General features: G+C 46.7%; 1 long non-coding RNA gene and 1 pseudogene across 1 annotated transcript; one reads left to right on the top strand and one right to left on the bottom strand.

The window, feature by feature from the left end:
• Positions 1 to 44,328: 44,328 nt before the first annotated feature.
• Positions 44,329 to 60,215, bottom strand: LOC123936448. Its single transcript, XR_006817304.1, has 3 exons — positions 60,084 to 60,215; positions 59,112 to 59,114; positions 44,329 to 44,340 (listed from the first exon to the last, which is right to left on the bottom strand). It is a non-coding gene; the product is annotated as an uncharacterized LOC123936448 (long non-coding RNA).
• Positions 60,216 to 73,523: 13,308 nt separating this feature from the next.
• Positions 73,524 to 133,175, top strand: LOC123936444 (annotated as a pseudogene).
• The last annotated feature ends 11,004 nt before the right edge of the window (positions 133,176 to 144,179 follow it).

Genomic DNA, 144,179 nt, shown 5'->3' with positions numbered 1-144,179 from the left:
ACTGTCCCAATGGTCCGCAGATTGGGCCTGCCATCATCTCGCCCAGAACCCTATCCTGAGTTTTTGTTTGCAGACTTTTGTCCCCAAAGCCCTGACCAAAAGGCCCTCCAGGATGGGGCCTCTGGAGTCCGAGCGCTGGACTCTGCCTGTCCACCCAAAGGAAGCTCTGCCTGTCACATTTGCACAAACCCACAAGATTGGGAGACACCTGCAATGCCCCTGAACCAACCCCAAATTCGTTGACCGCCTTGGAAAAAGGCACTTCCAACAAATGCCATACACCTACCCCAGGCAGACACCCAAGTCAATGGCCCTGAGTCAGAAGTGGAAACTGACTGACCCCTAGGACTACAAAGGAAACTTAACTGAGCTTTGCAGGCATCTGCCTCCAGTGTCAAACTCGGCAATACATACATATGGTCCAACACTTGATCCCTGAGCCAAAAAACAGAACACCTCCTGACCCAAGAAGGCAACCTCACTCTTGGGAGCTGCGTCCAACCCTCAGGGGAGGAGAATCCTGCTAGGCGCCTGTGACCCCACCACAATCTAAGGTCTCCCTGGACACAAGTCAGCATTGTGACCAATCAGTATGGGGCTCCCTGTCACCTCAGCCCCCGGGGAACTTTGCCCCAGAGCCACCAGATCATAATGGCCTTGTTCTTGGGCAGGTAGTGTAAGCGGAGCTGCTCTTCTCAGGCATCCATGGGTGACATCTGCTACAATATCATTCCATTTAGGGTCACTGGTGCCATCAAAACGGACGCCACCTTTCACACAGAGGGAAATCTTGCTGTTCGGAGCTGCTCACAAGCCCCAGCCTGGGAAGACCTCCATGGTCTCCTTGGGCCACCCCTCCACTCATTGGCTATCATGGACACAACTCTAGTGTGAGCCCTATTCTGACACGTGCCCTGAATCCGGTGCTGGAGAACCAATTCAGATGCTTCACATTGGAATGCCATGTGCTCGGCACTGAAAGGAACCGGCACTTGTGCGTTCAGAATTTTGTTCTCACGATCCTGGCCCACCAGCTCTCCAGATTGTTCATTTGGGAGCCACAACACAGTCTTCTGCCGGCCCTTCAGAAAGAGGAAGTTCCCTAGGGGCCTGCCCAGAATCCCCACGTGAGGATCAACCTGCTTAGACCACTACAGCATACCAATATCCTAGTCTGCCCTGTGCACTAATGCTCTGTCTGACACAGCCTGAGCCCCAACCTCCCATCAGCCCTCCAGGTAGCGCTCCCCATATTCTGCAGGTGGGACCTGCCATAGCCAGATACTGTCATTCCTACCCAACCTGGGTACTCAGGCGTCAGTGCCCAGACCAGCGCTCAAATCAGGCCTATGAGGGAACCTCAAGCATAAAAGAGCACTCCACATTCCTCACAAGATGAAAAGCTTGCGGTGGGGATGGGGGTCTAACTCTCAGAGTGGGAGACAGCTGCATGTCCCATGAGACCACGCCCACCAAGTAGGACTGCCCTGGCCACAAACAGGCATTGTGACGCTCAGCCTGAGCCCAGTTACAAGATATCTGCACCCGGTGGTCAAACCTCCCAGAGATCTCATGATACCCAAGAGGCCTCCCTGTTGATTGAGATCTCTAAACGTTGCAGTGGAAATATGAACACCTGGTGAGTCGTTGTCACCTTCTCCATGGCCGAATTTATAGTTTTTTGCCGGGACTCTCACCACCAGCCCTCTGCACTCCTGAGACGGGCAAGGATCCACAATCCCAAATTACCCCCGAAAGGTCAAGAAATGCTCAATACTACAACCAAGCCTCAGACCAGGAACTCCACACTACACACATGTGTATGGTCCTCTGACCCATTCAGGACCCTTGTGACCAGGACAAGGGCCACCCGAGGAAAATTCCCAGTGAACACCAGCAACCATGCCAAAGACATGCCTGTAGTCTTCAACAGTGAGGACACGAGCTCCTCTGAGCATCGCCAATAACCATACCAAGAAGGCCTCCCTATCATCCAAGCTGACCAAACACCAAAGGCAGACCCCGCACCCTAGAACCTTAGGCCCAGGAGGGACTCATTGGTATGGAGCAACAGGAGCAAGCACGGAGCCTGGTGGAGCAGGCCCATTGCCCATGTGAAGCGACTGGAAAGGATTCCATGCCAGTTTCAGGAAGACAACATGTATTTACAAAAGGACACCTTGAAGAGGATTCAATGGCCTAAGATCCCTGAGCATTCCCACAGGGTGTTGCAGCTTCCTTCTGTGGAACTAAATAGAGATCTTATAGCACAAGGCTGCCTTAAGACTCCCATTTTCATTCCACAATGGGTTTCATGGGATAAACACACAGGGCATGTTGCGGATGATGGGCATGTTCTAAAGGAGCCAGGTGAGGAGGAACAATGGGAGAACAAGGGGCCATAGCAGCGGGACAGAGAGCAGATGCTCCATGTTGGTGGGGAGATGCAAGACGACGAAGAAGAGGAGAACAAACAAGGGAGCTCAGAGCCAAGGTCTGGCATTTTAAGATGGTGGGATGTGCTCTGGGCCTGGCTGTGTTCCATAGGGGCAAAGGTCCAGATTGAATAAAGCATCCTCTGGCCCCAGTCAGTCCTTATCTACTGTTTCTTGTTGTTGCTGTTGTTGTTTTTCAACGATGTGATTGCATGTATGGGACAGAGATAGACAGCGAGAACTCAATCAGTGAGGGAGCTGTGGAGGGAGAAGCAGACTTGCATCTGAGTTGGGAACCTGAGGTCGGAGCCATTCCAGTGAGCCTGGGATAAGGAGCAGAGCTGAAGCCCGCTTCTGAACTGATGGAGCCTGTGCCTGGACACAATCTTTGTCTGCTTAACACCTCATTGTACTAGACAAGAACTCCTGCTCTGTCATTCTTTAGAAATGCAGGGCGGGGGGCGCCTGAGTGGCTCAGTAGACTAGGCCTCTGCCTTAGGCTCAGGTCATGATCTCAGGGTCCAGGGATCGAGCCCCACATTGGGCTCTCTGCTCGGCGGGGAGCCTGCTTCCCCCTTTCTCTCTGCCTGCTTCTGCCTGCCTACTTGTGATCTCTGTCAAATAAATAAAATAAAATCTTAAAAAAAAAAGAAATGCAGGGGGTAGGGTTTTGGCATGGGCTGGTGTGGCTTTCTGTATACAACATGCTGATAGAGCTGGCATAGCTGGTCGCCTCAAAGTAACGCACTTGGCTTTAGAAATACTCTTCTCCCAAGCATATTTGGGCGAAGAGAATTCCTCCATTGCTAGCTTTGGAAGGGTGAACGACACTATGTCTTGTGTTGTTCTGCTTCTGTGGATGGTGCTGGGAGTCCTCTGTGCTTCGGAATCTGGATCTCTGTTTCTTCCCCCAGATGAGGGATGTTTGCAGTTCTGATTTCTCAAAGAAATGTTGGGCCCACTATTTTCTCTCTCTTCTAGGTCTCCTACAATAAGCACCGATAGACAGGAGTTAAGATGGCGGAGAAGTAGCAGCCTGAGAATACATCAGGTAACAGGAGATCAGCTCGATAGCTTATCTAAACATTGCAAACACCTACAAATCCAACGGGAGAGCGAAGAGAAGAAGAACAGCAACTCTAGAAACAGAAAATCAACCACTTTCTGAAAGGTAGGACTGGCGGAGAAGTGAATCTAAAACGACGGGAAGATAGACCGTGGGGGGAGGGGCCGGCTCCCGGCAAGTAGCGGAGGAACGGAGCACAAAATCAGGACTTTTAAAAGTCTGTTCCACTGAGGGACATTGCTCCAGAGGATAAACCAGGGTGAAGCCCACGCGGGGCCAGCGTGGCCCCAGGCCCCGCAGGGTCACAGAAGGATCGGGGGTGTCGGAGTGTCGGAGAGCTCGCAGGTATTAGAACGGAGAAGCTGGCTGCAGAGACAGAGCCAAGGACTGAACTCTCAGCTCGGGGTTACCTTGAACTGGTCGTGGGCTGGGTGAGCTCGGAGCGTGGCTAGAGGCTGGGGATACGGGAGTGATTGGGTGCTGTCCTCTGGGGGCGCACTGAGGAGTGGGGCCCCAGGCTCTCGGCTCCTCCGGGCCGGAGACTGGGAGGCCGCCATTTTCAATCCCGTCCTCCGGAACTCTACGGAAAGCGTTCAGGGAACAGTAGCTCCCAAAAGCGAACCCGAGCTGATTACTTAGTCCGGCCGCCGGTAAGGGCGGTGCAATCCCGCCTTGGGCAAAGACACTTGAGAGTCACTACAACAGGCCCCTCCCCCAGAAGATCAACAAAATATCCAGCCAGGACGAAGTTCATCTATCAAGGAGAAAGCAGATTCAATTCCTAAGACAGCAGAGCAATTCCAGAGGAGGAGAAAGCAAAGCACGGAACTCATGGCTTTCTCCCCATGATTCTTTAGTCTTGCGGCTACTTCAATTTTTTTTTCTTTTTTCAATTTTTTTTTCTTTTTTCAATTTTTTTTCTTTTTTCTTTTTTCTTCTTCTGCTAAATATTTTAAAACTTTTACCCTTTTCTTTTTTAACGTTTTTTGACTAGTTCATCTAAATATATATATTTTTTCTTTCTTTTTTATATTTTTTTATTTGTTTTATTTTTTAAATTTTTTTTTTCCAGAACCTGTTTTTATCCCCTTCCTCCCCCCCACAATTTGGGGTCTCTTCTGATTTGGTTACAGCACATTTTTCCGGGGTCTTTGCCACCCTTTTAGTAGTTTATTTGCTCCTTCATACCCTCTTATCTGGACAAAATGACAAGGCGGAAAAAATCACCACAAACAAAAGAACAAGAGACAGTACCGAAGGCTAGGGACCTAATCAACACAGACATTGGTAATATGTCAGATCAAGAGTTCAGAATGACGATTCTGAACATTCTAGCCGGGCTCGAAAAAGGCATGGAAGATATGAAAGAAACCCTCTCTGGAGATATTAAAGCCCTTTCTGGAGAAATTAAAGAACTAAAATCTAACCAAGTTGAAATCAAAAAAGCTATTAATGAGGTGCAATAAAAAATGGAGGCTCTCACTGCTAGGATCAATGAGGCAGAAGAAAGAATTAGTGATATAGAAGACCAAATGACAGAGAATAAGGAAGCCGAGCAAAAGAGGGACAAACAGCTACTGGCCCATGAGGGGAGAATTCGAGAGATAAGTGACACCATAAGATGAAACAACATTAGAATAATTGGGATTCCAGAAGAAGAAGAAACAGAGAGGGGAGCAGAAGGTCTATTGGAGAGAATCATTGGAGAGAGTTTCCCTAATATGGCAAAGGGAACACGCATCAAAATCCAGGAGATGCAGAGAACCCCCCTCAAAGTCAACAAGAATAGGTCCACACCCCGTCACCTAATAGTAAAATTGACAAGTCTTAGTGACAAAGAGAAAATCCTGAAAGCAGCACGAGAAAAGAAGTCTGTAACATACAATGGTAAAAATATTAGATTGGCAGCAGGCTTATCCACAGAGACCTGGCAGGCCAGAAAGAGCTGGCATGATATATTCAGAGCACTCAACGAGAAAAACATGCAGCCAAGAATACTCTATCCAGCTAGGCTATCATTGAAAATAGATGGAGAGATCAAAAGCTTCCAGGACAAACAAAAACTGAAAGAATTTGCAAACACCAAACCAGCTCTCCAGGAAATATTGAAAGGGGTCCTCTAAGCGAAGAGAGAGCCTAAAAGTAGTAGATCAGAAAGGTACAGAGACAATATACAGTAACAGTCACCTTACAGGCTAATAATGGCACTAAATTCATATCTCTCAATAGTTACCCTGAATGTTAATGGGCTAAATGCCCCAATCAAAAGACACAGGGTATCAGAATGGAGAAAAAAACAAGACCCATCAGTATGTTGCCTACAAGAAACTCATTCTAGACGCGAAGACACCTCCAGATTTAAAGTGAGGGGGTAGAAAACAATTTACCATGCTAATGGGCATCAGAAGAAAGCTGGGGTGGCAATATTTCTATCAGATCAATTAGATTTTAAGCCAAAGACTATAATAAGAGAGGAGGAAGGACACTATATCCTACTCAAAGGGTCTGTCCAACAAGAAGATCTAACAATTTTAAATATCTATGCCCCTAACGTGGGAGCAGCCAACTATATCAACCAATTAATAACAAAATCAAAGAAACACATCAATAATAATACAATAATAGTAGGGGACTTGAACACTCCCCTCACTGAAATGGACAGATCATCCAAGCAAAAGATCAACAAGGAAATAAAGGCCTTAAATAACACACTGGACCAGATGGACATCACAGATCTATTCAGAACATTTCATCCCAAAGCAACAGAATACACATTCTTCTCTAGTGCACATGGAACCTTCTCCAGAATAGATCACATCCTGGGTCACAAATCAGGTCTCAAACGGTGTCAAAAGATTAGGATTATTCCCTGCATATTTTCAGACCACAATGCTCTGAAGCTAGAACTCAATCACAAGAGGAAAGCTGGAAAGAACCCAAACACATGGAGACTAAACAGCATCCTTCTAACGAATGAATGGGTCAACCAGGAAATTAAAGAAGAATTGAAAAATTCATGGAAACAAATGATAATGAAAACACAATAGTTCAACATCTGTGGGACACAGCAAAGGCAGTCCTGAGAGGAAAATATATAGCGGTACAAGCCTTTCTCAAGAAACAAGAAAGGTCCCAAGTACACAACCTAAGCCTACGCGTAAAGGAGCTGGAGAAAGAACAAGGAAGAAATCCTAAACCCAGCAGGAGAAGAGAAATCATAAAGATCAGAGCAGAAATCAATGAAATAGAAACCAAAAAAACAATAGAAAAAATCAATGAAACTAGGAGCTGGTTCTTTGAAAGAATCAATAAGATTGATAAACCCCTGGCCAGACTCATCCAAAAGAAAAGAGAAAGGACCCAAATCAATAAAATCATGAATGAAAGAGGAGAGATCACAACTAACACCAAAGAAATACAGACAATTATAAGAACATACTATGAGCAACTCTACGCCAACAAATTGGACAATCTGGAAGAAATGGATGCATTCCTAGAGACATATAAACTACCACAACTGAACCAGGAAGAAATAGAAAACCTGAACAGGCCCATAACCAGTAAGGAGATTGAAACAGTCATCAAAAATCTCCAAACAAACAAAAGCCCAGGGCCAGACGGCTTCCCAGGGGAATTCTACCAATCATTTAAAGAAGAACGAATTCCTATTCTCCTGAAACTGTTCCAAAAAATAGAAATGGAAGGAAAACTTCCAAACTCATTTTATGAGGCCAGCATCACCTTGATCCCAAAACCAGACAAGGATCCCACCAAAAAAGAGAACTACAGACCAATATCCTTGATGAACACAGACGCAAAAATTCTCGCCAAAATACTAGCCAATAGGATTCAACAGTACATTAAAAGGATTATTCACCACGATCAAGTGGGATTTATTCCAGGGCTGCAGGGTTGGTTCAACATCCACAAATCAATCAATGTGATACAACACATTAATAAATGAAAGAACAAGAACCATATGATACTCTCCATAGATGCTGAAAAAGCATTTGACAAAGTACAGCATCCCTTCCTGATCAAAACTCTTCAAAGTGTAGGGATAGAGGGCACATACCTCAATATTAACAAAGCCATCTATGAAAAAACCCACCGCAAATATCATTCTCAATGGAGAAAAACTGAAAGCTTTTCCGCTAAGGTCAGGATCACGGCAGGGATGTCCATTATCACCACTGCTATTCAACATAGTACTAGATGTCCTAGCCTCAGCAATCAGACAACAAAAAGAAATTAAAGGCATCCAAATTGGTAAAGAAGAAGTCAAACTATCACTCTTCGCAGATGATATGATACTATATGTGGAAAACCCAAAAGACTCCACTCCAAAACTGCTAGAACTTGTACAGGAATTCAGTAAAGTGTCAGGATATAAAATCAATGCACAGAAATCAGTTGCATTTCTGTACACCAACTACAAGACTGAAGAAAGTGAAATTAAGGAGTCAATCCCATTTACAATTGTAAACAAAACTATAAGATACCTAGGAATAAACCTAACCAAAGAGACTAAGAATCTATACACAGAAAATTATAAAGTACTCATGAAAGAAATTGAGGAAGACACAAAGAAATGGAAAAATGTTCCATGCTCCTGGATTGGAAGAATAAATATTGTGAAAATGTCTATGCTACCTAAAGCAATCTACACATTTAATGCAATTCCTATCAAAATACCATCCATTTTTTTCAAAGAAATGGAACCAATAATCCTCAAATTTATATGGAACCAGAAAAGACCTCGAATAGCCAAAGGAATATTGAAGAACAAAGCCAAAGTTGGTGGCATCACAATTCCAGACTTCAAGCTCTATTACAAAGCTGTCATCATCAAGACAGCATGGTACTGGCACAAAAACAGACACATAGATCAGTGGAACAGAATAGAAAGCCCAGAAATCGACCCTCAACTCTATGGTCAACTAATCTTCGACAATGCAGGAAAGAATGTCCAATGGAAAAAAGACAGCCTCTTCCATAAATGGTGCTGGGAAAATTGGACAGCCACATGCAGAAAAATGAGATTGGACCACTTCCTTACACCACACACGAAAATAGATTCCAAATGGATGAAGGACCTCAATGTGAGAAAGGAATCCATCCAAATCCTTGAGGAGAATGCAGGCAGCAACCTCTTCGACCTCAGCTGTAGCAACATCTTCCTAGGAACAACGGCAAAGGCAAGGGAAGCAAGGGCAAAAATGAACTATTGGGATTTCATCAAGATCAAAAGCTTTTGCACAGCAAAGGAAACAGTTAACAAAACCAAAAGACAGCTGACAGAATGGGAGAAGATATTTGCAAACGACATATCAGATAAAGGGCTAGTATCCAAAATCTATAAGGAACTTAGCAAACTCAACACCCAAAGAACAAACAATCCAATCAAGAAATGGGCAGAGGACATGAACAGACATTTCTGCAAAGATGACATCCAGATGGCCAACAGACACATGAAAAAGTGCTCCACGTCACTCGGCATCAGGGAAATACAAATCAAAACCACAATGAGATATCACCTCACACCAGTCAGAATGGCTAAAATTAACAAGTCTGGAAATGACAGATGCTGGCGAGGATGCGGAGAAAGGGGAACCCTCCTCCACTGTTGGTGGGAATGCAAGCTGGTGCAACCACTCTGGAAAACAGCATGGAGGTTCCTCAAAATGTTGAAAATAGAACTACCCTATGACCCAGCAATTGCACTACTGGGTATTTACCCTAAAGATACAAACATAGTGATCCGAAGGGGCACGTGTACCCGAATGTTTATAACAGCAATGTGTACAATAGCCAGACTATGGAAAGAACCTAGATGTCCATCAACAGATGAATGGATCAAGAAGATGTGGTATATATACACAATGGAATACTATGCAGCCATCAAAAGAAATGAAATCTTGCCATTTGCGATGACGTGGATGGAGCTAGAGCGTATCATGCTTAGTGAAATAAGTCAATCGGAGAAAGACAACTATCATATGATTTCCCTGATATGAGGACATGGAGAAGCAACATGGGGGGGTAGGGGGATAGGAGAAGAATAAATGAAACAAGATGGGATTGGGAGGGAGACAAACCATAAATGACTCTTAATCTCACAAAACAAACTGGGGGTTCCTGGGGGGAAGTGGGATTGGGAGAGGGGGAGTGGGCTATGGACATTGGGGAGGGGAGGCGAACCATAAGAGACTATGGACTCTGAAAAACAACCTGAGGGTTTTGAAGGTTCAGGGGTGGGAGGTTGGGGCAACCTGAAGGTTTTGAAGGGTCAAGGGTGGGAGGTTGGGGGAACAGGTGGTGGGTAATGGGGAGGGCACGTTTTGCATGGAGCACTGGGTGTTGTGCAAAAAGAATGAATACTGTTACGCTGAAAAAATAAATAAAATGGAAAAAAAATAAGCACTGATAGACAATCATTGCAGTCACAGATTTCCCTAAGTCCATTGTCATGTTCCATCCTTCTTCCTTCTCTCCTTTGCTTCACTTCTTTTTTCCCAGTACTTGTATTCCAGGTACCTCATTGGATCCTCTGGTTCTGCAAACTTCCTGAACCTGCATCCCGCCTGCTAAGAAATCTTTTCAGAAGGGCCTCTTCATTTTATTTAATTTTTTTTTATCACCTTTATCTCTATGGTCCGAGACTCCCTGATTCCTTTTAGGTTTTTCTGATCCAGAGTGAATAACCTGGCTGCTGCTTAAATCCTCCACTGGCATGTGACATGTATAGGTTTCACTTCGATTTCTTGGCCATGACCAGTTCCTGTTCTTTTGCCGCAGCATCAATTGATTCTTCTATCATTGCCTTAGTTCAGGTCTCTGTATTCTTCTCTGTATTTGAAAAGTGCCTTCAGTTTTCTATCCTGAGAGGAATTTCTTTAGGATGAAGGTGTCAGCGAGTGCCACTGGCTGACCCTTGATGGAGTCTCCGGTATATGTGTCATGTCCACTGGGTTGGGTTGTGTCTGTCCACTCTCTTTTGGACCAGTGCTCTGCAGAGGCCCTCGTTGCCTGCCGTTCAGCGGGTTTGGTGTCTGGACCACATATGGTGAGGTTTAGCTTGGTCAGCTCTGGTGTGCCTGTGAACGGAGACTTCCAACCCACTCAAACTTTAAGGACTGCTGAATGCTGTGGTCAAGAGAGAGGGTGTGGGCAGGACTTTCTTCTAGTCCCCAATGGAGGGTCTGTTCTCCTGGCACTAAGCAACATGGCCTGAGGAAGTTAGTCCCAGCAGGTGTGAGTATCCTGGCTGCTGCTTAAATCCTCCACCTGGCACGTGACATATACAGGTTTCACTTTGGTTTCTTGGCCATGACCAGTTCCTGTTCTTTTGCTTGTGGGGTGACAATGCTGGCTTGTGTCCAGGGAGACCTTAGAATGTGGCGGGAGCTCAGGCGCCATGCAGGATTCTCTGCCCCTGATTGTTGGCCACAGCACCAAAGATCCAGGTTGCTTTCTGGGGACAGGAGGTTTTCTGATTTGTGGCTAAGCGATCAAGTGTTGGACCATATGTAGGTATTCCAGAGTTTGCCTCTGGAGTCGGATGCCTGCAAGGCTAAGCTAGGGTTCCATTGAGGTCCTAGGGGTATGTCAGGTTCCATCTTCTGACTCAAGTCCATGGACCTGGGTGTCTGCCAGGAGGAAGGTGTCTGGCTTGTGTCTGAATACTCCTTTTTTCCAAGACAGCCAACGAATTTGGGGTGGGCTCAGGGTCATTGTATGTGTCTCCCAATCTGGAGGGTTTGTGCAAATGTGATGGGCAGAGTTTCCTTTGGTGGGCATTCAGAGTCCTGTGCTATGCCTCCAGAGGCCCCATCCTGGAGGGCCTTTCGGCCAGGGCATCGTGGACCAAAGTCTGCAAACACAAACTTGGGATAGGGTTTTGGGTGAGGTGATGGCAGGCCCAAACTAGGGACAGTGAGGGCATTGTCGTGGGATCTGAAATGAGGGCAATGCGGAGGCAAGAGTGCTGGCTTTTTGTCTGGGTTGTGTGTCTCAGTTGGCCACGGAATGAAACAGTAGCCTCATGGGGCCATGGGAGATTCTGCCTCTGTGAGGATTCTGCCCGGCTTCCAAGGGTTTGGTGTCTTTTGGGGGGAAAGGAAGAGTTCTGTTTTCCATCTCATGGGTACCACCATAGAAGAGATTCCAGAGTCAGGTTCCGGGTGCCTGTGCCTCGAGAGCCTGACCAAGAGTGAGGATTTGGGTCTAGGGGCATGTCAGACAAGATATTCGGGCTCCTGGTCCAGCTAGCGAGGGTGCTGTTTTGAAAGCAGACTCAGCCTGATGGTCACAATGCCTTTTTGTGGCCAGGGCAGCCCTCTGGGTTGGCGTAGTGTCATAGGCCATGCAGCTGGCTCCCACTCTGAGGGTTAGAGCCCCATCCCCACAGCAAGCTTTACTGTCATGGAGAAGGAGGAGTGCTATTTGATGCATGAGGTTCCCCATAGGCTGGGATTTGAGCTATGGTCTGGGAACAGATGCCTGAATAACCAGGTTGGGTAGAGATGACAGTCTCTGGCCTTGGCACATCCCACTTGCAGTATATGGTGCCCGATAACTGGGGGGCTATGGAGGTCAGGGCTCAGGCTGTGTCAGACAGAACATTATTGCACAGGGCAGCCAAGGACATTGGGGTGCCGTCGAGGTTCTTGCAGGTTGATCCTCACGTGGGGATTCTGGGCAGACCACTAGGGCCCTTTTTTTTTTTTTTTTCCTGGAGGGCCAGCAGAAGATGGCGTTGTGGCTCCAGAATGAATAATCTGGAGGGTTGGCTGGCCAAGAGAGTGAGGACGGAATTCTGAACGCACAAGTGCCTGTTCAGTTCAGTGCCGAGCACATGGCATTAAAAATATGTACCGTCTCACTGGAGATCTCATCACCTGAATCAGGGCACGTGTCAGATGATCTCTCATGCTGGAGTTTGTGTCGATGGTGGCCGAGGAAGGGAGAGTTGCCCTCATGTGGCCATGTAGGTCTTCCCAGGCTGGGGCTTGTGAGCTGCTCCGAACAGCAAGCTTTCCTTCTGCGGGACAGGGGGAGTCCATATTGGTGGCACCAGGGTCTCCCGTATGTAAAGACATCATAGCCGAAGTCACCACATGGATGCCTGGAATGCCCAGCTCCGCTTAGCCTTCCAACCCAGAAACAAGACCATTTCGATGTGGTGGAAGTGCGGCAAAGTGCTCAGGGGGCTGTGGTGAATGGGAGCCTCATTCTGATGGGTCACAATGCTGGCTGGTGTCCAGGGAGACCTTAGAATGTGGCGGGGGCTCAGGCGCCATGCAGGATTCTCCTCCCCTGAAGGTTGGTCGCAGCGCCCAAGAGCCAGGTAGCCTTCTGGGGACAGGAGGTATTCTGTTTTGTGCTCAGGGATCAAGTTTTGTACCATATGTAGGTAATCCATAAACTTACTCTGGAACAGATGCCTGCAAACCTCAGCTAGGGTTCCATTGAGGTCCTAGGGACATGTCAGATTCCATCTTCTGACTCAGGGCCATTGACTTGTGTGTCTGCCTGGAGGTACGTGTCAGGCATGTGTCAAACTGCAGTCTATGTCCAGAGCGGCCATAGAAATTGGGTGGGCTCATTGCCTTGGGATCTGAAATTAGGACGATGGGGAGCGAGAATGCAGGGTTTTCATCTGGGTTTTGTGTCTCGGTTTGCATGGCATGATGGGTGGCCTCATTGGTGCATGGGAGACTCTGCATAAGTGGGGATTTTGCATGGCTCCCAAGGTTTTGGTGTCCTTCTGAATGAAGGGAAGAGAACTGTTTACCTTCTCAGGGGTCCCATCATAGCATGGATTCCAGAGTTGGGTTCTGGGTATGGGTGCCTGAAGACCCTGACCAAGGGTGAAGATTTGAGCCCAGAGGCATGGCAGAATCGATGTGGGCTCCTGGTCCAGCTCTTGAGGGGGGATTCAGTGAAAAGCACCTCAGACTTATGGTCACAATGCCTGTATTCTTGCCCACGGTGGACCTCCTGAGTGGCCGTGGTCTCAAGGGCCATGCAGCAGATTGCCACTCGTAGGGTTTGACCCCCATCTCCACAGCAAACATTTCTGGCCATGGGAAAGGAGGAGTGCTCTTTTGTGTTGAGGTTCCCCAATAGGCCACAATTTGAGCTATGGTTGGGGCGCAGATGCCTGAACACCCAGGTTGGGTATAGATAAAAGCCTGGGGCCAAGGCCGGTCCCACCTGCAGGTGATGGCCCCCGCTACTTGGGGGGCTGACATCAGGTCGGGGCTCTGGCTGTGTCACACAGAGCATTAGTGCACAGTGTGTCCTGGATATTGTGGTTCCGACTAGGACCATGCTGTTGATCCTCACATGGGGATTCTCGGCAGCTCATGGGGCCCTTCTTCTTTCTGGAGGGCAGGAAGAAGGCTGTGTTGTGGCTCCAGAATTCCCAATCTGGTGGGCTTTTGGGCTAGATGGGTGAGGATGAAAGTCTGAACGCAGAAGCGCCGGTTCATTTCAGTGCCGAGCACATGGCAGTTCCAATGTACAGCGTGTGACTCGAGATCTCCAGCACCTGAGTCAGGGAGAGTGTCAGATCGTCGCTCACTCTGGAGTTTGTGGCCATGATGGCAGATGAATGGAGAGGTGGCCTCATGAAGCTATGGAAATTTTCCCAGACTGGGTCTTTTGAGCTGTTCCGAACAGCAAGCTTTCCTTCTGTGGGACAGGGGGAGTCCGTTTTAATGGCTCCAGAGTCCCCCATATGGAAAGACATGGTAGCAGAGCTCACCCCATAGATGTTTGGAAAGCCCAGCTCAACTTATTCTTTCATCCCAGGAACAAGGCAGTTTCGATCTGCTGGCTCTAGCGCAAGTGCCCAGTAGGTTGAGCTAACAGGGCCTCATTCTGATGGGACATAATGCTGCTTGTATCCAGGGAGACCTTAGAAGGTGGTGAGGGCTCAGGCGCCTTGCAGGATTCACCTCCTGTGAGGGTGGGACACAGCTCCCAGGAGCCAGGTGGCCTTCTGGGGACAGGACGTGTTCTGTTCTGTTGCTCAGGGACCAAGCATTGTCCCATATGTTAGTATTCCAGAACCAGCCTCTGGGGACAGATGCCTGCAAATCTCAGTTAGGGTTCCGTTGAGGTCAGAGTGGCATGTCAGTTTAAATCTTCTGACTCAGGGCCATTGTGCTGGGTGTCTTCCTGGAGGTAGGTGTCTGGCATGTGTCAGACTGTGCATTTCTGTCAAGAGCAGCCAAGGAAATTGGGTGGGATCAGGGGCCTTGCAGGTGTCTCCCAATCTGGAGGGTTTCTCCAATATGACAGGCAGAATTTCCTTCGGGGGGGCCGGTAGAGTCCTCTGTCGTGGCTCCCGAAGCTCTATCGGAGGCCTGTTACAGGTGACTCCCCATCGTGGAGGGCCTGTCGGCCAGGGCTTTGGGGACAAAAATCTGCAAACACAAATTGGGGTTAGTGTTAGGGCAAGGTGATGGCAGGTCCGATCTGCAGACCATAAGGGCAGTGCCTCAGGATCGGAAATTAGGGTGATGGGAAGGCAGGAGGGGAGGCTTTTCTGTCTGGGTTGTGTGTCTGGGTTTGGCACGGAATGGAGGGTTGACCTCATGAGTCCATGGGAGGTTCTCCCTTTGCAGATTTTGCATGACTCCCAAGGTTTTGGAGTCTTTCTGGATGAAAGGAAGAGTTCTGTTTTCCATCTCAGGGGTCCCGCCATAGCAGGGATTCCAGAGTGGGCTTCTGGTCTGGGTGCCTGAAGAACCCAACCGAGCATGAGGATTTGGGCCTAGGGGCATGGAGGCCTGATATGCGGGCACCTGGTCTAGCTAGCGAGGGGGCTGGTTTGAAAGCGGGCGCAGGCTGAGAGTCAAAATATCTGTTTGTTGCCAGGGCAGCCCTCCTGTGTAGGTGTGGTCTCATGGGCCATGCAGCTGGCTCCCACTCTGAGTATTAAACCCCCATCCCCACAGCAAGCTTTTCCAGCCATGGGGAAGGAGCAGTGCTCTTTTGAGCTTGAGGTTGTCGTCTGGGTCCAGATGCCTGAATACCCAGGTTGGGTAGAGATGACTGCCTGGGGCCATAGCCCACCCCACTTGCAGGAGATGGCGCCTGCAACCTGGGGGGATGACTGGGGTCGGGGCTCAGGCTGTGTCAAACAGTGCATTAGTGCACAGTGTGGCCGGGATATTGGGGTTCCTTCTAGGGCCGTGCGGGTTGATCCTCACCTGGGGATTCTGGGTAGAACCATAGGACCATTCATCTTTCCAGAGGTCAGTCAGAAGACTGTGTTTTGTGGCTCCAGAATTCCCAAACTGGAGGGCTAGTGGGCAAGACGGGTGAGAACGTAAGTCTGAATGCAGAAGCGTCTGTTCAGTTCATCACCGAGCACATAGCAGTTACAATGTGCAGCGTCTGATTGGAGTTTCTCAGCACCTGAGTCAGGGAGAGTGTTGAATGTTCGCTCATGCTGGAGTTTTGTCCATGATGCCCAATGAATGGAGACCATGAGGCCACGGCGGTTTTCCCAGGCTGGGGCTTATGAGCTGCTCCAAACAGCACGGGGAGATCATATTGATGGATCCATGGTCCCACATATGGAAAGACATGGTAGCAGAGCTCACTGCACAGATGTCTGGAAAGCCCAGCTCAACTTATACTTTCAGTCCGGGAACATGATGTTTTGATGTGGTGGCCCTGGGGCAAGTGCCCAGGGTGCTTAGATCACAGGGAACCTCGTGCTGATTGGTCACCATGATGGCTTGTTTCCAGGGAGACCTTAGAATGTGGTGGGGGCTCAGGCACCATGCAGGATTCAACTACCATGAGGACTGGACGCAGCTCCCAAGAGCCAGGTTGCCTTCTGGGGACAGGAGGTGTTCTGTTTTATTGTTCAGTGACCAAGCATTGGACCATATGAGGTATTCCAGAACCTACCTCTGGTGACAGATGGCTGCAAACCTTAGCTAGGGTTCCATTGAGGTCCTAGGGGCATGTCAGTTTCCATCTTCTGATTCAGGGCCATTGACCTGGGTATCTGCCTTGAGGTAGGTGTCTGCATGTGTCAGACTGTGTATTTCTGTCTAGAGGGGCCATCGAAATTGGGTGGGCTCAGGGGCCTTGCAGGTGTCTCCCAATCTGGAGGGTTTGTGCAACTGTGACGGGCAGAGCTTCCTACGGGAGGGCAAGCAGAGTCCTGCGCAGAGGTTCCAGACACCCCATCCTGGAGGGCCTGTCGACCAGGTATTTGGGGACAAAAGTCTGCAAATACAAACTCAGGTTAGAGTGAGGGGTGAGGTGATGGGAGGCCCGATCTTCAGATCTTGAGGGCAGTGACTCGGGATCTGAAATTAGGGCATTGGGTAGTCGGGGCCGCAGGCTGTTCTGTCTGGGTTGTGTGTCTCGACTGGCCACGTAACAGAGTAGTGGCCTCATGGGGCCATGAGAGATTCTGCCTCTGTGAGGATTCTGCCCAGCTCCCAAGGGATTGGTGTCTTTCAGGGGGAAGGGAAGAATGCAGATTTCTGTCTCAGGGGTCCCACCATAGCAGGGATTCCAGAGTCAGCTTCTAGATCCTGTCACCCGGAGAACCCAACCGAGGGTGAGGATTTGGGCCTAGCGACATGTCACGCCCGATATGCAGACTCCTGGTCCAGCTAGTGAGGTGGCTGGTTTGAAAGCGGGCTCAGGCTGAGAGTCACAATGAGAGTTTTTGGCCAGGGCAGCCCTCCTGTGTGGGCGTGGTTTCATGGGCCACGCAGCTGGCTCCCACTCTGAGACTTAAGCCCCTATCCCCACAGCAAGGTTTTCCCATTGTGGGGAAGGAGGAGTGCTCTTTATTGCTTGAGGTTCCCCCATAGGTCGGGATTTGAACTCTGGTCTGGGCACAGATGACTGACAACACAAGTTGGGTAGAGATGACAGTCCCTGGCCATGGCAGGTCCCCCCTGCAGGATGTAGGGGCTGCAGCCTGGGCGGCTGATGGGAGGTCAGGGTTCAGGCTGTGTCAGACAGAGCATTAGTGCAGAGGGCGGCTGAGGATATTGGGGTTCCTTCGAGGTCCGTGCAGGTTGATCCTCACTTGGGGATTGTGATCCGACCCCTAGGGAACTTCTGATTTCTGGAGGGCAGGCAGAAGACTGCATTGGAGCTCCCGAATGAACAAACTGGAGGGCTGGAGGGCCACGAATTGAGGACGAAATTCTGTACGCAAAAGCGCCAGTTCCATTCAGTGCCGAGCACCTTGTATTTGCAATGTGCAGAGTCTGACTCGAGATCTTTTGTACCTGTGTTAGGGCAAGTGTCAGATGGTTACCAACCCTGGAGTTTGTGTATATGCTGGCTGACGAGTGGAGGGGTGGCCTCATGAGGCCATTTAGGTCTTCCCAGGCTAGAGCTTTTGTTCTGCTCCGAACAGCAACCTTTCCTCCTGTGGGACAGGGGGAGTCCGTTTTGATGGCAGCTGAGTACCCCATTGGGAAAGACGTCGTAGCAGAAGTCCCCGCATGGATACCTGGAAAGTTCAGCTCCGCTTACCCTTCCAGACCAGGAACAAGGCCGTTTGGATCTGGTGGCTCTGGAGCAAAGTGCTCAGGGGGCTGAGGTGACAGGGAGTCTCATTCTGATGGGTCACAAGGCTTGCTTTTGTCCAGGGAGACCTTAGAATGTGGCAGGAGCTTAGGCGCCATTCAGGATTCTCTTCCCCTGAAGGTTGGACGCAGTTTCCAAGAGCCAGGATGCCTTCTGGGGACAGGAGGTGTTTTGTGTTGTGGCTCAGGGGTCAAGTGTTGGACCATATGTAGGTATTCCAGAGTTTGCCTCTGGAGGCAGATGCCTGCAACCTAGCTAGGGTTCCATTGAGGTCCTAGGGGTATGTCAGATTGCATCTTTTGACTCAGGGACATTGACCTGGGTGTCTGCCTGGAGGTAGGTGTCTGGCATATGTCCTAATACACTTTTTTCAAAGGCATCCAACGAATTTGTGGTGGGCTCAGGAGAATTGCAGGTGACTCCCCATCTGGACGACGTTTCCAAATGTGATGGGCAGAGTTTCCATCAGATGGGCATTCAGAGTCCTGTGCTGTGCCTCCTGATGCCCCATCCTGGAGGGCCTGTCTGCCATGGCTTCGGGTATTAAAGTCCACAAACACAAACTTGCGATAACGTTTTGGGTGAGGTGATGGCAGGCCCAATATAGGGACCGTGAGGGCAGTGCTTCGGGATCTGAAATGAGGGCGACACGGAGGCAGGAGTGCAGGATTTCTGTCTGGGTTATTGTCTTGGTTGGCCTCAAATTGTAACAGTAGCCTCATGGGGCCATGGGAGATTTTGTTTCTGTGAGGATTCTGCCTGGCTCCCAAGGGTTTGGTGTCTTTCGGGGGGAAGGGAATCATGCTGTTTTCTGTCTCAGCAGTCCTGGTTCAGCTAGCAAGGGGGCTGGTTTGGAAGTGGGTTCAGCCTGAGGGTCACAATGCCTGTTTGGGTCCAGGGCAGCCCTCCTGGGTGGGCGTGGTCTCATGGACCATGCTGCTGGCTCCCACTCTGATGGTTTGACCCCCATCCCCACAGCAAGCTATTCCCTCCGTGGCAAAGGAGGAGTGGTCTTTTATGCTTGAGGTTCCCCCATGATTGGGGATTTGAGCTATGGTCTGGGTTGGGTAGAAATGACAGACTCTGGCCTTGGCACATCCCACCGGAATGTAATGGGGCCCGTTACCTGGGGGGCTGATGGGAGGCCGAGACTCAGGCTCTATCAGACAGAGCATTAATGCACAGAGCGGCCACAGATATTGGGATGCCGTCGAGGTCCCTTCAGGTTGATCCTCACGTGAGGATTCTGGGCAGACACCTTGGGCCCTACTTCTTTCTGTAGGGCAGGCAGAAGACTTTGTTGTTGCTCCCGAATGAACAATCTGGAGGACTGGTGGGCCAGGTGGGTGAGGACAGAATTCTGAACACAGAAGCACCGGTTCTGTTCAGTGCTGAGCACATGGCATTTCCAGTGTGCAGCTTCTGAGTCCAGGTATCCAGCACCTGAGTCAGGGAACATGTCTGATTGTCGCTCACACTGGAGTTTGTGTCCATCTATACGGACAGCAGGTACACCTTTGCTACTCTCCATATACCTGGGGCTATTTATAAAGAAAGGGTCCATTTAACAGCAGAAGGAAAAGGAATTAAAAACAGAGGAGAAATATTGGCTCTCTTCCAGGCTATCTACGACCCAAAAGTGGTGGCCGTTATGCATTGCCTGGGACACCAAAAGGGGAGTGATATGATCTCAAAAGGAAACCAATTAGCTGTTCAAGCTGCAAAGAAATCAGCTCAAGAAACAGTACAAGAACTAGTTACACTCCTGGCTCCAGCCATACCAGAAACACCAAAGTTTTCAGAAGATGATTTAAAGTATTTACAGAAATGGGTTAAATTGATCTATGAAGGGGACTGGGCTAAGACTGAAGTGGGATAAATAATTCTTCCCCGAAGACTAGGCAAAAAGTTAGTAGACCAGATACATCAGGGTACTCATTTGGGGACATGCAAACTCAAGGAGCTTATAGGCAAGCAGTTCCAGGTTTCTAAATTAGGGCATATGGTACAGGATGTAGTTGACAGATATGCTCAATGCCAGGCAGTTAATGTGGGAAGAACTAAAATGGGAAGAGGGAAAAGAGAAAGAGCTTAGGAACCAGGAATTTATTGGGAAATAGATTTTACAGAAATGAAACCTGGAAAATATGGGCACAAGTACATGTTAGTTTTTGTAGATACCTTTTCAGGCTGGGTAGAGGCTTTTCCCGCCAAATATGAGACGGCAGGAGTGGTAGCCAAAAAGCTACTAGAAGAAATAATTCCTAGGTTTATGTTGCCTCACGCAATCAGGTCATAAAATGACCCTGCATTTGTGAGTTCAGTCTCACAGGCCTTGGCCAAGGCCATGGGCACTAATTGGAAACTACATTGTGCCTACCGGCCCCAGAGTTCTGGGCAAGTAGAGAGAATGAACTGGACTCTTGAAGAGACCTTGATAAAACTAATTCTGGAGACTGGCGGTGAATGGGTGGATCTCCTCCCTTTTGCCCTCCTCAGGGCATGATGTACACCATATTTAAGCACGCTGACCACATTTGAAATAATGTTTGGGAGACACCTCCCCCCGTCCTCGAATACAAGATGTTGCCCTAGCAGAAATGACTGATAAATCTGTACTCCAGTCACTGCAGGCATTACAATATGTCAAATAAAATCCCACTCAGGGATGTGGACTGCCCACACTGGAACAGAGACAGAGGTGGTACCACATCCTTAACAACCCGGGGATTTGGTTTGGATACGTCACTATCCAGTAGGAAACTTGGAGCCTCGCTGGAAGGACCATTTACTGTTATCTTGAACACCCCCACAGCAATAAAAGTAGAAGGCATTAGGGCCTGGATTCATGCGGGTCATGTCAAATGAGCCAAGGACAAGGACACACCCCAGAGATGGAAGGTGCAGTCCACAGACCCCGCTGACCATGGACTAAAGCTAAGACTAAAAGAACTGTGAGTTTATTGTTTCTCCTATTGTTACCTGTTTATGTAAAGTATAGGTAGGAAATTAGATGAACAAAATTATGAAAAATGGAAAATGTTATACAAAGTGGTAAATGGCTAACTCATCAGCCAACTGTGCATGAGTGTCATTTGTACAAAAGAAAACTAAAGGGATAAAAATGTTAGACTTACATGCTCAGTATAACCCCTTACAACCAGAGAACATAGAACTGGCTGAAAAGTCAAGGATTTGCCTAATCTCCAAAGAAAAGGGGGGAATGTAAGGGCCTGGTTGGCCATAGGGAGTCATTTTGTGTTTATGTAGTGAACTTAGATTGACCCCAACCCTCCCAGAGGAACTTACTTGCAAAGCCTAGATACAAGGGTGGGTCAGGCCAGGTGAAGACATCCAATCAGTGGGGAGCACATATATCTACTAGGGCAAATTGAAATTCAATTGGCCACCTCTGTGTTACCTAGCAGTTTGTGTGTGTGTGTGTGTGTGTGTGTGTGTGTGTGTGTGTGTGTGTGGCACACCTAGCATGCCTGTGCAGTTTTCTCTGTGTATTGCAATCCCATTAGCCACCTGTGTGTGGGCCGGGCTCAACCACCTCTGTAAAAGCTGGTCTGTGAGGTTGCAGAGGGGAGCAGGAGGAGTCAGAGTAGCCGGTAGGGGAGTCATTGGGAGCAGCCTTGTCGCCCTAAGCAGTAGCACAAGCAGCAGCAGCACCGCTGTGAGGGGCCTTGCCGCCTCAAGCAGCAGCACCAGCAGCAGCAGCGCCGCCGCAATTGGCCTCACTGCCCCGAGCAGTAGCACCAGCAGCAGCAGCGGCAGCACCACCGTGAGTGGCCTTGCCGCCTTGAAGAGTAGCACCATCAGCGGTAGCACCACCGCGAGTGACCTCGTGCCTCGGGCAGTAGCACCAGCAGTGGCCTCGCTGCCCTGAGCAGGAGCATCAGCAGCAGCAACAGCAGCAGCGCCATCGCAAGCAGCCTCGCCGCCTCAGGCAGTGCCACCACCAGGCGCAGCCTCTCAGGAGCCGACGGTGCAGTCTCATCAGGAGCAACATTGCTGGGAGCCTCGTTGGCTGTGGCCTCATCTGGGGAGCAGCTTCACTGGGAGCGGCCTGTGGTATAGTGAGGGTGGGGCAGGGAGCCTCCAGGAGGGACCCCATTGTCTGAGAGGCGGTGGCCCCCAGCATGGCTCAGGCACCTACTGGTCAGTTTCGTTTCTAATGCATAAGGCTCAGGCACCTACTGGTCATTTTGTTTTTAATGGATGGGGCTCGGGCACCTACTGGTCAGTTTGGTTTCTAATGCAGGGGCTCGGGCACCTACCAGTCACTTTGGTTTCTAATGCATGGGGCTCAGGCACCTACTCGTCACTTTGGTTTCTGATGCATGGAGTGAAATAAAGCTTTGCTTGGTTTTCGCTTTGTGTCAGTCTCGTTCCTTTGATTATGGACCCTAACAATGGCATTTCCAATGTGCATCATCTGAATCGACATCTCCAGCCCCTGAGTCAGGGCAAATGTCAGATGGTCACTCATGTTGGTTTTGTGTCCATGATGGCTGATGAATAGAGGGGTGATCTCATGAGGACATGGAGGTCATCTCAGGCGGGGGCTTGTGAGCTCTCCGAACAGCAAGCTTCCCTTCTGCGGGACAGAGGGGCCCTTTTTGATGGCACCAGCATACCCCGTATGGAAAGACATCATAGCAGAAGTCACCACATGGATGCCTGGAAAGCCCAGCTCCACTTACACTTCCAGTCCAGTAACAAGGCAGTTTTGATCTGTTGGCTGTGGGGCAAAGTGACCAGGGAGCTGAGGTCACTGGGAGTCTCCTGCTGATGGGTCACAATGCTGACTTGAGCCCATGGAGACCTTAGGATGTGGCACAGGTTCAGGCGCCATGCAGGTTTCTCCTCCCCCGAGGGTTAGACGCAGCACCCAAGAGCCAGGTTGCCTTCTGGGGACAGGAGATGTGCTGTTTTTTGCATAAGGGACCTAGCGTTGGAACATAGGTATGTACTACAAATATTCCTCTGGGGACAGATGCCTGCAAACCTAAGCTAGGATTCCATTGAGATCCTAAGGGTATGTCAGTTTCCTCTTCTGACTTAGGGCCACTGACCTGGGTGTCTTCCTGGAATTGGGTGTCTGTCATGTGTCAGAATGTGCATTTCTGACTAGAGTGGCCAACGAAATTGGGTGGGCTTAGGGTCCTTGAAGGTCTCTCCCAATCTGGAGGGTTTGTGCAACTGTGATGAGCAGAATATCCTTTGGAAGGGCAGGAGAGTCCTGAACTGTGGCTGAAGAGACCCCATCCTGGAGGGCCTGTGGGCCAGGGTTTGGGGACAAAATTCTGCAAAAGCACAAACTCGGTTTAGGATGAGGGGTGAGGTGATGACAGGCCCGATCTGCAGACTGTGAGGGCAGTGCCTCGAGATCTGAAATTATTTCGATGGTGAGGCGAGAGCGCATGCTCTTCTGTCTGGGTTGTGTGTCTCAGTTGGCCAAGGAACAGAGTGATGGCCTCATGGTCCATGGAAGGTTCTGACTCTGTGGGGATTTTGCATGGCTCCCAAGGTTTTGGTGTGTATCCGGATGAAGGGAAGAGAGCTGTTTTCCGTCTCAGGGGTCCCGCCATAGCAGGGATTCCAGATTTGGCTTCTGTGTCCGGGCGCCAGAAGAACCCGACCGAGGGTGAGGATTTGGGCCTAGAGGCATACCAGGCCTGAAATGCGGGCTCCTGGTCCAGCTAGTGAGGGGGCTTGTTTGAAAGCATTCTCAGGCTGATGGTTACAATGCCTGTTTTGGCCCAGGGCAGACCTCCTGGGTGGGCGTGTTCTCATGGGCTATGCAGCTGGCTCCCACTCTGAGGGTGTGACCCCCATCTCCTCAGCAAGCTTTTCCAGCCATGGGGAAGGAGCAGTCCTCATTTGTCTTGAGGTTCCCCCATAGGCCGGGATTTGAGATATGGTCTGCATACAAATGCCTGAACTCCCAAGTTTGGTAGACATGACAGCCTAGGGTCATGGCCGGTCCCACCTGCAGGAGATGGCACCCGCTACCTTGGGGGCTGACTGGAGGTAATGGCTCAGTCTGTGTCACACAGAGCATTAATGTACAGTTGGCCTGGATATTGGTGTTCCATCTAGGGCCATGCAGGTTGATCCTCACATGGCGATTCTGGGCAGACCCATAGGACCCTTCTTCTTTTTAGAGGGTAGGCAGAAGACTGCGTTGTGTCTCTAGAATTCCCAATCTGGACGGCTTGTTGGCCAGGAGGGTGAGAACGGAAGTCTGCACGCAGAAGCGTTATTTCTGTTCAGTGCCGAGCACATGGTAGTTCCAATGTCCATCGTCTGACACTAGATCTCCAGCACCTGTTTCAGGGCGAGTATCGGATGGTCGCTTATGCTGGAGTTTGTGTGCATGATGCTAGATGAATGGAAGGGTGGCCTCATGAGGCCATGGTAGTTTTCCCAGGCTGGAGCTTGTGAGATGCTCTGAACAGCAAGCTTTTCTTCTGTGGGACTGGGGGAGTCTGTTTTGATGGCTCCATGGTCCCCCAAATGGAAAGACATGGTAGTAGAGCTGACCGCATAGATGTTTGGAAAGCCCAGCTCAGCTTATCCTCTCAGTCCAGGGACAGGGCAGTTTCGATCTGATGGCTCTTAGACAAGTGCCCAGGGGGCTGAGTTGATGGGGAGCCTCATGCTGATGGGTCAGCATGCTGGCTTGTGTCCAGGGAGACCTTAGAATGTGGCAAGAGCTCAGGCACCATGCAGGATTCCCCTCCCCTGAGGGTTAGATGCAGCTCCCAAGATCCAGGTTGCCTTCTGGGGACAGGAGGTGTTCTGTTTTCTGGATCAGGGACCTAGCGTTGGAACATATGTAGGTACTAATGTAGGGACCTGCTTAGCCAGAGGAACTTACTTGTAAACCCCGGATATTGGGGCGGGACTGGCCAGATTGCCTTATCCAATCAGTGGGGTGTGCATATAGTAAATGTGGTGACTTGAAATCTCTTTGGCCACCTGTGTGTGGGCCAGGTTCAACCCCCTCTGTAAAGGTTATTCTATATGGCTGGTGGGGGTGGGAGTTAAGTAGGAGGTGTTAGAATAGCCCTTAGAGAATAGGAGGAGTTAGAATAGCCATTAGAGAATTAGGAGGAGTTAGAATAGCTTTTAGAGAAGTAGGAGGAGTTAGAATAGCTGTTAGAGGAGTAGAAGGAGATAGAGTAGCTGTTAGAGTAGCAATTGGGAGCTGTTAGGGTAGTCGTAGGAATGATAGCGTCGGGGTGGTCGGGAGCGTCGGAGCTTCAGGATCATTGGGAGCATTGGGAGCGGCATTGCTGGGAGTGGCACTGCCAGGGGTGGCCTCGCCTCCCCGAGCAGCAGAGCCACCCACGCCCTGCCTCATCGCAAACTGCCTCGCTTCCCAGAGCTGTGGCCTCTCCAGAGCGGCGTCATTCTGGGGAGCAGCATCGTCAGCGTGTGGCCTCATCGGAGAGTGGCCTGGTCCAGGTTGGCCTCTTCATCATTGGTTGCAGCCTTCGTCCAGCATGTGGCCTCGTCCAGAGCGGCCTCGTCTGGGGAGCGGCCTTTTCAGAGTGGCTTCTTTGGGAGCAGAGTCTGTGTCATCAGGGTTGTCGTCCTCGTCATCCTTACCTCTTTGTCATCAGGAGCGGCGAACTCATCATCATCGCCTCTACGTAAGAAATGGCCCCCACTGGTCAGTTTCATTTTCGATGCTTGGTGTGAAATAAAGCTTTCCTTGATTTTCACTTTGTGTTAGTCTGGTTCCTTTGATCACAGACCCTAATACTGGGGCTCGCCCAGGACCAAACAATGAGAACTGAGATACCATCAGAATTTATGGGAAAAGCCCCCGGAGGTTTTGGGATCTTGTTCATCTGTCGGTTGGAGCTCCAGTGTATGACCCACCGGGTAGAAGCTGGATGCAGCCATGCTCCTTAGTGCTGGAGTGGATGCGGTGATGCCCCATTCCTCTGTTGGTAGATTGACATGGGGTTCAAGTGCCCCTTGGTGGTCGGGAGATTTCAAGTCCCCTTAGATAGACAGTGGGTTCGAGTCCCCCTAGACGGTCACTAGGGGATTCGAGTCCCCCTTGGTGGTCACAAAGTGGTTTGATCCCCCTAGGCAGTCAGGAGGTTTGCATCCCCCTAAGCAATCTTTGGGGGTTCACATTTCCGGAGGTGGTCATCGGGGGTTCGAATCCCCCTAGGTGGTCGGGGGTCTGAGTCCCCCTAGAAATTCCCCACCAGTGGCAGGACCACTGGGCCTGCAGTTGTCTTTGTCTTGTCTTTTTGTTGTCAGCTGTGTTGTTTGTTGTGTTTGGGTGAATGGGACAGGCAGAGAGTAAGGGAACTCTCATCTCTCTGTTCTTCATAATAGATGTGGGGCTCCGTCCTCACTCATTTCGTGGGTTACGGGCTATAACTGGAGCCAACTGGGGTTATTCTAACTTGGAGAGAGGCTTTAAGGAATATTCCCAAGCAGCTCCCAAAACTACCTTTGTTTTGGGGGAATTCTTTGCCTTCTCTGGCCCGAGGTGGACTGCCTAGCACCTCCCCTTGCTGATAAGGGTCATAATATGATTTTTAACCATATCTATTCTGAGTTTTTTGTCATTTGTAATTGATTTAATTCTCTTGTAAGATGAAGTCCACCTTAAAGGAAATTCATATATGAGACTTTCCGATCAAATATGGTTCTTTGATAGGTTGAAATCCTGGAACTGAATTTCAAGAAGTAAAAGTTTCAGTCGCACTAAACCAGAATTAATACGGTGACTCAAGGTAAGAATGAGTCTCCAGGAGCTTTTCTAGAAAGGCTCATTGAAGCCTAAAAATGTATAGCCTGATTAACCCTGAGCCACCCGAAAATCAGGGGGCAATGAATCTTGCTTTTGCCAGTCAGTCAGACCCGGATTAAGGAGGAAACTTCAGGAAATTGAAGGATTTCAAGGGAAGAATCTGATTGAGCTATTGGGAATAACAGAAAAGGTGTTTAAGAACAGGGATGCACAGGAGGATGAAAAACAGACAAAAAGCTGGTTAAGGTTTTGGCATTACATGAGATACGTAGAGGATAGTAAATGGAAGGAAGAGCCTAAGCACAGAGAAGGCAGCTGGGAAGTCTTAGATTCAGATAAGTGTGTTTACTGTAAGTAAAAAGGACACTGGGCCAGGGAGTGCCCCAAAAGGAAAATGACAATGCTGGCCAGCAGAGTAAAAAATGAAGTGGAAGGGAAATCAGTTGATTTTTTTTTTGGTGGACACAGGAGCAAATTTTCATCATTACTTAAACCTATGGGAAAACTCTCTGGAGAGGAAGTTTGAGTACAAGGAGCAAATGGCTCAGCGAGACATAAATGGACAACAGAAAGGACTTTAAATCTGGCCTCAAGAGTAGTAAAACATCGGTTTTTGGCCCACCCTTATGCCCCATATAACTTGATGGGAAGAGACCTCCTCCACAAGTTAGGAGCTGGCATTCAGTTCTCGGAAGTAGACATGACTGTAACCTTGAAACAACACCCTGTACAGATGCTTATGGCAGCAGTAGATGAATACCTCCTTTACGAGCCAGTCTCAAAACCAGAGCAGACAAAGGCGGGGAGCCTTCTCCAAATCCTACAGGTCAAGTTTACCAAGGTTTTAGCAGAAGGGAAGCCCCATGGCTTGGCCAGGGGACAACCTCCAGTGGTGGTACAATTAAAGGTGATGGCTATGGCTGTTCATTTTCGGCAGCACCCCCTTCACCGGGAAGCAATGGAAGGGATCAAAAAGCACATTAACCACCTCCGAGGAGAAGCAATCCTAGTTCCTTGCAAATCTCCATGGAACAGACCTTTGACACCCATCAAAAAGGCTGAGACTGTGGAGTACTGACACATTCAGGAATTGTGGGAAGTTAATAAATGGGTTGAAGATATACACCCGAAGGTAACTAACCCATATACTCTATTCTCCCTCCTGGGCCCCAAAAGAACTGTGTATACCATCTCAGATCTCTAGGATGCATTTTTTCTGCATATCTTTAGCATGGGAATCTCAACCACTTTTTGTTTTTGAGTGGTCCAACCCTCAGTCAGGATTCCATAATTTTTAACAGGGCACTACATGAGGATTTGCATGAGTACAGAACCTCCAACCCAGTAGTCACTCTGCTACAGTATGTTGATGATTTGCTAGTATCTGCTGAGGATGATGAGTCATGTTTGAGGGGGAAAAGAGCTCTCTTACAGACTCTGCAAGAAAAAGGGTATCGGGTGTCAGCAAAGAAAGCACAGCACTGTCAGAGCCATGCCACATATGTAAGCTTTTTTTTTTAAAGGTTTTTTAAATTTATTTGACAGAGAGAGATATCACAAGTAGGCAGAGAGCCAGGCAGAGACAGAGGGGGAAGCAGGCTCCCCGCTGAGCAGAGAGCCCGATGCGGGGCTCGATCCCAGGACCCTGGGATCATGACCTGAACTGAGGGCAGCGGCTTAATCCACTGAGCCACCCAGGCGCCCCACCACATATCTAAGCTAAGCTTTGATCTCCACAAGGAAGTGCGTTCACTGAGTCCAGGAAACAGGTGATCACCTGATACCCCCACCCAACCAAGTCGTGACAAGTCAGGGAGTTTCTTAGACGGTGGGCTTCTCTGTGCTGTGGATACCGCCGTTTGCGGAGATTGCCCAACCTCCCTTCGAAATGGCAAAAGGGGGGCGCTCACTATGATAGAGTGGACAGCTGAGGCAGAAGGAGCATTTCAGGAATTACAAACAGCTGTACTGAGTGCATTGGCCATCCCAGATGTTACCAAGCCCTTTCACTTGAATGTGGATGAAAATGCAGGCATGGCCAAAGGAGTTTTCACTCAGAATCTGGGGCCTTGGCAGAGGCCAGTAGCCTATCTTAGGAAGAAACTAGATCCAGTAGTGGCGGGGTTCCCCTCTTGCCTCTGCATAATTGCTGTCACGGCCCTCTTGGTCAAGGATGCAAGTAAATTGAATTTGGGTCAAAATCTCATCTTGACCACCACCCACACTATTGAGGGCCTTCTCCGGACTAGACCAGACCGTTGGATGACAAACACCTGAGAGACGGGGTATCAGGCCCTCCTCCTCAATGTACCAAGAGTGACCTTAGGACCCCTGGAAGTGCTAAATCCAGCCGCGCTGCTGCCAGAGGAGCTGGATGACCATCCACACAACTGCGGGGATGTCCTAACCCAAGTTGCAGGAATAATATCGGATCTCAGAGACATTCCCCTCTTGGATGCCGAGATGATTCTGTTCACAGATGGGAATAGCTACGTGGTCAATGGAAAGAGGTATGCGGAGGTTGTGGTGGTTTATCCTGAGCCTCTTTACAGCAGCCCTGCCACATGGAACTTTGGCACAAAATGTGGAACTGATTGCAGGCACTAAGGCACTGCAGATGGCCAAAGGTAAAATGGCCAACATCTATAGGGACAGCAGGTATGCCTTTGTTACTCTCCATATACATGGGGCTATTTATAAAGAAAGGGGCCTATTAATAGCAGAAGGAAAAGGAATTAAAAACAGAGGAGAAATATTGGCTCTCCTCCAGGCTATTTGTGACCCAAAAGTTGTGGCTGTTATGCATTTCCCAGGACAAGAAAAGGGACTGATCTGATTTCAAAAGGAAAGCAATTAGCAAATCAAGTCGCAAAGCAAGCAGCACGAGAAACAGTACAAGAAATAGTTACACTCCCGACTCCAGGTCTACCAGAAAAACTGAATTATTCAGAAGATTTAAAGTATTTACAGAAATAGGTTAAATTGGGTTATGAAGGGGACGGGCTAAGACTAAAGCAGGAAAAATAATTCTTCCTTGAAGACTAGGCAAAAAGTTAGTAGACCAGATACATCAGGGTACTCATTTGGGGACATGCAAACTCAAGGAGCTTATAGGCGAGCAGTTCCAGGTCTCTAACTTAGGGCTTATGGTTCAGGATGTGGTTGATAGATGTGCTCAATGCCAGGTAGTTAATGTGGGAATACTTAAATGGGTAAGGTTCCTTACCTGTTCAGGAATTTATTGGGAAATAGATTTTACAGAAATGAAACCTGGAAAATATGGGCACAAGTACATGTTAGTTTTTGTAGATACCTTTTCAGGCTGGGTAGAGGCTTTTCCCACCAAATATGAGATGGCAGGAGTGGTAGCCAAAAAGCTACTAGAAGAAATAATTCCTAGGTTTGGGCTGCCTCTTGCAATCGGGTCAGACAATGGCCCTGCATTTGTGAGTTCAGTCTCACAGGCATTGGCCAAGACTGTGGGCACTTATTGGAAACTACATTGTGCCTACCGGCCCCAGAGTTCTGGGCAAGTAGAGAGAATGAACTGGACTCTTGAAGAGAGCAAGTAGAGAGAATGAACTGGACTCTTGAAGAGACCTTGACGAAACTAATCCTGGAGGCTGGCGGTGGATGGGTGGATCTCCTTCCTTTTGCCCTCCTCAGGGCATGGTGTACACCCTATTTAAGCAAGGTGACCCCATTTGAAATAATGTTTGGGTGACTCCTCTCTCTGTCCTCGACTACCAGAGGTTGCCCTAGCAGAAATGACTGATAAATCTGTACTCCAGTCACTGCAGGCATTACAGTCTGTCTTAAAAAAAGCCCGCTCAGGGATCTGGACGGCCCACACTGGGACAGAGACGGAGGTGGAACCACATCCTTACCAACCTGGGGACTTGGTTTGCATATGTCTCTATCAAGGGGGAAACTTGGAGCCTTGCTGGAAGGGACAATTTACTGTTATCCTGACCACCCCATGGCAGTTAAATTAGAAATCATCAGGGCCTGGATTCACATGGGTCATGTCAAATGAGCCAAGGATGAGGATCACCCCCAGAGATGGAAGCTGCAGCCAATGGTCCCTGGTGACCATGGACTAAAGCTAAGACTAAAAAGCTTTGAGTTTATTTTTGCTCCTATTGTTACCTGTTTATATAAAGTATAGGTGGGAAATTAGATGAACGGAATTAGGAAAAAAATGGAAATGGTTATATAAAGCATTGAATGGCTAACTCATCAGCCGACTGTGCATTACGGTTAAGTTTTGGCCCCTGTGTTATAAATGCCCTAATGTCATTTGTACCAAAGAAAATTGGAGCGATAAAAATGTTAGTCTTACATGTTAATAAACCCCCTTACAACAGGAGAACATAGAACTGGCTGAAAAGTCAAGGATTTGACTAATTTCCAAAGAGAAGGGGGGAATGTAGGGGCCTGGCTAGCCAAAGAAACTGTCAACCCCGGACATAGGGGCAGGCCAGGCCAGATAGCCATATCCAATCATTGGGGTGCACATATATTAACTGTGATGAGTTGAAATCTAATTGGCCACCTGTGTGTGAGCCCAACTCAACCACCTCTCTAAATTTTAGTCTGTGAGGCTGGGAGGGGGGAGAACTAGAAGGATTTAGAATAGCCATTTGAGAAGTAGGAGGAGTTAGAATAGCCATTAGAGAAATAGGAGGAGTTAGAATAGTCATTAGAGAAGTAGGAGGAGTTAGAATAGCCATTAGAATAGCACAATAGCAGGGCGCCTGGGTGGCTCAGTGGTTTAAGCTGCTGCCTTCAGCTCAGGTCATGATCTCAGTGTCCTGGGATCGAGTCCCGCATCGGGCTCTCTGCTTGGCAGGGAGCCTGCTTCCTCCTCTCTCTCTCTCTCTCTGCCTGCCTCTCTCCCTACTTGTGATCTCTATCTGTCAAATAAATAAATAAAATCTTTAAAAAAAAAAAAAGAATAGCACAATAGCTGTTAGAGTGGCCATTGGGAGCCATTAGGGTAGTCATAGGAGTCATAGCGTTGGGCTCGTCAGGAACAGCACCGTCCCGAGCCAAGGCCCTTCCAGCAGCAGCCTCGCCACCGCGGGCTGCAGCCTCGCTGGAGTGGCCTCGCCAGAGTGGGGTCATTCCGGGGAGCGGCCTCATTGGCATGTGGGCTCGTCGTCAAGCGGCCTCCTCCAGAGCAGCCTCTTCATCGTCAGGAGCAGCCTTTTCCGGAGCGGCCTCTTCATTTTTGGGAGTGGCCTTGTCTGGCATATGGCCTCATCTGGGGAGCGGCCTCCTCCGGGGAGTTGCCTTGTCGGAGTGGCCTCATGGGGAGCAGAGACTGTGTCATCAGGATATTCGTACTCATCATCCTCACCTCTTTGTCATCGGGAGCGTCATCCTCGTCATCATCTCCTCTACGTAGAGATGGCCCCGACGGGTCTGTTTTGTTTCTGATGTTTGGTGTGAAATAAAGCTTTTCTTGATTTTCACTTTGTGTCAGTCTCGTTCCTTGGATCATGGACCCTAAAGCTGTTTTCCGTCTCGGTGGTACCGCCATAGCAGGGGTTCCAGATTTGGCGTCTTTGACGTGTGCTTGGAGAACCCGCCCAAGGTGAGGATTTGGGCCTAGGGGCACGTTATGCCTTTTATGCGGGCCCCTGGTCCAGCTAGCAAGGGGGCTGGTTTGAAAGCAGGCTCAGGCTGAGGATCACAATGATTATTTGTGGCCAGGGAAGACCTCCTGGGTGGGCATGGTCTCATGGACCATGCAGCTGGCTCCAACTCTGATGATTAGACCCCCATCCGCACAGCAAACTTTTCCCATCATAGGGAAGGAGGAGTGCTCTTTACGCTCGAGGTTCCCCAATTGGCTGGGATTTGAGCTATGGTCTGGGCACAGAAGCCTGAATACCCAGGTTGGGTAGTGATGACAGTCTCTGCCCTTGGCATGTCCCACATGCAGGATATGGGGCCCACTACCTGGAGAGCTGATGGTAGTTCATTACTCAGGCTGTGTCAGACAGAGCATTAGTGTACAGGGTGGCCTAGGATACTAGGGTGCCGTTGAGTTCCATGCAGGTTGATCCTCAAGTGGAGATTCAGGGCTGAATCCAAGGTCCCTTCTTCTTTCAGGAGGGTAGGCAGAAGGCAGCATTGGGGCTCCCAAATGAACAATCTGGAGGGCTTGCGGCCCAGGTGGGTGAGGACGGAATTCTGAACACACCGTTCTCTTCAGTGCCGAGCCCCTGCCATTTCCAATGTGTAGCATCTGACTCAAGATCTCCAGCACTGGAGTCAGGGCACGTGTCAGATGGTCGCTCATGCTGGAGTTTGTGTCCATGATGGCCAATGAATGGAGGGGTGGCCTCATGAGGCCATGGAGGTCTTTCCAGGCTTGGACTTGGAAGCTTCTCTGAACAGCAAGATTTCCTTCTGCACTACAGGGGAGTCCATTTGAATCGCATCAGTGTCCCCCGTATGGAAAGAAGACTTATCAGAAGTCACTGAATGGATGCTTGGAAAGCCCAGCTCCACATACTCTTCTAGTCCAGGAACAAGGCCATTTGGATATGGTGACTCTGGGGCAAAGGGCCCAGGGGGCTGAGGTGACAGGGAGACGCATTCTGATGGGTTGCAATGCTGGCTTGCGTCGAGCGAGACCTTAGAATGTTGGCGGGAATTCAGGCGCCATGCAGGATTCTCCACCCTGAGGATTGGACGCAGCTTCCAAGAGCCAGATTGCCTTCTCGGGACAGGAAGTCTACTGTTTTGTGGCTCAGGGATCAAGTTTTGTACCATATGTAGGCATTCTAGAGTTTGCCTCTAGAGACAGATGCCTGCAAACCTAAGCTAGATTTCTGTTGAGGTTCTAGGGGTATGTCAGGTTCCATCTTCAGATTCAGGGTCATTGACCCGGGAGACTGCCTGGAGGTAGGGGTCTGGCCCGTGTCCAAAGGCGCCTTTTTTCCAAGGCGGCCAACGAATTTTGGGTGGGCTCAGGGGAATTGCAAGTGTCTCCTAATCTGGAAGGATTGTGCAAATGTGACGGGAAGAGTTTCCTTTTTGTGGGCAGGCAGAGTCCTGCGCTGTGGCTCCAGAGGCCCCATCCTGGAGGGCCTGATGGCCAGGTTTTTGGGCCTGGCCCCAAAAAAAAACTTTTGTTTTCACAGACAAAAGTCTGTAACCCAAACTCAGGATAGGGTTAGCGGCAGGGTGATGGCAGGCCCAATCTTCAAACCGTGAAGGCACTGCCACGGGATTTGAAATGATGGCGATGGGGAGGCAGGAGCACAGGCTTTTCGGTCTGGGTTGTGTGTCTCGGTTGGCCACGGAATGGAGAGGTATCTTCGGGGGGAAGGGAAGAGTGCTATTTTCCGTCTCATGGTCCCCCCATAGCAGGGATTCCAGTTTTGGCTTCTGCGTCTGGGCACCAGGAGAACCCCACCAAGGGTGAGGATTTGGGCCGAGTTGCATGTCAGGCCTGATATTCGGGTTCCTGGTCCAGCTAGCGAGGGGGCTGGTTTGAAAGTGAGCTCAGGCTGAGGGACACAATGCCTGATTGTGGCCAGGGCAGCCCTCCTGAGTGGGCGTGGTCTTGAGGGCCATGCAGCTGGCTCCTACTCTGAGGGTAAGACCTCCATCTTCAAAGAAGCTTTTCCCATCCTGGGGAAGGAGGGGTGCTCTTTGATGCTTCAGGTTCCCACATAGGCCGGATTTTAGCTATGATCTGAACACAGACAGCTGAATACCTAGGATGTGGAGAGATGACAGTCTCTGGCCTTGGCACGTCCCACCTGCAGGATATGGGGCCTGATACCTTGGGTGCTGATGAGAGGTCGGGTTCAGGCTGTGTTAGACAGAGCATTAGTGCACAGGGTGGCCTAGGACATTGAGGTGCCGTCGAGATCCATGCACGTTGATCCTCACGTGGGGATTCTGGGCAGACCACTAGGGCCCTTCTTCGTTCTGGAGGGCAGGCAGAAGACTGCGTTGTGGCTCCCGAATGAACCATCTGGAGGGCTGGAGGGCCGGGAGGGTGAAGACGGAATTTAAAAACACAAGTTCCGGGTCTGTTCAGTGCCGAGCACAATACACTTCCAATGTGCAGATTCTGACTCGAGATCTCCAGCACCTGAGTCAGGGCATGTGTCAGAAGTCGCTCACACTGGAGTTTGTGTCCATGATGGCCGACGAATGGATTCATAAGGCCATGGAACTTTTCCCGGGCTGGGGCTTGTGAGCTGTTCCGAACAGCAAGCTTTCCTTCTGCAGGACAGGGGGAATCTGTTTGGTAGGCACCAGGATCCCCCATATGGAAAGATGCCATAGCAGAAGTCACCACACTGATGCTTGGAAAGCCCAGCTCTGCTTACCCTCCCAGCCCGGACAAGGCCCTTTTGATCTGGTGGCTCTGGGCAAAATGCCCAGGGGCCTGAGATGACAAGGAGGCTCATTCTGATGGGTCACAATGCTGACTGGTTTCCAGGGAGACCTTAGAATGTGGCGGGGGCTCAGGTGCCATGCAGGATTCTCCTCCCCTGAGGGTTGGACGCAGCTCCCAAGAGTCCTGTTGATTTCTGGGAACAGGAGGTGTTCTGTTTTGTCATTCAGGGATCAAGTGTTGGACCATATAGTTATTCCAGGGATTTCCTCTGGAGGCAGATACCTGCAAACCTAGGCTAGGGTTCTGTTGAAGTCCTGGGGGTATGTCATGTTCCATCTTCTGACTCAGGGACATTGACCTGGGTGTCTGCCTGGAGATAAGTGTCTGGCATGTGTCCGCAAGCACCTTTTTTCCAATTCATCGAGCGAATTTGGGGTGGACTCAGGGACATTGCAGGTATCTCTCAATCTGGAGGGTTTGTGCAAATGGGATGGCAGAGCTTCCTCCCGGTGGGAAGGCAGAGTCCTGTGCTGTGGCTCCAGAGGCTCCATCCTGGAGGTCCTGTTGGCCAGGACTTTGGGGACAATATTCTGCAAACACAAACTCGGGATAGGGTTCTGGGCGAGTGATGGCTACCCAATCTGTGGACCATGAGGGCAGTGCCACGGCATCTGAAATTATGTCGATGGGGAGGCGGGAGTGGAGGCTTTTCTGTCTGGGATGTGTGTCTTGGTTGTCCACGGAATGTATGGTATCCTCATGGGGCCATGGGATATTCTAACTTTGTAAGGATTCTACCCGGCTCCCAAGGGTTTGGTGTCTTTCGTGGGGAAGGGAAGAGAGCTGTTTTCCATCTCAGGTGTCCCGTCATAGCAGAGATTCCAGAATCAGCTTCTGGGTCGGGTTAACTGGAGAAACCGACAGACGGTGAGGATTGGGCCTAGGGGCATGTCACGTCCGATATGCGTGCGCCTGGTTCAGTTAGCGCCCTCAGGCTGAGGGTCACTTGTCTGTTTGTGGCCAGGGAAGACCTCCTGGGTGGGCGTGGTCTCATAGGCCATGCAGCTGCCTGCCACTATGAGGGTTCGACCCCCATTCCCACAGCAAGCTTTTCCCATTGTGGGGAAGGAGGAGTTCTCTTCGATGCTTGAGGTTCCCACATAGGCCACAATTTGAGCTATGATTTGGGCACAGACACCTGAATAGCCTAGTTGGGAAGAGGTATCAGTCTCTGGACTTGGCACATCCCACCTGAAGGATATGGTGCCCGCTACCTGGGGCCTGATGGGAGGTCGGAGCTCAGGCTGTGTCAGGCAGAGCATTAGTGCACAGGGCGGCCTAGTACATTGATGTGCCGTCGAGGTCCTTGCAGGTTGATGCTCACTTGGGGATTCTGGGAAAACCCCTAGGGCCCTTCTTTCTAGAGGGCAGGGAGAAGATTGGGTTGTGGCTCCCGAATGAACAATCTGGAGGGCTGGCAGGCAAAGAGGGTAGGACGGAATTCTGAACGTACAGGTGCAAGTTTCTTTCAGTGCCGAGCACATGGCATTTCCAAAGTGCAGCATGTGAATCGAGATCCCCAGCACCTGAGTCAGGGCATATGTCAGGGCATATGTTCGTTCATGCTGGAGTTTGTGTCCAGGATAGCTGACGGATGGAGGCGTGGCTTCATGACGCCATGGAGGTCTTCCCAGGCTGAGGCTTGTAAGCTGCTCCGAACAGCAAGCTTTCCTTCTGCGGGACAGGGGGAGTCCGTTTGGATGGCACCAGCATCCCCATATGGAATGATGTCATAGCAGAAGTCACTGCATGGATGCCTGGAAAGCCCAGCTCCTCCTAGCCTTCCATCCCAGGAAGAAGGCCGTTTTGATCTGGTGTCTCTGGAGCTAAGTGCCCAGGGGACTGAGGTGACAGGGAGCCTCATTCTGATGGGTCACAATGATGGCTGGTGTCGAGGGAGAACTTAGAATGTGGCGGGGGCTCAGGCGCCATGTAGGGTACTCTTCCTCTGAGTAGAGGATGCCCTGTTTCAGATCCTTCCATTCCAAAGCTTCCACTGCACCCTCATTCAGCTTGAAGCGGTTACAGAAGGCAGACCTCTGCCCCTGTTCCATAGAAATGGAATGAAGGATTGACCATGGGAAATTATATGGGAAATTATATGGGAATTATATGGGAAAACATAGCATGTCTGACTCCCTGTTGTTTCTATTCCCTTTTAACCTACAGGGGAAAAGCCTCTGTTGAGCCCAGCACATAAGCATGTTACAGCTAAGATGTACAGAAACTTCTTTACCATAAACCTACCTCCGCTGAGGAAATAAAAGAATAGCCACAGCATAACTTGGCAGGGGTGGCGGGAGGGATGGATTGAAACCATGCCTCATAAGGTAAATGGGCTGATGCTAGCTGAAAACTCAAAGCCTGTTTTTCAGAAAATTGGTTCCCCCTATTGAGCTACCGTCTCATTTCAGGCCTTGCTACCAAATACCAGGCATCTCTGCAGAAGTCTGGACTGAAGGTCGACTGATGGGGCTGCAGCCTATCAACAAGCACCGCCCTGATACTCCTTACCTGAGAGGAGCCTGAGACCCCATTCCGGTTAGACCAGCTATCACAGCATGCCCACATCCCCTTCTCCTTCTCCTAAGGTAACCTCCTGACATAAGGGACTCAATTTTCCTCCTTCCCAGGTCAAGTCTCCACCCCAAAGTAAACATGGGGATAGACAGTATATAGGATGTTTCCCCACTGTGCAGGCTCCATCTTTCCCCGTGAATAATCGTTAATGTCCCTGCCCTTTTTCTTTTGAAGTTTGATTGTTATTTAGTAAGTTAGTTATTTCAGAGAGAGAGAGAGAAAGAGAGAGAGCGAGCGCACACACATGAACACATGAGTGAGGGAGGGACAGAGGGAGAGGGAGAAGACTCCCCACTGAGCAGGGAGCCCCAGAGGGGCAGGGCTCAGTCTCTGTACCCTTAGATCATGACCTGAGCTGAAGGCAGATGCTTAATAGACTGTGGCGCCCCTCCATTCCTTTTTTTTGGGGGGGGGAGAGAACAACATTACATACTTTTATGTTTTAAAAAATTCCATTCATTCATTCATTTTCCATTATCTGTGGACCAAATGCAGGGCTTGAACTCATGATCCTGTCTGAGATCAACAGTCATGTGCTCTTTGGACTGAGCCAGCCAGGTGCTCCCTCCAGTGCATTTTTTAAAAACAACCCAGGGATCAAGGCTCAGAGTGACCATTTGCCCAATGAGACCCAGACTCACCCCTCTGTGCAGAGGTGCTATCTGTGGAGCTGGTTTATGGTTCCCCATCTTCCTTTCTTCTTTTAGTGGACAGAAAGTGGCATGTGAAACAGTCAGTGGCTATGTGGAAATGAGACAGAGGGTTTCCCTTGGGAAGCAGGTGGGAGAGGGAGGACTGGCCGATGGATAATCAATCAACTGTTCATGTCGCTTTAGAGGAGTGGGCTTGATCAGCCCTGTAACTCAGTGGATGAGTGAGAACTGTCCCCTGTCAGGTGGCTCTTAGCTCTTATCCCCTATCACTCCATGCCTGTGTTTGCCTTCTGACCCCTAAGACAGCACCATCATCAGTCCATGCCTGTGTTTGGCCTCTCAAATCTAAGACACCACCATCATGTGTTTCCTGTCCCCCTCTGACTGACCCAGCCACACCATGCCACACCCTCCTACCTGCACACCCCACCCTTGGAAGGCTTTCAGGTCAGACGTCATCCTCCACATCCATGATTCCCAAAGGGTTTAGCTGCATTTACTGTGTTAGGAAAAGGAGGGGACTCCTTGCCCCCAGATGAGGTCAGCTCTAGAGACAAGCTCTGTCTCCTTCCCCCTTGCCTCCTCCCTCCCGAAGTTTGCAAGCCACAGCCTAAGGGTTGGGGGATTTGAAGAATGCCATTTAATGGAGAGAAGCCCCAGGCTCTGACTTTAACAGAAAGCTTTCTGCATTTGAATGAAAGGATTTGATTGAATGAGGCCCATTAGAATGGGTCATCCGGAACCTCTCTTTAGCAGTCCTCCCATCCCCCACCCCCCCACCCCTGCCATCTTCAGGTCGAATTGGGAGCAGTAGGCTGGGGGTGGGGATGGCAGGGGGTGGGGGGGGTGGCGGGGGTGGTGGTGGTACTGTTCATCCTAAGTAGTGAACTAGGCTCCAGGTCCCTAGTAAAAAATCATGGTCGGGTACAGATGAGTTGGTCTCTCAGGCAAAGTGGTCCAACTGGTGGCAAGATTTCTGTGGATGAGGGGATTTTTTCTCTGGGATCATGCTCACATATACGTCCCTGGCTGAGAAGAGGGCAGGGGGAGCCCTGGTAGGGGGAGGAGGACCCAGATCTGGAGCTCTGGACTACAGCTACTCCCTATCCCCGCATTGGGGTTGGGGGTTGGGAGGGGCTAGGGGCTGGGGGCTGAGGGTGGTGGGGTCCGCTCACGCTGACTCCTGCAGCTCAATTCATTCTGGGAACCTTCTATTTTTTCTGCAGAGGTGCCAGGGGCTGCGATGGCCAAAGCTCAACTAGTCTCTTTGCCTAGCTCTTAAAATGCCCGATTCTCTTGACTTCTCGGTAAAGGGACCGAGCCACACCCTCCCATCCTGCCAGACTCCCCGTGCAAATACTTCCACTTGAAGAGGGCTTTCACCTCCTTCTGAAAGTAAACAAACTACACCCACCCACACCCATCCCCTTGTCACCAATACATAAAACCAACCCACAGAAATCCAGCTGGTCTTCTTCAGCCCAATGTGCTTTAGAGAGTCACTCTCTTCAACACACCTTAGGCTCAAGGACATGCTGCTGTCTCCCTTTCTCTGGCACAATTCCATCCAGGGATGAGCCTCGTACTGTATCAGCAAGATACAATGCTCCTGGGAGCCGGGGGACAGCAGACAACACTCACCGGATGATAGCACCCTACCTTTGGAATGACGTCCATACCTAAGCATGGTCTCTGGAAATCTTTGACATTTGTGTGCCTCTGCTGAGATCATTGCTTGGGAAACTCCAGCATCTAGAGCCAATCTTGTCTATGTTCCTCTGACCGTTACTTGCCCTTACTGTTGGCCTGATATTTTGCCTGATTGTTTATGGAGAGATTATATCCCTTCTGGCAAGAGCTGAATGTGAATCCTCTGCTCACCCCACCATGGAGAAGAATATGAACAGGCCCGCACCCATATTCTCCTTCTCCACCATGTTGATGAAAAACGTGGGCCGCCCTCCCTCCCTCCGTCCTGTCAAAACCCAAACCTGAGATAAGGTTTAGATGTAAAGGAAACCAGAATACTGTTTTGAACTATAGACACTTCTAAAACGTAGCTGCTGCAGCAGCAGCAGCAAACACACAACCCCCTCCCAACTACAGATGCAAGGAGGGAGAGATAACTCTCTCCCCTTTCTCCCCTGAAGCATCCCCTGCCCATTCCCCTGGGAGATGTCTCCCCTATCACAGAAGGGGGAGTGAGTGACATCCCTTTTTCTTTCTTCTTTTTTTTGAGTGAGAGAGAGAGGGAGAGGGAGAGAAAGAGAAGAGAGGGGGACACACACACACACACACACACACACACATGTATATATGTATATGTGTATATACGTACTATATGTATATGTGTACACACACGAATGCACACACATATATTCTGGGCATGCAGAAGCAGGGGGAGGGGCAGGCAGAGGGAGAGGGAGAAGCAGGCTCCCTGCTGAGCAAGGAACCTGAAGTGGGACTCAATCCCAGGAACGTGGGATCAGGACCTGAGCCAAAAGCAGCCTCTTACCCTTAAGGGGCTAAGCCACCCAGATACCCTGTGAGGGACATTCTTATCTTCAAGGACAGCAAGTTGATAATGAACATGAGAATTGTGGACAAACTGATATTGTTTCTTTCTTTCTTTCTTTCTTTCTTTCTTTCTTTCTTTCTTTCTTTCCTTCTTTCTTTCAAATCTGTGTGTTCTTATAGCTTCCCCACACAGTGTAGTTACTCTTCCACAATCGCCTCTTCTTGTTCAAACCAATATACCAGCAACTAGGATTTGCTCCTTCTCAGGGTCTGGCTTTCCTCGGGAGGGCTTTTTCATGGGACACTTTTAGGAAACAAATTTGTAGGCTCCTTTTCCCGTTACTCTGTCTCATGTCAATATCATCTTAAGGTCTGCCACCAACCCTGAGGTCTTCCTTTCCAGCATCTTTGAATTCTCCCTCCTTCATGACCTCATTCTTTCCGTGCACACCCCTCCGCTCGGCTCCCGCACTACCCCCCTCACAAAGGCCAGAAATATGGGGGATGGCCTCTCCAAGCTAAACATACTCTTACCGTACAACACAGCAATCCTGCTCCTTGGTACGTATCGATGACCCAAACGAGTTGAAGACGGATGTCTGCACAGAAACGTACATGCAGACATTCACGGCCCCTTCACTAGTAATGGCTTGAACCTGGAGGCAATCCAGAAGTCCCTCAGGAGGAGAATGGATACAGAGAATGGGGTACATCCAGGCCACGAAAGAAATGGCTCTCGGGGCTTTGGAAAGAGATGAGCGAGCTATGGGGAGCTATGGGGAGCCAGGTGGGGAAACTTCCGTGTGTCTTGCTGACTGAGAGAAGCCAGTCAGAAGAGGTGAACCCACCTCACGGTTCCAACTCCATGTGACATGCTGAGGGAGGCCAAACTATTGAGAGGGTCACGAGATCAGTAGGCTGGAGAGCAGAGTATGAACTGTATCAGACAGCGTCATGGACGGACAGGTGTGTGCAGAGGGTTTCTCCCGCTCTTTGACCAGGTTTTGCTTCAAAGGAGTGCAGCCCAGATTGTAACCGAAGGAGGAAGGATGCTTCCCGATAAATCTCAAGGAAAAATACTGCAAGCAACAGAAATAGCTACTGGTCATGCTCCGGAGGAAAGGGTGGAGAGATTCAGCCAGTTGGCCTGAAAGTTTTCGGTAACTGTCTTCTCCCAGAATATGGAGGCATCGGAGTATTTCTAGATGATGTGGAGTATTTTCTTACTTAGAGACGGTGACATTCTGAGAAAATATATAGACTGAAAAAAATCATGATTGAAATGGCATCCCGTGAAATTACTCAGTCCACTGAAGTGGTGAAATCTTGCCCCATGTGAGTTATTTCCATGTCTGTCTTTCATAATAAGCGAATGATATTCAAACTAATGATAAGGAAGGTAAGAAGGAAGGCTGGCAGGCAGGCAGGCAGGCAGGCAAAAGGGACAACAAAGATCATTCGGCTGCCAGGGGTTTTGGTGGGGGTGGAGGGTATGTGTGTGTGGGTGGGTGGAGGGGAGGGCTCAGGTGGGTGGGTAGGGTGACTAGGCAGAGCACAGAGGATTTTTAAGGCGGTGGAACTATTCAGAGAGCTACTGTGGTGGTAAGATACCTTTGTCGAAACCCACAGAAGGAGGGGTGCCTGGGTGGCTCAATGAGTCAAGTCTCTGCCTTTGGCTCTTGTCATGACCTCCGGGTCCTGGAATTGAGCCCGGAATCGGGCTCTCTGCTTGGCGTGGAGCCTGTTTTCCCCTTTCTCTCTGCCTACTTATGATCTGTCTGTCTGTCTGTCTGTCTCTCTGTCTGTCTGTCTCTCTCTCTCTCTGTCATATAAATAAATAAAATCATTATAAAAAGGAAAACAAAACCCCAGAGAATGGACAATGTTGGGCTCTGAGTGGGTGATGATGATGCCTCTGTGTGGATTCATCCATTGTAAGCGATTCACCAGGTTTGCCACGGATGGTTGGATGATCGATAGGCTCGTGGGGGAGTGGGAAGCTCTCAGGGAGCAGGCCTGTGCTCTGAGTGTTGGGGGGCGGGGCAGGGGCCAGTGAGCAGTGAGCGATGGCAGAGCAGGTGTCCTGTGGGTACTGCCCGTATTATCCAGTGAATTCGGCTGTGAACCCAAAACCACTCAAAATAAGTAAATAAGTAAGTAAATAAATAAATAAAAAGAAAGGCCCATGAAACGTGTGTGTGTGTGCGCACACATGCACACACACACACACACACACGAAGGAACAAACCCAAAAACAGACAGACAGGCAGACCGGATGTGGAGCTGCCGGGGAAATGGCCAAGCAAGAATTGCAGAGATGTGTTTGGTGCAAAAAGGTGCTTTTATTACAGCACGGGGACGGGACCTGTTTGCAGAAAGAGCTGTGCTGGGATTGTGAGGGGAAACTGGTGATACGGTTTCCAGTTAGTGGGGGTTAGGGATGAGGTCAGTCTCCAAGGAATGTGTGTATGCTGCGAGCAAGGTCTCCGAGACCTTGCGGGACTACCCACTGTCAAGGTGAGGTGAGTCCCTCTTGTTTTAGCAAAGCATTAGTCATGGGACCCTTTTGATGTGTGTCTGTTGACCCCGTGTTGGAAGAGGGATGTTAGCATATTGTGGGCATGTGTGGCTATCGGAGTGAAGGGACACTGACTAGAGCGATCCTCACGGGTAAAACATGGAACAAAATCCTTGAGGGAGTTGTAGGGGTGTTACACCCTCTATGTGTGTCAGGGATTCATCAGTGGGTTACAAGTGGTCAGGGGACCTCGCTGTCGCCGCATTTCTCTTGCCTTGGCAAGAGTGACATTCCAGGTGGACAATCTCACTGCTCGGGTGGTGGTGGGGGTGGTGTTGTTGTTGGTGGTGGTGTTTGGTCGTGGTAGTGGACACACATTCTCCTCTACCTGCTTAGGGTCTGTGGCTGGGCCTAGGATGGCGACCGACAGAAGAGCTTCCCTGGAGAAGGGCATCCAACCGTGGGTTGGTGTTTGCTTGCACAGGGGGGCCTTCCCAAGGGCCTAAAGGCGCGGAATCGAGGGGTGCCTGGGTGGCTCAGTAGGTTTGGCTTCCGCCTTCCACTCAGGTCATGATCTCCGGGTCCTGGGATCGAGACATGCATTGGTCTCTCTGCTCTATGGGGAGCTTGATTCCTGCCCCCCCACCCCCTCTCTCTGCCTACTGGTGATCTCTGTCTCTCCAATAAGTAAATAAGATAAAATCTTAAAAAAGAAAAAAAGAAAAGAAAAATGAAAGACAAGACAAGACAGAGACTTGATTCACTCGTGAAGAACGGACAAGACAAAGGGGTTTGGGCAAAGGGCAGGCAGGCCGTGGCAAAGACAGCCCTGGGAAGACGGGGGTGGGGGTGGGGTTGGGGGGCTGGTTGAAGAAGTTTCATCGACATGGACGGTTCAGACCCTAATTCTCCGGCTCCCTTCTCCTGTCTCTGGTGATGGAGGATGGCTTTCTGCTTCCTGGTTCCAGGGAAGGTACCTGTCACATGGGAGTTGGCTCTCTTGGTCTTGGGAAGACCAGAAGGGTCGGCATATTCTTCTGGTAGCTGCTGTGTCTACAAGGAGTGGAATTTGAGATAACCGACGTGCCACAGTGGGCACCTTTTCAGGGTGACAGGTTCTGATTTCCTTCAGGGCAGTCTGGGTAAGTGGCTCACGGGTGGGTCCTTGTTCCTCGGGAATCCCTCTCGCCATCCCTGGTCCCGCCATCGCTGGCTCCTTTCTTTCCGGCCATTCCCGAGGCTCCTCCAAAGCAGCAGGGTGCCTGGGCATAGGCTCCTGGGCCTCGGTGTTAAAAAGAAAATCGGAAGTTTCCCTGCCATTCGAACCTGGGCCCTGCAGAGTTTGTCCGTGCTATGGTTCTTCTGTCTTTTTAATCGCCTCTGGGATGATCAGGGATGGACTCCCTGCCTCTCAACCCCAGACTTCATGTCCCTTTGGAATTAGACATAAAACAACCTCGCTGGTTTTCTGAGTTGGTGGCCTTGTCGTAGACACGACCTGCTCGAAGGGACCTGACCTTGAAAATCTTGGATTTCTTCCTTGCCTTTGGCCCTGTGGCAGACATCCCATCTGAATGGATTGTACCCCGTTCTCCTAGTGACCCTGATCCGACCTCTGGGAGCGTTTCCTCATTTTGTTTCTCTCTGAGCAACACCCTCCACCACCTCCCACTCCTGGCTGATCCCCCAGGCCTCTGTGTGTCCTTTGCCCTTGGGTCCCCTTCAGAGGGTGTTTCTCAGAGCTTAGGTTTTTAATTTTGTTGACTTACAACCCCTCCGTTTCTTTTTTACAGATCGCGCCTCAGGTGTCCTGTCTTAAACCATCTTTGCCTGGCCCTAGATCCCCAGCTTTTCCCCTAGAATCACTCCCCAACAAACACACACACACACACACACACACACACACATACACACACATACACATACACACGTGTGTTCCAGTGTTCTGTTTCCCATGGAAGTGTGAGATCCGTTTGGAATTCACATTTGTAGGAGGAGTGAGGTCTGCCTGTTTGGACAGAAGCTTTCCTCTTCCTCTTTCTTTCTTTCCTTATTTCTTTCTTTTTTTTCCCTCCTTAAAAAAGAATGTTGGTGGTGGTGGTGGGAGGGAGGGAGGGAGGGAGGACGAAGGAGCGAAGGAGCGAAGGATCGAAAAGGAGGGTCAGAGAGAGGGAGGTGAGAAGCAGAGTCTCTGCTGAGTAGGGAGCCCCAAGGGATGGATGCGGGGCTTGATCCCAGGACCCAGATATCATGACCTGAGCTAAAGGCAGAGACGTTTCACCAACCGAGCCACTTAGGCGCCCAGTTTTCTTGTTTCTTTGTCTGCCTGCTTGCCTGCATGTTGGGTCTGTGGATGTCTGGTGACTGACTGTCCTCTGGTTTTGTGGGGAGGTGGGCCATGCTTCCTCCTTTGAACGGCCTTTGCGCATCGGCAGAACTTTGGTTGGGCTTAGGCATATCTCTTTTGGTATCTGTTCCATTCCATCGATTCATCAACTGACCCACCGTGTCTCTCTGTCTGCCAACATCACAGGGTCTCCATGGCTTCTACAAAGAAAGCATTCGACCAGGGGTGACTTTATTTCTGATTTTTGTTTTGTTTTCCTTTGTTATGTTTGACATTGTCATAGCGATTCAAATTTCTTTTGCGTGTCAGCTCTGTACACCCACCCAGTGTGGCCCTGGAACTCAGGACCCCCACAGATCAAGAGTTGCCTTCCTCGGGGGTCCTCCGGACGGAGCCAGCTAGGTGCCCTGAAAGACGTGTACTTGAAACAGAGGTGTGAAGTCTGCACCCATGAACTTTGCAGTGGGAAACCTTATTTGGATCGTCGCACTCTTGGGGAAATACTGGTGAAAGAATGTCGTGTAGCCAACGATGGAGGAATCGACTTGGGAGGAAAACCTTCTTTTCCAGTTTCTGCTGTTTGCTCAATTCTCTTGACTCAATAGGTGCCCAGCCTTCAGAGTCACATTATTTGCTTGATTTCTCTCTTGTCTGCGTTTCCTCATTTACTTTTATATTGAGTGCTCCAGATGGATGGTTGACAGAGAACAGTTTACATCCTGGTGTGTGTGTGTGTGTGTGTGTGAGAGAGAGAGAGAGAGAGAGAGAGAGAGAGAGAGAGAGAGAGGGAGAGAAATGTGTGGGGGGGTCACGATGGGGTTGAGATGGGTAGGGATTGTTGCAAAGTGGGATCAGGGATTCACGGAGGTGAGAAGGCAGCAAAGAGAAAGGCTTGGTAAGGAAGCCATGTTAAAATGGTGAAGTTTCATGGGAGAAGAGTTACCTCTAATCAAAGGCATTCTTGCTGGACAGTAGCTTCTGCCCTCTCCGCTGGGGGATAGGAGGGCCAGGGTTTTGAAAGGTTCCACCTGGGCTTTTGTAAAGCACAAAAGCGCCAGAGCACCTAGAGAGGATGCTGCTGCTGTTGCCCTCTAATGTCCTCTCCCCCTGCCACCGCTGTTTCTGTTTTCCTCTCACCCCACTTCTTGCCCAGGGGTGTTTATCTTGGATAGATAATGCTGCTCCTTGTGTGTGTGTGTGTGTGTGTGTGTGTGTGTGTGTGTGTGTGTGTGTGTGTGCGTGTGTGTCTTCAAGGTTTTATATTTTTAAGTAATCTCTCCACCCATCCCTCCAGCATGGTGCTGGAACTCAGGATTCCCCGTACATCAAGATTCGCAGTTTTGTGGTCCTCAGAGGGAGCCAGTCAGGCGCGCCGAGATATGTGTACTTGAAAATCCAGCAAACAAACAAAAGAACCAACGAATAAAGTTTATTTTTTTCCTTTACAGGCCGGGGGGAGTTCTACGCCTTGTTTTTGTTTTTTTTTTTAAAGGTTTTATTTATTTATTTGACAGAGAGCAGAGAGAGAGAGAGAGAGATCACAAGTAGAGAGAAAGGCAGAGAGAGAGGGGGATGCAGGCTCCCTGCTGAGTAGAGAACCCAATGTGGGGCTCGATCCCAGGACCCTGAGATCATGACCTGAGCCAAAGGCAGCAGCTTAACCCACTGAGCCACCCAGGTGCCCCTACGCCTTGTTTTTCTCCCCCCCCCCCTTCACACCTCATGGAATAGTTAGTTCATCATCATTTACCATTAATATTTACCTCTTCTCAAGCACCACCCCTTTCCCCATAGCTCAAATCCCGGCTTATGGGGGAATCTCAAGCATAAAGAGCACTCCTCCTTCCCCACGATGGGAAAAGCTTGCTGTGGGGATGGGGGTCTAACCCTCAGAGTGGGAGCCAGCAGCATGGCCCATGAGACCACGCCCACCAAGTAGGGCTGCGCTGGCTACAAACAGGCATTGTGACCCTCAGCCTGAGCCCTCGTTCAAACCAGACCCCTCGCTAGCTGGACCAGGAGCCTGCATATCAGGCCTGACATGCCCTTCGGCCAAAATCCTCACCCTCTGTCAGGTTCTCCATGGGCCCAGACCAAGAAGCTGACTCTGGAATCCCTGCTATGGCGGAACCCCTGAGACGGGAAACAGCACTCTTCTCTTCCCTCTGAAAGTCACCACACCTTTGGGAGCTGGGCAGAATCCACAAAGAGGCAAATCTCCCATGGTCCCTGAGGCTACTGCTACATTCCCTGGCCAAACAAATGAGACACACAACCCAGATAGAAAAGCATGCACTCCTGCCTCCCCGTCGCCTTCATTTCAGATCCCCCGGCACTGCCCTCACGGTCTGCAGATCAGGTGTGCCATCACCTCGCCCCTAACTCTATCCCGAGTTTGTGTTTGCAGATTTTTGTCCCCAAAGCCCTGGCTGACAGGCTCCAGGATGTGCCCTCTGGAGCCACAGTGCTGGACTCTGCCTGTCCACCGGAAGGAAACTCTGCCTGTCAAAGTTGCACAAACCCTCCAGATTGAGAGACACCTGCAAGGCCCCTGAGCCCACCCCAAATTCGTTGGCCGCTATGGAAAAAATGTGCATTCGGACACATGCCAGACGCCTACCTCCAGGCAGACACCCAGGTCAATGGCCCTGAGTCAGAAGATGGAACATGACATACCCTTAGGACCTCAACGGAGCCCTAGCTTAGGTTTGCAGGCAACTGCCTCCAGAGTCAATCTCTGGAATACCTTCATATGGTCCAACACATGATCCCTGAGCCACAAAAGAGAACACCACCTGTCCCCAGAAGGCAACCTGGCTCTTGGGAGCTGCGTCCAACCCTCAGTGGAGGAGAATCCTGCATGGCGCCTGAGCCCCCACCACATTCTAAGTTTTTCCTGGACACAAGCCAACATTGTGAGCCATTAGCATGAGGCTCCCTGTCACCTCAGCCCCCTGGGCACTTTGGCCCAGAGACACAAGTTCAAAATGGCCTTGTTCCTTGGCTGGAAGGGTAAGGTGAGCTGGGCTTTCCAGGCATCCATATGGTGACTTCTGCTACAACGTCTTTCCGTATGGGGGACCCTGGAGCCTTCAAAAGGGACTCCCCTTGTCCCACAGAAGAAAAGTTTGCTGTTCGGAGCAGCTCACAAGCACCAACCTGGGAAAACCTCCATGGCCTCATGAGGCCACCCCTCCACTCGTCGGCCATCATGGACACAAACTCCACCATGAGCGACCATCTGACACTTGCCCTGACTCAGGTGCTGGAGATCTGGAGTCAGACGCTGCACATTGGAAATGACATGTTCTTGGCACTGAACTGAAATGATGCTTGTACGTTCAGACTTCTGTCCTCACCCTCCTGGATCACAAGCCCTCCCGATTGGGAATTCTGGAGCCAAAACGCAGCCTTCTGCCTGCACTCCAGAAAGAAGATGGGCCCTATGGGTCTCCCTAGAATTCCAATGTGAGGAACAACCTGCACGGCCCTAGACAGAACCCCAATATCCAGGCTGCACTACGCATTAATATTCTGACACCCCCTTATCCCCGACCTCCAGTCAGCACCCCAGGTAGCAGGCGCCATCTCCTGCAGGTGGGACCGGCCATGGCCCGAGGCTGTCATCTCTAGCCAACCTGAGTGTTCAGGCAACTGTGCCCCCAAACATAGCTCAAATCCCGGCCTATGGGGGAATCTCAAGCACAAAAGAGCACTCCTCCTTCCCGAGGGCCGAAAAAGCTTGCTGTGGGGATGGGGAATGGGCAGACTTTCCTTGGAGAGGGTAGGCACAGTATTGCACAGTGGCTCCAGAGACCCCAGCCTGGAGGGTGTGTGGGCCAGGGCTGTGGAGACAGAAGTCTGCGAACACAAACTCGCCCTAGGTTTATGGCCCAAGGATATGGCAGGCCTGATATACAGACAGTGAGGGGAACTCCTCAGGATAGGTAATAAGGGGGAGTGTGAGATGGTAGCTCAGGCTTTTGTCTCTGGATTTTGTGTCAAAGTTGGACATGGAATGGAAGGGTGGTCTTATGGGCCATGGATAAGTCTCCCTCTCTGCGGATTATTCTCGGCTCCCAAGAATTTGGGGTCATTCTGTGGGAAGGGAAGAATCCTATTTTCTTTCTCAGGGGTCCCTCCAAAACAGGGATTCCAGAGCAGAGCCCTGGGTACAGGTGACTGGAGAACCCGTGTTTTGGTTAGGATTGCGGCTGGGGCATGGCACCCCTGATATGCAGTTCTTGGTCCAGCCAAGGAGAGGATTTATTTGAAAATGGGGTTCACACTGAGTTTCCCAATGTGTGTTTGTGCTCAAGTCACTCCTCAAGCATATGCGTGGCCTCATGGGCCATGCAGGATTATCCTACTCAGAGCGTTTGATCTTGATACCCATCAGCATCCCAACAGCCAGGTTTCTTGCCACGGGGAAGGAGGAGTTCTGAGTTGTGCATCAGGTTCTCCCAGGTGTAGGGATCTGAGATAAGGTCTAGGGACAGATGTCTGAAAACCCAGGTTGGGAAAAGATGACAGCCTAAGGCCAAGATGGGTCCAATCTGCTGGATATGCAGCCAGCTGTCTGTGTGTCTGAGGGGAGGTCTGTGCTTAAGGTGTGACAAACAGAGCATTAGTGTACAGGGAAGCCTATGAAATTCTCACGGGGTCGAGGTCCTTACAGTTTCGTCCTCATTTGGGATTTCTGGGCGGACCCATAGGGCACCTTTTTTTCTTCTGGTGCAGAGGCAGAGTGCTGCATTGTTTTTCCAAAATTCCCAGTCTGGTGGGCCTGTGTTCCAGGATTCTGGTGTCTGAAGTCTGACCCAAGCTAGGTTTATGGTTAGGTCTAATGCGTGATCACCGATTTGCAGATGCTGAGGCAAGGTCCCGGACTTGAAGTTAGGTCAACTGTTATGGATTCACTCAGACTACCATTTGGGTCCACTAGGGCCTTCCTATGTGCGCTTGGCCTTCTTGGGCCATGGAGTTTTCACTTGCTCTGGGGATTTAGCGAAGATCCAAATAATTTGTTTTCATTTGGGGGGATTTGGAGTCCTGTATAGGTTCTGTATATAGTCTCCATATGGATGGATTCGACAGCAGTTCCCTGGGTATATATACCTGAAACTCAACCTCGGGTTTGCAGTAGGGCTTGGTTGCATGAAAAGTCTGAATTATTCACACTGGTGCCAGCTAGTAGGTGGCTGACTGGAGGTCAGCACTCTGGTTGAGGGTAGAATGTGTATTATTGTCCAAGGCATGCTGTCGTCAATGGGATAGCTTTGGGGATTCATGCAGCTCTCTCGTAGTATTAGTATGGGGGTCGAGTGCTTCTCAATACGGCACATTTTCCTTCTGGAAGGCAGGCACAGTCCCGTGGTGTGGCTCATGTTTCTCTATCTGTAGGTATTGTGGAGCAGGACTTTGAGGATGGAAGTCTGAGAACCCAAGCTAGGCATAGGGTTAGGGCCTAGGGCATGTCAGGCCCAATCTATAGATGGTGAGACAAGCTCCATGGGATCTGAGGTGAAGGCAAGTGTCAGCATGTCGCACAGGCTCAGTTTGTGTCCATGAGTCCCGCTGAACTCATAAGTGGCCTCATGGTGGCATGGAGTTTCCTTCCACTCTGGGGATTTCACAGTTCCAAATAGCTTGGTTTATTCCTGGCTGTTGGTGGTGTCTTGTTTTGTGGCTCAGGGGTGCCCCATATTGAGGGATTCGAGAGCTGCGGTCCAGGTATTGATAACTGAAAACCCAACTGAGGGTTATGATTAGATCCTAGTGGCACTACAGGACTTATACCCTGGCTCTGGGCTGTGGTACCCTTGGGGCTATGTTCAATATGGGGCTCAGGATAAGGGTCACAATGGGTGATTGTGTCAATGATGGCATGTAAAACTGGACGTGTCCTCAGGGGAAAAGCACATTTCTTCCATCTGAGGATTTTGCATAGCTCCGAAAGGCAATGTTTCCCTCTGGGGGTCAGGAGATTTATTTTATGGATCAGGAGCCCCCCATGTAGAAGGATTCCAGAGAAGGGCTCTGTGTATTGATGCCTGAGAACCCAAACTAGGTTTAGGATTTCAGCCTAGGGGCATGGAAGGTTAGGGTTAGGGTTAGGGTTAGGGTTAGGATTAGCCTCTGGGTCAAGCTGCCTCAATGGCTGATCGGTGGTCGGGACTCAGGTTGTGCCCTCCTGTGCATTAGGATCCAGGGTGGTATTCAAATGAGTGGTGGTATTGGGGCCTTGCATGTTTGTCTAATCTAGGGGTTTTGTGCAGCTCCATAGGGCACAGTTTCAATCTGGAGTGCAGGGATCATCCAGTGGTTTGGCTGTTGAGTCCCCAATCTGGAGGACTTATGTTCCAGGAATCTGGGGACCGATATTTGAAAACCCAATCTAGGTTTACGTGTATGGTCTAGGCTATGGATCTCTGATCTGCAGATGTTGAGGGAAGGTCACCGGATTCAGAATTGAAGGAGAGTGTCGGGCATTCGCTCACACTAGAATTGGTGTCCTAGGGCCGCTGAAGTTGTGGGTGTCCTGCTGGGGCATGGAGGTTTCTCCCGCTTGGGGGGCTTTGCACAGTTCCAATACTATGGTTTCAATCTGGAGGACAGAAGGAGTCTTGTTGTATGGCTCTAGTGTCCTCCAAATGAAGGGATTCCAGACCAGCACTCTGGTTATGGATTCCTGAAAACTGAACCTAGGTTTTGGCTTAGGCATGGGGCATGGGAAGTCCGATCTGCTGACTCTGGCGCCAGCTAATGGGTGGCTGACTGGAGGTCGGTGCTCAGCTGAGGGACAGAATGTGTATTAGTGTGGAGGGTCAGCTTCTAACTGTGGGTGGCTTAGGGGTATCCTGCAACTTTCTCCTAATCTGGGGTTTGCATGCAGGTCCATAGGGCATGTTTTCCATCTGGAGGGCCGGCAGAGTCTTGTAGTGTGTCTCCGGGGTTCCCTAGCTGGAGGGATTGTAGACCACGACTGTGAGGATGGAAGTCTGAAAAGACAATCTAGGAGTATGGTAAGGGCCTAGGGCATGATAGAACAAATCTGCAGTTGTTGAGGAAATCTCCCCAGGATATGAGGTTAAGGCGAGTGTGAAGAGGTTGCTCAGGTTGATGTTTGTGTCCATGAGATCCGTCGAATCTGCGAGTGGCATCATGGGGGCATGGATATTTACATAGTTAAAAAATAGTTTGTTCTATTCTGGGGAATAGGTACTGTCCTGATTTTTGGCTCAGGCGTGTCCCATATGGGGGATTCGAGAGTAGGGCTACAGGTATGGATGCCTGAACACTCAAACTAGGTTTAGGATTAGGTCCTAGTGGCATCATAGGCCTTAGGTTCTGGCTCTGGGTGGAGCTACTCATGGAGTTGTGTTGAAAATGGGGCTCAGGTTAGGGGTCACAATAGGTGTTTGTGTCCAGCATTAATGGGTGTGTCCTCAAGGGCATTTCAGATTTCGCCCAACTCTGGGGGATATACATATCTCCAGAAAGCTTCTGGGGGACAAGAGGAGTTCTGTTTTGTGACTCAGGGGTCTCCCATGTGGAGGGATTTGAGAGAAGGGGACTGTGGATCGATATCTGAAAACCCAACCTATTGTTACGATTCCTACCTAGGGGAATGGCCACTCTGACGTGCTGACTCTGGTGCCAGCTATGTGGGTGGCTGACTGGAGGTCGGGGCTCAAGTGAGGGACAGAATGTTTTAGTGTCCAGGGCCAGCTTCCGTAAATGAGGGTGGCTTTGTGGGTTCATGCAGCTTTCTCCGAATCAGTGGGTTGCGTGCAGCTCCATAGGGCACATTTTCCTTCTGGAGGACAGGAAGAGTACTGTGCTCTTTCTCAGGTATACCCTATCTGGAGGGTTCATAGACCAGGACTCTCTAGATGGAGGCCTGAGAACCAAGCTAGGTTAGGGCATTAGGCATCGAAGGCCCAACATACGTACGCTGAGGCAAATTCCAGGGAATCTGAAGTTAAGACAAGGATCAGGGTGTCGCTCCGTCTGGAGTTTGTGTAGATTAGATGTGCCAAATATAGGTTTAGCTTCATGGTGGCAAGGAGATTTGTCCCGATGAGGGGATTTTGTGCACATCCAAGGTGCTTGGTCTATTCTGGGGTTAGGTCCTGTGTTGTTTTAAGAATCTGGATTCCCCTATATGGAGGGATTTGAGAGCAGGGTTCCAGGTATCAATGCCTGAAAACCCAGCTTAGGTTTTGCATTTGATCCTAGTGGCATGGCAGGACTTAGATCCTGGATCTGGCGCAGCTACCCATGTGGGTTTGTTGAAAATGCAGCTCAGGCTAAGTGTCACAATGGGTGTTTGTGTCCAGGATGGCCTGCAAAAGTGGGTGTGGCCTCAGGGGGCAACACAGGTTTCTGCCATCTATGAGTTTTTTACATAGCTCTAAAAACCAAGGTTTCCTTCCAGGGGGCTGGAGGAGTTCTGTTTTGTGGCTGTGGTGTCCCCCATGTGGAGAGATTTGAGAGAAGGGCTCTGGGTATGGATGCCTGCTAACCCAACCTAGGTTTAGCATAAGGGCCTAGGGTTCGATCTCCTGATTCTGAGGCCAAATGTCTCAGTGGCTGCTTGGGGGTACGTGACTCAGGTGTGCATTAGTATCCAGGGAGGCATACACACGTGGTTGGCATCGTGGGCCCTGGTGCTGTGCTGTTTAATGAAGCAGTTTTCCCACATATGGAGATATTCGAGAGCAGGCTCTATGTATGGATGCCTGGAAAACCCCATCTCGCCTTACCATTGCAGCCTAGGAACATGGCCGTTTTGATATTTTGGATCTGGGGCCAACTATCCAGGGGGTTGATTTGGATTGGTGTCTCATGCTGATCGGTCACAATGCGAGTTTGAGTCCTGAGAGATCATGGAATGTGGCGGTGGCCCATCCTCCTACCCTGAGGGTTTGACACAGCTCCAAATAGCAACATTTCCTCCTGGGGACAGGATGTGATGTGTTTTGTGGCTCAGAGATCCCCCAAATATTGGTATTCAAGACCAAGCCTCTGGGTCCTGATGCCTGGCAACTCAAGCTATGGTAAAGATTAGAGCCTAGGGTCATTTCAGGTTCAATCATCTCTCTCTCTGGGGTTATCTACCTGCATGTCTGATATGAGGTAGTTGCTCAGGGTGTGTCAGACTGTGCCTTGTTGGTTGTCTTATCAATTTGGGGTGGCCCAGGGGGCTTGCAGTTTTCTCTTATTCTTGAGGTTTCTGGAAGCTCTAAAGGGTCGAGCTTCCACCTGGAGGGCAGCATAGTCCTGTGGTGAGGGCATGGAATCCCCATGCTAGAGGATGTCTGGGGCAGAACTCTGGGAACAGAATTCTGAAATCACCAACTAGGGTTAGGATTAAGGCCGAGGGTATGGCAGGTCCAATCTGCAGACCTTAGGGAAGATCCTTGGATCTGAAAATAGGGCGAGTGTGAGGTGAGACTGTCTTTTGCCTCTGGTTTTTGTCTCTTGGGTATATGCAGAATGTAGGGGTGGCCTCATGGAGCTATTGAAGATTCTCCTCCTTTGGGGGGTTTTCACAGCTCCAAATAGCATGGTGTCATTGTGGGGGAAAGTAGGAATCTTGTTTTCTCATTCAGAGGTCCCCATAAGGAGGGCTTCAAAAGCAGGGCTCTGGGTATTAAGGACTGGAAACCCAGACTTGGGTTAGGATTTTGGCTGAGGAACACTACAGGTCTCAGATGCTCCCTCCAGACACCCAGGTAAATGGAGCCAGAGAGAGGAGATTGAAGTTGACATACCTCTAGGATCTAATCTGAAACCTAGCTTAGGTTTTTAAGCATCATTCCCCAGAGGCCTGATTTCCAATACTAGCATATGGTGCATCCCTGAGGCACACAACAGAACACACCCTGTCCCCAGAAGGGAACATTGCTATTTGTACCTATGTAAAACCTTCAGGTTAGTAGAATCCTGCATGGCCCCTGAGCCATCACCACATTCCAAAGTCTCCCTGGACACAAACTGGCATTGTGATGCATCAGCATGAGACTCCATTTCAACACATTCCCTTGGGTAGATTGCCCCAGAGCCTGTAGATCGAACCTGCCTTGATCCTAGGGGCCAAAGGGATCAGGAGGCAGGGTTTCCAAGCATCCATACATAGATCCCTCCTCTTGAATCTTCCCATATGGGAGAGCTATGAACCATTGAACAAGCCTAGCCCTGTCCCAAAGATGGAAACATTGCTGTTTCAAGCAGCTCACAACATCCAGAGTGGGAAAACCTCCATGGCCTCATGAGGCCCCACCTCCATTAGGCGGCCATCATGGACACAAAGTCCAGCCTGAGTGAATGTCTGACACTTGCCCTTACTTCAGGTGCTGGAGATCTCAATTCAGCTTCTGCAGATTGAGCTTCTCTTGCCCTAGGCCCTAAACCTAACCAGAGCTTGTGTTTTCAGACTTCCATCCTTACACTCCTGGAGCACAAGCCCTCCAGACTGGGAATTCTGGAGCCATAATGCAGCACTCTGCCTGCCCACCAGAAGGATAAAGTGCCCTATGTGGCTGCCCAAAAGCCCCAAATGAGGATAAAACTTCATGGCCCTTCACAGCACCCCAATTTCATAGACCATCCTGTGTACTAATGCTGTGTGACACAGCCTGAGCCTAGACGTTCTGTCAGCCACCCAGGGAGCTAGTCGCATATCCAGACATAGCTCTGGGTCTGCATCTCTACCCAACCTTGGTTTTCTGGCATGTGTCCCCAGACCTTATCTCAAATTCCTGCATATGCAGGAACCCGATGCACAAAACAGAACTCTTCCTTCCGCATGGCAGGAAACCTTTTTGTTTGGAAGGGTGTCAAAACCTTAGAGCTGGAGAAACCTGCAGGGCCACCCTGGGCACAAACACGCATTTTGACCCTCAGCCTTAGTCCTTTTCAAATAAGGCCCCTCGGTAGCTGGACCAGGAGCATGCATATCAGGCTTGCCATGCACCTAGCACAAATCCTAACCCAAGGTGGTGTTTTGCAGGTGCCCTTACCCAGAGCTCTGCTATGGAATTCCTGTTTTGGGGGGACCCCTGAGACAGAAAACTTGACTCTTCCCTTCCCTCAGTATCACACCAAACTATTGGGACCTGGCAAAATCCCCACAGAGGAGAGAATCTTCCATGGCCCCATGAGGCTCCCATACATTCTGCGGCCAACTTAAACTCACAATCCATAGACAAAAGATTGAGCTACCACCTTACAGTCACCCTAATTTCAGATCCCGAGGAACCCCTCTCGGGGTCTGCAGATCAGGCATGCCAAACCCTCGGCCCTAAGTTTAACCCAAGTTTGTGTTTTCAGATTTCTGTTCCCAGAGCCCTGTCCCACACACCCTCCAGGCTCCAGCCTCCAGAGCCACACCACAAGACTGTGCTTGCCCTCCCGATGGAAACTGTGCCCTTTAAAGTTGCCAAACACTCCAGATAAGGAGAAACCTGCAAGGCCACGAGGCCACCCCAATTAAATAGGCCACCCTGGACAAAAATGCGAAGTCTGACACACCCTGAGCAATGACCTCCAGTCAGACACCGAAGTAGATGGCCGCAGAGACAGAAGATTGAACCTGACATGCCTCTATGCCATATTCTGAACCCTAGATGAGGTTTACAGGCATCTGTCCCCAGACCTTATATCAAATCCCTGCATATGGGGGAACCTGATGCACAAAACAGAACTCCTCCTTCCCCATGGCTGGAAACCTTACTGTTGGGATGGGTGTCAAACCCTCCAAATTGGTGAAACTTACAGGGTCCATGAGGTCACACCCAAAATTGAGGGCCACCTTGGGCACAAACATGCATTGTGACCCTCAGCCTGAGCCCCATTTTCAAATAAGGCCTCTTGGTTCCTGGACCAAGAGCCCGCGAATTGGGCTTGCCATGCCCATAAGCCCAAATATGAACCCAAGGAAGGGTTTTCCAGACACCAGTTCACAGAGACGTAATCTGGAATCCCTCTTTTTGGGGGACCCCTGCGAGGAAAACAGGACTCCTCCCTTCCTCCACAATGACACCAAACTATTGGGAGCCACGCAAAATTCCCAGAGAGGGAGAACCTTCCATGCCCGATGAGTCCACCCTTACATTCCATGGCCATCCTGAGGAAAAAGCCTGAGCTACTGCCTCCCAATCGCCCTAATTTCAGATCTCAAGGAGCTCCCTCAGGGTCGGCAGATCAGAAATACCATACCCACAGGCCTACCCTAACCCATTTTATCTTTTCAGACTTCTGTACCCAGACACATGACCCACACACCCTCAAGACTGGAGCATGTTGAGCCACACTATAGGACTATGCCTGCACTCCCTAAGGAAACTGTGCCCTTTAAAGTTGCCAAAACTCTCCAGATACGGAGCAACCTGCAAGGCCCTCAAGCCACCCAGTTTCGTAGGCCACCCTAGATAAAAATAAGCAGTCTGACTGCATGGATCTGTGCATGGATATACAGTCAGACACCCAGGTAGATGGCCCCAGAAACAGAAGATTGAACCTGACATGTCCCTAGGCCCTAATCTGAACACCAGCTGTGGTTTTCGGGCATCCGTCCCCAGAGCCCTGGTCTCAAATACCAACATATGGGGGGTTCCTGGGGCCCAAAACAGAAAACTTTCTGTAGCAGGAGGAAACCTTGCTATTTGGAGCTGTGTCTAAGCCTCAAGGCAATAGAATCCTTCATGGCCCCGAGCAGCCACAACATTCCAAGATCTCCCTGGACACAAAACCAGATTGTGACCCATCAGTGTGAGACTCCATTTCCACTCATCCCCCTGTGTAGCTCACACCAGAGCCAGCAGATCGAACCTCTCATGAGACAAAGCCATGTCTCATGTCTCAATGGTAACCCTAGGTGGAGTTCCCAGGCATCCATACATAGAGCCCTGACACTGAATCTTCTATACTGGGGACCTATGTGCCATCAACCTGATGCCTCCTGTCCTGCAGAAGGAATCATGATGTTTGGAGCTGTGCACAATCCCCAGATTGGGAAAACCTCCATGGCATCATGACACCACATTGCATTAGTCGGCCATAAAGGACACACACTTGAACCTGAGCAGACGTCTGAACCTTGCCCTTACTTAAGATGATGGGATTCTTACCTCAGCCTCTGCATTTTGGGCCTGCCATGCCCTAGGCTCTAAAAATTACACAAGCTTTTGTTTTCAGATTTCTGTCCTCACACTAACTACAAAAATAATACTTAAAATGAATACATTGTATGTCATCATTATTCCTACATGGAATCTAACCATGACTGGTAACACACACACATACACACACACACACACACACACACACACAAATCAGTGTATTTCAACTATAAGAACACTAATGGCCAACATTCGTAAGTCCCACCCACTAACTAAAATTTTCAACAATTCATTTATCGACCTACCACAAACATCAAACATCTCAGCATGATGAAATTTTGGCTCCTGTCTCGGAATTTGCCTAATCCTTCAAATCCTTAAAGTTTTATTCTTAGCTATACACTACACATCACACACAACCACAGCCTTCACATCAAATACACACATCTGTTGAGATGCCAATTACGGCTGAATCATCCGATATATACATGCCAACGGAGCCTACATATTCTTCATCTGCCTATTCCCACATGCAGGATGAGGCCTATACTATGGATATTTTATACTCCCTGAAACATGAAATATCGGCATTATCCTACTCTTGGCAGTTATAGCAACAGCATTCAGAGGTTATGTTTTACCATGAGGACAAATGTCCTTTTGAGGCAGAACCCTAACTACCAACTTATTATTAACCATCCTATACATTGGAACCAACTTCGTAGAGTGAATCTGAGGAGGTTTTTCAGTAGACAATGCCACCTTAACATGATTCTTTGCCTTCCACTTTATCCTACCATTCATCATCTCAGCACTAGCAGCAATTCATCTAATATTTCTTCATGAAACAGGATCCAACAGTCCTTCCAGAATCCCATCTGATTCGGACAAAATTTCATTCCACCCATACTACACAATTAAAGACATCCTAGGTGCCCTATTCCTAATCCTAGTACTCGTAATACTAGTACTATTCTCACCCGACCTAGTAGGGGACCCTGACAACTACATCCCTGCCAACCCACTTAATACACCACCCCATATCAAACCCGAGTGATATTTCTTATTCGCATACACAATCCTACGATTTATTCCTAATAAACTAGGAGGAGTACTAGCCCTAGTTTTCTCCATTCTAGTCCTAGCCATTATTCCAGTATTACATACTTCAAAATAACAAGTTATGATATTCTGCCCACTAAGCCAGTGCCTATTTTGATTACTAGTAGCTAATCTTCTTACCTTAACATGAATTGGTGCTCAACCAGTAGAACACCCCTTCATCTCCATTGGTCAATGAGCCTCAATCCTTTACTTCACAATCCTTCCAATTATAACAACTATCAGCATTATCGAGAAGAACTTATTAAAATGAAGTCTTTGTAGTATATAATTACTTTCTTCTTGTAAACCAAAAATTGAGAACTCCATCTTCCTAAGACTCAATGAAGAAGTAATAGCCCCACCATCAGCACCCAAAGCTGACATTCTAACTAAACTATTCCCTGATTTCTCATTATTTCAATTCATATATTTAAAAAAAATCTACTGTGCTTCCCCAATATGTATTTTTGGTGCATTAATGGTTTGCCCCATGCATATAAGCGTGTACATACTATGATTGATTTTACATACGTGCACCTCACCTAGACCACGAGCTTGATCACCAGGCATTGAGAAACCATCAATCCTTGTGTGATGTGTACCTGTTCTTGCTCCAGGCCCATCGAATGTGGGGGTTTCTACAATGAAACTATACTGGCATCTGGTCCTTACTTCAGGGCCATGATAGTCCTCAATCCAATCCTACTAACCCTTAAAATGGGACATCTCAATGGACTAACGACTAATAAGCCCATGATCACACAAAACTGTGCTGTCATGCAATTGGTATTTTTTTAATACCAAATTAAAAAAATGGGGGGGGCTGGTATCACTCAGCTATGGCTGTCAAGGCCTCGTCGCATTCAAATAACTTGTAGCTGGGCTTAATCATCATCATTTATCTGCATCGCACAACCATAAGTTGCCATTCGGTCAAAGGTTACAGGACATACACACGTATACACGTACACACATACACACGTACACACGTACGTGTATTCAACAGATAGAAATTAGCTAAATCAAACTCCCTTTCCCCCATAACTTCAAAAGTATACAGACACTTAAAATTGTCCTGCAAAAGCCCCAAAACAGAACTAAGCACATGCAACATATATAAGAAGCCACTTATACTGATACTCCATACATTAATCTCTATCACTAATTTACCCAGAATACTCTATTCAAGAAAGCTATCTATAGATGTAATACCCCACATCTAATACCCCCTATGAACTTACATTTAATACTAATAATTAAATTACTGTGCCTAAACACCTTAACATTAAATGATCTAATCCTACACCTGTTAATGTAGCTTATTAAATAAAGCAAGGCACTGAAAATGCCTAGAAGAGTCATAAGACTCCATAAACATAAAGGTTTGGTCCTAGCCTTCCTATTGATTATTAATAGAATTACAAATGCAAGTGTCCACATCCCAGTGATAATGCCCTCTAAATCCCTAAACTGATTAAAAGGAGCGGGTATTGGGGAACCTGGGTGGCTGAGTGGGTGAAAGACTCTGCCTTCAGGTCAGGTCATGATCCCAGGGTCCTGGGATCGAGCCCCACATCACGACTTTCTGCTCTGTGGGGAGCCTGCTTCCTCCTCTCTCTCTGCCTGCCTCTCTGCCTAGTTGTGATTTCTGTCTGTCAAATAAATAAAATATTTTTTAAAAAGGAGCGGGTATCAACAACATTAAATAAGTAGCTCATAACACCTTGCTCAAACACACCCCCACGGGATACAGCAGTGACAGAAATTTAGCCATGAACGAATCTTTGACTAAGTCATGTTAACATTAAGAGTTGGTAAATTTCGTGCCAGCCACCGTGGTCACATTAACCCAAATTAATAGGCCCACAGCATAAAACATGTTAAGTACTACATCACACTAAAGTTAAAATTTAACCGAGCTGTAAAAAGCTACTGTTAACATAAAATATACCACGAAAATGACTTTATTGTTTCCGACCACACGATAGCTGAGACCCAAACTGGGATTAGATACCCCACTATGCTCAGCCCTAAACATAAATAATTTGTAAAACAAAATTGTCTGCCAGTGAACTACTAGAAACAGCTTAAAACTCAAAGGACATGGCAGTGCTTTACATCCCTCTAGAGGAGCCTGTTCTATAATTGATAAATCCCGATAAGCCTCACCACTTCTAGTTAAGTCAATCTATATACCAACACCTTCAGAAAGCCCTCAAAAGGAAGAAAAGTAAGCATAATAATTATACATTTAAAAGTTAGGTCAAGGTGTAAATCATGAAGTGGGAAGAAATGGGCTACATTTTCTAATCAAGAATATGCTCACTAAAGTTTTTATGAAAACTAAAAACTAAAGGTGGATTTAGTAGTAAATTAAGAGTAGAAAGCTTAATTGAAGAGGGCCATGAAGCATGCACACAGTGATCATCATGCTCCTCAAGCAATACACCCAAACACTACATAATAGACTAAACCAACTTAAGAGGAGATAAGTCATAACAAGGCAAGCATACTGGAAAGTGAGCTTGGATAAATCAAAGTGTAGCTTAATTAAAGCATCTGGCTTACACCCAAAAGATTTCATACACCAATGACCACATTGAACCAAAACTAGCCCAACCAACCACTAACTCAACTACTACAATAAACCTCTAAGCAAAACATTCAATTACATCATTATAGTATAGGAGATAGAAATTTTACTTAGAGCTATTGAGAAAGTACCATAAGGGAATGATGAAAGAAAGTTTAAAGTAATAAACAGCAAAGATCACCCCTTATACATTTTGCATAATGAGCTATCTAGAATAATTTAGCAAAGAGATATTAAGCTAACTCCCCCCAAACCAGATGAGCTACCTATGAACAAACCACAGGAATAAACTCACCTATGTTGCAAAATAGTGTGAAGATTTATAGGTAGAGTTGAAAAGCCCAACAACCCTGGTGATAGCTGGTTGCCCAGAATAGAATCTCAGTTCAACTTTAAATTTACCCAACAAATCCCAAAATTATAATGTAAATTTAAAATATAATCTAAAAGGGTACAGCTTTTTAGAATAAGATACAACCTTACTTAGAGAGTAAAGTTAAATAAAACCATTAGGCCTAAGAGCAGCCACCAATTAAGAAAGCGTTTAAGGTCAACAACCCAACCCTCTTAATTCCAAAAATCTTAAACCAACTCTTAATGTACTACTGGACTAATCTGTTTAATAATAGAAGCAATAATGCTAGTATGAGTAACAAAAAACATTTCTTCTTGAATAAGCTTATAACAGTAAATGAATACCCACTGATAGTTAACATGATAAAAATAAACTACTAATAAAACACTTATAAAATCAATTGTTAGGTATGCAACAAGGAAAGATTAAAAGAAGTAAAAGGAACTCGTCAAGTACAAACCCCATCTGTTTACCAAAAACATCACCTCCAGCATGCCCAGTATTGGAGACACTGTCTGCCCAGTGACACTAGTTAAACAGCTGTGGTATCCTGACCATGCAAAGGTAGCATAAACATTTGTTCTCTAAATAAGGACTTGTATTAATGGCCACCCGAGGGTTTAACTGTCTCTTACTTCCAATCAGTGAAATTGACCTTCCCATGAAGAGGCGGGAATAAACTAATAAGATGAGAAGACCTTATGGAGCTTCAATTAACTAGTCCATAGTAAGTCTATTTAATCACCAATTAGGCATAACACAATCTTATTAATGGATTAACAATTTAGGTTGGGGTGAGCTCAGAGAATAAAATAACCTCCGACTGATACAAATATAGAGAAACCAGTCAAAATATAGTATCATTTATTGATGCAAGAAATTTGATCAATGGAACAAGTTACCCTAGGGATAACAGCACAATCCTATTTGAGAGTCCATATCAACAACAGGGTTTATGACCTCGATGTTGGATCAGGACATCCCAATGGTGCAGCAGCTATTAAAGGTTTGTTTGTCCAACAATTAAAGTCCTACATGATCTGAGTTCCGACCAGAGCAATCCAGGTCGTTTTCTATCTATTACAACAACTTCTCCCAGTATGAAAGGACCAGAGAAATAAGGCCTATTCTATGGGAATGCCTTAGGACTAATAGAGGATATAATCTTAATATTAATAGTCCACCTTCATTTATAGCCCTATAGATAGGACTTTTAGGGTGGCAGAGCCCAGTAATTGCATAAAACTTAAACTTTTATCCTCAGAGATCAAATTTTCTTCCTAACATTATGTTTATAATTAATATCACTTCACTAATTGTACCTATCCTACCTGCTGTAGCCTTTCTAACATTAGTGGAATGAAAAATCCTAAGGCATATATAACTCTGTAAAGACCCAAACATCGTAGGACTCTATGGCCTCTTGCAACCAATTGCAGATGCCATAAAACTATTCACTAAAGAACCTTTACTACCCTTAATATCATCTATCACTATATTTGTAATAGCCCCAATTCTAGCCCTAACACTAGCCCTAGACATATGAATCCCATTACCAAAACCTTACCCTCTCATCAATATAAACCTAGGAATCCTATTCATACTAGCAATATCAAGCCTACCTGTTTACTCTATTTTATGGTCCAGATGAGCCTCAAAATCAAAATATGCCCTAATTGGGGCCCTTTGAGCTGTAGCCCAAACAATTTCCTATGAAGTCACACTATCCATTATCCTCCTATCAGTATTATTAATAAATGGCTCTTTTACCCTATCCACACTTATTACTACTTATTACTACACAAGAACACCTATGACAAATTCTCCCCGCATGATCCCCAGCTATAATATGATTTATCTCAACCCTAGCAGAAACCAGCCGTGCCCCATTTGACTTAACAGAACGAGAATCAGAATTAGTCTCCAGACCCTCAACTCTATGGTCAACTAATCTTCGACAAAGCAGGAAAGAATGTCCAATGGAAAAAAGACAGCCTCTTCAATAAATGGTGCTGGGAAAATTGGACAGCCACATGCAGAAAAATGAAATTGGACCACTTCCTTACACCACACACGAAAATAGACTCCAAATGGATGAAGGACCTCAATGTGAGAAAGGAATCCATCAAAATCCTTGAGGAGAACGCAGGCAGCAACCTCTTCGACCTCAGCCACAGCAACATCTTCCTAGGAACAACGGCAAAGGCAAGGGAAGCAAGGGCGAAAATGAACTATTGGGATTTCATCAAGATCAAAAGCTTTTGCACAGCAAAGGAAACAGTTAACAAAACCAAAAGACAGCTGACAGAATGGGAGAAGATATTTGCAAACGACATATCAGATAAAGGGCTAGTATCCAAAATCTATAAGGAACTTAGCAAACTCAACACCCAAAGAACAAACAATCCAATCAAGAAATGGGCAGAGGACATGAACAGACATTTCTGCAAAGAAGACATCCAGATGGCCAACAGACACATGAAAAAGTGCTCCACGTCACTCGGCATCAGGGAAATACAAATCAAAACCACAATGAGATATCACCTCACACCAGTCAGAATGGCTAAAATTAACAAGTCAGGAAATGACAGATGCTGGAGAGGATGTGGAGAAAGGGGAACCCTCCTCCACTGTTGGTGGGAATGCAAGCTGGTCCAACCACTCTGGAAAACAGCATGGAGGTTCCTCAAAATGTTGAAAATAGAACTACCCTATGACCCAGCAATTGCACTACTGGGTATTTACCCTAAAGATACAAACATAGTGATCCGAAGGGGCACGTGTACCCGAATGTTTATAGCAGCAATGTCTACAATAGCCAGACTATGGAAAGAACCTAGATGTCCATCAACAGATGAATGGATCAAGAAGATGTGGTATATATACACAATGGAATACTATGCAGCCATCAAAAGAAATGAAATCTTGCCATTTGCGACGACATGGATGGAACTAGAGCGTATCATGCTTAGTGAAATAAGTCAATCGGAGAAAGACAACTATCATATGATCTCCCTGATATGAGGACATGGAGAAGCAACATGGGGGGGTAGGGGGATAGGAGAAGAATAAATGAAACAAGATGGGATTGGGAGGGAGACAAACCATAAATGACTCTTAATCTCACAAAACAAACTGGGGGTTGCTGGGGGGAGGTGGGATTGGGAGAGGGGGAGCGGGCTATGGACATTGGGGAGGGGAGGCGAACCATAAGAGACTATGGACTCTGAAAAACAACCTGAGGGTTTTGAAGGGTCAGGGGTGGGAGGTTGGGGGAACAGGTGGTGGGTGATGGGGAGGGCACGTTTTGCATGGAGCACTGGGTGTTGTGCAAAAAGAATGAATACTGTTACGCTGAAAAAATTAATAAAAAGGGAAAAAAAAAAGTAAGAAAGCTTCAAAAAAAAAAAAAAAAAAAAAAAAGAATTAGTCTCCAGATTCAACATCAAAATAGGCAGTCGGACCATTCACCCTATTTTTCCTAGCTGAATATGCCAACATTATTATAATGAATATCCTTACAACTATGGTGTTTTTGGTACATTCCACATCCCATACTTACCGGAACTACACTCCATCAATTTTACCATAAAAACACTTCTACTAAAAACTTCCTTCCTATGAATTCGAGCATCCTATTCACGATTCCATTATGACCAACTCATACATTTATTATGAAAAAACTTTCTCCCCTTGACACTAGCCCTATGCATATGACATGTAGCCTTACCCATTATAACAGCAACTATTTCTCCCCAAACATAAGAAATATGTCTGACAAAAGAGTTACTTTGATTATAGATGTTTGAGCCCATTATTTCTAGAATTACAGGAATTGAACCTAATCCTAAGAACTCAAAAAATCTTTGTGTTACCCAACTCACATCAAATTCTACAGTAAGGTCAGCTAAATAAGCTATCAGGCCCATACCCCAAAAATGTTGGTTTATCCCCTTCCAATACTAATTAAACCCCCCCCATACTTACTCTCATTATATCAACTGTAATTTCAGGAAACATTATAGTACTAATACGCTCTCACTGACTGACAATCTGAATTGGATTCTAAATAAATATACTAGCTATTATCCCCATTTTAATAAAAAATGCAATCCATAGCCATAGAAGCATCAACAAAATATTTCCTTACCCAAGCCTCTGCATCTATACTCTTAATATTAGGAATTATTATTAACCTACTATTGACAGGGCAATGAACAATACTAAATACTCCTAACCCAATTGCATCAAACATAACAGTAGCTCTGGCAATAAAATTAGGACTATCACCCTTCCACTTCTGAGTACCTGAAGTAACCAAAGGAATCCCACTATTATCAGGAATAATTCTACTAACCTGACAAAAAATCGTCCCCTTATCCATTCTACATCTCTCTAAATCTATATCTAAATCTCATCTAAATCTCTCCATCTATAAATCCAAACTTACTCGTAGCCATAGCTATTATATCCATTCTAGCAGGAGGCTGAGGAGGTCTTAACCAAACACAACTATGAAAAATCCTAGCATACTCATCAATCGCCCACATAGGATGAATGATTGCAGTAACAACATATAACCCTACCCTAATAATATTAAACCTCTTAATCTACATTACAATAACACTTGGAACATTCATACTGTTCACACTCAGTTCATCTACAACCACACTATCATTATCTCATATATGAAACAAACTCCCACTAATTACCTCACTAATCCTAAGAATCATACTATCACTAAGGGTCCTACCTCCCCTCTCAGGATTCATCAATAAAAGAATAATCATCCACAAACTTACAAAAAACAATATAATTGTTATATCAACATTTATAGCAATTACGGCCCTACTAAACCTACACTTTTATATGTGGTTAACACACGCAACAGCACTAACTACATTCCCCTCAATAAATACCATAAAAAGAAAATAGCAATTTGAAAACACACACAAAAAAACTGTAATTCTTTTATCTCCACTAATTGTAACTTCGACCATATTACTTCCAATAACCCCAATAATACTAACACTGTTCTAGCAGTTTAGGTTAAAAACACCAAGGGCCTTCAAAGCCCTGAGTAAGTGCCATTCACTTAACTCTTGAATCTCACCTTAAGGAGTGCAAGAGAATATCTCACATCTACTGAATGCAAATCACTTTAACTAACCTAAGCCCTTTCTAGACTGATGGGCTATCATCCCACGAAACTTTAGTTAGCAGCTAAATACCCTAGTCAACTGGCTTCAATCTACTTCTCCTGCTGTGAAGGAAAAAAAAAAGGTGGGAGAACACTGGCAGAGTTGAAGCTGCTGCTTTGAATTTGAAATTCAACGTAATATTTCACCACAGAACTTGGCATAAAGTGGACTCAAACCCCCATTCTTCAATTTACAGTCTAATGCCTTTATTGGCCATTTTACCTATGTTCATAAAGCGATGATTATTCTCCACAAATCATAAAGACCCTTTACCTTTTATTTGGTGCATGAGCCGGAATGGTAGGCACTGCTCTTAGCCTATTAATCCGTACTGAATTGGGCCATCCAAGTGTTCTACTAGGAGATGACCAAATATACTAAGTAATTTTAACTGTCCATGCATTTGTAATAATTTTCTTTATAGTAATGCCAATTATGTTTGGAGGATTCAGAAACTGATTAGTACCCTTAATAACTGACACACCCAACATAGCATTTCCACGAATAAATAATATAAGATTTTCACTTCTTCCCCTCTCCTTTCTTCTCCTTCCAGCTTCTTGCATGGTAGAAGCAAGTGCAGGAGCAGGATGAACTGTGTACCTTCCTCTAGCAGGAAATTTAGCACCTGCAGGAGCATCTGTAGATGTCATAGTCTTCTCCCTACACCCGGAAGGTGTCTCATCCATCCTGGGAACCATTAACCTTATTACTATCATTATAAACATACATCCCTCTGCAATACCACAATATCAAACTCCTCTATTCATATGATCTGTCCTGATCACAGCTGTATTTCTACTCTTACCATTAACAGTTTTAGCAGCCGCTGTTACCATAGTACTCAGAGACAGAAATCTAAATACTACCTTCTTTGACCCAGCTGGAGGAGGAGACCCTATTCTCTATCAACACCTATTCTGATTTTTTGAACCTCCCGAAGTATATATTCTAATTCTACCAGCATTTGAAATTATCTCACATGTTATAACCTATTATTCAAGAAAAAAAAAAAAAAAACATTCGGCTACATAGGAATAGCCTGAGCAATGATATCTATCAGTTACTTAGGACTTACTGTATAAGCCCATCACATGTTTATCGTAGGAATGGACGCCGGCACACGAGCATACTTCACCTCAGCTACTATAATCATTGCAATTCCAATGGGAGTAAAAGTATTTAGCTGACTGGCCACTCTACACGTGGGGAATATTTAATGATTGCCAGCTATATTATGAGCACTAGGGTTTATTTTTCTCTTCACAGTGGGCAGATTGACAGGTATTGTATTATCGAACTCATCATTAGATATTGTTCTTCATGACACATACTACGTGGTAGCACACTTCCATTGTGTCCTTTCAATGGGGGCAGTGTTTGCAATCATAGGCGGGTTTGTCCATTGATTCCGACTGTTCACAGGTTACACACTAAATGCTTTTTTTTCAGTGTAACAGTATTCATTGTTTTTGCACAACACCCAGTGCTCCATGCAAAACATGCCCTCCCTATTACCCACCATCTGTTCCCCCAACCTCCCACCCCTGACCCTTCAAAACCCTCAGGTTGTTTTTCAGAGTCCATAGTCTCTTATGGTTCGCCTCCCCCTCCAATTTTTTTTTTATAAACATATAATGTATTTTAATCCCCAGGGGTACAGATCTGTGAATCGCCAGGTTTACACACTTCACAGAACTCATGATAGCACATACCCTCCCCAATGTCCATAACCCCCTCCCCCTCTCCCAACCCCACCTCCCCCCAGCAACCCCCAGTTTGTTTTGTGAGATTAAGAGTCATTTATGGTTTGTCTCCCTCCGAATCCCATCTTGTTTCATTTATTCTTCTCCTATCCCCTTAACCCCCCATGTTGCTTCTCCATGTCCTCATATCAGGGAGATCATATAACTCGATGATACTCCGATTATCCAGATGCTTATACAACATGAAACATGGTGTCTTCCATGGGTTCATTTATCTCATTAATGGCAGTATTATTAATAATCTTCATAATCTGAGAAGCCTTCGCATCCAAACAAGAGGTGATAATAGGAGAACTTATTTCAACAAACATTGAATGATTACATGGATGCCCTCTTCCATATCACACATTCGAAGAGCCTACCTAAGTATTACCAAATTAAGAAAGGAAGGAATAGAACCCCCTAGAATTGGTTTCAAGCCAATATCCTAACCACTATGTCTTTCTCGATAAAGAGATACTAATAAAAATTACATGACTTTGTCAAAGTCAGATTATAGGTGGAAGTCTATTTGGAAAGGGTACTAAAGGCGTACCCTTTCCAAATAGGCCTTTAAGATGCAACCTCCTCTATTATAGAAGAACTATTACATTTCCATGACCATACATTAATAATCATATTCTTAATCAGCTCTCTTGCTGTCTACATCATTTCATTAATACTAACTACTAAACTAACACATACCAGTACTATCGACACTCAAGAAGTTGAAAGAGTATGAACTATCCTACCTGCTATCATTTTAATTTTAATTGCTTTACTTTCACAATGAGTCATCTGTATAATAGATGAGATCAATAATCCTTCCTTGACCACATAAACTATGGGTCACCAATGATACTGAAGTTATGAGTACACAGATTATGAAGACTTACACTTTGACTCCTATATAAACCCAACTGAAGAGCTAAATCCTGGAGAACTATGACAATTAGAAGTAGACAATCAAGTAGTCCTCCCAATAGAAATAATAATCTGCATACTAATTTTGGAGCCACAATACAGCACTCTGCCTGCCCAGCAGAAGAAAAAACTGCCCTATGGGGTTACCCAAATACCCCAAATGAGGATCAACCAGCACAGCCCCCGACGACACCCCAGTACCATAGGCTGCCCTGTGTATTACTGCTCTGTCTGACACAGACTGAGCCAAGGCCTCCCATCAGCAACCCAGACAGCTGGCCACATATCCAGCAGAACAGACTTGCCATGGCCCTAGGCTGTCATCTCTACCCAGCCTTGGTTTCCAGGCATCTGTCCCTAGACCTTATCTCAGATGCCTGCATATGGAGGAAACTAATGCAGAAAACAGAACTCCTCCTTTCCCCTGGCAGGAAACCTTGCTGTTGGGAAGGGTGTAAAACCCTCAGAGCAGAGGAAACCTGCAGGACCCAGGAGGCCACGCCCACTCTTGAGGACCGCATTGGCACAAACACACATTGTGACCCTCAGCCTGAGCCCGCATTTCATATATGGCCCTAGGTAGCCAGAACATGTGCCCACATATCGGGCTTGCACTTCTAGACCCAAATCCTAACCCAAGGTGGAGATTTCCAGGTGCCCATACCCAGAGCCCTGTTTTGGAATCCCTCTTCTTAGGGGACCACTGAGACAGAAAAAAAGGGGACTAACATTCCCCAGAATGACACCAAACTATTGGGAGCTGGGAGTGCCTAGCTCCAGAGCCAGGAGATCCAAGCTGTCTTGTTCCTAGGCACCACTGGAAATTCGAGGTGGGGTTTCCAGGCATCCAAAAATAGAGTCCTGCTCTCTTTCCATAAGGGGACACTTGAGCCATCAAACAGGACTCCATCTGCCCGCAGGAGGAAACCTTGCTGTTTGAGAGCAACAAGCCCCAGATTGGGAAAACCTCCATGGTCTCATGAGGCCACTGTTCCATTCAGCAGCCATCATGGACACAAACTCCAGCCTGAGCAAACATCCGGCTCTCGCCCTTACTTCAGGTGCTGGAGATCATGCCTCACCCTCTGCAGATTAGGGTTGCTGAGCCATATACACTAAAAGTAACCCTAGCTTGTGTTTTCAGACTTTGGTCCTCACACTCCTGGCCCACAAGCCCTCCAGACTGGGAATTCTGGAGCCACAATGCAGCACTCTGCTTGCCCACCAGAAGGAAAAATTGCCCTATGGGTTTCCACAAAAAACCCAAATGATGATAGGCCACCCTGTGCACTAGTGTACTGTCTGCCATAGCCTGAGTAATGACCTCCTCTCAGCCACCCAGGTAGCTGGCTGCCTATCCACCAGATCGGACCTGCCATACTCCTAGGACTTTGTGACCCTAGGCCCAAATCCTAACCCAATTTTGGGTTTCCAGACACCCATACACAGAGCCCAGCTCTCGAATCCCTCCTTATGGGACAACTGAAACAGATATCAGGATTCCTTCTCTCCCCCACAATGACTCCATGCAATGTGGAGTTGTGTAAAACCCCAAAAGAGGGAGGATCTTCCATGGTCTTATGAAGCCACCCCTATATTCCGTGGCCATCCTATACACCAAAACCAGAGGCAAAAGCCTGAGTTTCCGCTTCACATTTGCCCTAATATAACATCCCTAGGAGCTCGCCGCAGGGTCAGCAGATCGGACATACCTCTGGTACTAATCCTAACCTCAGTTGGTGCTTTCATACTTCTCTCCCAGACTCCTGCCCCATAAAGCCTCCAGGCTGGGTATGCCATAGCCACACCACAGAACTGTGCTTGGACTCCAGAGGGAAGCTGGGTCCTATAGAGAGAGCTTCAAGAAACCTCAAGTTTAGGAGAAACCTGCAAGCTCCAAAGGCCACCCCAATTTTGTAGGATGCTCTGGACAAAAATGTGCAGTATGACACACCCTGAGCAATAACCACCTGCCAGACACCCATGCAGATGGCCCCAGAGACAGAACATTGAAGCTGATATGCACTTAAGCTCTAATCTGAACCCTTGCTTAGGTTTTCAGACATCTTACCCCAGAGGCCGGGTCCCGAATACCAACATTTGGAGAATCCCTGAACCACAGAACACAACACCTCCAATTCCTAGAAGGAAACATTGCTATTTGGAGCATTATCAAAACCTCAGGGTAGTAGAATCCTGCATGGGCCCTGAGACCACAGCCACATTTGAAGGTTGCACTGGACACAAACCTGCATTGTGACCCTCAGCACCAGATGCCTTTTAAACTCAGTCCCCTTGGTAGCTCGCCCCAGAGCAAGCAGAACGAACCTGCCCTGTTCCTCACCTGCAATAGCAATGCGAGTTGGGTTTTCCAGGCATCCATGCTGAGAACTCTGCTATCCAATCTTTTAATATGGGGGACCCTGAAGCTCTCTACCCGGACTCCCCCTATCCCCCTGAAGGACACCTTGCTGTTTGGAGCAGTTCACAAGTCCCAGCGTGGGAAAGTGTCCATGGCCTCTTGAGGCCACCCCTCCATTTATCGGCATCATGGACACAAACTCCAGGGTGAGTGGACATGTGACATTCACCCTTACTCAGGTGCTGAAAATCTCGAATCAGCCCCCACACATGGGAACTGCCACGCACTGGGCACTGAACTGAACCATCGCTTGTGTTTTCCGACTTCCATCCTCACACTCTTGGGCCCTCCAGACTCGGAATTCTGAAGACACAATGCAGTCTTCTGTCTGCCCACCAGAAAGAAGTGTCCTATGCGTCAGCCCAGAAACCCCACATGAGGATGCACCTGCACAGCCCTCGATGGCACCCCAATATCACAGGCCGCCCGGTGCACTACTGCTCTGTATGAAACAGCCTGAGCCCTGACCTCCTGTTCGTCATAAAGATAGCGTGCCCCATATGCTGAAGGTGGGAGTAACCGAGGCCCGAGGCTGTCATCTCAAAGCAACCTGGGTATTCAGGCATCTGTCGCCAGACCATAGCTCAAATCCCTGCCTATGGGGTAACCTGAAGCACAAAAGATTACTCCTTTGCCAGGGCAGAAAACCTGGCTGGTGGGATGGTTGTCCATCCCTCAGCATCAGAGCCAGCTGCATGGCCCATGAGACCACACCCACTCAGGAGGACCGCATTGGGCACAAACAGGCATTGTGACCCTCACAAGACCCCTCAGGAGCTGGACCAGGATCCTTCAGAGCGGGACTGCCATGTTCCTAGAGCCAAATCCTAAACTTGGGTGAGGTTCTCCAGGGGCTCGGACCAAGAACCCGTCTCTGGAATCCCTGTTTCGGCGGCATTAGGGTCCATGATCAAAGGAATGAGACTGACACAAAGTGAAAATCAAGTAAAGCTTTATTTTACACCAAGCATCAGAAACCAAAACGACCGGTTGGGGCCATCTCTTACGTAGAGGCGACAATGACGAGGACGCCGCTCCCGATGACAAAGAGGTGAGGATGAGGAGGACGACGAGGATGACAACCCTGATGACACAGACTCTGCTCCCCATGAGGCCACTCCGACAAGGCCACTCCCCAGATGAGGCCACTTCTGATGATTAAGAGGCCGCTCTGGACAAGGCCACTCGACGACGAGGCCCACGCCAACGAGGCCGCTCCCTGGAATGACGCCCCTCCAGCAAGGCCACCCTGGTGAGGCCACTCCAGAGAGGCTGTGGATTGAGGTGGTGAGGCCTCTTGCAGCAATGCTGCTCCCGATGATGCTGAAGCTCCAACGTTCCTGATGACCCGGACGCTACCACGCCTATGACTACCCTAATGGCTCCCAAAGGCTACCCTAACGGTAGGCTACTTTAACAGCTACTCTAACGACTCCCAAAGGCTACTTTAACAGCTAGTCTAATGGCTATTCTATCTGCTATTCTAACTGCCATTCTAACTCCTCCTACTTCTCCAACGGCTATTCTAACTCCTCTTACTTCTCCAATGGCTATTCTAACTACTCCTACTTCTCCAATGGTTATTCTAACTCCTCCTACTTCTCCAATGGCTATTCTAGCTCCTCCTACTTCACCCACTACTCCAATGGCTATTCTAACTCCTCCTACTTCTCCCCCCCCCCAGCCTCACAGACTAACCTTTATAGAGGTGGTTGAGCCCGACCCACATACAGGTTGCCAATGAGATTTCAGCTCACCACAGTTAATATATGCACATCCCACTGATTGGATATGGCTATCTGGCCAGGCCCGCCCCTATATCCGGGGTTTACACTTCCTCTGGCTAATCAGACCCGTATATTCCCCCTTTTTCTTTGGAAATCAGTCAAACCCTTGACTTTTCAGCCAGTTCTATATTCTCCTGTTGTAAGCGGGTTATATTGAGCATGTAAGACTAGCATTTTTTTTTTTGCAATTTTAATTTATTTTATTTATTTTTTTCAGTGTAACAGTATTCATTCTTTTTGCACAACACCCAGTGCTCCATGAAAAACGTGCCCTCCCCATTACCCACCACCTGTTCCCCCAACCTCCCACCCCTGACCCTTCAAAACCCTCAGGTTGCCCCAACCTCCCACCCCTGACCCTTCAAAACCCTCAGGTTGTTTTTCAGAGTACATAGTCTCTTATGGTTCGCCTCCCCTCCCCAATGTCCATAGCCCGCTCCCCCTCTCCCAATCCCACCTCCCCCCAGCAACCCCCAGTTTGTTTTGTGAGATTAAGAGTCATTTATGGTTTGTCTCCCTTCCAATCCCATCTTGTTTCATTTACTCTTCTCCTATCCCCCTACCCCCCCATGTTGCTTCTCCATGTCCTCATATCAGGGAGATCATATGATAGTTGTCTTTCTCCGATTGACTTATTTCACTAAGCATGATACGCTCTAGTTCCATCCACGTCGTCGCAAATGGCATGATTTCATTTCTTTTGATGGCTGCATAGTATTCCATTGTGTATATATACCACATCTTCTTGATCCATTCATCTGTTGATGGACATCTAGGTTCTTTCCATAGTCTGGCTATTGTAGACATTGCTGCTATAAACATTCGGGTACACGTACCCAAGACTAGCATTTTTATCGCTCCAATTTTCTTTGGTACAAATGACATTAGGGCGTTTATAATACAGGGGTCAAAAAGTAACAGTAGTACACAGTCGGCTGATGAGTTAGCCATTCAACACTTTGTATAACTTTTTCCATTTTTTCCTAATTCCGTTCATCTAATTTCCCACCTATACTTTACATAAAAAGGTAACAATAGGAGCAACAATAAACTCACAGTTATTTTAATCTTAGCTTTAGTCCATGGTTAGTGGGGTCTGTCGACTGCTGCTTCCATCTCTGGGGGGTGTCCTCATCCTCGGCTCATTTGACATGACCCGCGTGAATCCAGGCCCTGATGCCTTCTACTTTTACTGCCATAGGGGTGTTCAGGATAACAGTAAATGGTCCCGTCCAGTGAGGCTCCAAGTTTCCCCCTTGATAGCAACGTATCTAAACCAAGTCCCCAGGTTGGTAAGGATGTGGTTCCACCTTCCTCTCCATCCCAGTGTGGGCAGTCAGGATCCCTGCCTGGGCTTTTTTAAAGACAGACTAATGCCTGCAGTGACTGGAGTACAGACTGATCAGTCATTTATGCTAGGGCAACCTCTAGTAGTCGAGGACAGAGAGGGGGGATCTCCCAAATATTATTTCAAATGGGGTTACCTTGTTTAAATAAGGTGTACATCGTGCCCTGAGGAGGGCAAAAGGAAGGAGATCCACCCATCCACCGCCAGTCTCCAGAATTAGTTTTGTCAAAGTCTCTTTAAGGGTCCGGTTCATTCTCTCTACTTGTCCAGAACTCTGAGGCCGGTAGGCACAATGTAATTTCCAATTGTGCCCTGGCCCTAGCCAATGCTTGTGAGACTGAACTCACAAATGCAGGGCCATTGTCTGACCCGATTGCAAGAGGCAGCCCAAACCTAGGAATTATTTCTTCTAGTAGCTTTTTGGCTACCACTCCTGCCATCTCATGTTTGGCAGGAAAAATCTCTCCCCAGCCTGAAAAGGTATCTACAAAAACTAACATGTACTTGTGCCCATATTTTCCAGGTTTCATTTCTGTAAAATCTATTTCTCAATAAATTCCTGGTTCCTTACCTCTTTCTCTTTTCCCTCTTCCCATTTTCGTTCTTCCCACATTAACTGACTGGCATTGTGCACATCTATCGACTACATCCTGTACCATACGCCCTAATTTAGAAACCTGGAACTGTTTGCCTATAAGCTGCTTGAGTTTGCGTATCCCCAAATGAGTACCCTGATGTATCTGGTCTACTAACTTCTTACCTAGTCTTCAAGGAAGAATTATTTTTCCTGCTTCAGTCTTAGCCCAGTCCCCTTCATAGTGCAATTTAACCCATTTAAATACTTTAAATCTTCTTCTGAATAGTTCGGATTTTCTGGTAGGGCTGGAGTCGGGAGTGTAACCAGTTCTTGCACTGTTTCTCGGGCTGCTTGCTTTGTGGCTTGATCTGCTAATTGTTTTCCTTTTGACATAAGATCAGTTCCCTTTTGGTGTCCCGGGCAATGCATAACGGCCACCTCTTTTGAGTCCCAAATAGCCTGGAGGAGAGCCAATATTTCTCCTCTGTTTTTAATTCCTTTTCCTTCTGCTGTTAATAGGCCCCTTTCTTTATAAATAGCCTCATGTATATGGAGAGTAGCAAAGGCGTACCTGCTGTCCATATAGATGTTGGCGGTTTTACTTTTGGCCATCTTCAGTGCCTTAGTGAGTGCAATCAGCTCTGCTTTTTGTGCCGATGTTCCATGTCACAGGGCTGCTGTCCAGAGTCTCTGCCCAGAAGAAACTACCGCAGCCCCCGCATACCTCTTTCTATTGACCATGTAGCTACTCCCATCTGTGAACAGAGTCATCTCGGCATCTGGGAGGGGAATGTCTCTGAGATCTGGCCTTATTCCTGCAACTTGGGTTAGGACCTCCCCGCAGTTGTGTGGATGGTCAGCCAGCTCCTCTGGCAGCAGCATGACTGGATTTAGCACTGCCAGGTGCTACTGTCCCTCAGAACAATTTGTTGCTTAAACTATAGTCCCTGGAGGATTTCACTAGTTGCCAAGCACATTTATATATGGCCTTAAGAAAAACATATACTGGCAACAGGTCTTTGGGGAGAAAGACAGTGTACGACTGTGAAGCTGGGCAGCTGGGAATGCCCAGCTCACTCAGGGCGGAATGCCACCCCTTCACAGAAGCTGGGCAGCCGGGGATGCCTGGCTCACTCAGGGTGGAACACTGCCCCTTCACAGGAGCCGGGCATCCGGGAACGCCCAGCCCCCCCAGAGTGGAATGCCGCCTGCTTCAGGGAAGTCAAGCACCTGGGAATGCCGGTCAGCTCAGTGTGGAATGAAATACCACCTGCTTCCCTTTTCCATTATCGCTCCATTGTCTTCCCAGAAGCACCCTTTGTCTTTTAGATGGGTCCTTTGAGTGTGCTTGGTTAGCTATAAACTTTATCCTCCTCTTTGCCTGTTGTCCACAAGACATGTGACTAACGTTTGACCTTCATCGATTCTTCTGTTGACTATTATTTCAATCTAATAAAATTGAGACTGTGGAGTTGTTCATGGCTGCAGTCATTTCGATTGTTGCCCCCTGCTCCCAATCTCTTGAAGCTGACTTGTTTGTGCCTAATTCTTCTCCTGTCATCATGGACTAGAAGCGGCAGCCAGGGGCCAGAAGGCCACTCTTGGTTCGTTGAGGAGGAGGGCCTGATACCCCGTCACTCAGGCGTTTGTCATCCATCGTCTGGTGGAGTCCAGAGAAGGCCCTCGATAGCGTGGGTGGTGGTTATGATGAGATTTTGACCCAAAGTCAATTTACTTGCATCCTTGACCAGGAGGGCTGTGGCAGCAATTATGCAGAGGCAAGAGGGGAACCCAGCCACTACTGGATCTAGTTTCTTGCTAAGATAGGCTACGGGCCTTTGCCAAGGCCCCAGAGTCTGAATCAAAACTCCTTTGTCCACCCTTGCTTTTTCATCCACATACAAGTGGAAGGGCTTTGTAACATCTGGGATGGCCAATGCTGGGGCACTCAGTACAGCTGTTTGTAATTCCCAAAATGCTCCTTTTGCCTCAGCTGTCCACTCTATCATAGTGAGCACCCCCTCCCCTTTTGCCAGTATGTAGGGAGGTTGGGCAATCTCCACAAACCACAGTATCCACAGACTACAGTAGCCCACCTTCCAAGAAACTCCCTCACATGTCGGGAGGTGGTGAGGCGGGGGTATCTGGTGATCACTTATTACCTGGACTCAGTGAATGCACTCCCTCATGGAGATCAAAGCTTAGATATGTGGCATGGCTCTGACAGAGCTGTGCTTTCTTTGCTGACACCCGATACCCTTTCTCCTGCAGAGCCTGTGAGAGAGCTATTGTCCCCTGAAAACATGACTCATAGTCTTCAGCAGCTACTTGCAAGTCATCAACATACTGTAACAGAGTGACTTCCAGGTTGGAGATTCTGTAGCCACACAAATCCTCATGTAGGTCCTCTTCAAAAATGGTGGGTGAATTCTTGAATCCTTGGGGAAGTCTTGGCCAGGTGAGTTGGCCTTGAAACCATTTCTGTGTGTTGGAGCACTCAAAAGCAAAAAGGGGCTGAGATTACCTTGCTAAAGATATGCAGAAAAATGCATCCTTGAGATATAAGATGGTATACACAGTTCCTTTGGGGCCCAGGAGGGCAAGTAGGGTATAGGGGTTAGTCACCATTGGGTGGATATCTTCAACACGTTTATTAACTTCCCACAATTCCTGAATGGATCAGTACTCCCCAGTCTCGGCCTTTTTGACGGGCAGCAAAGTTGTGTTCCATGGAGATTTGCAAGGAACTAGGATCTCATCTCCTCAGAGGTGGTTAATGTGTTTTCTGATCCCTTCCTTTGCTTCCTGGGGAAGGAGTTGCAGCCGAATGTGAACAGCCATAGCCATCTCCTTTAATTGTACCACCACTGGAGGCTGTCCTCTGACCAAGTCAAGGGGCTTTCCTTCTGCCCAGACCTCGGGAAACTCGACGTGTAGGATTTGGATAAGGCTCCCCCACCCTTTGTCTCCTCTGGTTTTGAGACTGGCTCGTAAAGGAGGTATTCATCTACTGCTGCCATAAGCACCTGTACAGTAGGTTGTCTCAAGGTTACAGTCGTGTCTCCTTCTGAGAACTGAATGACAGCTCATAACTTGTGGTGGAGATCTCTTCTCTTCAAGTTATATGGGGCATTAGGGAGGACCAAAAGTCGATGTTTCACTACTCCTGAGGCCAAGTTTAAAGTCCTTTCTGTTGTCCATTTATGTCTCTTTGTGCCATTAGCTCTTTGTACCCAAACTTCCTCTCCAGATAGTTTTCCCATAGGTTTAAGTAATGATGAAAATTGGGCTCCTGTGTCCACCAAAAAATCAACTGATTTCCCCTCCACTTCAATTTTTACTCTGGTGGCCAGCATTGCCATCTTCCATTTGGGGCACTCCCAGGCCCAGTGTCCTTTTTTCTTACAGGAAGCACACTGATCAGTATCTAATTCTTCCCACCTGCCTTCTCTGTGCTTAGGCTTTTCCTTCCATTTATTATCCCTTACCTATCTCATGTAATGCCAAAACCTTAACCAGCTTTTTGTCTGTTTTTCATCCTCCTGTGCATCCCTGTTGTTAAACACCTTTTCTGCTATTCCCAGTAACTCAATAAGATTCTTCCCTTCAAATCTTTCAATTTCTTGAAGTTTCCTCCTCATATCCAGGGCTGACTGACTGGCAAAAGCAAGATTCACTGCCCCCTGATTTTCGGGTGCCTCAGGGTCGATCGGGCTATACATTTTTTGGGGGGGGGCTATACATTTTAAAGGCTTCAATAAGACTTTCTAGGAAAGCTCATGGAGACTCATTCTTACCTTGAGTCACCGTACTAATTCTGGTTTAGTCCAAGTGCAACTTTCACCTCTGGAAATTCTGTTCCAGGATTTCAACATATCAAGGACCTGTTCTGAAAGACTCCCATATGAATTTCCTTTAAGGAGGAATTCATCTTACAAGATAATTAAAACAATTACAAATGACAAAAAACTCAGAATAGATATAGTTAAACATCAAATGATGACCCTTATCAAAACATTAATGTTTTAGGGAATGTATAGAACCTCTGGAGTAGTTACAGCATTTACCCAAATGTAAACCAAGGTTTATCATTGATTTAACAGTTCTTCCTGAGTAACTTAGCATATCAGGGAAAAGCCTTATGAGTCAAAGAGATCTCATTTATAATTTTGGGCGGGCAAAGAGAAAACCATTCACATTTTAGCCAATTGTGAACTGTTACAACAGAATTCAGTTAAGCACAAAACATGTTTACCAATAGATTTCAAAAGCACAAACTTAGTTCCAGCAACCAGCGCCCCAGCACTTTATCCCATTTGTCATCCAAGCAAAACTTCAAAGTTTCAGGTTACCAAAGACACTGAAAGCTACTTTAACAATTACACATTAAAACCCTGAGACAGACAATTAACCATCAGTTCAGTCATCTCTTTGCTAACAGATTTCATGTTCCACCTGGGCCCATTCCACTTCAAACGCCATGCTTTCCCACCAGCAAGGGTGAGGGCCTAGGCAGTCCACGTCAGGCCAGAGAAGGCAAGGAACTCCCCGAAACAAAGGGAGTTTTGTCAGCTGCTTTGGAATATTCCTTAAAGTCTCTGTCCCCAATTAGACTTACCCCAGTTGGCTCTAATGATAGCTCTTAACACAAGAAATGAGTGAGGGAGAAGCCCCACATGTATCAAGAGGAATGGAGGGACGAAAGTCAGAGTCCGCTTACTCTTTGCTTGGCCCATTCCCTCAAACATAACAAACAACACAGCAGACAACAAAAAGACACTACAAAGACAACCAAAGGCCCAGCAGTCCTTCCACCGGTGGGGATTTCCTAGGGGAACTCAAACCCCCAATGACTGCCTCAGGGGACTCGAACCCCTGATGACTGCCTCGGGAGACTCGAAACCCTGATGACCACCTCAGGGGACTCAAACCCCCAATGACCGCCTAGGGGGACTCGAACACCCTGACTGCCTAGGGGGACTCGGTCCCCATGGTGACCACGTAGAGAGACTCAAACCCCCTGGTGACCGTGTTGGGGGACTCGAACCCCCTGACCATCTGGGGGACTCGAACCCCCCGAATGCCCAGGTGGACTCGAACCCCCTGTCAATCTACCAGCAGAGGGATGGGGCATCCCCACATCCACTCCAGCTCTGGGGAGCATCACTGTATCCAGCTTCTCTCTGGTGGGCCATACCGTGGAACTCCAACCAGAGAGACAGACAAGATCCCAACACCTCTGGAGGCTTTTCCCATAAATTCCGATGCTGACTCAGTTCTTGTTGTTTGATCCCGGTAAGCCCCCAATGTTAGGGTTTGCAATCAAAGAAATGAGACTGACACAAAGCGAAAATCAAGCAAAGCTTTTTTCATGCCAAGCATCGAAAATCAAACCGACTGGTCGGGGCCATCTCTTACGTAGAGGCGACGACGACGACGAGGACGCTGCTCCCAATGACAAAGAGGTGAGGGTGACGAGGATGACAACCCTGATGACACAGAGTGGCCACTCCCTGGAGGAGGCCACTCCCCAGACGAGGCCACATGCTGGACTAGGCCGCTCCCGATGATGAAGAGGCCGCTCCAGACAAGGCCGCTCCTGATGATGAAGAGGCCGCCTTGGACGAGGCCGCTCAATGACGAGGCCGCATGCCAAAGAGGCTGCTCCCCAGAATGACGCTGCTCTCTCGAGGCCACTCCAGACCAAGCCACTCCAGCCAGGCCGCAGCTTGGGACGGCAAGGCTGCCGGTGGCGGGGCCGTGGCTGGGGGCGGCGAGGCCGCTGGCGGTGGGGCTGCGGCTCGGGGCTGTGCTGCTCCACTCCCGATGATGAAGAGTCCACTCTGGACCAGGCCGCTCACCAGAATGACATGCTCCAGCTAGGCCACGTGGGCGAAGTCGCGGCTCGGGGCAGCGAGGCTGGTCGCAGCCAGGCACGGCGAGGCAGGTCACAGGTGGCGAGGCCGCTCAGAGCGGCACTGCTGCTTGGGGCAGTGCCACTCCCAGTCATGCCGCTCCCGATGCTCCCGATGATCCTGAAGCTCTGACGCTCCAGACGACCCTGACGCTATCACTCCTACAACTACACTAACGGCTCCCAACGGCCACTCTAACGGCTATTCTAATGGCTATTCTAACTCCTCCTACTTCTCCAATGGCTATTCTAACTCCTCCTACTTCTCACCCCCACCCAGCCTCACAGACTAACCTTTATAGAGGTGGTTGAGCCCGGCCCACACACCACAGTTAATATATGTGCACCTCACTGATTGGATACGGCTATCTGGCCTGGCGCTCCCCTATATCCAGGGCTTACAATAAGTTCCTCTGGCTAACCAGGCCCCCACAATGACGGCCTTGGGCCATGGCAGGTCCAACCTGCAGGATATGGGGTCCGTTATCTGGGTGGCAGACAGGAGGTCGGGGCTCATGCTGTGTCAGACAGAGCATTAGTGTACAGCGTGGCCTAGGACATTGGGGTGCCATCAAGGGCCGGAGAGGTTAAATTTCATGTGGGGTTTCTGGGCAGACCCATAGGGCACTTCTTCTTTCTGGTGGGCAGGCAGAAGGCTGCGTTGTGGCTCCAGAATTCCCAATCTGGAGGGCTTGTGGGCCATGAGTGTGAGGACTGAAGTCTGAAAACACAAGCTATGGTCCAGTTCAGTGCCGAGCATGTGACAGTTCCAATGTGCAGCAGCTGACTCGAGATCTCCAGCACTTGAGCAATGGTGAGTGTCAGATGTTCGCTCAAGCTTGAGTTTGTGTCCCTGATGGACAACTAATGCAAGAGTGGCCTCATGAGGCCATGGAGGTTTTCCCACACTGGGGCTTGTGAGCTGCTCCAAACAGCAAGTTGTCCTTCTGCCGGACAGGGAGAGTATGGTTATATGGCTCCAGAGTCCTCTGTATGGAAAGATTGGATAGTAGAACTTTCCGCATGGATGCCTGGAAAGACCACCTAGTGCTAGATTTGCAGGTGGAGAACATGGCAAGTTCGATCTGCTGGCTCTGGGGCGAAGTGCCCAGGGGGGGTGAGGTGACAGGGGATCTCATGTTGATGTGTCACAACGCTGGTTTGTGTCCAAGGAGACCTTAGAATGTGGTGGTGGTCAGGGGCCATGCAGGATTCTCTTACACTGTGGGTTTGACCCAGCTCCCAAGAGCAAATTTTCCTTCTGGGGACAGGAAGGATTCTGTTGTGTAGCTCACAGAGCACATGGTAGACCTTGTGTTGGTCTTCGGGAACAGGCCTCTGTGGACACATACCTGAAAACCTAAGCTAGGGTTCTGATGAGAGCCTAGGGTCACCCCAGTTTCAATCTTCTGACTCATGACAATTGACCTGGGTGTCTGATTGGATGTTGGTGCCGAGAGTGTGTCAGACTGTGCATTTTGGACCAGAGCGGCCTCCAAAATTGGGGTAGTCTCAGAGGCCTTGCAGGTGTCTCCTAATCTGGAGGGTTTGGGCAACTGTGACGGGTAGAGTGTCCTTCAGGAGAGCAGGCCCAGTCATGCAGTGTGTCTCCATAGTCCCCATCCTGGAGTGCATGTGGGCCAGGGCTTTGGGGACAGAAGTCTGAAAACAAGCACTCGCCTTAGGTGTGGGGAAGAGTGTATGGCAGGCCCTGTCTAGAGACCATGAGGGGAGCTCCTTGGGATATGAAATAAGGGCAAATATGTGGCGGTAGATCAGGTTTTCTCTCTGGATTTTGTGTCAAGGATTGCTGTGGAATGTAGAGGTGACCTTATGGGCAATGGATTATTCTTCCCCTCTGGGTAATTTGCCAGGCTCCCAAGAGTCTGGGTTCATTATGAGGGATGGGATGAGTCCTTTTTTCTCTCTCAGGTGTCCCTCAAAAAGTGGGGTTTAACAGCAAAGCACTGGGAACAGAAGTCTGAAAACACAAACTTGGCTTAGGTTTGGGGCTGAGGGTATGGCAGGCCTGATCTACAGACCGTGAGGGGAGCTCCTTGGGATATGAAATAAGGGCGAATGTGAGGCGGTAGCTCAGGCTTTTGTCTCTGGATTTTCTGTCAAAGAGGGACATGGAATGGATGGGTGGCCTCATGGGCCATGGACGGTTCTGCCTCTCTGCTGATTTTGCCCAGCTCCCAAGAGTCTGACATCATTCTGTGGTAAGGGAGGAGTCCTGTTTTCTGTATCAGGTGTCCGTCCAAAGGAGGAGTTCCAGAATACAGCTGCAGGTACGGGAGAATGAATAATCCCACCTTTAGTTAGGTTTGGGGCTTAGGGGCATGGCTAGCCTGATATGCAGGCTCTTGGTCCAGCTACCGAGAGGCCTCATTTGAAAATGAAGCTCAGGCTGAGGTTCCCGATGTGTGTTTGTGCCCAAAGCGACCTTCAAGAATGGGCGTGGCCTCATGGGCCATGCAGGTTTCTCCTACTCTGAGGGTTTGACTTTGACCCCCATCCCAACAGCAAGGTTTCTTGCCATGGGGAAGGAGGAGTACTGCTTTGCGGATCAGGAAACCCCCATATGCCAGTATTCAAACAGGACTCTGGGGAGAGATGCCTGCCAACCTAACCTAGCATTCAGATTAGGGCCTAGGGGCATGTCTGGTTCAATCTTCTGTCTCTGGGGACATTTGTCTACATGTCTGAGTGGAGGTAGTTGCTCAGGATGTGTCAGAAATGCTTTAGTCCAGGGTGGACTATGCATTTGGGATGGCTTCGAGGACCTTGTAGGTTTCTCCTAATCTGTAGGGTTTTGGCAAATGGAATGGGCACAGATTCCTTTGAGGGAGTATACACAGTCCTGCAGTGTGGCCCCAGAAGCCCCAGCCTGAAGAATGTATGGGCCAGAGTTGTGTGGACAGAATTCTGAAAACAAAAACTCGGCTTAAGTTTGGGGCCAAGGATATGGCAAGCCCGATCTAAAGACTGCGAGGGGAGCTCCTTGGGATATGAAATAAGGGCGAGTGTGAGGCGGTATCTCAGTCTTTTTTCTCTGGATTTTGTGTCAAGGATGGCCATGGAGTGTAGGGGTGGCCTAGTGGGCCACGGACGATTCTCCCTCTCTGGGGATTTGGCCCAGCTTCCAATCGTTCTGGGTCATTCTGTGGTAAGGGAGGAGTCCTGTTTTCTGTCTCAAGGGTCCCTCCAAAAGAGGGATTCCAGAGAAGAGCCCCAGGTATGGGCGACCGGAAAACCCCACCTTTGGTTAAGATTGGGGCTAAGATAGTGTTCGGTTCAGGTCTGAGGTCATGCCAGTTCCAGTGTGCAGTGGATTATTTAAGATCTCAAGCACATGAGTAATGGTGAGTGTCAGAGGTTCACTCATGCTGGAGCTCGTGTTCATGACGGCCAACTAATGGAGGGGTGGCCTCATGAGGCCATGAAGGTTTTCCCCCACTGGGGCTTGTACGATGCTCCAAACAGCACGGTTTCCTTCTGTGGGAAAGGGGTAGTCTGGTTTGATGGCTCTAGCATCTCCAATATAGAAAGATTTTATAGCAGAGTTCTATGCAGGAATGCCCAGAAAGGCCAACTCACCTTATAATTGCAGCCTCGGAACATGACAGCTTACATCTGGTGGCTGTGGGGCGAAGTGCCAAGGGGGCTGAGTTGACATGGAGTCTCATGTTGATTGGTCACAATACTGGTTTGTGTCCAGGGAGACCTTGGAATGTGGCGATGGCTCAGGGGACATCCAGGATTCTCCTACCCTGAGGGTTTGACACAGCTCCCAAGAGCAAGGTTTCCTTCTGGGGACAGGAGATGTTCTGTTTTGTGGATCAGGGACCACATGTTGGAACATATGTTGGTATTTAAGAACAGGCCTCTGGGTACAGATGCCTAAAAACCCAAGCTAGGGTTCCGATGAGGTCTTAGCGGCATGTCTGGTTCAATCTTCTGACTCTAGGGCCATTTACCTCAGTGTCTGCCTGGAAATAGATACTCAGGGTGTGTCAGATTGCGCATTTTTGCTCAGAGCACCCTATGAAATTGGGGTGACATTTGGGGCCTTGCAGATTTTTCCTAATCTGTAAGCGTTGGGCAAATGTAAAGGACACAGTTTCCTTTGGCAGGCAGGCATAGTCCTGCTTTGGGGCTCTTCAGGCCCCAGCCTCGAAGGTGTGTGGGCCAGGGCTCTGGAGACAGAAGTCTGAAAACACAAACTCGGGTTAGGGTTAGGGCCGAGGGTATGGCAGGCCCGAACTGCAGACCCTGATTGTTGCTCTTCAGGATATGAAATTAGGGCGAATGTGAGGTGGTAGCTCAGGCTTTTGTCTCTGGTTTTGTGTCTCAGTTGGACCTGGAATGTAAGGATGGCCTGATGGGGCCATGGAAGATTCTCCCTCTCTGGGGATTTTGCCCTGCTCTCAAAATTTGGTGTCATTCTGGGGAAAGGGAGGAGTCTTGTTTTCTGTCTCAGGAGTCCCCCCAAAAGAGGGATTTCAGAGCAGGGTTCTGGGTACAAGTGCCTGAAAAACCACACTTTGGGTCATAATTTGGTCTAGGGCATGGCAAGCTCAGTATGTGGGCTTTGACCCAACTCCTGAGGGGTTTATTTGAAAATGGGACTCAGGCTGCAGGTCACTTGTGCCTTAGTAATCAAGGCGGCCCTCAAGAGTGGGCGTGGCCTCATGGACTTGCAAGTTTCTCCTACACTGAGGGTTTGACATTCATCCCAACAGCAAGTTTTCCTCCCACAGGGAAGGAGGAGTTCTGTTTTGGGCGGCCGATTACCATATATGCACGGATTTGAGATAAGGTCTGGGGACAGATGGCTGATAATTCAGGTTGGGTAGAGATCATGGTCTAAGGCCATGGCAGGTCCGATCTAATGGATACAGGTCAGCTCTCTGGGTGTGTGAGGGGAAGTCTGGGTTCAGGCCGTGTCAGACAGAGCATTAGTGCATGGGGCTGTCTATGAAACTGGATTGCCATCGAGGGTGGTGCAGTTTGATCCTCATTTGGGGTTTTTGATCAGCCCCATGGGACACTTTTTCCTTCTGGTGGGCAGGATTAGTGCTGCACTGTGGCTCCAAAATTCCGAATCTGGAGGGCTTGTGGGCCAGGAGTGTGAGGATGGAAGTCGGAAAACACAAGCTAGGGTTAGGGTTGGGGCCTAGGGCATGGCAGGACTGATTTGCAGAGGCTGAGGAGAGATCACAGGCATCTGAAATAAAACAAGTCTCAGACGGCTTCTCACGCTTGAGTTGTGTCCATGAGGGCCGCCTGATGCAGGGGTGGCCTCATGACGACATGGAGGTTTTCCTAATCTGGGGGTTGTGTTGTGCTCCAAATAGCAAGGTTTCCTTATTTGGGACTGGCGGAATGTTGTTTGATGGCTCAAGGGTACCCCGTATGGAAAGATTTGAGAGCAAAGTCTACATATGGATGCCTGAAAACCCCACCTAGGGTTTCCATTGCAGCCAAGGGACATGTCAGGTCCTATCTGCTGGCTCTGGGGCGAGCTACCCAGGGGGCTGAGTTGTAAAGGAGTCTCATGCTGAGGGTCACAATACAGGTTTGTGTTCCAGGTGACCTTTGAATGTGGTGGTGGCCTCAGGGCACAAGCAGGATTCTACTACCCTGAGGGTTTGACACAGCTCCAAATAGCAAGGTTTCCTTTGGGGCCGGGAGGCGTTGGGTTCTTTGGCTCAGGGATCCCCAAATATTGGTGTTCGTGTCCAGACCTCTGGGGACAGATACCTGAACACCTAAACTAGTCTACAGATGAGAGTCTAGGAGCATGTCAGGTTCTATCTACTCTCTCTGGATCCATCTACCTGGGTGTCTGATGGGACTTAGTTGCTCATGGTGTTTCAGACAGCACATTTTTGTCCAGGGCATCCTACAAAATTGGGGTGGCCTCAGGGGCCTTGCAGGTTTCTCCTATTCTTGAGGTTTCTTGAAGCTCTAAAGGGCCTAGCTTCCTTCTGGAGGGCAGGCATAGTCCTGTGGTGTGGCTATGGAATACCCAGGCTGGAGGGTTTGTGGGGAAGAACTCTGCTGACAGAAGTCTGAAAACACCATCTTGGCTTAGGATTAGGCCCAATGGTATGGCAGGCCCGACCTGCAGACCCTGAGATGATCTCCTCAGGATCTGAAATGAGGTTAAATGTCAGGCAGATTCTCAGGCTCTTGCCTCTGGTTTTTGTGTCTAGGATGGCCGTGGAATGTAATGATGGCCTCATGTTCCATGAAAGATTCTCCCTCTTTGTTGGGCACCGGCCCAAATCATGGTGTCATTGTGGGGGAAAGGAGGAATCCTGTTTTCTGATTCAGGGCTCCCCATAGGAGAGATTTGAGACCAGGGCTCTGGGTATGGGTGCCTGGGAAACCTATCCTTGGGTTAGGATTTGGGCCTACTGTCATGGCAGGCCTCATGTGCTGGCTGTAGGTCAACATACTGATGGGGCTTAGTTGAAAACGTGGCTCAGGCTGAGGGTCACAATGCAGGCTTGTGCCCAGGGTGGCCCTCAACAGTGGGCGGGACCTCATTTGCCACGCAGGTTTCTCCTACTCTGAGGGTTTTACACACATCCCAGTAGTAACTTTTCCTGCTGGGGGAAGGAGGACTTCATTTTCTGGATAAATAAATAAATAAAGGATGAACAACGTCCTTTATGCAGGGGTTGGAGACCAAGCCTCTGGGGACATGCCCATAAACCAAAGATGGGTAGAGATGATGGCCTAGTGCCACGGCAGGTCTGATAGTCAATAGGAGGCCAGCTACCTGGTTGGTTGACAGGAAGTCAGGGCTCAGGATGTGGCAGAGAGAACACTAGTGCACAGGGCGGCCTATGAAATTGTGGTGCCCTTGAGAGCTGTGCGGGTTGATACTCATTTGGGGTTTCTGTGCTGTCCCATAGGCCACTTCTGCCTTCTGAAAGGCAAGCAGAGTGCTGTGTTGGGGCTCCAGAATTCCCAATGTGGAGGGCTTGTGCACAAGGACTCTCGGTGTGGAAGAATGAAAACACAAGCTAGGGTTAGGGTTAGAGCCTAGAGCATGGCAGGCCCAATCTACAGAGGCTGAAGTTTGTTTCCTGGCTTCTGAGGTTAAGAGAGTGTCAGGCTTTCACTCAGACTATAATTGGTGTTCCCTAGGACCACTGTATGTTGAGGTGGCCTCCCGAGCCCATGGAGGTTTCTCCCGCTCTCGTGGTTTTGCGCAGTTGCAAATTGGAAGTTCTCATTCTGGGGAACAGGTGGAGTCCTGTTTTTTTCACCTAGGTTCCCCCATATTGAGGGATATGAGAGCACGGCTCTTGGTATGGATGCCTGAAAACTCAGCCTCGGGTTAGTCATAGGACCTGGGGGGCATGGCAGGTCTGATCTGCTGACTCTGGGACCGGGTATGTGGCTGGATAACTGAATTTGGAGCTCGGGCTGAGGGACAGTATGTGTGTTAGTGTCCAGGGCTGGCTTCCGGAATTGGGGGTGGCTTCACAGTTTCATGCAGCTTCCTTGTAATATGTGGATTGCGTGCATCTCCATGGGACACATTTTCCATCTGGGGGGCAGCAGAGTCTTGTGGTGTGGCTCTGTTCTTCTGTATCCAGAGGATTATTTCCTATGATAATAATTACCTATTCATTTTTATTGAACTCACAGTGCCAATAAAAAAAATTTACACATTACTTGTGATGAAAAATGACCACCTACCATAATGGGGGACTCTAGAACAGGACCTTTGGTGAATATTCCTATGGCAAGTGGTATAAATGTCAGACAGTGAACAAGACAAATTATGGCAAATATAGCAAAAGTAATAGAAACAAAATGCTAATACAAATCTTTCCCTTGTATTTTGTACAGAATACTATTTAGAAATGTGTTTGCGAGATGGTTAATACAGCTAGACTTAATCGGGATGAAGTCTTATTAAGATAAATTTTTATTTATCAGCTGCAATTGTGACATACTTTAGTGCTGTTTATTAAAGTATTCCCAAATTTTTGTCTTCTAGGAACAAGTGAAAGTGGCAACCCCCTTGTTCTTTACTTTGGTCAATAAAACGTGAATGGCAGTGTCATGTTCATTCCTAGGGGCACTTCAAGACTCTCCCCCCACTGTCACAGTTAGCAGCAATTCTGCAAAGACTGGCCACTGTGCAGGCTTAAGTCCTTAATGAGAAGAATGCAGGGAATCATAGTGACAATGTTGTTTGAAGCCACCATGATGTGAGTTTGTTTTACTGCAGGTGATTTTGCTTGTACTGTTTGGTAGAGCAAGTGTTCAAAACAAAAGCAGCTCACGCTTGCAAAGCCTGACATGAATGAAGGATGTGGTAACGATGATATGATCAAGTTCTTCATGATGGTGGCTTCATGGCTTAAGAAAATGGCTCTCACCTGCAAACCTTAACTTTTCTACATATTATATATATATATATATATATATATATATATATATATATATATATGGTTGTTGTTGTTTTTGTTTGTTTATTTATTTTTATTTTTATTTTTTTCCATTTTATTTATTTATGTTTATTTATTTTTAATAAACATATAATGTATTTTTATCTCCAGGGGTACAGGTCTATGAATTGCCAGCTTTTTTTTTTAATTTTTTATTTCTTTGACAGAGAGAAATCACAACTAGGCAGAGAGGCAGGCAGAGAGAGAGGAGGAAGCAGGCTCCCTGCCAAGCAGAGAGCCCGATGCGGGGCTCGATCCCAGGACCCTGGGACCATGACCTGAGCTGAAGGCAGAGGCTTTAACTCACTGAGCCACCCAGGCGCCCCTGAATTGCCAGCTTTACAAACTTCACAGCACTCACCAAAGCACATACCCTCCCCAATGTCTATAACCCCCACCTTATAGGGGTGGGGTTATAGACACATATCTATCTATCTATCTATCTATCTATCTATCTATCTATCTATCTAGATATACCTGAGGCCAGAAAGACTCTTGGTAATGGAGGTTATTTGTACCTTAGCGGTCTTTTGGTGGGGTGCTTGGGGGAACACTACCCTCTGCACTGGTCTTTTTGGTGGGGTGCTTGGGGGAACACTACCCTCTGCACTGACGTCATCATGCAGCATCTTGGTTGGTGCCAAACAGTAGGTTCCCAGATTTATGCAAAGGCTGAACTTCACACAACTCACACTTCTAAGCTGTGGGGTCTCTTAAATATAATTAAAAGCAGACATATGGAAAACACTGATCACTGAGGCATTCATAGCCTCAGCAATATTCTCTATGGAAAACCAAGGCTTAGTTTTTTTTTTGTTTTTTTTTAAGGAGTATTTTTTATTTTGTTTTAAAAGAAGCTCATTGTCCATGCATATGAAACACAAATATTTAGCTCATTCTGAATTTTTTTCTTAGAAATTTCAGAAGCAGAACGATTTCACCAGAAAAGAGCATTTGGCAGATCACAGTAGGCACTGCACCGTAGGCAGGTAAAGTTTTATGTCAGTGTTCATTCTGTAAACGTTTTCAGAGAACCTGCATTATGATGGACAGCTGTGTCAATTGCTGAGAATACAAATGTGAATGAGACATTTTCTCCAGTCAAGTGGGATTTAGAAACAACAAATCAGTGGAAACAGAGTGGTGCTCTAGTGGAGGCATACACATTGTTGCTCCAAAGCAAATTTATTGGCAAATTTTTAGGGATAAATTTGATGCCATGCTTGGGTTTTAATAAATGACCAAGAAAAACTGAAAATATCCTTAATTTCTGCTCATTTTAAAATTCTGTTCTTTACATCTACCGTATCATTTCCCTGATATGAAGAAGTGGAGATGCAACATGGGGGGTTTGGGGGGAAGGAAAAGAATAAATGAAACAAGATGGGATCAGGAGGGAGACAAACCATAAGTGACAATCTCACAAAACAAACTGAGGTTGCTGGGGGGAGGAGGTTCGGGAGGGGGTGGGGTTATAGACTTTGGGGAGGGTATGTGGTATGGTGAGTGCTGTGAAGTGTGTAAACCTGGCAATTCATAGACCTGTACCCCTGGAGATAAAATACATTATATGTTTATAAAAAAATAAATAACAACAACAACAACAACAACAAACTCCATTCTTTCATGTCTAGGTAGATGTGTGATAATTGGTTTATGGTAACTTCAAAGCCATCTGAGACCTAGATCTACATCCCCTCTCCCACCCCAAACGGTGGTAGTGCTGCCAATGGACCAAATGGGATATTAAGAAATAGAATACAGCCTGATCTTACTGTGGAGAATAAACATCTTCCAGTAGTGTTAAGTGGATATTAAATACACAAAGCTTATGATTTTCCTGAACTGGTGTCCTTCAGAGATTAAATTGTAGTCTATTTCCTGCCACTCACCTTTGTGTCAAGAATTCTCCAAGCAATGCAATCTAAGAACAGCAACCATGGTAAAGAGTATTCCTGCCATGCTGGTCCTTGAATATCTTTTTGGGGGACATGAAATATGTTGATAATTATTTCAAATGTCCACTTTCCTTTGCTGGTGTTGACCTGAAGAATGTATGGTTCTTTCCTCTAACATCTCAGTGGGTGTCTTTGAGAGCAGGAAACACTCATCTGTGGAAGACAGAGCTGAAATGTTTATACTCTGAGTTGGGATAATTGTGCTGCAAGAGCTGCCTGAGCTAGGCTTCCCTCTGTTCAGGTTTATTTCCTGGAGGTGCTGACTAGGTGAGACCCCAACCAGAGTCATTGAAGTGAGTTCCCATTAAAGTGGGAACAACTAGATTGCTTCTCCAAGTATAATGGCTATCAAGAGGAAAGACAGTTCTTTGAAAGTTTAGAGGAAAGCAAACTGAACCCAGACTTCCATCTCAGAGAGAGGCCTCAGTCTATTCCCTTCAGAGTGGCCCAGAGCACATAGACTCCACCTCTGCCACCTTCCTCTGGCAGAGCACGGCCCCAGCCCTTTTCTCAGGTGTCACAGGAGCTCCGGCTTGTGTCTGCACCACAGTGCTACTAAAACTGCAAGCAATATTTGTCCAGGGACACTGCTTTCTATGAAGCCAGAATTACCCTGATCCCCAAACCAGGCAAAGACCCTAACAAAGAGGAGAATTTCAGACCAATAAACCTGATGAATATAGATGCTAAGATTCACAACAAGATCCCAATTAATAGGATCCAACAGGGGCGCTTGGGTGGCTCAGTGAGTTAAAGCCTCTGCCTTCGGCTCAGGTCATGATCTCAGGGTCCTGGGATCAGCCCACATCAGGCTCTCTGCTCCGCGGGGAGCCTGCTTCCTCCTCTCTCTCTGCCTGCCTCTCTGCCTCGTTGTGATTTCCCTCTGTTTAATAAATAAAATATTTAAAAAAATAAATAAAGGCTACGCTTTAAAAAAAATATTGGATCCAACAGTACACTGAGAGGATTATGCACCACGAACAGGTGGGATTCATCCCTGGGATACAGGGGTGGTTTGACATTTGCAAATCAATCATTGTGATACAACAAATCAACAAGAGAGGAGAGGAAAACTACTTGGTCCTCTCAGTTGATGCAGAAATAGCATTTGACAAAATACAGCATCCGTTTCTTATTAAAACCATTAAAAGTATAGGGATAGAGGGAACATTCCTCAACTTCATCAAATCTATCTATGAAAAACCCACAGTAAATATCATTCTTAATGGGGAAAAGCTGACAGCCTTCCCTTTGAGATCAGGAACATGACAAGGATGCCCACGCTCACCACTATTGTTCAACATAGTATTAGAAGTCATAACAACAGCAATGAGACAATAAAGATAAATAAAAGATATTCAAATTGGCAAAGAATAAGTCAAACTCTCTTTCTTTGCAGATGACATGATACTTTATATGGAAAACCCAAACTATTAGAACTCTTACAGCAAATCAGCAAGTGCAGGATTCAAAATCAATGTACAGGGGTGCCTGGGTGGCCCACTGGCTTAAAGCCTATGCCCTCAGCTCAGGTCATGATCCCAGGGTCCTGGGATCGAGCCGCACATTTGGCTCTCTGCTCAGCCAGGAGCCTGCTTCCGCCTCTCTCTCTACCTGCTTCTCTGTCTACTTGTGATCTCCATCTGTCAAATAAATAAATAAAATCTTTAAAAAAATCAATGTACAGAAATCATTTGGTTTCTTATACACTAACAATGAAAATAAAGAAGGGAAAATTAGAGAATTGTTTCCTTTTACTATATCACCAAAAACCATAAGATACCTAGGAATACACCTAACCAAAGAGGTAAAGGATCTGTACTCGAGGAACTGCAGAACACTCATGAAAGAAACTGAAGAATACACAAAAAGATGGAAAAGCATTCCATGCTCATGGATCAGAAGAATAAACTTTGTTAAAATTCCTATACTGCCTAAAGCAATCTCTACTTCCAATACCATCCCGATCAAAACTCCACCAGCATTTTTCAAAGTGCTGGAATAACCATTCCTAAAATTTGTAGGGAGCCAGAAGAGACACCATACTTCTAAGGAAAGGTTGAAAAAGAAAAACAAACCTGGGATTTTCACCTTCCTGATTTCAAGCTTTACTACCAAACTGTGATCATCAAGACTTCATGGTACTGGCACAAAAACAGACACATTGACCAGTGGAACAGAGTAGAGAGTACAGAAATGGACCCACAGCTCTATGGTCAAATAATATTTGACAAAACAGGAAAAATGTCTAGTGGAAAAAAGACAGTCTCTTCAATAGATGCTGCTGAGAAAATTGGACAGTTATGTGTAGAAGACACTTGAACATGCTCTTACACCATACACAAAGATAAACTCAAAATGATTAAAAGACCTCAACGTGTGTCAGGAATTCATCAGAATCCTAGAGGAGAACATAGACAGTAACCACTTCAACATGGGCCACAGAAACTTTTTTCAAGACATGTCTCCAAAGGCAAAGGAAACAAAATAAAAAATGAAATTTTGGGATTTCATCAAGATCAAAAGATTCCACACAGCAAAGGAAACAGACAACAAAACAGAGGCCACCCAGGGAGCCTGCTTACCCTCTGTCTCTGCCTGCCTCTCTGCCTACTTGTGATCTCTCTATCAAATAAATAAATAAAATCTTTAAAAAAAAAAAACAGAGGCAACCTACGGAATGGGAAAATGTATTCGCAAATGACACTACAGACAATAAGCTGATATCTAAGATTTATAAAGAACACCTCAACCTCAACACTCAAGAAACAGATAATCACATTTTTATTAAAAAATGGGCAGAACACATTAATAGACACTTCTCCAAAGCAGACATACACATGGTAACAAACACATTAAAAAACAACAACAACAACAACAACTGTTCATCCTTATTAGCCATCAGGGAGATTTCATCAGGGAGTTAATCCAGTACAGATCCTTTACCTTTTTGGTAGGTTTATTCCCAGGTATCTTATGGATTTTGGTGTCATAGTAAATGTAATCTATTCTCCAATTTCCCTTTCTATATTTTCATTGCTAATGTATAGGAAACCAACTGATTTATGTACATTGATTTTGTATCCTGCACATTGCTGAATTGCTGTATGAGTTCTAGGAGTTTGCAGGTGGAGTCTTTTGGGTTTTCCATATAAAGTATCATGTTGTCTGTGAAGAAAGAGTGTTTGACTTCTTCATTGCCAATTTGAATACTTTTTATTTCTCTTTGTTGTCTGATTGTTGTTGCTAGGACTTTTAACACTATGTTGAACAAGTGGCGAGAGAGAGTATCCTTTTCCTGCTCCTGGTCTCAAAGGGAAGGCTGTCAGCTTTTCCCCATTGAATGATGTTCACTGTGGGTTTTTCATAGATTTGATGAAGTTGAGGAATGTTCCCTCTATCCCTATACTTTGAATGGTTTTAATCAGAAAGGGATGCTGTATTTTGTCAAATGCTATTTCTGCATCGATTGAGAGGACCATGTGGTTTTTCTCTCCTCTCTTATTGATTCGTTGTATCACAATCATTTGCGAATGCTGAACCACCCCTGTGTCCCAGGGATAAACCCCACCTGATCATGGTGGATAATCTTTTTAATGTACTGTTCAATCCTAATAGCTAGGATCTTGTTGAGAACCTGGGCATCCATATTCATCAGGGATATTCATCTGAAATTCTCCTTTTTGATGGGGTCTTTTCCTGGTTTGGGGGATAAGGGTAATGCTGGCTTCATAGAACGAGTCTGGAAGTTTTCCTTCTGTTTATATTTTTTTTTAAAGAATTTTCAAGAGAATTTGAAGAAAGAATATTCAAGAGAATCGGTATTATTTCTTCTGTGAATGTTTGGTAGAATCCCCAGGGTATCTGTTAGGTCCTGTGCTGTGGGATATCTTCCTATGGGTTCTACTTGCTGTCTAAAGTTGTCTTATTTCCATCTGAAGGATATACTATTTTTTGTGGCGATGTCTGTGGTCAGGAATTTTAGCAGATTTTGTTTATCTGGAAGTGTCTAATTTCTTTAATTGTTCCCTCAAAAATGAAGGACAATTTTGCTGATTATAAAATTCTCAGTTGACAGCATTCTTCTTTCAGCTATCTGAGCATACCATCCCACAGCCTTCAGAACTCCAAGTTTTCTCATATGAAATTGCCTGGCAATCTTCCTGAGGATCCCTTGCATATGATCACTCATTTCTCTCTTGCATCTTTCAAGATCCTCTCTTTGCCTTTGTTTTTTGGTAACTTCATTAGTGTGTTTCAGTGTGACTATCTTTGGGTTTATTCAACATGGAGTTTGTTGAACTTCTTATGCTTACATTATTTATGTCTTTAATCCAATTTGGAAAAAAAAATTACATCATTTCTTCAAATGCTCTTTCTATCCCTTTATCTCTCTTGTCTTTTCCTAGGAGTCCCATAATTCTTACTCTGGCTTGGTTGGGACTGTCCCACACAAAATTGATTCTCTGTTTATTTTTCTGTTTTATTTTTCATCCTACTGAAAGTTTAAGGTACTCTCAGATCCTTTCTGAGCATACATCTTTTCTGGGCATGGACATGGTTTTCTAAATTCTCCCCTTATATGTGGTTGCTTTCGAATATCCTAATTTCCAAAAGAGTCACATCCCAGCTTCTCTGGGCCTTAGATGGTCTATTCTATATCTCCGCTTGTAATCTCTTGCTCCAGGCATCTGTGAGTATAGCGCTCCTAGCTTTCAGAAACAGTTCCCATTATTTTTCTTGCTTATGTTCCAAGTTATGCAAGATGGGAATGAATGCCTTACATTCTGAGAATTTTCAGATTACAGCAGATGTATAAAATAACTTGGAAAAAAAGTCTGTTCCTCTAATTTAAGGGGAAAACTGGGAACTAGGTTACTACCAGCTTAAGACCGAGACTATTACCAGGTCAGGCAGGGGATGGGGTTAAGATGACTATTGCTTGTTTTCTACAAACTTTTACTCTTTTCAGAGCTCTTACGAATTGATTCATACATCTTCTGGTGTGAGCATGTGTCTGCGTGTGTGTGTGTGTGTGTGTGTGTGTGTGTGTGTGTGTTATGTAGAAATCAGTCCTTGGGATTTTCTACTTTGCCATTTTGCTCATATCATTGCTATATTTTTTAAAACCTAAGAAATTTTTTACAGATAAAATATCTCTTTGAATATTTTTTTCTGCCCCATTTTAATTCCCTTCTATTTGGACTCTAACTGCACATATACTGGGAACTTTGGGTAAGTTCCACGTGTCTCTCCTGTTCTTTTCTATTCTTGGTTTTCTCTGTGTTATACCGTGGACATTTTCTATTGACCAGTTCAATAACCTTATTCTGTCCAATCCGTTCTTAAACCTATCCATAAGGTTCTTAATTTCACATACATTTTTTTTCAGTTATAAGCTATGGCTTTTGCTTTTATATAATGTCTAATTCTGTGGTAAAAATACTCATTCATTTTGTGTCTTTCTTCCTCTTTTTTTTTCTTCAGCATATTAATCACAATTATTACAAGGTCTGCTAAGGTTATTTTCTGGATTATCTGTCAGACTTGTTTTTTTTAGAGTTTTATTATCTTGTTTGTTTATTTCTTGTTGGTTTTAGCCATACTGTATTACCTCTTTGCATGTCTTGTAATTTTTAACTGCATGCAATATATTTCAGACAAAAGAACCTTTGAGGGTCCAGATGGTGTCTTCCATCACTTGTCCATCTCTCCCATTAGGCAAAAACAGTAAGTGGTTGGTAACCTCCATCTAATCACTAAGTTTCAGTTTAGGTAAGATTTTGTTTCCCTCTTTCATTCCTCCTTTTCAGATAGGGCACTCAATAGCTTCTAACTGAAAGATTCATAAGTCTTCCAACAACATAGCCTTAAAGTGGATATTCTAGAATTAAAAAGTACAATGTCTAAAATTAAAACACAGAAGGTGATTTTAAGAGACCCAGTTTTGTCTTCTGAAGATTTTCATCTCAGTCTTTAGTCTATCAGCCAACAGCTTCGACATTCAACAAGTGGAATTTCATCTGATTTTAGACTAGATATAGAGAGAGCTAGAAAGAGCATCACTTCCATCCTTAAAATAAGAAAAAAGGTATAAAGTTGAAAGTTGACTAATTTCTACGAGACCATGAAAGAACCGAAGTCACAGCTACAGAGACAGGTACCTGCAGGAAGAACAGCCCCAGAGCATTTGCTTCCCTGAGACAGAAGTGGCCAAATGTCATAGAAACAAGTAGAAATATAAACAAGAATTTTTTTTCACAAGCTGTTGAAGCATGAACTTTACTGAGAGTGTGAAGCCCCTGAGGACCACTACTATAAACGAGGGATTTCACCCTTTTGCAGGTTTTTCCTCTAGGAAACCCACCTAACAACCGCAGGGAAGATGGGGAGAATGCTAAGAAACTTAATGGCTGAAGGAGAAGCAACCTTGGCCAACGCTCCACACAGATCCATCCCCCCTTATTTTCCCTAAAACGCAATGGTCTTAGCCTACAGAAGAAAGATCAATTAAATCATAGTCTGGGTCCTGGGAAAAGGAAATGGAGACCTCCAGTGAAAATCTAATTTCCCCCATATCTTTCCAAGTGGATAAGAGCCCCAACCTTCAGAGGGCACAGTGGCAAATCCACAGGCTGGGGGTGCATAATGGAAACCCCTTCAATGTAAAGGAGGGAAAAATTAAGCTCTATTTCTGGAAAAAGGGTAGGAACAATAATGACATCCATATTCTTATGACCAAGGTTCCATCTCTTAAAAAAGAAAAGAAGGACCCTTAAAAAAATGTGATTGCCTGAAGCCGAGGTTTAATTAGAAAATCAGAGAATTTCACCATCACCCAAATTTCATCCCCAGCAGCACGTTAACTATCCCAGAGTAAAAATATCAATGGATATAGCAGAAAGCACCATAGTATTGGTCTTTTGGGAAGTGCAAATTAAAAACACGATGAGATACCACAATCAGCACTGCTAAAACAAAAACAATAAATGTTTTACATGAAGCTTTATAATTGCCGTTCACAGTTGACAAAGAATGTAAACAGCCAAGATGTCCTTGAACAGATGAAAGGATAAACACGCTGTACACCTGTGCACTGGGCTGCTACTCAGAAAAAAGACAGGGTGAGCTGCCGAGTCACAAAACAGCACAGCCGAATTCTACATGCATTTTGTTAAGTGTTCAAATCTTTTCCGATTTTTCTGTCCCCCAGCAGACGCTCTCTGGTAAAAGCCCAGAATATGTTCGAAGAAAACACTGCTGTACTCCTCAGTATCAAATCATGACTCTCTCCATAACTTCCTCAGGTCTCCTTTATCTCCTGGTCCTCCTCACCTTAATTAGGCCAGGGGACGTGGAGGAATGCCTGCTTCCTAAGGATTGTGAGGTTAGTGGACCTTTTACTGCCTTTCAGGAGATTTTGGAATATGCCTTTTACTTTCTGGTGTAGAAACCATCAAATGCTTTCTGGGGTCCCCTATACTCTCCAATTTTATGATTCCAGCTCATGTGACTACTAAAATTTCTGTTAGTTTTATTTTCTTTCTGCATCCCAGCCTTTGCTGACAACAGGGGAAATAACAACTGCTTGTTAGTAGTTCTTTCCCAAAGTTTGCTGTCCTTGAAATTTTAACTCATTCAGTACTGCTGTTTCTATCTGTATCTCATGCCTTCAAACATGTAACTTTTTGTGGTTTATTCTACTTTTCCTAGTTGTGATTAGTGAAGGTCTGCCATGAGTAACTCTCTCACCCAGGAACATACATTTCTATCCTACTTATTTTCAAGAAAAGCTAAATTTTAAATCAAAACACAATCTGTATTTTGATTACAAAATTAAGTTTCCACATTTTTCCAGAGATTTGTAGCTATGATTTCTGTTTACAGATTTATAATATTAGAGAGAGAGAAAGTGTGTGCACAAGCAGGAGGAGGGGCAGAGGGAGAGGGAGAGACAGAATCATTAATCAGACTCCATGCTGAGCACAGAGGCCCAAGCAGAGCTCCAGCCCAGGACAATGAGACTATGACCTGAGCCAAAATCAAGAGTCAGATGCTCCATCAACTGAGCCACCCAGATGTCCCTGTAGCTATGAATTTTTTTAATAACTAAGGAAAATCTCCCTCATTCTCAAATATTTCTGAGGTTATGCTTCATTTTGACTGTTCCTTATTAAAATGGGTCTCTTATGCCTTGGACTCCTATGTTTCTCTCACATTTCAGAGCTTCTATCCTGGGAACAGGCAGGAGGAGAGTTTGAGGGGGTCATAGCCAACTCCTTCTGATCGTGGTTTCAAAGCCACTGCTCCACCACACCCTTGGGATCTTTTCAGCCTGAACTTCTGGTTTTATAAGTAAATTATTATTACATCCCTACGACTTGTGAACCACAAAAGCATAGATGCTTTCATTTTCTTAGAAATACATAGAAATTTTAAAATGTGAAAAGAACTCCCAAATTTATTGAGTTTCCTGTTTGTATTATTTTACTAGAATAAATTCAATGCACCATCGGTAATGGCTTAGAAAAGTTACGTATTCAGGGTAGCAAGTTACATACATGTTCATGGCTATACATGAAAAAGCAGATTGCACAAAATTCACACTGAAATGTAAAGAGAATAATTTTTTAAAAATTAATAATAATATTTTTGAAAAGTTGGTTATTCAGCATTATAGTGCCTTAAAATCATCAATCCATTCATTTATACAATTATTTATTGGATGCTTTTTTTCAGAACCTCACTTGATACCGTACTGTTTAGAGGACACAATTAATGGAGATTATAGTTGGTGGAAAAAGGGATTAGCAGCCATTTATTAAGGAATTTTGAAAATAGCATAGGGAGTTGTCTGAACTAGTTAAAGAATCCAAAATTGGGGAGAAGCAGGGTGACTCAGTTGGCTGTGTCTGACCCTTGATCTCAGCTCAGGTCTTGACCTCAGGGTGGTGAGTTCGAACCCCATCTTGGGCTCCACTGGGTGTGGAGTCTGCTTAAAAAGAAAAAAAAAGAATTAAAAATTGGACTATCTGAGCCAGGGAAAAAAGAGGATATTAAAAATGTAATATGAGCGGCTCACATCTCGAATTATTTCTGTTAAAGTCTAGCGAAAATAAGCCAAAAACAGTTTATCTACTTAATGTATCATAGAAATTGATTAACAAACAACTGCTCGGTGAAAAGCAAATATAAATAACGAGAAGGGGATCAATAATGCCAATATGTTCTCTATACTCACATATTTTTCTTGCTGTGAAGTACAGAAAAAATTTCTTTGATTTACTGTAAGAAAGATGATAAAACCTTGAGCAAAGGGGTAAACGACGTCTCTCGTGCTCGTCACTTGAACCTGCAGCAGGTGTCAGGCCACCTGTGCACTGGGGACATCCCGCTGGAAGGAACGCGCCAGCTGCAGGTGCGAGGGAGCCAGTGGAGTTTCTGCTGCAGCAAGCATGCAGGAGATGGGCTGTGTCTCCGCAGAGCCTCGATATGGACTAGTTCCCTTACCCTCTTTGCTCTCATGTGACACCAGCACCCCTGCCATCGCTGTTCCTGGACCAGAACCGCCTGCGGGCCTGGCCCCTGCATGGGGCGAGTAACAGGGCGGTCCCACCTCCAGTAGTCTCTCTCCACCAACAAGTAAGGCATACTCAGGTCAGGACACGAATGCGGACTCGGGAAAACCTACCAAGTGGGATCTGGAATCCGTAGAGGGGGTCCAAGTTTCAGTCCTGCAAGTACCCGACGCTGGTACCTTGGCCACGGTGGAGTCTGGGACCTGTAAACTCTTATATGGCAAACAGTGAAATGTGCGCCCCGTTCAGTCACAGGTGGGGACCTGGTCCCATCTGTCTGATTCGGCTTTTTGCTAAAAGATCAAGAACTCTGAAGTAACATGGAGTTTCCTCATCTATAATTTTTAAAACTTTGTTTTTGATTTTAAAAATTCTTCATGGTTATAGGAAAATATTTGGGAAATACAAAATGATTTAGGCAGAAACATATGCCCTTCAAAACCCCAACTCCAGTAAATGAGGAGTTAAAGTCTTAGCACTTTTCCTTCCAAAGTGCTTCAGTTTCATTTCTTTACCATGTTAGCCCAGCTTTCTATATTGGACGTACTTGTAATTAACACCACCAAAGTCTGAATGCGACAGCATTGAGAAGTGGGCATGGGGAGTCAACTTCGTTCAGGCAAGCCTCTGTGCTAGCTGAAGGAATTAAGGGCGTGCCCAGGGGACCATCTGCCCCCATCCCCACTTGCCTGAGCATCTGGGTCAGGGACAGGCGCTTGGAGCACAGTGAGGACACCTAGCTTTGTCCACAGTGAGCAGGAAAGGGTGTGGTGACCCCTCACACCTGCATTCTGGGGTCTCACGCTCTGGGTTTTCCTGGGGAGGACGCTTTCTGCCACCCACCTGGAGTTGCTCATACCTCCGCCTCAGCTGCCTATTGAAGGGAACCCCACCACGTGGGCCACAACACATGTTTCTAATTAGATTTCCAGACTGCTCCACAAATGTTGAGTCAAAAAGCATAGTCTTAAAATTCCTCTTCATAAAAATTGAGGTCGTGACCACTGGTGGTTCTGACCTGTGCCATGCAGAGTCCTTTCCTTTCCTATCTGCTTCCTCACCTCCACCACTGTTCCTGCCACTGACAGGGCTTCTCTCCCCCCGGATGCAGCTCCCTCTCCCAGGGATGGCTCCTTCCTCCTGGAGGACCCACTCTCCATCATCAACTAACATCCAAGGACACTCAGTGTGGTGTGTCTCAGATGTCTTAGAGGACACATTCAATTTAATATCTTTATCTTAGAAGAAAACATAAAAATATGTCTTCATGATTGGGGCAGGCAATGACTTCTTAGATATGACACACAAAAGAAGTAAAAAAAATGGGTAAATTGGGCTTCATCAAAATTAAAAACCTTTGTGCTGCTATCAAATAATTAGTACTATTAAATAAAGTACAGACAAGCCACAGAATGGGAGAAAATATTTACAAAGCATATATCTGATAAGAGACTTCTCACCAGAATATGTAAAGATCTCATACAAGTCAATAATAAGATAACTAAACCAATGGGAACTGGGCAAAGGATGTGTATAGACCTCTCTCCAAGGAAAACATACAAATGGTAACTGGCACACACACACACACAAATGTGCAAAATCATTAGTCATTAGGGAAAGGCAAACCAAAACAATAATGAGATACCAGTGGAGACACACTAGGTCAGCTAAAATAAAGACAGAAGCAGGTGTTGGTGAGGGTATGAAGAGATGAGATCACTCATACGTTGCAGCAGGAATATAACATGATGCATCTGCTTCAGAAAACAGTTTGTTCCTCAAGATGTTAAACATAGATTTATCACAGGATCCACCAGCCCCACTGGTAAACAAGAGGAGTCCCAAGAGGAGTGAGAACAGAGGTCTGCATGTGAATGTTCACATCAGCATTGTCTATAAGGGCCCCAAAGTGGAAACCACCCAGTGTCTGTCAATTGCTGAAGGAATAAAGAAAATACGGTATACCGTGCAATGAAATATTCGGTGTAAGAAGTACTGATGTATTCTTTTTTTAAATTACATTTTATTTATTTTTTCAGCGTAACAGTATTCACTGTTTTTGCACAACACCCAGTGCTCCATGCAAAACGTGCCCTCCCCATTACCCACCACCTGTTCTCCCAACCTCCCACCCCTGACCCTTCAAAACCCTCAGGTTGTTTTTCAGAGTCCATAGTCTCTTATGGTTCGCCTCCCCTTTCAAATTTTTTTTAATTAACATGTAATATATTTTTCCCCAGGGGTACAGGTCTGTGAATCCCCAGGATTACATAATTCACAGCACTCACGATAGCACATACCCCCCCAATGTCCATAGCCCCCACCCCCTCTCCCAATCCCACCTCCCCTCAGCAACCCCCAGTTTGTTTTGTGAGATTAAGAATCATTTATGGTTTGTCTCCCTCCCAATCCCATCTTGTTTCATTTATTCTTCTCCTATCCGCCTAACCCCCCATGTTGCTTCTCCATGTCCTCATATCAGGGAGATCATATGATAGTTGTCTTTCTCCGATTGACTTATTTCACTAAGCATGATACGCTCTAGTTCCATCCACGTCATCGCAAATGACAAGATTTCATTTCTTTGGATGGCTGCATAGTATTCCATTGTGTCCGGAATTGTGATGCCACCAATTTTGGCTTTGTTCTTCAATATTCCTTTGGCTATTCGAGGTCTTTTCTGGTTCCATATAAATTTTAGGATTATTTGTTCCATTTCTTTAAAAAAAATGGATGGTATTTTGATAGGGATTGCATTAAATGTGTAGATTGCTTTAGGTAGCATGGACATTTTCACAATATTTATTCTTCCAATCCAGGAACATGGAACATTTTTCCATTTCTTTGTGTCTTCCTCAATTTCTTTCATGAGTACTTTATAATTTTCTGTGTATAGATTCTTAGCCACTTTGGTTAGGTTTATTCCAAGGTATCTTATAGTTTTGGGTACAATTGTGAATGGGATTGACTACTTAATTTCTCTTTCTTCTGTCTTGTCGGTGTACAGAAATGCAACTGATTTCTGTGCATTGATTTTATATCCTGAGACTTTACTGAATTCCTGTACAAGTTCTAGCAGTTTTGGAGTGGAGTCTTTTGGGTTTTCCACATATAGTATCATATCATCTGTGAAGAGTGATAGTTTGACTTCTTCTTTACCAATTTGGATGCCTTTAATTTCTTTTTGTTGTCTGATTGCTAAGGCTAGGACTTCTAGTACTATGTTGAATAGCAGTGGTGATAATGGATATCCCTGCCGTGTTCCTGACCTTAACGGAAAAGCTTTCAGTTTTTCTCCATTGAGAATGATATTTGGGGTGGGTTTTTCATAGATGGCTTTGATAATATTGAGGTATGTGCCCTCTATCCATACACTTTGAAGAGTTTTGATCAGGAAGGGATGCTGTATTTTGTCAAATGCTTTTTCAGCATCTATGGAGAGGATCATATGGTTCTTGTTCTTTCTTTTATTAATGTGTTCTATCACATTGATTGATTTGCGGATGTTGAACCAAACCTGCAGCCCTGGAATAAATCCCACTTGATCGTGGTGAATAATCCTTTTAATGTACTGTTGAATCCTATTGGCTAGTATTTTGGCGAGAATTTTTGCGTCTGTGTTCATCAAGGATATTGGTCTGTAGTTCTCTTTTTGGGTGGGATCCTTGTCTGGTTTTGAGATCAAGGTGATGCTGGCCTCCTAAAATTAGTTTGGAAATTTCCCTTCCATTTCTATTTTTTGGAACAGTTTCAGGAGAATAGGAATTCGTTCTTCTTTAAATGTTTGGTAGAATTCCGCTGGGAAGCCGTCTGGCCCTGGGCTTTTGTTTGTTTGGAGATTTTTGATGACTGTTTCAATCTCCTTACTGGTTATGGGCCTGTTCAGGTTTTCTATTTCTTCCTGGTCCAGTTGTGGTAGTTTATATGTCTCTAGGAATGAATCCATTTCTTCCAGATTGTCCAATTTGTTGGCGTAGAGTTGCTCATAGTATGTTCTTATAATTGTCTGTATTTCTTTGGTGTTAGTTGTGATCTCTCCTCTTTCCTTCATGATTTTATTGATTTGGGTCCTTTCTCTTTTCTTTTTGATGAGTCTGGCCAGGGGGTTATCAATCTTATTGATTCTTTCAAAGAACCAGCTCCTAGTTTCATTGATTTTTTCTATTGTTTTTTTTGGTTTCTATTTCATTGATTTCTGCTCTGATCTTTATGATTTCTCTTCTCCTGCTGGGTTTAGGGTTTCTTTCTTATTCTTTCTCCAGCTCCTTTACGTGTAGGGTTAGGTTGTGTACTTGAGACCTTTCTTGTTTCTTGAGAAAGGCTTGTACCGCTATATATTTTCCTCTCTGGACTGCCTTGGCTGTGTCCCACAAATTTTGAACCGTTTTGTTTTCATTATCATTTGTTCCCATGAATTTTTTCAATTCTTCTTTAATTTCCTGGTTGACCCATTCATTCTTTAGAAGGATGCTGTTTAGTCTCCATGTATTTGGGTTCTTTCCAGGTTTCCTCTTGGATTGAGTTCTAGCTTCAGAGCATTGTGGTCTGAAAATATGCAGGGAATGATCCTAAACTTTTGATACCGGTTGAGACCTGATTTGTGACCCAGGATGTGATCTATTCTGGAGAAGGTTCCATGTGCACTAGAGAAGAATGTGTATTCTGTTGCTTTGGGATGAAATGTTCTGAAGATATCTGTGATGTCCATCTGGTCCAGTGTGTCATTTAAGACCTTTATTTCCTTGTTGATCTTTTGCTTGGATGATCTGTCCATTTCAGTGAGGGGAGTGTTCAAGTCCCCTACTATTATTGTATTATTATTGATGTGTTTCTTTGATTTTGTTATTAATTGGTTGATATAGTTGTCTGCTCCCACGTTAGGGGCATAGATATTTAAAATGGTTAGATCTTCTTGTTGGACAGACCCTTTGAGTAGGATATAGTGTCCTTCCTCATCTCTTATTATAGTCTTTGGCTTAAAATCTAATTGATCTGATATAAGGATTGCCACCCCAGCTTTCTTCTGATGCCCATTAGCATGGTAAATTGTTTTCCACCCCCTCACTTTCAATCTGGAGGTGTCTTCGCGTCTAAAATGAGTTTCTTGTAGGCAACATACTGATGGGTTTTGTTTTTTTATCCATTCTGATACCCTGTGTCTTTTGATTGGGGCATTTAGCCCATTAACATTCAGGGTAACTATTGAGAGATATGAATTTAGTGCCATTATTAGCCTGTAAGGTGACTGTTCCTGTATATTGTCTCTGTACCTTTCTGATCTACTACTTTTAGGCTCTCTCTTTGCTTAGAGGACCCATTTCAATATTTCCTGGAGAGCTGGTTTGGTGTTTGCAAATTCTTTCAGTTTTTGTTTGTCCTGGAAGCTTTTGATCTCTCCTTCTATTTTCAATGATAGCCTAGCTGGATAGAGTATTCTTGGCTGCATGTTTTTCTCGTTGAGTGCTCTGAATATATCATGCCAGCTCTTTCCGGCCTGCCAGGTCTCTGTGGATAAGTCTGCCGCCAATCTAATATTTTTACCATTGTATGTTACAGACTTCTTTTCTCGGGCTGCTTTCAGGATTTTCTCTTTGTCACTAAGACTTGTCAATTTTACTATTAGGTGACGGGGTGTGGACCTATTCTTGTTGACTTTGAGGGGGGTTCTCTGCATCTCCTGGATTTTGATGCTTGTTCCCTTTGCCATATTAGGGAAATTCTCTCCAATGATTCTCTCCAATAGACCTTCTGCTCCCCTCACTGTTTCTTCTTCTTCTGGAATCCCAATTATTCTAATGTTGTTTCGTCTTATGGTGTCACTTATCTCTCGAATTCTCCCCTCATTGTCCAGTAGCTGTTGGTCCCTCTTTTGTTCGGCTTCTTTATTCTCTGTCATTTGGTCTTTTATATCACTAATTCTTTCTTCTGCCTCATTGATCCTAGCAGTGAGAGCCTCCATTTTTGATTGCACCTCATTAATAGCTTTTTTGATTTCAACTTGGTTAGATTTTAGTTCTTTAATTTCTCCAGAAAGGGCTTTAATATCTCCAGAGAGGGTTTCTCTCATATCTTCCATGCCTTTTTCGAGCCCGGCTAGAATGTTCAGAATCGTCATTCTGAACTCTTGATCTGACATAGTACCCATGTCTGTGTTGATTAGGTCCCTAGCCTTCGGTACTGTCTCTTGTTCTTTTGTTTGTGGTGATTTTTTCCGCCTTGTCATTTTGTCCAGATAAGAGAATATGAAGGAGCAAATAAACTACTAAAAGGGTGGCAAAGTCCCCGGAAAAATGCGCTGTAACCAAATCAGAAGAGACCCCAAATTGTGGGGGGGAGAAAGGGGATAAAAACAACTTCTGAAAAAAAAAGAAAAAAAAAAGGAAAGAAAAAAATTTAAAAAATAAAGCAAATAAAAAATATAAAAAAGAAAGAAAAAAATATATATTTAGATGAACTAGTCAAAAAATGTTAAAAAAGAAAAGGGTAAAAGTTTAAAAAAAATTTAGCAGAAGAAGAAAAAAGAAAAAAGAAAAAAAATTGAAAAAAGAAAAAAAAATTGAAGTAGCCGCAAGACTAAAGAATCATGGGGAGAAAGCCATGAGTTCCGTGCTTTGCTTTCTCCTCCTCTGGAATTGCTCTGCTGTCTTAGGAATTGAATCTGCTTTCTCCTTGATAGATGAACTTCGTCCTGGCTGGATATTTTGTTGATCTTCTGGGGGAGGGGCCTGTTGTAGTGACTCTCAAGTGTCTTTGCCCGAGGCGGGATTGCACCGCCCTTACCGGCGGCCGGACTAAGTAATCGGCTCGGGTTCGCTTTTGGGAGCTTCTGTTCCCTGAACGCTTTCCGTAGAGTTCTGGAGGACGGGAGTGAAAATGGCGGCCTCCCAGTCTCCACCCCGGAGGAGCCGAGAGCCTGGGGCCCCACTCCTCAGTGCGCCCCCAGAGGACAGCACCCAATCACTCCCGTATCCCCAGCCTCTAGCCGCGCTCCGAGCTCACCCAGCCCGCGACCGGTTCAAGGTAACCCCGAGCTGAGAGTTTAGTCCTCGGCTCTGTCTCTCCAGCCGGCTTCTCCGTTCTAATACCTGCGAGCTCTCCGACACTCCGACACCCCCGATCCTCCTGTGACCCTGCGGGGCCTGGGGCCACGCTGGCCCCGTGCGGGCTTCACCCTGGTTTAGCCCCTGGAGCAATGTCCCTCAGTGGAACAGACTTTTAAAAGTCCTGATTTTGTGCTCCGTTGCTCCGCCGCTTGCCGGGAGCCGGCACCTCCCCCCGCGGTCTATCTTCCCGTCGTTTTAGATTCACTTCTCCGCCAGTCCTACCTTTCAGAAAGTGGTTGATTTTCTGTTTCTAGAGTTGCTGTTCTTCTTCTCTTCGCTCTCCCGTTGGATTTGTAGGTGTTTGCAATGTTTAGATAAGCTATCGAGCTGATCTCCTGCTACCTGATGTAGTCTCAGGCTGCTACTTCTCCACCATCTTGACTCCTCCCCCCGTCATTTGGTCTTCTATATCACTAATTCTTTCTTCTGCCTCATTTATCCTAGCAGTGAGAGCCTCCATTTTTTATTGCACCTCATTAATCGCTTGTTTGATTTCAACTTGGTTAGATTTTAGTTCTTCAATTCCTCCAGAAAGGGCTTTAATATCTCCAGAGAGGGTTTCTCTAATATCTTCCATGCCTTTCTCGAGCACGGTTGAATGTTCAGAATCATCATTCTGAACTCTTGACCTGACATATTACCAATGTCTGTGTTGATTAGGTGTCTAGCCTTCGGTACTGTCTCTTGTTCTTTTGTTTGTGATTTTTTCTGCCTTGTCATTTTGTCCAGATAAGAGGACATGTAGGAGCAAATAAAATACTAAAAGGGTGGCAAAGACCCCAGAAAAATGCGCTGTAACCAAATCAGAAGTGACCCCAAATTGTGGGGGGGGGAGAAAGGGGATAAAAACAGGTTCTGAAAAAAAAAGAAAAAAATTTAAAAAATAAAAGAAATAAAGAAAAAAATATAAAAAAGAAAGAAAAAATATATATATTTAGATAGTCAAAAAACGTTAAAAAAGAAAAGGATAAAAGTTTTAAAAAATTTAGCAGAAGAAAAAAGAAAAAAGAAAAAAAATTGAAAAAAGAAAAAAAAATTGAAGTAGCCACAAGACTAAAGAATCATGGGGAGAAAGCCATGAGTTCCGTGCTTTGCTTTCTCTTCCTCTGGAATTGCTCTGCTGTCTTAGGAATTGAACCTACTTTCCTTGATAGATGAACTTCGTCCTGCCTGGCTATTTTGTTGATCTTCTTGGGGAGGGGCCTGTTGTAGTGACTCTCAAGTGTCTTTGCCCGAGGCGGGATTGCACCGCCCTTACTGGCGGCCGGACTAAGTAATCGGCTCGGGTTCGCTTTTGGGAGCTTCTGTTCCCTGAACGCTTTCCGTAGAGTTCCGGAGAACGGGAATGAAAATGGCGGCCTCCTAGTCTCTGGCCCGGAGGAGCCGAGACCATTGGGCCCCACTCCTCAGTGCGCCCCCAGAGGACAGCACCCAATCACTCCCGTATACCCAGCCTCTAGCCATGATCCGAGCTCACCCAGCCCGCGACCAGTTCAAGGTAACCCCGAGCTGAGAGTTCAGTCCTCGGCTCTGTCTCTGCAGCCGGTTTCTCCATTCTAATACCTGCGAGCTCTTCGACACTCCAACACCCCCGATCCTTCTGTGACCCTGCGGGACCTGGGGCCACGCTGACCCCGCGTGGGCTTCACCCTGGTTTAGCCTCTGGAGCAATGTCCCTCAGTGGAACAGACTTTTACAAGTCCTGATTTTGTGCTCCGTTCCTCCGCCGCTTGCCGGGAGCCGGCCCCTCCCCCCGCGGTCTATCTTCCCGTCGTTTTAGATTCACTTCTCCGCCAGTCCTACCTTTCAGAAAGTGGTTGATTTTCTGTTTCTAGAGTTGCTGTTCTTCTTCTCTTTGATCTCCCATTGGATTTGTAGGTGTTTGCAATGTTTAGATAAGCTATCGAGCTGATCTCCTGCTACCTGATGTAGTCTCAGCCTGCTACTTCTCCGCCATCTTGACTCCTCCCAGGACTTCTATTTTAATTGCTGTAATGATAAATAAACACATACAGATTGAACAGTTCTAAAATTCCCAGAAATTTGGGAAATTTAACTTTTAATACTTTCATATGCTTTAAAAATATTCTTATACAACGTGGCTCAAGGATTTTCAAAATTAAAGTTTCCATAATTTGGGTAGGTCTTTAGCAATCAGGACTGGTTTGATATTGTTGATTGAAACAGTGGCATTTCTAGCATCATACATGTCTATTCTATTTGGGTATATTCTTCCCAAACTTACAAACGTTTTCTGATTAAATAAACCCGCCTGTGGCAACAGCTGTTTCAGACTATCAAAAATGCGAATTTTTCCTTAACCAAATTGAACCTTCTGACCAAAATTTATTGGATATTTTAACAGTATTATTTCAACAGTGCTTATGATTTGTAGTATAAAAATAGTTTCCAAGCTCTTTACATAACTTAAAACCTTAAACTTATGCTAACCTGAGTTAATAGTTTTCTTCAGACACCCAGGTCACTTATAAAGAAGAGAAAATACTGAAACTTAATTACTAAGCACAATTCTAATTCTATATGCTTTTTGTCTCTAATTTTTACATGGTACAGATGGGAATAAGTTTTCAGAATTGCATTCAGTCCAGATTCTTTCTCCTTGAGAGAACACTTCTGTTCTATAGAAAGCTCTGGACATATTTCCAAATAATTCCTATGCCGCAAATACTTCCTCCCCTCATTCACTCCCCTCCAAAGCCACAAGGGCACCTTTCTCCATCCTCACCATGAGAACCTACGGGGGTCTTGATGGAGAAGTCCCCAAAATGGTGGCCCCAAGGATTTTCCCAATGAGTCACACCCAGCCTCCAGCCATTTGTGAAAAGTATCATGTAAGTCTCCCCATGTGTCTGTGGCTTCAATGTGCTTGCTACGGGCCTCAGGAGGCAGTCACAGGCTCAGCTCCTGTCTCTCTGGATATGCCTGCCTCTCTAAATTTCAGGGTGGCAACTAGTCTTGAAGCCTTAGTTCTCTGAGGAGCCCAAGAAAAGCTACTGATTTCCAGTTTTTCCTGATTTTTCTTACTGTAAGTCTAAAAGTGATGACTTCTGGAAGTTGCTTCCCTTATACAACCATGTTATGTCTGTAATACTGAGCAGTGAACACCAGTACCACTGTTAACTACAGATTTTATTCTGATTTCACCAGTGTCTTTGTCTCTCCCAGAATCCACATAAGAATAACACATAGAATTTAGTTATGTATCAGCTTAGTCATCCTCAATCTGTTATACTCCCACAGCCCTTTCTTCTTTTTCAAGACTTTTTCACTTTTGAAGTTCTCTCATTTTGGATTTTTCTGATATTTTCTATTAATTAGGCTGGGGTTATGTTTAGGGGGAAGTATAGCACAAAGGTGAGTACCCTTTTTATGCATCATATCAGGATGTACATGACAGAAGCTTGACTAATCACTGGGGATGTTAGCTTGATCACAGGGTTTAGATGGCACCTACCAGATTTCTCTGCTGAAAAGTTACACTTTTCCCCCTCAAATATCTATCAGCTAGAAACCAATCACTAAATTCAGTGCACACTCAAGGGGAAGGGAATTAAACTCTACCTCTTGGTGGCGGGAATATCTGTATCTATGTCATGAATAATTTTTCTGTTATTTATTTTTTCATATGGACTCATGGACATTTATTTTATTCTTTGGAATTTGATCCAACATGTGCTTGTTTGTGTCATTGCTCAATTTGTTAAAATTTCCTGGTTTCATCTTTGTTTGAGCTTATAACTTCTTCAGTCTGTGTCTGCCCTGAATAATGCTGCGTTCTTACTTCTCCCAGTGAGTGCCTGTCACTCTCTAGTTTTCACGTTGCTTCTTATTCCTTTGACATCAGTTCTCTGCTGGGTTCACAGAAAGTAACTTATTTCCAACAATGCTCTTTCCAGCTCTCTATGTCTCTGAAGTCATTTATTAGACTGATATCTGTCAAAAACACTTTCCATTTATCCATAAAAATGTCTCCAAAAATCTCTGATAAATCATGATCCAAGAGCTCACATGAAAATAATGGATGTATAATTACAATATGAGTTCTGACTCACTGGTTCTGTGTGCTCTGAAATTTTCCGATCCAGGCTGGTGCCATTAGAGAAGATAAAAATAGATTACTTCTTCGTGTCACTTCAGTTCTCTCCCTTCACGTCACTCCCATCTGTCCCTCACCTACATAACCCATTATGCACACAAGGCCCATGACTTGGCTTGTTCTATATCCATACTATCAATCATGCTCTTTGGCCTTACACCACTAGACTCACTCCCGTCTTTGTCCTCAGGAAAGAATGCAGTAAATTATCAAAAAGAGAAGGTTTACATTAGTCTCATAAAGTGTAGTTAACAAGCAGGGAGGACATTCATACAACACCCCCATCAATCAGTGCCTGTGCTGAGACATAACACTAAATGTCAATGGTAATAATAATAATAATAATAATAATAGAATAAATAAAGGCTTTTAAATGGGTACACCTCCCAGGATCTTAGAAAGAAATGCAACATGAATTTAGGACTCAGAGAGTTTAAAGGTCAGAATAGGTCAGGAAAAGTAAAACTAATACCATTTCATAGATTTGAGCAATTACTTTAGGAAAACCATTACATAATACACCTGTTAGATGCTGAGGAAGTAGTATGGAAAGGGACTATCTTGTCTGATAAAACACTATCAAAATGTATTCTGGAAAGGGATTCAAGATGGCAGCAAAGGAAGATCCTGAACTGATCTCCCATAAACATAAAAACATCAAATCTATAGCTACATATGGATCATTCCCTCGTGAAAAAGACCTGAAATCTGGATGACAATCAATGGATAAAAGAATGTCATTGAGACAGGTAAGAGAGGCAGAGATGTGGTCTTCACAAAAAAACTCAAGCCCCAGAGCCCAGCACACAATAGGGAAGGGTCTCAGCAGTCTGGCGCTTCCTCTGGAAAAGTGAGGAGTTGGTGCCTCATATCAGGCAGTCCAACCCTGGGGATCTGCACCAGAGAGATGAGTTACCAAGAGATTCCTGGCTTAGAAAAACAAGGGATATGAGGGATCCAAAGTACTATAGGAAACTGAGGTTCTCCTTCTAAAGAGCTCATGTTTGGTCTCACTCATCCTGGGATCCTGCTCAAAAGCACCCCTTTTTAAAGTGCCTAGGCTGTATGGCAAGAAAATTCATTTGTTCATCTGAAGGTATCTGCCCGAGGGGCAGGGGAGAGACAGGGGCCTCTCTGGAGACAAAGACTCTGGCAGACACCATTTGTGTGTTCTCCACCTTCCCTGCTAGCCGAGGTAGGCACACTGTGACATAGCACCATCCTGTTGCCTCACAAGAAGGGTGAGGGCTCGCAGTCGCAGCATGGTCCCACCGCCTTGCTGAGGCTAGAGAGAGTGGGTGGAAGCAGCAATTCTTCACTCCCACAAGGGCAGACTGGTGTGAACAGTCATGGCATTTACCTGCCCCCAACCTCGGGCCTGGAATAAGGCACTCTCTCGCAGCAGAGCTGAAAATGATGAGTGCATGCAATCAAGGCATTTTCCTGTTCTCATTCTGAAGCCAGAGGGCGTGCCTTGTCCCCTGCACATACTAGCTTCCCTGCTAAAGCCAGTAGGCATGTGAAAACCACACAGGGGATGCCCTTTATTTTTATGGCTCTGGTGGCCAAGGGGGCTGGCATTCCTGAGCTCCAGGGATCTATAACAAATGTAAAGACGCTTCTTGGCAGATCAGTACCCCCAGGACACTGCATAGACAGCAGGCCGAAACACAACCCCTATTCTTCTGTGAAAAAAAAATGTATTTTTATTTACCCAGGAGCGTCAACATGAGGGACAAGTTTCATGTCTCCCAGACATCTAGAGGCTACAGAGGTGCTCCCAGGGAATGTAATCAGAGAGAAACCATCCATGCTCACTCCCTTTGCCTCAATACAGCTCTACCAAACATCCCAGAAAGGAGCTTATACACTTATCTGTCGCCCTGATTTTTGAAACTGTCACCAGGGACACACCCAGATGTCCCAATCTGGAGTCCAACTGGGATTGCAATTGTCACCCCACAAGACTATATATATTTGCACACTTTAAAAGCTTCTTCCTGAGGGGCACCTGGGTGGCTCAGTGGGTTAAAGGCTCTGCCTTCAGCTCAGGTCGTGGTCCTGGGGTCCTGGGATCAAGCCCCACATTGGTCTCTCTGCTCGGTGGGGAGCCTGCTTCTCCCTCTCTCTCTCTGCCTGCCTATCTGCCTACTTGTGATCTCTGTCTGTCAAATGAATGAATAAAATCTTTTAAAAAAGCTTCTGCCTGAGAGTCTGACTTCCAATCAGCCTAAAACAAAGTGTTAGATTAGATTCCTCTCCTTGGAAAACTGACAGGTCTTGGGGACAGATCAGAAATAAATCAGACTGTTTAGACAATCACAAAGGTTAGGAGACAACTAAGAACCAGGACAAGGGTAAGCTAGAAAGTTCATCTCCCACACATGGCAACTTTTCATCACTGGGAGAAGTAGTTGTTTTGCCAAATATATAGAAACACAGGAAGTCAAGCAAAATGAGGAAATAGAAATATGTTCCAAATAAGAGAATAAGACAAAGCTTCAGAAAAACATTAATGATATGGAGATAAGTAATCTACATGTAATGAACTTAATTTGATAGTCATAAAGATGCCCATGGAACTTGGGGGAAGAATGGAAGAGCACAGGGAGAACTTCACCAGCAACAGGAAGTGTGTGAAAGAGCCAACCAGGAGTGACAGGGATGAAGAATACAATAATTAAACCGAAAACTACACTAAAGGTGTTCAGCATGAGACTGGATGAAACAGAAGATAGAGTCTCTGAAGTGGAACACAAAGCTGCCCAAACAGAGCAACAAAAAGAAAAAATGAGTTCAAAATGTTAAAGATAACTTAATAAACTTAATGTGACATCAAGCAGGATAACACTCAATTAAAGAGGCCCTAAAGGGAGAGGAGAAACAGAAAGGTGCAGAAAATTTATTTGAAAAAATCATGGGTGAAAACTTTCGTAACCTGGGGAAGAAAACACCACACTGGGATATTCAAATCAGAAAAACAAACAAACAAACAAATAAAAAACACCTCAATGACCCCAACACCAAGCCACATTATAATTTGAGTGTCAAAAATTAATGATAAAAAACAGCAGCAGAACAGCCGTTTATTACGTGCAGGGAAGTGTACCCAGTAGGCTACCAGCAGATTATTCAGCACACGTTTCACAGGCCAGAAGAGAGCAGCATGACGTATTCAGAGTGCTGAGGGTGGCACCTCAGTAGCACAATTGGTTAAGTGTCCAACTTTTGGTTTCTGCTCAGGTTATGATGTCAGGGTTGTAGGATTGAGCCCCATCTTGGGCTCCCTGCTCAGTCTGCTTCAGTTTCTCTCTCTTTCATCCCTCTTCCGAACAAATTGTTAGGGTCCGTGATCAAAGGAATGAGACTGATGCAAAGCGAAAGTCAAGCAAAGCTTTATTTCGTGCCAAGCAGTGAAAACCAAACCGACCAGTAGGGGCCATCTCTTACGAAGAGGTGACGACGATGAACCCGACGAGGCTGCTCCCCAGATGAGGCCACTCTGGACGGCACTGCTCCAGGTGATGCCACTCCCCAGATGACGACCCCACAAGACCAACGACTACCCCAACGACTACCCCAATGACTACCCCAATGACTACTATTACTCCCACATCCAGCCTAACAGACCACCTTTATAGAGGTGGTTGAGCCTGGCCCACACACAGGTGGCCAATGAGATTGCAACACACAGGGAAAACAGCATAGTCATGCTCAGTCGGCAATACGGGTGACCAATTGAATTTCAATTCACCACAGTAAATATATGTGCACCCCACTGATTGAATGTCTCCATCTGGCCTGACCTGCCCCTATATCCAGGGTTTGCAAGTAAGATCCTCTGGCTAACCAGGCCCTCATACAGGCCCTCACATTACCCCTTTTCCTTGGAAATTAGTCAAATCCTTGACTTTTCAGCCAGTTCTGTTCTCCTGTTGTAAGGGGTTATATTGAGCATGTAAGACTAACATTTTTATCACTCTAATTTTCTCTTATACAAATGGCATTAGGGCATTTATAATGCAGGGGCCAAAAATTAACAGTAGTGCACAGTCTGCTGATGAGTTAGCCATTCAATGCTTTGTATAAACTTTTGCATTTTTCCTAATTCCTTTCATCTAATTTCCTGTCTATACTTTACATAAACAGGTAACAATAAGAGAAACAATAAACTCACAGTTTTTTTAGTCTTAGCTTTAGTCCACCATCAATGGGGTCTGTCAGCTGTGGCTTCCATCTCTGGGGGGGGCATCCTCATCCTCAGCTCATTTGACATGACCTATATGAATCCAGGTCCTAATGCCTTCTACTTTTACTGCCTTGGTGGTGGTCAGGATGACAGTAAATGGTCCCTTCCAGCGAGGCTCCAAGTTTCCCACTTTAGAGCGACACATCCAAACCAAGTCCCTGGATTGGTAAGGATGTGGTTCCACCTCTCCCTGTCCCAGTGTGGGCAGTCTGGATCACTGCGTGGGATTTTTTTTTAAAGATTTTATTCATTTACTTGACAGACAGAGATCACAAGTAGACAGAGAGGCAGGCAGAGAGAGAGGAAGGGAAGCAGGCTACATGCTGAGCAGAGAGCCAGATGAGGGGTTCGATCCCAGGACCCTGAGATCATGACCTGAGCTGAAGGCAGAGGCCTTAATCCAAGGAGCCACCCAGGCGCCCCACCCCCTGCGTGGGCATTTTTAAAGACAGACTGTAATGCCTGCAGTGACTGGAGTACAGACTGATCAGTCATTTCTGCTAGGGCAACCTCTTGCAGCCGAGGACAGAGTGGGGGGAGGGGGGTCTCCCAAACATTATTTCAAATGAGGTCGCCTTGTTTAAATAGGGTGTACATCGTGCCCTGAGGAGGGCGAAAGGAAGGAGATCCACCAATTCACTGCCAGTCTCCAGAATTAGTTTTGTCAAGGTCTCTTTAAGAGTCCAGTTCATTCTCTCTCCTCGCCCAGAACTCTGGGGCCAGTAGGCACGATGTAGTTTCCAATTAGTGCCCACGGACTTGGCCAATGCCTGTGAGACTGAACTCACAAATGCAGGGCTATTGTCTGACCCGATTGTGAGAGGCAGCCCAAACCTAGGAACTATTTCTTCTAGTAGCTTTTTGGCTACCATTCCTGCCGTCTCAGGTTTGGCGGGAAAAGCCTTTACCCAGCCTGAAAAGTTATCTACAAAAACTAACATATACTTGTGCCCATATTTTCCAGGTTTCATTTCTGTAAAATCTATTTCCCAATAAATTCCTGGTTCCTTACCTCTTTCTCTTTTTCCTCTTCCCATTTTCGTTCTTCCCACATTAACTATCTGGCATTGAGCACATCTATCAACTACAACCTGAACCATAGGCCTTAATTTAGAAACCTGGAACTGCTTGCCTATAAGCTCCTTGAGTTGCGTATCCCCAAATGAGTACCATGATGTATGTGGTCTATTAACTTTTTGCCTAGTCTTCGAGGAAGAATTATTTTTCCTGATTCAGTCTTAGTCCAGTCCCCTTCATAGTCCCATTTAGCCCATTTTTGTAAATATTTTAAATCTTCTTCTGAAGAGTTCGTTTTTTCTGGTAGGGCTGGAGCTGGGAGTGTAACCAGTTCTTACACTGTTTCTCGGGCTGCTTGCTTTGTGGTTTGATCTGCTAATTGTTTTCCTTTTGAAATCAGATCAGTCCCCTTTTGGTGTCAGGGGGAATGCATAACGGCCACCTCTTTTGGGTCCCAAATAGCCTGGAGGAGAGCCAATATTTCTCCTCTGTTTTTAATTCCTTTTCCTTCTGCTGTTAATAGGCCCCTTTCTTTATAGCCCCATGTATATGGAGAGTAGCAAAGGTGTACCTGCTGTCCATATAGATGTTGGCGGTTTTACCTTTGGCCATCTGCAATGCCTTAGTGAGTGCAATCAACCCCGTTTTTTGTGCCGAAGTTCTATGTGGCAGGGCTGCTGTCCAGAGTTTCTGCTCAGGAGAAACTACCGCAGGCCCCACATACCTCTTTCCATTGACCATGTAGCTACTCCCATGTGTGAACAGAGTCATCTCAGCATCTGGGAGGGGAATGTCTCTGAGATCCGGCCTTATCCCTGAAACTTAGGTTAGGACCTCCCCGTAGTCATGTGGGTGGTCAGCCAGCTCCTCTGGCAGCAGCATGGCTGGATTTAGCACCGCTGGGGGCCAGAAGGTCACTCGTGGTTAGTTGAGGAGGAGGGCTTGATACCCCGTCACTCAAGCGTTCGTCATCCATTGGTCTGGTGGAGACCGGAGAAGGCCCTCAATAGCGTGTGTGGTGGTTATGATGAGATTTTGATCCAAAGTCAATTTACTTGCATCCTTGACCAGGAGGGCTGTGGCAGCAATTATGTGGATGCAAGGGGGGAACCCAGCTGCTACTGGATCTATTTCTTGCTAAGATAGGCTACTGGCCTTTGTCAAGGCCCTAGATTTTGAGTCGAATCTCCTTTGGCCACCCCTGCTTTCTCATCCACATAAAAGTGGAAGGGCTTGGTAACATCTATGATGACCAATGCTGGGGCACTCAGTAAGGCTGTTTGTAATTCCTGAAATACTCCTTCAGCCTCAGCTGTCCACTTTACATAGTGAGCCCCCCTTTTGCCAGTTGGTAGACAGGTTGGGCAATCTCTGCAAACCGCAGTATCCACAGCCTACAGTAACCCATCATCCCAAGAAACTCCCTCACTTGTCGGGATGTGAAGGGATGGGGGTATTGGGTGATCACCTATTTCCTGGACTCAGACAGTGAATGCACTCCCTCGTGGAGATCAAAGCCTAGATAAGTGGCATGGCTCTGACAGAGCTGTGCTTTCTTTGCTGACACCCGATACCCTTTTTCCTGCAGTGTCTGTAAGAGAGCTCTTATCCCCCACAAACATGACTCATAGTCCTCAGCGGCTACTAGCAAGTCATCAACATACTGTAACAGAGTGTCTCCTGGGTTGGAGGTTCTGTACTCACACAAATCCTCATGTAAGGCCTCGTCAAAAATGGTGAGTGAATTCTTGAATCCTTGGGGAATCTTGTCCAGGTGAGTTGGCCTTGAAACCCTTTCTTTGGGTCGGACCACTCAAAAGCAAAGAGGGGCTGAGATATGCGGAAAAATGCATCCGTGAGATCTAATATGGTATACACAGTTCTTTTGGGGCCCAGGAGGGAGAGTAGGGTATAGGGGTTAGGCACCGTCGGGTGGATATCTTCAACCCATTTATTAACTTCCCGCAAGTCCTGATGGGCCGGTACTCCCCAGTCTCAGCCTTTTTGACGGGCAGCAAAGGTGTGTTCCATGGAGATTTGCAAGAAACTAGGATCCCATCTCTTCAGAGAGGGTTAATGTCTTTTATGATCCCTTCCTTTGCTCCCCGGGGGAGGGGGTACTGCCAAATGTGAACAGCCATAACCATTGCCTTTAATTGCACCACTGGAGGTTGTCCCTGGCTAAGCCAGGGGGCTTCCCTTCTGCCCAGACCTTGGGAAACTCGACCTGTAGGGTTTGGAGAAGGCTCCCCCCCTTTGTTTCTTCTGGTTTTGAGGCTGGCTTTAAAGGAGGTATTCATCTACTGCTGCCATAACACCTGTACAGTGGGTTGTCTCAAGGTTACAGCCATGTCTCCTTCCGAGAACTGAATGTCAGTTTATAACTTGTGGATATCTCTCCCATCAAGTTATATGGGGAATTAGGGAGGACCAAAATTGATGTTTAACTACTCCTGAGGCCAAATTTAAAGTTCTTTCTGTTGTCCATTTATGTCTCTCTGTTCCATTTGCTCCTTGTACCCAGACTTCTTCTCCAGATAGTTTTCCCATAGGTTTTAGTAATGATGAAAATTGGGCTCCCTTGTCCACCAAAAAATCAATTTATTTACCCTCCACTTCCATTTTTACCCGAGGTTCGAGGAGGGCCTCTGAACCATGGCCCCTTCAGTCTCTGATGGCGAACACTGCTGTCTTCTTTTTGGGGCACTCCCTGGCCCAATGTTCTTTTTCCTTACAGTTAGTGCACTGATCTGAATCTAAGTCTTCCTGCCTGCCTTCTCTGTGCTTTGGCTTTTCGTTCCATTTACTATCCCCTACTTGTCTCCTCCCTACCTCATGTAATGTCAAAACCTTAACCAATTTTTTTGTCTGTTTTTCATCCTCTTGTGCATCCCTGTTTTTAAACACCTTTTCTGCTATTCCTATTAATTCAGTCAGATTCTTCCTTTCAAATCCTTCAATTTTCTGAAGTTTCCTCCTTATATCTGGGGCTGACTGACTGGCAAACATAAGATTCATTGCCCTCTGATATTCGGGTGACCCAGGTTCGATTGGGCTATACATTTTATAGGCTTCAACAAGCCTTTCTAGGAAAGCTCCTGGAGACTCATTATTACCTTGAGCCAATGTAGTAATTTTAGATAAATTTATGGGTCTCCTTGCAGCTGCACGGAGGCCTCCCAGTAGAGCCTGGCGGTAGAAACATAAGCTCTCCTTGCCTTCATCAGAGTTTGGATCCCAATCGGGGGATTCCTTCGAGCAGTAGTCCTCATTCACCAGGGATTGAGGTCCCTGCCAAATCTATCGCTTATCACCTTATGGGTTTCTCGCATGATGCGATCTCTCTCTTCCACATTAAAGAGAGCCATAAGGAGCTGTTGAATATCCACCCAAGCAGGTTGGTGGGTAAGAAAAACAGCCTCTAAGAGACTAACTAAATCCTGAGGGTGGACAGAAAAGGATTTGTGTTGGGCCTTCAGTTATAGATGTCAGAACAGGAGAAAGGGATATAGGTTAGGTGGGGGCTCCCTCTCCCATCGGTAGAGCAACTTCATGGAGAGGCAGCATTGGCACAGACAGTACTGGTGAGGTAAAGGGAGGCAGAGGGGGATAGAGGAAACGGGAAAGATCAGGGCGGTATCTCTGCTTGGTGATCCTGTAGGCAGACCCCGACCACGTTGAGGTGGACTGGTAAGGCCATCTTGGTACCGAGAGTCAGGATTAGGGGACAGATAAAGGGGGGGATTCCACATCCTCCACATCCGATGGAGGTAGGACGGTCTTCTTCCCCTGTTCCCCCTCATCTGTCTGTTTTGGTTTTGGTGCTCTGACCTGCCTTAGAGGGAGAGAGATAGTTTCATTAGCAGGGGGAAGGTGAGACTTGAGCCATGATGGTGGTTCTTCTATCAGATATTGCCAGGCCACAATGTACAGTATTTGGTCTCAATGTAGATTGAAGACCTCACTGAGTGTGGAATATATCTGAGCCTAGGCAAATGTTCCTTCCAGCTGCCACCCTGTAGAAAAAGTGGGCCACTCTAATGGGCAGAGTGTTTTTAGTTTTCCTGGGTAAACATTGTCACCCGACTGGGTGGCTTTACCTTGAAAATCCTTGAATTGTTCGAGAACAAGACCTAGGGGTGTCACAGGTCCCTTACTCCCCACTTGTCCCATTTCTCCAAATATAACAAACAACACAACAGACAAAAAAAAAAAAAAAAAAAAAAAAAAAAAAAAAAAAAACAAGGCAAAGACAACCGCAGGCCCAGTGATCCCCATCCAGAGCCTGTTGCTTATGGGGATTTCCTTGGTCCCCAACAAACCAGAAAACAGACAACAAAAAAACAAGGCAAAAACAACTGCAGGCCCAGCGATCCTTACCCAGAACCTGCCACTGGTGGGGAATTTCTTTATCTCCTGACTGCCTAGGGGGACTCGAACCCCCTGACAGCCTAGGGTAACTTGAAACCCCTGGGGACCTCCTAGGGGGACCAGAACTCCCTGACCATCCAGTGGGACTCGAACCCCCTGGTAACCACCCAGAGGGACTCGAACCCCCTGACCATCCAGGGGGACGAACCCCCTGACTGCTTAGGGGGACTCAAACCCCCTGACCATCCAGAGGGACTCGAACACCCTGGTGACTACCCAGGGGGACTCAAACCCCCTGGCCATCCAGGGGGACTTGAACCCCCTGGTGACTGCCCATGAGGATTCGAAACCCCTGACCATCCAGGGGGACTCAAACCCCCTGACTGCCCAGGGTAACTCAAACCCCTGACCATCCAGGGGGATTCGAAATCCCTGGTGACCATCCAGGAGGAATCGAAGCCCCTGACCGCCCAGGGGTACTCAAAACCCTGGTGATTGCCCAGGGGGACTCTAACCCCTTGTTGATTTACCAGCAGAGGGATGGGGCATCCTTGCATCCACTCCAGCCCTGGGGAGCATGGCTGCATCCAGCTTCTCCCCTGGTGGACTACACTCTGGAGTTCTGCAACCAGTCAGACAGACAGGATCCCAGAAATTCTGATGCTGGCTTAGTTCTTGTCATTTGATCTCAGATAAGCCCCCGATGTTAGGGTCCGTGATCAAAGGAATGAGACTGATGCAAGGAGAAAGTCAAGCAAAGCTTTATTTAGCGCCAAACATCGAAAACCAAACCAACTGGTAGGGGCCATTTCTTACGAAGAGGCAATGACGACGACCTTGACGAGGCAGCACCCTGGACGAGGCCGCTCCCTGGACAAGGCCACTCCCTGGATGACGCCACTCCAGACGACGCCACTCTAGATGACACTGCTCCCCAAATGATGATCCCGACGAGGCCGACGACTACCCCAATGGCTACCCCAATGACTACTACTACTCCCCCACCACCCAGCCTCACAGACTAACCTTTATAGAGGTGGTTGAGCCTGTCCCACACACAGGTGGCCAATGAGATTCCAACACACAGGGAAAACAGCACAGTCATGCTCAGTGGGCAATAAGGGTGACCAATTGAATTTCAATTCACCATAGTAAATATATGCATGCCCCACTGATTGGATGTCTCCATCTGGTCTGGCTCACCCCTATATCTGGGTTTTCAAGTAAGTTCCTCTGGTTAACCAGGCCCTCATACAGGCCCTCACAAAATAAGTTTTTAAAAACAAGAAAAAAAAATGCTGGCTGACTGCAACCTGCCTTTCTTTCCAGGGTGCAAAGAGAAAAACATTCAACCAAGAATGCTCTACCCAGCAAGGTTGCCATTCGGAGTTAATAGGGAGATTAAGAATTATCTAATTATACAACTAAAGGATTTTATTACCACTAAACTGGCCTTATAAGAGATGTTGAAGGGACTTGTTTAAACTAAAAAGTAATGACATAATTAACAAGAAAATACATAAAAATAAAATCTTAAAGGCAAACGCAACATACAGTATATGTACAGCAGAGGTAATGGGTAAATCACTTATAAAGCTAGAGTGAAGACAAAAATAGTATGTTTAACTAAAACTACAATAATTAGTTAAATTTATATTTTTAAAAGGTCGTGACATCAAAAACATTAAACATGTGGTTCGGAAAAGTCATCCAAACAGAAAGTCAATAAGAAAACATCAGTATTAAATGAATCATGCATACTGGGGTGAATGGATAAAGATATAACACACATCAATACTATTCATCCATAAAAAATAATGAAATGTTGATGGTCGTGGTAACATGGAGAACCTTGAGAGTAGTATGTTAAATAAAAGAAAGACAAATACCATATGGTTTCACTTGTATGTAGAATTGAAAAAAAAAAGAAACTCAGATTCATAGATACAGAGAAGAGATTGGTGTTTGCTGAGGGGAGGAACTTGGAGGCCTGGGAGGGCGGAGGGATGGAGCCACAGGGTGGGGGGAGGGGCTACTTTTCTTCTGTCCCCTCCCCCTCCCTCAGTAGCCCTTTGTGACCAGACAATAGCTCTGTGATGTGGGCGTGGGGCTTGTGTCTGCACCTCCACACCCAGGGCTCAGTTGCCTGAGGGCAGCAGTGCGATTGGACACTAATGTCTGATAAGGAAAGAGATGGATAATTATCTCTTCCCTCAGGAATTTTTTATTGATGGTTGGCTGAGCTCCAGTCCCACTATCTGGGCAGTTAATGCCATCCTTGCCTTCGTGTGTGGACTGGGGCTCTTCATCTTCTTACTTTCCTATTTCCAGCCTGATCCATCCTCACCACCAGGCAAGAAACACAGCAAGAGCAGGAAGGTAAGGAACCTTTGGCCCAGACCCGGCAGAGTGTGATTCTATCTTCTTTTCTATTATTCTTTCCACTTTTCTGAGTCACCGGAGAGACTCCTGAAATGGGAAAGAATAGAACGGGTATTCTCAGGAGAGAGTAGACCACCATCCATCCAGGACAAGCCAGACTCGGCAGGGGTTAGAGGGACATGAGGATTTCTCCCTGAAGATCTTGGGCCGGAGTCCAGGTGTGGTGGAGGGTTCCAGGACAGTGTACCTAACACAGTGACCAGTGGCGGAGGACCAGAGGCTAAAAGCTGCCTCGCTAGCGGAGGTCAGGCCCCTGAGCACCGGGTCACCAGCCACTGTCCCAGGACAGGTATTTCAGGTGAATCTTCCCCCTTCGGGGCTGATTGAGTGCAGTACTGAGCCCAGGAGGTTCCAAGCAGCAGCTAGAGTGGTGGCTCTGGCCTTGGAAAGTGGGGTCCTATGAGAAAAAGTCCAGCTGTGCCACCAGGTCTGGGATTGTGTGTGTTTCTTGAGCAGAAGAACAGTGGCAAACTTCTCACATAGAATATCCTTCTGTACATTCTTCCAAGAAGGAAAACTGGAAATATTTGTATCCATTTTGAATAGGAAATGAGTAAAACTAAAGAAAATCACAGTCCACCCCCCTTTAGTTAAATGTAGGAAGTCACACTACTCATGAGCAGTGAGCACCTGCTGCTGGGGTGGGTGTCCCAGCCTCCCTGTGTTCTCTTATCTCAGTACCAAGCAGAACCATGGAGAAGGAGCAACAGAAGGCAGAAAAGCCAGACGCTGAAAGGTGAGCATCCGCCACAGCCCTGTGGGCCCCAGTTACACTGTCGCCCCAACTCTGATGGGGCAGTTCCACTGTCTCCAGGACACCAGGGCCTGAACCCATCCCTCAGGAAACAGAGCCCTGTGTGGGGGGCTCCGGGGAGGAAGAGGGGAAAACTGGAAGCTTCCCAGATTTTGCACCAGAACAAAGCCCTGAGGAGCTGGAAACTGGTGTCGCCCAGCAGGGGCCCCAGGGCATAGACTGGGGGCAGAACCTCCCGTTCCCGCTGTGGACAAGCTGTTCAACTCCACTCAGATTCTTCTGTGAGGCCACATGGTCCTTCCTCCTCCAGCAAGGTCATGAACGAGGAAGCACTTTGGAAAAGACAAAGACATGATCCACATCATGACCCTATAATCACTGTGTGGGCACGTGGCCTTGAACAGTGCTGTTTGGGGCTCCCGAGTCCAATCTCCCAAAGGTTTCCCATAAAGGGACATTGTGCACAGCCTCCTCTAAGACCACTGGGCCCCGCCTTCCACTGTGACCTGGTCTCCTGTTTCCAGTTTTCAGAGATTGCCTACATGATCTGGAAGAGGTTCAGGACCTGTTCTCCCTTCTGCAAAGGTAAAGAATCTGCCCCCTTCTCCCCTGGGTGGGCCTCCCCAAGTCTATGGTGTGGACACCACACTGTGGGAAACGGCCTCTGGGGCTGTTCGGTGGGCTGGGAGGAGCCGTGGGACAGATTGTGACCAAAACCCCAGGCTGAGGGACAGCAGGAGCATTGTGACGTGGGTGTGGGGCATGGAGGGCCATGGGGTCCCCTCCCAGCCTCGGGCTGCCGCAGGGGCAGCTCATGCCTCCTGTCTCCTGCAGCCACCTGGCAAGGGTCTCTGACCAGGGGGGCTTTTACCAGTCCTTACGGCAAGCAGTCCCTGGGCAGGTGTGCCGAGGGGTGCCAGCTGGAGCCCGTCAGCCATGCAGGGAGACTGTGGAAGACGCTGCTCCCACCGTGGCCTCATCACCTGCTCATGATCCACCGACAGGGCCCCCTCAGCCTCTGGCCTCCACCCTGCTAGCAATACCTCAAGAAGAGCAAACTAACTTAAAAAAATCCTCCCAGACACAGTGAGAAGGAACTTTCTTCCAGGTAATTCCTACTGGGCCTCTCTCGTTCCAGACATCTCAGGCCTTGGCCATGCCAGCTACCCCATTTTATCCTTTTCCTGGTGGTGGGAAAGGACGAAGTCCTTGTTCTTGTCTGGCACATTACAGCACAAGTGCCAGCATGAACACATCTCCTGCCACCCACCAGATGCCTCTTTCTGGGGTGGCCTTACTAACAGGCAGATAGAGACTCATAACCCTTTGTCTGTCAATCCGGATGTCCAGAAGCTCCCTGAACTACTAATCAGCAAAAAGGTAGAACTGAAGAGTTGGAAGGAGAAATAAAAGTTTGGGTCAGTTTTCAAACAGTGGTGCCCAGATGACCACGTGAGCTTCTGGGGGACTCTGTGGAAGCTGCTGGGTGCTGAGCAGAACACCACCTCCACGCAATCCTCTGGAACATGAAAAACAAAGCAGAGCCACTGGCCCAACCTCAGCTGTTCTCATCTCCCAAGGTCTTGGAAGACCACTTGCAATGGAAATGCAGCCAGCTCTTCTGGGGTCTCCCTCTCTGCACAGTGAGTCGCTGGTGGCCACTGCCTTGTTCTCTACTCAATCTTCTCCATTACAGGCTCCCTCTGTTTTATTCAATGGGACCTCTAATTGCTTGCCAGTTCTAAACCAGGATCAAATATCTTCACAGTTTTCCCATGCCCCACCATTGCTCCACTGTGGGATCCAACCCCAACCCTCAAAGCTAAACTTGCTCCAGCCCCAGGTCCCCCTTGCACTATCTGTCCCAATAAGACCACCTTCTCTCCCATCCCAGAGGAGGAGCAGTGGAGTATCTTGTGCTGCATCCCAGAATAAGACACGATCCTTCATCCCAACTAAAATGCAACATCTGGAGTGGCCCTTGTTGCCAAAGCAACAAGGAAGGGGGAAGCCTTTACCCACTATGGAGAAAAGATCTCCAAAATTCTTTAGCTAAGTCCCTCCCAAGCTTCTGGAGGACCACAAGGCCTCTCAGGCCCACAGATCAGGTTCCACCTTTCAAGGGGACTTTGTCATCTTTAATATCCAGAAGCCACAGCTTCAGAGGAAGCTCAGCAGGGATAAACAGCAAAGCAGCTTGCCCCACAAGGTTCAGATGACTCTGGAACTGAGGTGGCCTCAGGATGAATCCCTGTGGGTGAGTCAGGCACAGAGAGAGCAGGAGCTCTCAAGGCCCTTTGTGTTTAAAGGCAAAAGCAGCCAAGCTACATGGAGGATCAGGTCCAGATACCACAGGAAGTATCAAGCAAGATTCCAACTAGAGAAGAACTTTGGTAAGGGTGTGTTTGGTACGGCAATGTCTGAAGAGGACACCAACAGGTCTCTCCAGGATCTCAGCTAGGTTCCCAGTGAAGGTTCTGGGAACCAAATCTGAGGAGTTTGGAAGACCCTTGATAAGGGCCTTGGAGGGTGATCCAGGAAAATACTTAGCCAGGGGCCCAGATAAGAAACATCTAGAAAAAACTTTAAAGGTTCATTTTCACAGGAAATTGGGACAGATCCGTAAAGGTCTGATCCCTGTGACTGTGCGTCGATCCTCGTTTGTGGCCAGCCATGCTTTTCCCAAGTCCCAACCCCACAAGGCTCTCAGAAATCTAGCACCCTTGAAGGATTGGAAGGACTGTGTAAACATCTCCCATGAGCTGTCCTTCCTTTGTCCTAACACTCAGCAGAATCTGGAAACACACATCATAAGTTTTCAAGTGAGGCGTAAGTGGGACCTACCTCTCCAAACTGTTGAGCCCATAGATATCAAACTACATGAAGCTCAACACTTGCCCATTCCCCAGTCCCCCTCTCTGTGCTCAGCCACCTTTGTCCCTGGGGCCCCCTCAAAAGCCGAATTTTCCAAGTTCTTGGGGAAACCACCTCAGACCCATCCAGGAGAGAAGGGTATAACTGAAAAGTCTGATACCACTTCTGGGAGCTCACTGCCTGTTCCCTCACCCATATGCGAACAAACCCAGCAGGCCCTGGGAGGGACTTCACCTGGTGATGGTCATCAATCCTCAGAGACGTCTTTATTACGACAGGAGGGCAGATCTCTTTCTCAGGTCTCCATTCTCAGACTCGGAAACAGAACTCTGTACAGCAAGAGTGTTATGGGGGCCAGGAAAGACAACCTAGAACCAAGTCCAAGTTTAGCAATGGCCAGGAATGAGCTAAAAGAGGGGAGAGGGGACAAAGAAGACATCCAGATGGCCAACAGACACATGAAAAAGTGCTCCACGTCACTCGGCATCAGGTAAATACAAATCAAAACCATAATGAGATATCACCTCACAGCAGTCAGAATGGCTAAAATTAGCAAGTCAGGGAATGACAGATGCTGGCGAGGATGCGGAGAAAGGGGAACCCTCCTCCACTGTTGGTGGGAATGCAAGCTGGTGCTACCACTCTGGAAAACAGCATGGAGGTTCCTCAAAATGTTGAAAATAGAACTACCCTATGACCCAGCAATTGCACTACTGGGTATTTACCCTAAAGATACAAACATAGTGATCCGAAGGGGCACGTGTACCCAAATGTTTATAGCAGCAATGTCTACAATAGCCAAACTATGGAAAGAACCTAGATGTCCATCAACAGATGAATGGATAAAGAAGAGGTGGTATATATACACAATGGAATACTATGCAGCCATCAAAAGAAATGAAATCTTGTCATTTGCGACGACGTGGATGGAACTAGAGCGTATCATGCTTAGTGAAATAAGTCAATCGGAGAAAGACAACTATCATATGATCTCCCTGATATGAGGACATGGAGAAGCAACATTGGGGGGTAGGGGGATAGGAGAAGAATAAATGAAACAAGATGGGATTGGGAGGGAGACAAACCATAAATGACTCTTAATCTCACAAAACAAACTGGGGGTTGCTGGGGGGAGGTGGGATTGGGAGAAGGGGGGGCTGTGGACATTGGGGAGGGGAGGCGAACCATAAGAGACTATGGACTCTGAAAAACAACCTGAGGGTTTTGAAGGGTCAGGGGTGGGAGGTTGGGGGAGCAGGTGGTGGGTAATAGGGAGGGCACGTTTTGCATGGAGCACTGGGTGTTGTGCAAAAACAATGAATACTGTTACGCTGAAAAAAATAAATAAAATGGAAAAAGAGGGGAGGGGGGGTCAGGCCTCACCAGACATGGTAGCAACACTGAAAATGAATCTCGGGTCCCAAACTACAAGGTCTGAGGGGGCCATAGAGGTGATGGAGGCCAAGAAGGTCCCTGCTTGGAAAGTTGTCTTAAGACCCAGTGGGCTGGCCAACAAACCAGCCATTTATGTGTATCTGAGGAGATCAGGATATCCAGGTGCTAGGAAAAGCCCCTCACGATCTACAGTGTTGGTTGATCAAGATCCAGAGGGGGTAAGCTTTAAAACAAAGGTTAGTAAGGTTGAGCTCCAAGAGAAGATAGAGTCGGAGAATCAGCCTGAAGGCCATACCACTGCTGTGCTTCCTCAAGATTCTCCTAGTGATATCCTCCTTCCAGACTTTGCCACTTTTGTGCTTGTTGAAGACAGTGGCACCATTGTGCTCCTGCCAGACTCTCACACTAATGCTGTCCTTTCTGCAGACAGCTTGACCACTCAAGAGTCACCATCCTGTTCCCAAACTGAGTGTGCCAGTGGAGAGACACCAGCTTCCCCAGTGTCACATAACCTTAGCTCAAGTGGATCAAGCAGTAAGGGGTAGCAAGAGCCCTGTGGACCAATGGTTGATGAACCAAGTGACAGCCAGAGAAACAGTGAGACCACTGATGAGGGAAAGGACCAGAAGAGACACGTGTACAGACAGGTGTACAGAACCTTTGGAAACCAGGACTTCCCAAGCTAGTGAGATAGGCCTCCCTCCCCAGGTTCGAGGATCAGGAGAGAGCCTTAGGAGCAAATACCTCTGGCTCGTGCCACCAGAAAAGGGACATGTTTTTTCCAGAAAGCCATTTTAGACAAAGGATGAAAAATTTTCTGCAGTGCCTTAATTCCAATAAAAAAAGCAAAGGACTGGAATGCCCCCTTCAAAAAGGCAAGCCTGCACCAGCTCCTGCCCAGAGCTGGGTGCCAGTCAGAAGCAGATTGGTTATGGACAACAGGGCTGCCAAAACTCAGATGATCGTGACAGCTGTGGGACAAATGCTGGTGGAAAAATTGGGACTCCACCAAGGAATTCGGGCCTCAGAGATATATCAGCACAAGGAATTGCAGGCCCCAGTACACAGGCATTCTTGCCGCCACAGGGCTTTCGCCTCCACAGACCAGAAGAGAGTGATTGGAGGGATAGCCTCCAATCAGCAAGGTACCCCCAAGGGTCATAGCTGTCCCAGCAAGAGCCAGCTGACCAGAGACAGGAATGGGGAATGGGAAAGCCTCCCCAGGGACCTGGGGCCCCCAGGCAGACACAACCAGCACCAGCAGATGGCGGCAGATGTCTCAGGTCGACTTCACCATTATCCTACATGCAGGCTTTGAAAATATGTCTCAACTTATCAGGCAGAGAACGCTTCACACATCTTTCCTGGTCAGAAAGACGTCTTTCAATTATGCTGAGCGAAATAAGTCAAGCAGAGAGAGTCAAGTATCATATGGTCTCACTTATTTGTGGAGCATAACAAATAACATGGAGGACATGGGGAGATGGAGAGGAGAGGGAGTTGATGGAAACTGGAAGGGGAGATGAACCATGAGAGACTATGGACTCTGAAAAACAACCATAGGGTTATGAAGGGGCGGTGGGAGGGGGTGGGGTGGGATGGGAGGTTGAGGAACCAGGTGGTGGGTAATAGGGAGGGCACGTACTGCATGGAGCACTGGGTGTGATGCCAAAACAATGAACACTGTTATGCTGTAAATAAGCAAATAAAAATAAATAAATAAATAAAAAAAAGAAAGACGTCTTTCAAGAAAAAAATCGAGTATATGCAAAAAAAGCCCATTTTTTCTCACATTAGCACATCTTCTGTGTGCTAATGCCTTCCCCATGCCACGATTTTTATTGTTTCCCAAAAATATATGTTTGGTTTTTTTTTCTCATAAGTGGTGCTGGACTTTGTGTGTACCCTGCTTGGGAGGGGGGTGGAGAGGATCAGGGTTTTCTCTCCCCGAGTGCCTGCTTTGGCTTCCCCAGAAGGAACAGGGCCTTGGAGGGCCAGTGACCTCGGGGTTCACCTCCACCCCCTTCCTCACACAACTTCCATTTCCACGACAAAGTGAACAAGACCCAGAATGGAAACTGGCTCTGCCCATCCTCTCCTGCTTTCCTTCCACCTGTAATATGTGTGGCTGTAGGGAGGGTCTGCTGAGGCATAAATCCCGCTTAGGCTCCAGGAAGACAGAGTCCTAGATCAGAGTGGGGCCCACAGTTGGGAGACGCAAGGCTGGCCCTGAGGGCAGAGGTGAGAAGTCCTGCCTCCACCCCTGTCTCCTGTGGGGAGAAGAGGACGGCCACCCCAAGAACCTTCTCTTCACAGAGAATCCCATCTTAGCTCCATGCAGCCCCTCTTACACTCAGAACAGCAAGGGACAAGCTTGTTCCTGGAGCTAAGGGTGTGTGGGGTACCAAAGAGACCCCCAGGCACCAGCCTGCCCAGCCCCAGGGCACTGAAGGGGCCTGCTCACCAGCACCCCCCTTCCCCTTCTGGGGGTGGAGGCGGTGTGGCTGTAGGCAGGGAGACCCTGCACTTAGGGTGGGAGGCCAGGAAGGAGGTCAAGTGACAGGGTAAGCCCATGCCTGGTGTGACAACTGAGGACCCTTGGTGTCCCACTGCCACCTACGGGCCCAGAGGGGAGAAGTTAGAGGCCCTGGGACTGTCCCCACAGGGTTTCCACCCCACTCCAGCTGCCAAGTCCAGGGGTGGGATGGTGGAGGGGTTGGGGTGGGGTTGTACAGAAGCCACCTGATCTCCCACATGGAGGGCCAGGTTCCCAGAGGCAGCAAGGCCTTCAGGCAGAGAAGTTAACTTCTACACAATTTGATAAGCCTGTAGGACTGTGGGCCCTGGGATGGACTTGTGGTCTGTGACCTTTACATACACGTGTGGCCCAAGGATGGCTCCCAGGGGTCTGGTAGGGACTCAGAGGCCAAGGGACTGGCCTGGCTCCTGGTCATGGTTACCCCAGAGCCCAGATGGGTAGGAGGACAGGATGGGGCGTGTCCCACCCCCGGCTGGAAGGGACGTGTCCAGAATGAGGGTGCAGTCCAGGAGGGCCTCCCCCTGCGTGCCCCGCTCCCAGCCCAACATCGTCCTCCAGAGCTCCCCATACATCACACACATGGTGGAGAGTCCCACTCCAGGAGGGATCCCCCATCCAGATGGCAGCATACATGGCCCCACACTCATGCTGTCAGGATACCCCATGTGGGAATATATCTGGCGTGGGGCCAAGGTGGGTGCAGTCCTGCTCTGTTGCAGCTTCTCCATGGAGCCAGGTCCTGCCTCTAAGTCCCCAGGGTGGGCCAGCAGTGACAGTGTAGTCAGGACCTGGGGCAGGTGGTATAAGGACAGACAGTGCCCCAGACCCCTGGAAGCTCAGGAGAGTGTGGCCCAGAGCAGAGTCCTGAACCTGGCTGCTGCTAGGTCCTCCCAGTGGCATCAGTTCTGGGAGTTGAGGAGTCGGATGTGCACACCACGCTCCTGCTGGTAGAAGTGCCGCAGACAGGAGGCTGGTGGAACAGCCAGAAACAGGAAGGAGCAAGTCCCCTTGCCGTTCTCCTGCCAGATTTTACAAGAAGGCCAGAAAGGGAAAGCCCCATGCCAAGAAGACCTTGTGCAGAGACCTCTGAAAAAGACCCACACCAAGACCTCCCACAGAGACTCATACAGAGACCCACACTGAGACCTCCCACAAAGACCCACACAAAGCCCACACAGATCCTACACAGAGACCTCTGATAGGGGCCAACATCAAGAGCCCTTATGAACACCATGTCCAGGGATGATCCTCAAAGACCTCCCACACATACCTTATGCAGAAACTCACAGTGGCCAACACCAAGAGACTTCACAGAGACCTGTGACAGAGATCCACACAGATTTCTCTCAGACACACCTCAGAAACCGATATGAATACCCACACACAGCTCTGTAGAGCCCACACAGAGGCCTCCCAGTGCCCTGCAGACACCAACGACATACCTTGAACAGAGGCCTCACCTCCATTCTTAGGAGCCCAAGTAGCCACCTAGTGACAGGCCCCGCATGGATCTGAAACCACTTAGCAAACAGGCAGTGCAGTTGTGCTCTACAGAGAAAAGGCTTGTGTATTTTTCATTACTTATGTAAAGACTTAGATTCCCCACGTAAACCTGAAAAATCCTTTCCTTCACAGATTTTCATTAGCTTGAGCTCCTATGCACAGTTTAAAGAATCAGAAACTAAAAATAAACAAAACTTTGCCATCGTCTAATGGGGGAAGAACTCTAATTTGTCCAGTTTTAGCTACAGTTTAGTGAAATGGCCTCAGGGGTCACGTTCTTTATTTTGTTAGGGACAAGTCCCTCCACCAAAAGTGACTTCTTCATGTCAGAAACGCTGTAGGGAGCCCTGAAGTCATTGGAATATGGGATGGAGTGAACCAGCAGAGAGGCCACTGACTCAACTGTATAGACACCACGTTCTTTGGCCCAGAGCAGCTTGTGGTAGGTTTGCGAGGTTTGCTTTATTTTTAAATCAAAGAACTCACAGTGTCAAACACATGAAGCTGTTTTAGAAATGAGACAGTTCAGCAATATTTCTGTTATTGCTTTTGTTTTGTTTATATTTACTGTTAACAACATAAAATAATTATATCTTTTTCTTTTTGTTCCTTTTAAAATACGAGAGTATCCTTAGATGATATCACGTATATGTCCAGAATATGAAAAAAAATCACAGGCTAGTGCTCAGCTATGATAGCTTAAACTTCTGGAGTATTCAGAAGGTTTCATATTTTACACAATCTTAAGGGACTTTCAGTTTCTATGGCTCGGGAAGTCAGGCTCTGCTTTATATTATCAGCTAAAAAAGGGCACAGTGCTTAAATAATTTTGAAATCTTAGAAAATATTCCATTTAGTTGCTGCTTGAAATATATATTACCTCAATTAAATTACATGGAAATTGGCAATTTAACATCAGTTAAATTTAAAAAGTATACATTTAATCAGCATTTCATTATAATAACAAAGAGCTCACCATCTACCTAGTATTTTCCAAACTGGGCAGTTAGTTGAGACTCCATATTTCTCACTGATCTTAAGAGTCCTGCTGCCCTGACTTGATAAGCTCTAGATAACAGATCTCAAGTGTATGCCTAAATCTCTCAGGTCACCCATTGAGGTGATGATGCCACAATCTTTTCTCTCAGAAGAGAGGAAGAGCTGGTGTCAGTTCTGTGGATATATGTACGTTTTTTAATTAAGAAAAAACATAGGCAGTAAAATATTTTATGGACTCACAGTTGTTAATGTTATTAACATTTTGAAATTTTTCCTCTTGATGATACTTCCTCATGTTATTGAATCACAGAAACTATGTAAAGTGGCCCTGGATAGCCTATAATGTCCAATCAGTAGTATTTAATAACCAGGACAACTCATAATTTCCCTATAGATACCTGCATCCACGATATCTCACAATCATAAAAAAATACTTTCTTTTTTAAGTTTAAGCTACTTCTAAACCATGGTTTTAGTCAGAATGAAATTAAATTCTTATAAGAGGTATAAAATAATGTAACTTCTAACAAGATAGACGGGAATTTTTGAAGTGCTACCATCCTTTGAAGGAAAACATCACTGCCTCGTCTCATCCTGATAACAAAAAAATGAGATGGCACAGTTCTTTGCTCTCAGCAATTTTATGTGTGTGCATTAGTTGGTTCTGTGTATCAGATGCACTAGTATTATTTTTTTTAAAGATTTGTGGGACAGACTATTTTTATAGAAGCAATAAATAGGACATGTGTCTTGTTAGCGTCTTGGAATAAGGGCAAGCGAGGAACCGACACAAACATTTTCTGGGAAGTGATTACATTACTTTGAACCTTTCTCAGTAGAAGAAAAGATGGGAGTTCTCAGGTAGGAGGCTGAGACACTTTTGCCCCACAAATAAGTACACAAGTCATAGGCTATTAAAACTGGGAGGGCTACTGCAGGCTGTTGGCTGGAAGGATTTGCAGAGAACAGATGAAGAAGGACAGGCAAGTTTAAGGTCTCTTGGCCATGGCCAAGCCACCATTTACAAAATGTTCCCATAATATAAGTAGGAAACAGGACTTGACCAAAGCATGCTGCATGTCCTACCTTCCCTCCATTTACACAGGGAAGACACTTCCCTCCACCACCACCTCCCCCAGAACATTTCCTCATTGTCAGACACTTAATGCAGACTTCAGATGAAGAAGTAGGTAAAGAAAGGAAGAAGAGGAGAAGAGGAGACAGAGAACCATTACCAACACACACACACACACACACACACACACACACACACACACACACAATAGTGGTGGTCTCTGCTTTATCCCAGCCACCTAGTTAACAAATGGGGACCCCATGGCACGTAGAGTCTCCCCAAGCCACAGGGATACTCAGTTTCCACATCTGACTTTAATCCAACGCTTCCTCTGCTACACGACTTGAGCAGTGTGAATGGATCCCTTTCCAAGTCAGACAGATGATATCCCTACAGGAAATTATTTCCACCACCATCAAATAATAGTACATATCACTATTTCTTAGAGAAAAAAGGGAAGAAAAAGTCATCTTGCCATTTAGATAATGAAAATTTCTGAGAATAGAAACCTCTCTGGATCACAGTCTGGTTTTTCGTTTGTTTTTTAAATATTTTATCTGACAATGAGAGATAGTGAAAGAGGGAATACAAGCAGGGGAGCTGGAGAGGGAGAAGCAGGCTTCCTTCCCAGCAAGGCTCCCAATGTGGGGCTCAGTCATGGGATTGAGCCAGAGCCAAAAGCAGACACTTAATGAATGACTCACCCAGGGGTCCCAATGACAGTCTGTGATTTTTCTTTAAAAAGAAAAGAATGACAAATAGGAATTTAATTTGGATAACTTTCATGAAAATCAGTACAACGGAGTGTTTCCACTTCTCCTTCTGGTAGACTCCTTCGTGAGAAGTGTACCTTTCTCCACATCTTGAATCCACCCATCATTCCAGGTAGTCCTCACAGATTTTGAGGATTGGAGGCAAAAGTACACAAAACCCAGTTCCTGGAGATACCATTCCTGCTTTGCTCACCTGAGAGGCATGGGAGTCAATTAGGAGTGAGACCCTTTGGTGGAGGGGCTCACCAGGGGACTGGACAGGAGAGTATACAGGGGTGCAGAAGGAACACATTAGAACTTCCATTTGGAAACTTTTTCATCTCATTTTTTTTTAATCCCTGTATTTACATAAGCTTTGCCATGGATATAAATTACAGACTTATGGTGTATGTAGTTAACTTACAAATACATAAACACACACACATAAGAGGCTGCATACTCTGAAAGATTTTTATGGGCTCAAATAATGGTAGAAATGTAGAGAGCACTGGCATGAACAAGATTCCTGGTCTTTTCTAAGAAGATGATCCAGAATCCCAAACAACCATGGGTTCTGGACTCCATCAGGCAAATTATGTATATGGCCGTCCAGAAAGAATGAGGACTGTGGAACTCCAGAAGAGCTGTTTCTCCAAACTTGGCAACCTTGAGCATCCTCTCATAGGCAGAGGGTGGGTGACACAGAGGTGAAAGAACATTCTGCCCCAACTCACCTGTAAACCCCACACAGCTGTGCACAAACGTTGAGGGGAAATGAAAGGGACCTGAGATTCAGTTAGAGTGCAGTGAAGGAACCTCATGCCCTTCCTAGACCATCAGACTTCCGGGAGGTGTGGGGAGAGTGCAGAAGCCATGGGGACCCCTGACAACATTTAGCAGAGGTCGCACATACCATAAGAATGCAATGGTTTGGGCGCCGGGGTGGCTCAGTGGGTTAAGCCGCTGCTTTCAGTTCAGGTCATGATCTCAAGGGTGCTGGGATCGAGTCCCACATCGGGCTCTCTGCTCAGCAGGGAGCCTGCTTCCCTCACTCTTTCTCTCTGCCTGTCTCTCTGCCTACTTGTGATCTCTCTCTCCCTCTCACTGATAAATAAATAAATAAATAAATAAATAAATAAATAAATTTTTTTTTAAAAGAATGTAATGGTTTGCATTTCCATTATATTTTTGCAAGTATCCTATTGTTTTCAAGGTAAATTTTTGAAAGTAGTACTTTTATTTCCCAATGTAAAAAAATGGAAAATCCACTGGGAGATGTTATTTGTTTTGGGTCATATGAATAGTTCTGGGGACAGAAAGGAATGGATTCCTGCAGTCAAGCATATGGACACAGTGATTGGACTAGGAAGCAAGGGGGCTAAATACATTGGACCAAATTAAACATATTGGATATTCCTCAGGCACACAACCACTGATGGTGCTCACAAGCTGGTGTATTAAGGCAGACCTTTAGCTAACAAGCCAAGCAGCTGCTGTGAGTGCACTTAAGCCCGCACAGCCCGGGAAACACCCCAAGGTAAGGGCTGCAAGTGAGGATGCAGCGAGGTCAGCCAATGACTCAGTTCTGGTGAAGGCAGAATCTGCGCTGGTCAGCTCTCGCCATAGGGGATGATGTGAGAAGCACAAGTGGAGAAAGAGAAGTATTTCAACTTCGATGCCAGAATCAATCACCTGAATGTCTCACTAGATGTAGAAAACGGACTGAACTGAGAGTTCTGAACTGAGAGTCTAACTGGTTTGTCCACGACGGGCTGTCTATGTTACCTGCTTGACTTCTGCAGAAAGGACGTCATTATTTCTCAGACTCTCTGATCCCCACCATGCAGGGAGAGTCCGATATACCTGTCAAGGTGAAGCCAGACATCAGGGGACAAACTCACAGGAAGTATGAACATCATGCAACTCCCCAAGGGACAGGCACCAAATGAAACATTTCACGGCATGATGTCATAAGATGATATATGATGGATGTATCGACAAAGGAAAAGTTAAAAATACTATAAATTATAAATGTGAAAAAAAAACCCGACTTCTGCCATCTCAGGAGAAGTACTCTACTTTTAACTTCATTTTGCAGCTCTCAAGGGCTATTATGTCTGTGTTCTTTTTATTGGGGTGATATTTTTGCCTGTACTCAGCATATGGATTATTTATCCCTGAACAAATTCTTATCAAAACCTTTTGTAGACTGGTCTGACGTTATTCTGATGGGCTTTCCTCTGTAGGTAAGGAGCCTCTTTATCCTAGCGGCTTTCAAGAGATTGTATCTACAATTATGATTTCTCTTAAATTTTTTTAGAATCTATAATCTTGGGGGGAGATAGTTCTGCCTCTAGTACATGAACACTGGGTCCATTTGCGAGATTGGGAAAGTTTTCATGTTAAACTTGTTCCACTCTATCTTCTAGACTTCTTTCTTTCTCCTCCCCTTCAGGGATTCCAATAATTCTGATTTTGGAATGTTTCATGGCATCATTTATTTCCCTGATTCTGTTTTCACGGCTTATAAGCTGTTTGTTCCAGGCTTCCTCCTGATCTTTTCTCTCTATCTCTTTGTCCTCCAGATCACTAAGTCTATCTTCTGTTTCCATTACCCTAGCTTTTAGAGAATTTAGATTCGATTGGAACTCATTGAAATCTTTGTGAACATCATCCCTGGGGCTTTCAGTTCTGCCCTAACATTGTGAACATCATCTCTGGTGGCTTTCATTTCTGCCCTAATCAATTCCGTTTGGTCATCCATGGCTTTCTCCAACCTAGCTATTGCCTGGATAATTGTTAGCCTGAATTCCTTTTCCGACATATTTTCTATGTCGATAGCCATTAGCTCTGTTGCAGAAGGCCCATCCTCTGTATTTTTCTTCTGTTGGGCATTCCTTCTCCTAGTCATTTTGGTGAGAGATGACTGAACAGATGTAGCTGGATGTATTGACTGTGGTGCTGTCAAGGTGCACCCTAGAACGCTTCTGAGCAATCAGTATTCCCACCCAAAGGAGAGAAAAAAGAAAAGAAGAAGAAGAAAAGAGACAGGGAGAGAGAGAGACAGACAGACAGACAGGAAAAAAAAGGGAAGATAAAAGAGAAGGCTCAGCCCCAATGGACCCCAAGGTAAGATTTATGATGTATACAAACAAAAACAGACAAAAACACTGATAAAAGTATATGACAAGAGAATATATATATGTGTGTGTACACACACACACACACACATATATATATATGTGCAAAAAAAAAAAAAAAGAAAAGAAAAACCTCTTCAAAAAGAACCCCAAGTATAAGATTTATATACTATCAGGACAAACACGAATACACAGAAACACTGGTGGAAGAAAAAGTTGGGAGAGTGGTTATAAATTCTCAGTATGTGCGAGGAAGGTTATTTTGATTCCTCCTGGATGTATCTTGATATCTTTGTTAAAGGACTCAACTTTCCTAAGATAAAGGGGGATTAAAAATTGGTTTACCTATAGGGGTAGCATTGATTGGGGAAAGGGAGTTGCCTTGAATTTTAACTCTATATGAATATTAGAAAATAAAAATAAAAGGAATAAACTAGACTAAACTATACTAAAATTTAAAAAAATTAAAAAATAGAAAAGCAAAAGAAAAACATGGGTGTATGCATCAAAAATTTCAGGTTAGAAGGTTATTATGGAATTTGATGTACTGGACATCTCACTGTGATGGTAAATAGGTTAAAAAATTAACAGTATATATAAAAAATATGAACCAGAATAGTGGGAACGAGTTAAAAATAAAAGCTGTATCTATGAAGTAGTGATGGTTGTTCTCTTGCCGTCTTTTTTTTTTTTCCTTTCCTGGTTGGTTTTTTGGGGGGAGGGGCCTGCCACGTGGGTTTTCAGTCAATGATGTCCCCTGTATTAAGTCCTCTCGCCCCCCTCAAGAAGGTGGGCTCTGAGGAAACCGGTTTTTCAGACTTTTGTTTTTTTATGTTTGTTTGTTCATTTTTTTTCTCTCTCTCACCTTGACAACTTTTGATGGTTTTTGGAGGTTTAGAGGAAAGAAAACTGCACCTCGACCTCCCTCTCAGAGAGAAGCCTCAGATTGCTCCCCTGTGAGTGCTGCAGAGCTGCTGGCAGAGTAGGTTCCAAGTTGCAGTCCCTGGGGATGCAGGATCTTCTCCTTGTACCCAAAACCATGGTGATGGCGGCTGTCTGGGCAGCTCCAGACCACCAGAGAGGTTCCAAGCAGCGATTGCACACTGATATTTTCCTGCTGGCCCAGGCGCGCACCTCTCCCAGGGGAGGGTGTGGGACGTGGGCGTCTCAGGCTCTGATAGTGCAGCCCGGCGTTATGCCGTCTGGCGAGGCTCCCAGTCCCACACAGGAACCAGACCCCATGTGTTCTTGGGTGCACTGGCGGCTCAGGGACCAAGACCTCGTTTCTCTGCCACACTCTCTCTGGCTCAGAGCCAGGGGAGGCTGTCCTGGGTCCGGGGACTTAAGTCCCTGTCCTTAACTGCCCCAATTCCCACAATTTTCCCCTGTGATCTTTTGCTTGTTTGGAGTGCTTTCAACCAGACTCCAAGTTAATGCTGGTCCCCAGTTGCAGGGCACTCTCGTATTGGGGTATTACTTTCCAGTCTGTCACCTCTGGTGGCTCCCTTCCCCTTTCGTTTATCTTCCAATATCAGTCCAACATTCCCACTCCACTTTACTTGCCCACTGGTGTCTTCTGCCCCCACAGAGATCCAGACGTGTGTAATTCTGATCTCAGGCTGATTTCATGGGTGATCGAGGTTCTTTGGTAGGTAATCAGCTCACTTTAGGGTACAGGTTGAAACGGCGGCTTCTCCTTAGACCTGGTAAGCCAGAAAGGGCTGGCAAGATATATTCAGGGTACTAAATGAGAGGAACATGCAGCCAAGAATACTCTATCCTGCAAGACTGGCATTCAAAATGGATGGAGAGATGAAGAGTTTCCAAGACTGACAAAGCTTAAAAGACTATGCAACCACCAAGCCGACACTGCAGAAAATATTAAGGGTGGGTTCTATAAAAGAGAAAAAATCCTAAAAATATCATTGAACAGAAGTATAGAGACAATCAACAGACAGAAAGAATTCAAAGGTAACACGATGTCAATAAAAACGTATCTATCAATAATCACTCTCAATGTGAATGGCCTAAATGCACCCATAAAATGACACAGGGTTGCAGATTGGATTAAACGACAGGGCCCATCCATATGTTGTCTACAAGAGACCCATTTCGAAACCTAAAGATACACCCAGACTGAAAGTGAAGGGATGGAGAAGCATCTTTCATTCCAGTGGGCCTCAAAAGAAGGCCGGGGTAGCAATTCTCATATCAGATAAATTAGATTCTAAACTGAAGAGTGTAGTTAGAGATACAGAAGGACACTACATAATTCTTTTTTTAAGTTTTTATTCATTTATTATAGAATAAAAAAGTTGTTGAAATAGAACAAGTAAAAACAAGATCATTATGAAGTGTGTATTGACTAACAATGAAATTATAGCTTATCTTTGCATTCTGGTATACCAGCTCTCTTTTTACTTTAATCTGATTAGCAAAAGATAGCTATTCCTCAGAAACAGAATAATGGCCTGGAAGAATACCAGCCTCAAAATCTTTTAAGAATCCAACAGGGTGAGAGATTGGCAGCTCTGTTTTAAAACTATGTGCATTGTTGTTTTCCAGATAAGTTCATGAAATGTTACTGCTACAGTTTTATTTTTTATTTATTTATTTTTTTTTATTTTAAACTGGTAACATTTTTTATTTCTTATTTTTTATAAACATATAATGTATTTTTATCCCCAGGGGTACAGGTGTGTGAATCGCCAGGTTTACACACTTCACAGCACTCACCATAGCACATACCCTCCCCAATGACCATAACCCCCCTCCCAGACACTACATAATTCTTAAAGGGACTATCCACCAA

The sequence above is a fragment of the Meles meles genome, unplaced genomic scaffold (assembly GCF_922984935.1).
Source record: "Meles meles unplaced genomic scaffold, mMelMel3.1 paternal haplotype, whole genome shotgun sequence".
NCBI classification, from domain to species: Eukaryota; Metazoa; Chordata; class Mammalia; order Carnivora; family Mustelidae; genus Meles; species Meles meles.
The sequence above is the reverse complement of the archived record's forward strand: the minus strand, read 5'-3'. Positions and strand labels throughout refer to the sequence as shown.